This window comes from Hyperolius riggenbachi, chromosome 1 (genome assembly GCF_040937935.1).
Source record: "Hyperolius riggenbachi isolate aHypRig1 chromosome 1, aHypRig1.pri, whole genome shotgun sequence".
NCBI lineage: Eukaryota > Metazoa > Chordata > Amphibia > Anura > Hyperoliidae > Hyperolius > Hyperolius riggenbachi.
In genome coordinates, this window is record NC_090646.1 from 633,996,304 (window position 1) to 634,140,482 (window position 144,179).

Here is a 144,179-nt window from a genome sequence, read left to right on the forward strand (position 1 = left end):
GAAGGCCCTTCACTATCCAAAGCCTTCCCTCTACTAAGTTAAGTATCAAACTTCTCACTTCTGGTTTTCCTTAAAGCGAGACTTCCAAACAAAAGGGTTTATACTAACCTGGGGCTTCCTCCAGCCCTGTGTAGTCCATCTGCTTCCTCGGGGTCCTCCAGTCCTCTCTGTTGCACCACTTCCAGCCCCAGTAAAGTCCAGTCAGGAAATACTGCGTATGCCTGGTCCCTGCCGCATGCATCCCGGAATTGGGAATGACCTTCTAGGCAAGCATAGTTAGTTAAGTCTGTAAATGCGTTTGCACAGGGTTGGGGGCACATATGCATTTGCCCACAACGTGGCAGGATTGCGGACTCTACTGAGGCTCAAAGGAGGGGACCAGACTGACACAAAGGGAGATAACAGACAACAGGGGCCTGGAGGATGCCTCAGGTAATTATAAATCATGTTGTTTCAAATGTCTCAGGTTTACTGTAAATCCCTATTTCACTATTTTGGAGCTCGGTTTGAACTTCAGCAACTTGTCTTCACCAAGTGTAGATGCCTGAATGCATTGAGATGCTGCCATGTGATTTGCTGATAAGCTGTTTGCTTTAACAAGCAATTGCACAGGTGCGCCTCATAAAGTGGCAGGTGTGTATATGTCTTCTAATCCTGAAAAACCTAGCAGAAAAAAAGTAAACATAGGAAAGCAACGTATGTTTAGAAAAAGATTATGGAGCCTATTTACAAGGGAGGCAATCAACTGATAGCAAGAAAAAAATTATGTTAAGGTTGGTTCACACTTGGCGCTTTTTCAGTGCTTTGCTGATCACTGTCAATTAGCAAAGCACTGCTACTAATGTATTCCTATGGAACATTTACACTGCGGCATTTGCGATTTCGATCACTCGCAAACGCGCTGCATTCAGAGTCTTTTAGGGCAATTGCATTGTGATTCTTGTTCTATTGACAGGAATCACAAGCGCAAATCGCACTGAAATTGCGAGATTTTGCCATTACGGGGTAAGCCCCGAGTGTGAACTATGGAGTGTGTGTATGTTCAGCAGAGGGTATGTGATGATGCAGTGTGTGCTTGTTCAGCAGAGTGTAGGTCATGATGCAGTGTGTGTATGTTCAGCAAAGTGTACGTCATGATGCAGTGTGTGTTTGTTCAGCAGAGTGTAGGTCATGATGCAGTGTGTGCTTGTTCAGCAGAGTGTATGTCATGATGCAGTGTGTGTATGTTCAGCAAAGTGTACGTCATGATGCAGTGTGTGTTTGTTCAGCAGAGTGTATGTCATGATGCAGTGTGTGTTTGTTCAGCAGTGTGTAGGTCATGATGCAGTGTGTGTATGTTCAGCAGAGTGTAGGTCATGATGCTGTGTGTGTATGTTTAGCAGAGTGTATGTCATGATGCAGTGTGTGTTTGTTCAGCAGAGTGTAGGTCATGATGCAGTGTGTGCATGTTCAGCAGAGTGTAGGTCATGATGCAGTGAAAGTATGTTCAGCAGAGTGTAGGTCATGATGCAGTGTGTGTTTGTTCAGCAGAGTGTAGGTCATGATGCAGTGTGTATATGTTCAGCAGAGTGTAGGTCATGATGCAGTGAAAGTATGTTCAGCAGAGTGTAGGTCATGATGCAGTGTGTTTATGTTCAGCAGAGTGTATGTCATGATGCAGTGTGTGTTTGTTCAGCAGAGTGTACGTCATGATGCAGTGTGTGTATGTTCAGCAGAGTGTAGGTCATGATGCAGTGTGTGTATGTTCAGCAGAGCGTATGTCATGATGCAGTGTGTGTTTGTTCAGCAGAGTGTAGGTCATGATGCAGTGTGTGTATATTCAGCAGAGCGTATGTCATGATGCGCTCAGAAGCCCATGCAGGTCATGATGCAGTGTGTGTCTGTTCAGCAGAGTGTATGTCATGATGCAGTGTATGTATGTTCAGCAGAGTGTAGGTATGTGATGATGCAGTGTATGTATGTTCAGCAGAGTGTATGTCATGATGCAGTGTATGTATGTTCAGCAGAGTGTATGTATGTGAAGAAGCAGTGTATGGATGCTCACCAAAATGTATGTGATGCACAGTGCTGTGCACCACATCTCATCCTCTTCCCATCTCCCATGCAGCTCTGTACTTGCTAGAGATCCAGGCTTCAGTGTCTTCTGGTCTCCCGGCAGCCATGTTCCCGCCTCCCGCAGCTTTGTACTCGCTGAGTACAGAACTGCAAGGGAAATAGGAAGTGGCTCCCCAGGACAAGAAGAAAGTTAAACCTGGACATCTAGCAAGGAGAGACACACAGGAGACTGGAAGATCGCTGCCAGGAACGAGGATCGGTGACTATCTCCACACATGACTCGCATATATGTTGACCCCCCACTTTTGGTACACTTTTTTGTCCCAAAAATTCAGCTTTTATGCGAGTATATACGGTAAGCCCTTTGAATCTGAAAAGTGGTGATCCACAGCTGCACTTCAGGCTGGGCATAAGGCAGGATAATGAGTTTGCTGCATAGTGTAAGCCACAGTACTGGTGTCAAATTGCTAAGCTCTGGTTCATAAGAAACCACCCACTACTCCTATCATTTTTTTTCTATATTAAACCAGAAAATTTACACCACTGGGGTATATTCAGCAGCCCTTATTTACAGGTGTAAGAATTCTGCATATTTTAACCAGGTAACCATGGAGACATTGGTGAAACCTTGATTGAATCATTTAGAACCTTACAAGCCAGACACCTAGTACTATGTAGACAACAGTTGTACATTTAAATCTTATTGGCTCTATTTATGTATTTCTATGTCACAGTGTTTGTTCTCTATTTATTTAGCAGTAATAAAGTACGTCATGATGCAGTGTGTGTATGTTCAGCAAAGTGTACGTCATGATGCAGTGTGTGTTTGTTCAGCAGAGTGTATGTCATGATGCAGTGTGTGTTTGTTCAGCAGTGTGTAGGTCATGATGCAGTGTGTGTATGTTCAGCAGAGTGTAGGTCATGATGCAGTGAAAGTATGTTCAGCAGAGTGTAGGTCATGATGCAGTGTGTTTATGTTCAGCAGAGTGTATGTCATGATGCAGTGTGTGTTTGTTCAGCAGAGTGTACGTCATGATGCAGTGTGTGTATGTTCAGCAGAGTGTAGGTCATGATGCAGTGTGTGTATGTTCAGCAGAGCGTATGTCATGATGCAGTGTGTGTTTGTTCAGCAGAGTGTAGGTCATGATGCAGTGTGTGTATATTCAGCAGAGCGTATGTCATGATGCAGTGTGTGTTTGTTCAGCAGAGTGTAGGTCATGATGCAGTGTGTGTATGTTCAGCAGAGTGTACGTCATGATGCAGTGTATGTATGTTCAGCAGAGTGTAGGTCATGATGCAGTGTGTGTATGTTCAGCAGAGTGTACGTCATGAAGCAGTGTGTGTATGTTCAGCAGAGTGTATGTCATGATGCAGTGTGTGTTTGTTCAGCAGAGTGTACGTCATGATGCAGTGTGTGTATGTTCAGCAGAGTGTAGGTCATGATGCAGTGTGTGTATGTTCAGCAGAGTGTATGTCATGATGCAGTGTGTGTATGTTCAGCAGAGTGTAGGTCATGATGCAGTGAAAGTATGTTCAGCAGAGTGTAGGTCATGATGCAGTGAAAGTATGTTCAGCAGAGTGTATGTCATGATGCAGTGTGTGTATGTTCAGCAGAGTGTATGTCATGATGCAGTGTGTGTCTGTTCAGCAGAGTGTAGGTCATGATGCAGTGTGTGTATGTTCAGCAGAGTGTATGTCATGATGCAGTGTATGTATGTTCAGCAGAGTGTAGGTCATGATGCAGTGAAAGTATGTTCAGCAGAGTGTAGGTCATGATGCAGTGAAAGTATGTTCAGCAGAGTGTAGGTCATGATGCAGTGAAAGTATGTTCAGCAGAGTGTAGGTCATGATGCAGTGTGTGTATGTTCAGCAGAGTGTAGGTCATGATGCAGTGTTTGTTTGTTCAGCAGAGTGTACGTCATGAAGCAGTGTGTGTATGTTCAGCAGAGTGTAGGTCATGATGCAGTGTGTGTATGTTCAGCAGAGTGTACATCATGATGCAGTGTGTGTATGTTCAGCAGAGTGTAGGTCATGATGCAGTGTGTGTATGTTCAGCAGAGTGTACGTCATGATGCAGTGTGTGTATGTTCAGCAGAGTGTACGTCATGAAGCAGTGTGTGTATGTTCAGCAGAGTGTAGGTCATGATGCAGTGTGTGTCTGTTCAGCAGAGTGTATGTCATGATGCAGTGTATGTATGTTCAGCAGAGTGTAGGTGTGTGATGATGCAGTGTATGTATGTTCAGCAGAGTGTATGTCATGATGCAGTGTATGTATGTTCAGCAGAGTGTATGTATGTGAAGAAGCAGTGTATGGATGCTCACCAAAATGTATGTGATGCACAGTGCTGTGCACCACATCTCATCCTCTTCCCATCTCCCATGCAGCTCTGTACTTGCTAGAGATCCAGGCTTCAGTGTCTTCTGGTCTCCCGGCAGCCATGTTCCTGCCTCCCGCAGCTTTGTACTCGCCGAGTACAGAACTGCAAGGGAAATAGGAAGTGGCTCCCCAGGACAAGAAGAAAGTTAAACCTGGACATCTAGCAAGGAGAGACACACAGGAGACTGGAAGATCGCTGCCAGGAACGAGGATCGGTGACTATCTCCACACATGACTCGCATATATGTTGACCCCCCACTTTTGGGACACTTTTTTGTCCCAAAAATTCAGCTTTTATGCGAGTATATACGGTAAGCCCTTTGAATCTGAAAAGTGGTGATCCACAGCTGCACTTCAGGCTGGGCATAAGGCAGGATAATGAGTTTGCTGCATAGTGTAAGCCACAGTACTGGTGTCAAATTGCTAAGCTCTGGTTCATAAGAAACAACCCACTACTCCTATCATTTTTTTTCTATATTAAACCAGAAAATTTACACCACTGGGGTATATTCAGCAGCCCTTATTTACAGGTGTAAGAATTCTGCATATTTTAACCAGGTAACCATGGAGACATTGGTGAAACCTTGATTGAATCATTTAGAACCTTACAAGCCAGACACCTAGTACTATGTAGACAACAGTTGTACATTTAAATCTTATTGGCTCTATTTATGTATTTCTATGTCACAGTGTTTGTTCTCTATTTATTTAGCAGTAATAAAGGCCCATTCACACTAGGCCGATTAGTGGGCGATGTCCCGCTAATCGGCGAAGTGCTTCTTAAAGCGCTAGTGCAATAGTAAGTATATGGCTGGATAGTGTAAAGTAGTGGCTGGATAGTGTAATGGTTAAGGGCTCTGCCTCTGACACAGGAGACCTGTGGGTTCGAATCTCGGCTCTGCCTGTTCAGTAAGCCAGCACCTATTCAGTAGGAGACCTTGGGCAAGACTCCCTAACACTGCTACCGCCTATAGAGCGCGTCCTAGTGGCTGCAGCTCTGGCGCTTTGAGTTTGCCAGGAGAAAAGCGCAGTATAAATGTTCTGTGTTTGTTTGTTTGATCTCACTGCCGCGATTGCCACCAATCGCGGGCGATTTGTGATTAGCAGCAATCGGCAAACGCGTTACCTGCAGCATTTTTTGGCCATTCGGGAGTGATCGCGATCAGCATATGTTGAAGCACTAATCGCGATCGCTCCAAGAACGTTAAATCGTGGAAAAATCACCCGCACAAAACAATAGCACTAAGTGCTCGCCTTTTGCGCTATTAAAGGGGAACTGAAGTAAGAGGTATACGGAGGCTGCCATATTTATTTCCTTTTAATCAATACCAGTTGCCTGGCAGCCCTGCTGGTCTATTTCTCTGCAGTAGTATCTGAATAACACCAGAAACAAGCATGTAGCTAGTCTTGTCAGATCTGAAACACCTGATCTGCTGCATGCTTGATCAGGGGCTATGGCTAATAGTATTAGAGGCAGAGGATCAGCAGAACTGCCAGGCAACTGGTATTGCTTAAAAGGAAATAAACATGGCAGCCTCCATATACCTCTCTCTTCAGTTCCCCTTTAAGTGTGAATTTACTGTATTTATTGCCATGCTGTGATTTACCGCTGCATTCTGGTTTCTGTGTTTCATTCCAGTTCTGTGCTTTAAAGGTCAAATATTTCCCTGTCTGTAAAGCATAAAGTGTTATCTCCGACTAAACTGACCTGCATTAATATTACCATCCTGAAGGTGGCGATACCAATGCAAGTCAATGAGGAAAAGAATCACCTGACATCTCCCTGCTGGTATCCTTTCATTATTGCAACTTCATCACAACTTGTATGCAGAGTAATGCTTATGAATGCTTTTTTTCCGCACTTTATCATTGTACTTCCAGCTGAAGCATTCTGTACAGTGGCGTAGCTAAGGAGTTGTGGGCCCCGATGCAAGTTTTACAATGCCCCTCCCCCCCCCCCCCCCCCCAAGCACTCTATACATAACAACTGATACGGCGCACCAAAACCTGCCAATGGCAACTGGATGGTCGGAATGGCAATTTCCGATTCCGCGGTAAATCCGCATTCCGTCATGTACCGATTATCGATTCCGCTTTCCGTTACCAATTTCCGCATTCCAATGTGGAATTTCTGCTGGAAATCGCGGAAATTCCGCCCAACTTTAACTTCGATTTTCTCAAAAACTATAAGGTCTTTTTGAAAACTTTTTTTTGCATCTTGTTCAGAAGATTCTGTTCAACAAACCCTGAAAATTTGGTGTTTCTAGGACTAACGGGGGCTTTGCTATTAACTGCTAAAGTCGGCGGATTTTTACTGTAATGTAAAATGCAGGAAATAGGCAGATACAGATTTTCTGCATTTTACATTACAGTAAAAATCCGCCGACTTTACCGGTTAATAGCAAAGCCTCCTTAAGTCCTAGAAACACAAATTTTCAGGGTTTATTAAACCGAATCTTGTGAACAAGATGCAAAAAAAAGTTTTCAAAAAGACCTTATAGTTTTTGAGAAAATCGATGTTAAAATCGGGTGGAATTTCCGCGATTTCCGGCGGAAATCCGCCTACGGCGCTTGCATTACCGATTTCCGCATTCAGATGCGGAAATGCAATTTCCGATCGGAATTTCGGAAATTGCATTTCCACGGAATCCGAATGAGCATCCCTAGTACAGTGTCAGAGGTGCAAAAAGGGGATGGGCAACAGTTTGTTAATGATTACTACTATCCAAATTATCTATAGAAGTGATTATTATAAGCACAGGACCAATAGAGAGCTAATACTGTAGTTGAGGGAGGGCCCTTTTGGGCCCCTCTGGCCCAAGGGCCCCGATGCAGTCGCTACCTCTGCACCCCCTATTGCTACGCCTCTGATTCTGTATTGTGCTTTTATAAATAACAGGGCAAAATGCTGGGAGAAGTGGCAGTGATAACTCAGAGAATGAAAGCTTAAAACTGGTATTACACATATATACATACCTCCCAACATTTTGAGATAAGAAAGAGGGACAATTAGGTCACACCCCTGAAACACCCCTAATCACGCCCCTGGCACACCCCTAGTCACACATACCATAAAGATTTCATAAGAAAAATATGTTGTTTTATAATTCAACCCACACTGGTCCTTTCTATCCTGGTTCATTTTCCTTCATATTAACACTTGAAAATAAGAAATGTATCAATTTAAAATATATAAATAACATTTAGAGTATTTTTTAGTAAAAAAATATACATATTTACATAGATCTGTACATGAGTCCTGAAAGAGGGACAAATTAAGTAGAAAAAGGGACAGGGGCTCCTAAAGAGGGACAGTTGGGAGCTATGTATATATATATATAGATAGATAGATAGATAGATAGATAGATAGATAGATAGATAGATAGATAGATAGATAGATAGATAGATATAGATATATATTTCCACCCAATGTCCCAAAATGGTCAATGCCTTTTTGAATAGATCCCTAATGCATGCAGCACATCGATTCTCAATAGATTCCAGCAGTCTGTCTGTTGAAAGTCAATTGAGCCTGCAGAGCTGCATTGTTTGTTGCCGGGCAACCTTGTAGGTCGCCAATCAACTGCCGCTCCTTCCCTGCCCCTGATCAATACAAAATTTTCAATACTTTCAATCGATTTTTGCAGAGAATCAAATAGGAAAACCAATGTATGCATAGGCAACTTAACCTCCAGACTAAAAATCTACTCAGCAGAACTGAAAAGGCTTGGTGTTTCTTTAACAGTTTCACAGCATCAGAACTTTGTTTTTCTTATAGAAGTCTCATTTTTAGCTGCATTTTTAGCTAAGCTCCGCCCCATCAAAGAAAACAGCCCAGGCTTTTTTCCCCTGATGCTGTGCAAAGCATGATGGGATTTCCTATGTTGTTATTCACGTTGCCTAGCAACTGGGAGGGGTGATCAGCACACAGGACATTTGGGACTGTGTCTCATGCTCCCTGTCACCTTCTTTCAACCAAAAAGATGGCTGCCCCCATGATATCACAAACCTTTGCCTGCTCTTTTAAAACAGGGTGGGTAAGAGATTATATTACCTATCTTTTTTAATTAACATAACTAATGTAACTTAATGACAGCATGTTTGTTTGGGCTGAAGTTCCTCTTTAACCTTTTCGGGACCGGCCACCTACCCCCCCTTAAGGACCAGGCATTTTGCGCGGGAAGGGGGTGCGCGCGTTTGGGGGGGTCAGGCGGCCGGATCCCGTGTGTGGCTGGCTAGGGTGGTGTCCCCCATGGTGGCCTGTGCCTCCCCCTTCTGCCCGCAGCCTTCACTTACCTTCCAGGCTCCAGCGATGAGCCGCACGGGACCCTCTTCTCCGGCCGGCATCTCCGTTCTGTCTGAAGATCAGTTCGGGGTAGCGGCTTGATGACGTCATCAAGCCGGGACCCGGCGCTGACGTCAGACGGAGCGGAGATGCCGGCAAGAGCGGAGGGGGGTGCCGATCGTCGCTGGAACGGCAGGGAGGTGAGTGGATCCTCTTCTTTTCCCCCCTGCCGCCGCAGCTGTCAAACTGATCACTACGATCCGACGGCGATCGTAGTGATCACGTGATCAGCAGCCATACGCGATGGCTGCTGATCACTCGGGGGAGATGTCGGCTGTCATATGACAGCTTAATCTCCCCCTCCGGGTGCGCACGATCGCGTCGGGAGCGGAAATTGCGGGCCGGCGTAGGTCATTGCCGGGGCCCGGGAGGGAGCTGCGGCGAACGGCTGACTGCAGAGCTGCGACGAGGGACATGCTGGGAGCTTGGGGCTGGAGAAAGCCCTGGGTAAGTAGCACTTATTTTGGTTATTTACCCTGATAACTCCTTTAAGGAGTTAGGCAGCTGGTCCAGAGGAATATGGAGGCTGCCATATTTATTTCCTTTTAAATAATGTAAATTGCTTGGATGTCCTGCTGATCCTCTGCCTCTAATACTTTTAGGACCCTCTCACACCAAGGCGGTGCGCTGCTGTATGTTTACCGCACCCCACCGCCGTGCAATGAAAGTCTATGGACACTTTCATACTGCGACGTTACGGCGCAACGGAAGTGACGTTTTCGCCCCATCCCTGATGCAGGTCAAGAACTATGTTAACGCTGCGGCACTGCGTCGAGTTGGAGTGATCTGCGTACGCCCGGAAGTCATGTTAGTCTATGACGACGCATGGATTCTTAAAAAAACACAGAGGCGACGTTGCGGCCTGTTTTTGTTGGTGCGATGTGGTGCATCGGGTGTGATGCACCGCATGGCTGACGCTGGTTTCTGGTGTGAAACAAGCCTGAGCCATAAACCCTGAACAAGCATGCACATCAGACGTTTGTGACTCGGTCTGACTAGATTAGCTTCATGCGTGTTTCAGGTGTGTGATTCAGTCACTACTGATGCATGAAAGATCAGCAGGGCTGCCAGGGAACAAATATTGTTTAACCTCCTCGGCTGTAATCCCGAGGGGCGGGACGGAAAACCACAGCTAAGAGCGGTAATCCCGACCTCTGCTCAGGGTAGCCGCCAGAGGCTGTGTGCAGAGTATAGCGTGCAGCGGGCGTTTCTACATACCTCCTGGGGGATCCTGACGTCGGCCGCTAATCTTCTTCCTCTCCTCCGTTGCTCTGCTTCCTCCTGGTGAGATCGCCGACTGTCGGCATTACGACAGCCAGCAATTTCACTTTAGAGTTGCAGCGCCACCTGGAGGATGGAGGCATAACTGCAGCGCTGGAGCCAGGGAGGTGAGTGATTTTAAAACTGCTGAAGATCTCCCTCGCAGCATGAATTTTTCCAGGTTTTAGGTCTCTTTCACAGTAGGACGTTGCGTTTTGATGCAACATTAAAGTCGCAACGCAAATTACAACGCAATGCCCCAAAGATGTCGTAATGCAACTTACTGCCCCGTTACGATCGCATACAGTAGAGCATACAGGCAATGAAAAGTATGTTTCCAAGTCATTACTGAGCATGTGCAAACATTCCAACGCAGCTAATAATGTGTATAACGCACAGCATGCAGCACTTTCACTTAAAGAGAAACTCCGACCAAAAATGGAACTTTATCTCAATCAGTAGCTGATACCCCCTTTTACATGAGAAATCTATTCCTTTTCACAAACAGACCAACAGGGGGCGCTGTATGACTGATATTGTGGTGAAACCCCTCCCACAAGTAACCCCTCCCACAAGAAAAGTTCGAACTTTTGTGGGAAATAGCTGTTTACAGCTGTTTCCAACTGCCAAAAACCATGCAGCAGCTACATCACCTGCCACAAAATGTTCACTGGAGTTCCTCTTTAATGACATGCAGCATTAGTCACCAACGCAATGTGTGCACTGTGTGGGGCCGGATTTAGGCCATGGCCTAGGGCACCACAGGAGCAAGGGCACCAAAGCAGCAGGCTAAACTGGTACAGCATTTGCAAGCTTGCAAGTGCTGCTATGCAGGGAGATCAGGCGAGTGCCTGACCGCGGTACTCTGCTGCTAGACGCCTGTGCAGCGGCCATCCTGCTCTCTGTGCACGTTTGCATTGTGGCCGGCAGCTATGGACTTGGGCAGCATTGGAGATGGAAAGGAAGAGGAAGCTTCTGCAGTGAAGACGAGCAAACAAATGAGTGACACTGATGGCTGCTGCGGTATGAAGGCGAGCTGGCTACCTATACTGGAAGGTGGGGGGTAGGAAAAGGAGAGATTAAGGGAGCCATCTGGCTACCTATACTGGAGAGAAAGGAAGAGGAATCATCTGGCTACTTAAACTAGAATAAAGGGGGGAGGGGCCATCTGGCTACCTATACTGGAGGGAAAGGGAGAAGGAGTCATCTGGCGGTACTTTTCCGTTAGCCGGGCGCATCCGGCAGGTGGCTCTAATTATATTAAGAGTTCACATAACCACAAAAGTGTTGTAACCGCTTGTCGGCAGGTGGTGCTAATTACATGAATACTTGACGTCACTTAAAATGATAATGTTGCCGAATGTATAGTGTTTGAAGTGGCCGGCTCGCTGCGGCAAAATGTATATTAAAAAAGTGAGTTAATTAAATGACAAATAAGCCGGCGGCAATGTAACAGATCAAGCCGCCGGCTTCGTGTCTCGCTCTCCTCCCCCCTTGCCCTCTCTCCTATACAATACTGGCAGCCCGGGGGGGGGGGGGGGACATGCGTGTGTCCACAGAGTCGTTCGTCGCGGCAGGGAATCCTGCTTGTTTTATTGCGACGAATGACTCTGGGGGGACACGAGTGTCGTCCCCCCAGGGCTGCCAGTGTTCTATAGGAGAGAGGGCAAGGGGGGAGGAAAGCTCACTTCCTGACTTGGTCAGGAAGTGAATTACAAAACCAGTTGCCTGGTTCAATTACAATAGGAGGGCAAGAGAAAGGCGTACAAAGAGAAATTGCAGCCGGGAGACTTGGGCGCAGGATACAGCCGATATATGGCTTATCCTGCTACTGCACAAGTTCCCGGCGGCGTTACATACTATTCCCCCTCCAGGTCCACGTGGGTAGTGGGGAATGAAATAAAGTGGCTTCCAGCTATTGCTGGAGCCTGAATTAGTTTTTAAAAAGTAACTTCAGCTCCGTCTACTGACGGCGCCGAAGTTACTCACTGTGCGCCGCTATAGCCGTAATTCCTATGAAGATTAATTACTCCATGTGTGCCCGCGATATGGGTGGGGTTAACTTAATCAGAAGTCCGTCGATCCTATGGCCTCAATTCACTAAGCTTTATCAAACACTTAAAGGACATCCGAGGCGGAAAAAAAACTGAGATAAGCAATTGTATCTGTCCTCCTCCTTCTAAAAATGACTTTTAAAGTTATCCCGCAGTTTTATATTATATTTAAATCAACTTTTTAAGCTTTTACTGTTTCATGGCCTTTTCTCAATGACGCATTAATTGCATTATGCCAGGGCTAAAATATATGAACTATTGACCTTTTTTATCTTTCCTGCACTTAGAAGCCATTTACTGCCACAAAAGTGTTTTATGGCTGCAATTCCTCATCAGTGAGGGTTACGCTAGAGTCCGACCCGGACAGGAACTGCCACTTACATACCTGATTTTTAACTTTTTCAGGAAGAGAAAGAAAAAAGGAACACAACCTAGTTATTTGTGTGCTAGGCACTGTACATACACATGTCTATCTCTTAATGTCACTTGTCACCTCGTGAGTCCTTTAATCAAACGTTTGATAATTTACCTCATGAGTAAACTCTAATTTTGAATTCACTAAGGCATTATATATTTATCGAATGTTTTATTGATAAAACGTTCAATACATCTATAACATCTTAGTGAATTTAAAATTAGATTTTACCCATGAGGTAAATTATCAAATGTTCGATGAAGTGTTTGATAAAGCTTAGTGAATTGAGGCCCATGTGTCCCGCTGATGTCCAGGGACGGTTTAAGCAACAATGGGGCCCCAGGGCAAAATAAACCTGGGGGGCCCCCCCAACATATACCCCGGAACAAAAATCGGCATTAAGAGACCTTTTTTGCAGCTGGTATAGTCAGGGTGTGAAGCCCCAATCGGTCGGAGCTCCACATTCTGGCTATTCCAGCCTGCATGGGGGACAAGGGGTTAAAAAGTTTTAGGAGGGGGGACCCCACAATTTTTTTTTTAATTCCCACACTCTAAACATAAAAAATAAATAAATTGGGAAAATAGGAAAACATGCCAGGGATCTTCATACAGCCATATTGCGGCTGTATAGCGATCCCTGGCCAAAGCGCTGCGGCTGCGTATAGACCCCCTGGAAACCCTGCCAGGAAATTTATTGCGCTTTCGTTTTATGCATGTAAAATTACACTACCGTTAGGTTTGCTACTAAAAGTGACATTTACCGCATTTAAAAGTATACTTTTTTTCCTTCGAAACTTTAAAATCGATTTTCTCAAAAACTATAAGGTCTTTTTGAAAAATTGTTTTTTTCCTCTTATTCCTAATGATCTCCTTAAAGGGACACTTAAGTCAAACAAAAAAAATGAGTTTTACTCACCTAGGGCTTCCAATAGCCCCCTGCAGCTGTCCGGTGCCCTCGCCGTCTCCCTCCAATCCTCCTGGCCCCGCCGGCAGCCACTTCCTGTTTCGGTGACAGGAGCTGACAGGCTGGGGACGCGAGTGATTCTTCGCATTCCCAGACACATTAGCACCCTCTATGCTGTTATATGGTATATGAGATATGCCATAGCAGCATAGATGGCGCTATTGTGGCCAGGAACGCGAAGAATCACTCGCGTCCCCAGCCTGTCAGCTCCTGTCACCGAAACAGGAAGTGGCTGCCGGCGGGGCCAGGAGGATCGGAGGGAGACGGTGAGGGCACCGGACAGCTGCAGGGGGCTATTGGAAGCCCCAGGTGAGTAAAACTCATTTTTTTTGTTTGACTTAAGTGTCCCTTTAACATACCCTGCAAATTTAGGGTTTCTAGCATTTAAGGTGGATTTGCTATTAACCATTAAAGTCGGCAGGTTTTTAAATGTGTTTTTTTTTCCTTTGAAACTTTAAAATCGATTTTCTCAAAAACTATAAGGCCGATTTTGAAAAAAATTTTTTCCTCTTGTAGCCACTGGGGGCCCCTACAAGCTCAGGGGCCCTGGGGCAGCTGCCTCCTTTGCCTTAATGGTAGCACCGGCCCTGCTGATGTCATACGCGACCTATGATGTCCACCGATCACTACCGCACGTCCTCCTTCCAATTGAAGGAGGAAGTGTGAAGTGCGATAGTGAGTGGTGGAACGCGTCCAATATGGCATTAAAGCGAACCTTAAGTCAAGTAAAAAAAATGAGATTTACTCACCTGGGGCTTCCCTCAGCCCCCAGCAGCCGATCGGTGCCCTCGCAGCTCTGCTCCGATGTCCCAGGACCCGCCGGCGAGCACTTCCGGTTTGGCCGTCACCGGCCGACAGGCATGGGAACGCGAGTGATTGTTCGCGTTTCCAGCCTGTATATCGCCCCCTATGCTGTTATTGCGACCTCCTGGCCGCAATAGCAGCATAGGGGGCGATATACAGGCTGGCAACGCGAACAATCACTCGCGTTCCCATGCCTGTCGGCCGGTGACGGCCAAACCGGAAGTGCTCGCCGGCGGGTCCTGGGACATCGGAGCGGAGCTGCGAGGGCACCGATCGGCTGCTGGGGGATGAGGGAAGCCCCAGGTGAGTAAATCTCATTTTTTTTACTTGACTTAAGGTTTGCTTTAATGAGACGCATAGGATCCACAGACTTCAAGGTAAGTTAAAACCCCATCCCGTGGTCACACGGGGAGTAATTCATCTTCATTAGAATTCAGAATTGGAGTACATCAGTACTCAGAAGCCCATGCCTGCATGCCTCGCTCCTATCGCTGAGAGCATTCCGCACCTGCGCAGAACAGCTCGAGCCACAGGAGCATGACAGGCGAGCGCGCACAGCCAGGCCACGCATGTGCGGTGCACCTCAACTGCGCTATATACTGGAGCAAACAGTGGAGGAATGGAAGGGCCCAGGAGAACAGCGATGGAGACCACCTGGCATAGGGCTGAAGGCAGGGGCGTAGCAATAGGGGGTGCAGCGGTAGCGACCGCATCGGGGCCCTCGGGCCAGAGGGGCCCCGAAGGGCCCTCCCTCAACTACAGTATTAGCTCTCTATTGGTCCTGTGCTCATAGTAATCACTTCTATAGATACTTTGAACAGTGGTAATCATTAACAAGCTATTTCCCATCCCCTTCTTGCACCTCTGACACTGTAGTTACCATTGGCAGGTTTTGGTGCGCCGTATCAATTGTTATGTATAGAGTGCTTGAGGGGCCCCATTGTAAGACTTGCATCGGGGCCCACAGCTCCTTAGCTACGCCACTGGCTGAAGGAAGCCCCAGGTAAGTATAAAAGCTGCTTATTACATCATCTCTGGTACCCTTTAACCGTGATGAATAGGAGTTGCATGGTTTACACTGTCGTTCCCCCATCACATCACACAGATGCTTCGCAGCACCGGGAATTCTCCGGAGCCTCTAGATAGAAGACTTCCAGAACGTGCATCCCCCCATCTTCCTCGATATGTATGAGAGAAGGCAGCGGCTTGTCCTCCTACACTACGCATGCGCAGTATTATCCGAGGGGCAATCACTGCGCATGCGCATGCCGCCGGGCTCCCACTATCGGCCACTGAGTCACGCAGTCTCCACCCCCTCCAGTGTGGTGAGTGTGAGGAGCGGAGGTCGTGTGCTCACCGCGGCGGAGAAGAAGGAAAAAAGCAGCGGCAGCAGCAGCGGTGAGTGGCCGGCCGGGCGGGTGGCAGGAGCGGGCCGCTGCAGAGGAAGGTGTGCTGCAGCTGCTGGCGGCGGGAGGAAGGGGAGGCGGGCAGGCTGCGGCCTAGCTCTAGCGCCTCCCCGGCCTGGCAGTATGGCGGCCTCGTCCTCTACAGCGGCTGCAGGGGGCGGTGTGATGGCGGCGGGTAGGGAAGGCCGCAGTACGTGAGGGGTCACGGCTCTGCAGTCCACCATCATTACCGAGCCTACGTCCGGGCACCGCGTCACGCAGAGGGATGCTGAGGCCTAGTGGGCGCTAAGAGGCTGACATATCACGTGGGGGGAGAATACCGGCTATCAGCAGAGCAGCCGGTGTCCAGGGCAACCAATCCGCTCAGCTCACGCCTGCCCTGATATAGGGGCTGCATCCTTATGGGCCTATTTCCACTACACGCAGATTGGATACAGAAAAACTGACTCCAATGAATGTCTATGGGCCTGTTTCCACTAAACACAATTTTTCTGATGCAGATTTTCCCATAGGCATTAATTGGAGTCAGTTTTTCTGCATCCAATCTGCCTGTAGTGGAAACAGGGTTAATTAGTCTTTCTTTACACCCCACTCAATCTGTTCCTTTACTAGCTCTGTGTTCTATTCACAATAGGTAACGCGCTCAACAAATCCTGCACTTATGCTGGGAATACACCATACAATTTTCTGTTATGCTGGGCATACACGGGCAGATGCGCCCTTATCAATCGAGCCGCTGATGGCTCGATTGATAATTTCCGACAGGTCCGATGACACGCCGGATCGATACCCCGCTCGATCCCCGCAGGCTGACAATATCTGGGAACTCAGCAGGAGACAGCCAGAAGACTGTGCACCAGAGATAATGACCAGTCTCTACAGAAAGGCAACGTGAAGTAAAATGAGTGGTACTTACCGGGGGCTTCCTCCAGCTCCAAGCTCCCAGGATGTCCCTCGCCGCAGGTTCGTCCCGGTCCCCGGCGATGTCAGAACGACCGGAGCTGCGGCGAACGGCTGAGGAGAGAGCTGCGGCGAGGGACATCCTGGGAGCTGGAGGAAGCCCCCGGTAAGTACCACTAATTTTACTTACGTTGCCTGATGACTCCTTTAAGACGAAAGATGCACGTCCCTCTGTTCTCGCTAAAAAATTACATATACCTGGGGCTTCCTCCAGCCCCCTTCAGGCTGATCGGTCCCTCAGTGTCTTCCCAGGCCACCTGGATTCTCCATTATGCAGCCTGGTAATGGCGCCAGTCTCCGTAGGCGCTGTCTGGCCGTGCGCGCTACTGTGGCTGGGAGCATTATGTCCCCCGTCGCTCTCCCGGAGAGGTAGACTCTGGTGTCCTATAAACATTATTTACTATATAAATAGCCAACATCATCCGCAGCGTTGCACAGAGTATATTGATTTGTTACTTGAATGTCCCTCAGAGGGACTCACAATCTATTCCCTACCATGGTCAGATGTATGTATTGTAGTCTAGGGCCAATTTTTAGAGGGAAGCCAATTAACTTATCTTTGTTTTTGAGGTGTGAGAGGAAACCAGAGTGCCTGTAAGAAACCCACTCAGACACTGGGAGAACATACAAACTCCTTGCAGATAGTGCCCTGGGATTTGAACCAGGGACCCATCCCTACAAGGCCAGGGTATGCCCATAATCTGGGTCCCGCAGCATTTCTAGTTTCATGAAAGCCAATTATTAATTTTTTATTTATATAGCTTCCATATCATCTTTAGTGCTGTACATGGCTCAAAACTAAGTGTGGAGCATGTATCTGTTTACAATTAGGTCACCCAGCAATACAAATACTTACATTGTTCATGGGTATTTGAGACATCACCGATACTGGTGCATGAACAAAAAAAGTATCACTGTGATGTTGATCCTTATACTCCTTTAATGCCGGCTGCTGACTATATATGAGGACAAGTCTCAGATAATTTTCAATCAGGTTAGCTGCGCCAGATGTCCATACACAGGCAATCCAAATTGAATGACCTCAAAAATAAACACAGTGAGTGGTATGCTCTCATAGTGAGTACTGCCTCTACAGTTCACACTTGTGCAGAACACACACTGCAAGGGAATAACTACCACCATGAGTGAGGGGATTGACACAGCCTCCCCTTTCATCCCCTGCTCACCGGATAATGTCTTTCAATTTTGCATAACACTCTCAACGTCGTTCTCCAGCATCTATAAAAACCATATAACTCTCATAGTGTAAAACAGTTTTAATATGCACCCAAATGGCCAAAAATAAAAACTGTGTACATAGGTATACTTGAACAATTTCATATAACAATACCGCTCCGGCCCTGGTCACCTCTCACATGTCCCACTTTGGCAGTACTAGGAAGTTGATTAGCGTGTGTCCTCCTGGCTCCGCCCCTGTGTGATACTGGTGCATGTTTCTATGAATGCTTACATAAGAATCCAAAACACTAGGAGGGGGTCAGTAAGAGGTGAAATCCGCTCGACCTGTTGTTGAGGCGGTGCAGGAACCAGGCAACTCGGACCCAAATGATACAGGAGAAGGTTCTGCACAATGCCGTACCAAAAATGAATCGGCTTTCAATATCAAGTTAAAAAACACACAGCCAGGCTATGAACATGTTTCAGACTCTCAATGCTTATTAATCCTACCATAGTACTATGATTAAAGACCATTATAAGTTCAAAACATGTCAGTAGCCTGGCCGGGTGTTTTTTTAATTTGATTTAATAAAGGTAGATTCATTTTTGGTACGGCATTGTGCAGAACTTTCTCCACTAAGAGGAGGTCCCGGCCCTTGCGAGCTTACGATCTAGAGCAGGCCTGGGCAAAGTCTACATGGCCTGGGCTGCATGCTGCGGACCACTTGGCACATTCCTAAAATATTTTCCCTCTTTCCATACCCCCCACACCCTTTATGCAGTCATGAATGGGGGGCAATAAGCTTGGGTTAACACTCACCTGATCACCGCTTCTAGCGTTGCTCCTCCATGGCAACAGGGCGTTACGTGACATGCTGTCAGGACGTGAATGTCATGTGATGCCCATTTGCCATGGAGACACGACACTGGAAGCGGCATTCAGGTGAGTGTTAACCCACACTTCTCGCCCACTTGCGACTCTGCAGTGGGGGAGGAGAGGAATCCGTCCGCCTAGCGGCACTACGGATTTACAGCCCATGCGGGTCAGATATGGTTGCCCAGCACTGATCTAGAATAGTGGGGTAGAGACATTGGGGAAGGAGGTTGGCGGATGAGACAGTAAACCTTCAATGCTACCTATAGTAAGTTATAGGCTTGTCTGAGAAAGCGGTTTAAGGTTTCCAGGCTCAGAGTATGATGGACAGGCTGTGGAAGAGAGTTCCAAAGGAGTCGTGATGCTTGCAAGAAGTCCTGGAAGCAGGAATGAGGGTCAGTGACTAAGCTAGAGGACAAGAGGGTCTCCTGGGAGGAGCGAAGGTTCTGGTGGGATGGTTTCTGGAGATTAGTGAGGAAATGTATGGAGGGGCAGCGTATGTAGAGCTTTGTATAATAGCATGAGACGTTTGAGGGCCCGTTTCCACTTGTGCGGTGCGAATGAGTTGCTGAAAACACAAAACGAATTTGCACGCGCATGCAAATTTTACTGCAAATTCGTGGGCGTTTTTGCATATGTTAGTGAGTATGCGAATTCAACCATGTCAGTGCCTGTTTGCTTTTACATTGATTTTATGCGAAAACGACCGCAAATTTCCTATGAGGCCTCTTGCACACTGCACGCGATTCCGATTCAGATTCCGCTTTTTAATCAGTTTTTACATCCGATTCAGATTCAGATTTGCAGTTTGCTCCCTGCACACTGCAAATCGGAATCTGAATCGGATGTAAAAACAGATAAAAAAGCGGAATCTGAATCGGAATTGCTTGCAGTGTGCAAGAGGCCTTAAATACATTGTATGCGAATCGCATAACGGTATGCGAATTCTGCGGGGTCTACCGTCTGCACAGAAAAACGCTCAGAAATCCTGACAAATGGAAACAGGCCCATCCACTTGTATTGTCTATGCGAATCTGCATGCAGGAAACGCATGCAGATTCACTCTAGTGGAAACGGGCCCTAACCGCTTCAGGGTAGGAACACGCTAGGCAGAATTTTATATGCGTTTTCCACTATGTGCTATGGAGAAAGCAAATGCGATTCTACCTAATGTGTTCCTACCCTCAGGACCGACCCGACACCACACATGTATCGCAGGATTAAATGCCTGTTTCATCAGCAGCAGTGCTACACGTCTTGTTCCAGCTCTCCGGTACATAATCTTTGCAGCTGCAAATGAGGAAGTATTGCAGAGCTGAAACGCGACGTAGAGCACCTCGGCCAGAGAAATGTGAGTTGACACTCCCAGCAGCGGGCCGCGGATGTAAAGATTTAGGTTCTGATCTGAATCATTGGAAGGACCTAATGTGAACACTTCAACACTAGTAATGGGAAGGGATACCTGAATCCCCTTAGAAGAGGTGACTGGATACATCATGAATAAGAGGTGCCCAGACATAAAATATTTAAAAGGTTAAAAAGAAAGGGTTAGCTTACCTTGCTGGTAGAACGGAAGCAATCATTGATGAGACGTGGGCAAACATTCGCGGCATGTTTCACCTGTCACAACCAGCTTCTTCAGGTTAGGAGTTTGAATCGCTAATGGCCTGAACAACCTTGGTGTGCATCTGGTTTAATGTGCTGCTGAAATCAGCACAGAAGTTTGGTCTTGAAGTATATGCAGGCCCTTTATATACATGTGTAAAACCTCGTAAACTCGCTTGATGGCTCTCTCAGCTGAGAATCTGTAAGCACAGGTATACCCGAGCAGGGCTGTGGAGTCAGTGATTTTTGGGGAACCTGGAGTCAAAGTCGCAGGGCTGTGGATTCGGAGCAATTTTGGGTACCTGGAGTCAGTGGTATCAATAAACTGAGGCGTTGGTTGATTTTTGAACCAAATCCATAGCCTTTGTATAAATTAAACTAAGGATTCGGAGCAATTTTGGGTAGCTGGAGTCGGTGGTTTCATAAACTGAGTTGGATAATTTTTGTACCACAAAATTATGATTTTGGACTCCACAAAGTCAGGGTTAAAATGCACCCCTATTAAATTTGAACTGTAATTACCATATATTCCGGAGTATAAGGCGACCCGGCGTATAAGACGACCCCCCAACTTTTCCTGTGAAAATATAGAATTTGGCATATGCTCGCCGTATAAGACTACCCCTTTTCACAACATGCCTCCTCCATCCTCCTGGTCCACCCCAGTATACACCTTTGGATATTACTGCGTGCCGCAGTCATCCAGGGTAGGGAAAAAAAGATCAGGGTGTGATTATTTATTTATTTTTTTATATATATTCTTTTAAGAACGGGGTGTCAGTATTGTTCCAGGCAGAGCTTGCCGGGTGCAGCAGCCTTGAAAGGTCCGCTCGTGTCCTCGGTCCTTCTATGTCCTCCATTGTCCCCCGCATCATTTATGTCCACGTCCCCTGTGTTTGAAAATTCAAAGCTGCAATATAATAGCATCTTGCGAGCAGCTGCTCGCATGGATAATACGGCAGCTTCCTGATTCCGGGTCACCTGACTGGTGACGTGCGCTCCACAATTCAGTGTCTTCCTCTTCCTATGCACGTCACCAGTCAGGTGACCCGGAATCAGGAAGCTGCCGTATTATCCATGCGAGTGGCTGCTCGCAAGATGCTATTATAATAATAATAATAATAATCCAAACATTTGTATAGCGCTTTTCTCCTGTCGGACTCAAAGCGCTCAAGAGCTGCAGCCACTGGGACGCTCTCAAGAGGCCACCCTGCAGTGTTAGGGAGTCTTGCCTTGAACTCCTTACTGAATAGGTACTTGACCTAGCCAGGATTCGAACCTTGGTCTCCCATGTCAAAGGCAGAGCCCTTAACCAGTATACTATCCAGCCACTTTTTAGTCCACAAAAATGAAATAAACCAAAAAACAAGTTATTTGTGCTGCTGCATTAAAGTGTACCTGAGATGGGCGAACTAAAAGATTTTATATTTACCCGGGGCTTCCTCCAGCCCCATGAGCACCGATGCACCCCTTGCCGTCCTCCCAAGTGCTTCTGTTCTCCTGGTCCTGGTAATCTGACTCGGTTGCGCCAGTCGGCTCTCCTGCTCATGTACCCCTGCGCGCATGTGCTGAAGAGCCCGGCTGACACTGCTGATTAAACCTCTCTAAAGCTTTGGAGGTAGGTAATGTCTGCATTATGGTGGCCATACATGGTACAATTTTACCATTTCTATGTAATATAAGGGAACTGCCTAAATTATCCTTTCAGTATATTCACTTAATTTACCCTTCTACTACATAGAAATGGTAAGATAGTATGAAAAATTTGTACCATGTATGGCCACCATTAGGCTACTTTTTGGATTGTTTGACACACTAAAATAAATCTAAAAGTTGCTCGTCTAGTTGGGCTTTAACCTCCCTGGCGGTAAGCCCGAGCTGAGCTCGGGCTATGCCACGCAGGGGGAGATCTCAGCGATTTTCATGCTGTAAAGTGCTGTGCGCGCAGCCAGCACTTTGCTAGCCGCGCGCACAGCTTGATCGGCGCCGCTCTGCGGCGATCGGCCGCACGCAGCGGCGAAAGAGGGCCCCCCCGCCAGAGCCCTGCGCTGCCCGGACCAATGAGTTCCGGGCAGCGCTATGGGCTGGATCGGGTGTGCCTGACGTCCATGACGTCATCCCGATCGTCGCCATGGCGACAGAAGCTAAACAGGAACACGTTATATACGCGCTCCCCAGTTTGCTATAGATGCCGGCGACGATCGCACTAGAGGGACACATGCGCCCTCTAGTGGTGTTTCATGTAGCTACCACTCTGGTAGCTTTACATGAAACAAAAAAAAAAATAAAAAAAAAAAAGGATTTTTGCCAATTTGGCAAAAAAAATTAACCGCCAGGGAGGTTAATTCCAATCTTGTGGGAATTTTACATAGTCATACATTTACAAACCTTGTACTAATATAAGTCAATATGACTCAGAAGATCTGATTACAAGTTGGGATTTATGACTGTACAAGTCTTGCAAAACTAAACTGAAAATAATCCGTCTCACTTGCAGCCAAGTCATAGTTGTGTCTAAAACCCAGTTTATAGAAAAACGCTCTTTATCATTCCTTTTCCTGTCTTTAATACTTACTCCTGGTTTTGAAGTGGTGATATACAGGACAAGGCATACAGAAAGGGCGGAGAAATTGTATGAAATTTATTGAGGCAATGGGTAATGTTTAACAGCATCACATCCAATCCATCACACTGCAAGAGTTTTTTTTTTTTAAGTGGTAGTGATTTGAAAAGCTCTTGCTAATGCGATGCTATGGGTGATTTTTTTTTTTTTTTTTTAAATAAGATTGTTCAGTTGAAAATAAACGAATAGCATTTTATTAGCAAGAGCTTTTAAAGTATACCTGATAGAGAGGAGCGTCTTAGCTACCATACTTTGGGCTTCATTAACCACTTGCCGACCGCCCACAGCCCATGGGCAGCGGCAAAGTGGATGCCTTAAGGACCGCAATACGCCTTAGGGCGTTGCGTCCTTTTCCTATGCCGGGGGAGCGATCGCGTCATTGATGACGCGCGCTTCCCCCGGCAACTGGCTCCGCCCACCCGCCGTAACATCCCGCCGGCCATACGGAAGCGCCGGCGGGATGTTAACCCCACGATCGCCGCTACAAAGTGTATAATACACTTTGTAATGTATACAAAGTGTATTATACAGGCTGCCTCCTGCCCTGGTGGTCCCAGTGTCCGAGGGACCACCAGGGCAGGCTGCAGCCACCCTAGTCTGCACCCAAACACACTGATCTGGTCCCCCCCCCCCCCGCCCACTGATCGCCCACAGCACCCCTCAGACCCCCCCCCCTGCCCACCCCCCAGACCCCTGTTTGCACCCAATCACCCCCCTAATAACCCATCATTCACTCCCTGTCACTATCTGTCAACGCTATTTTTTTTTTATCCCCCCCCCCTGCCCCCTCCTGATCACCCCCCCCCCCACCCCTCAGATTCTCCCCAGGACCCCCCAGACCCCCCCCCCTGTGTACTGTATGCATCTATCCCCCCTGATAACCTGTCAATCACCCCCTGTCACTGCCACCCAACAATCAGCCCCTAACCTGCCCCTTGCGGGCAATCTGATCACCCACCCACACCAATAGATCGCCCGCAGATCCGATATCAGATCACCTCCCAAATCCATTGTTTACATCTATTCTCTCCTCTAAACACCCACTAATTACCCATCAATCACCCCCTACCACCACCTGTCACTTTTACCTATCAGATCAGACCCTAATCTGCCCCTTGCGGGCACCCAATCACCCGCCAACACGCTCAGATTGCCCTCTGACCCCCCCTTATCAATTCGCCAGTGCATTAATTACATCTGTTCTTCCCTGTAATAACCCACTGATCACCTGCCAATCACCTGCCAATCACCTATCACCCATCAATCAGCCCCTGTCACTGCCACCCATCAATCAGCCCCTGTCATTGCCACCCATCAATCACCCCCTGTCACTGCCACCCATCAATCAGTCCCTAACCTGCCCCTTGCGGGCAATCTGATCACCCACCCACACCATCCGATCGCCTGCAGACCCGCAGTCAGATCACCTCCCAAGTGCATTGCATCTGTTCTCTCCTCTAAACACCCACTAATTACCCAGCAATCACCCCCGGTCACTGCTACCCATCAGATTAGACCCCCATCTGCCCCTAGGGCACCCAATCACCCGCCCACACCCTCAGACCCCAGCCCTGATCACCTCGCCATTGCATTACTTGCATCTATTCCCCCCACTAATCACACCTTGAGACACCCATCAATCACCTCCTGTCACTACCTGTCACCCCCTAGCACACCTACCCATCAGATCAGGCCCTAATGTGCCCCGTGTGGGCTCCTGATCACTCGGCCAACCCCTCAGATCCCCCTCAGACCCCCTTCCGATCACCTCCCCAGTGCATTGAGTGCATCTATTTTCCCCTCTAATCACCCCCTGAGACACCCATCAATCACCTCCTGTCACCCCCCTAGCACTCCTATCCATCAGATCAGGCCCAATACAACCTGTCATCTAAAAGGCCACCCTGCTTATGACCGGTTCCACAAAATTCGGCCCCTCATAGACCACCTGTCATCAAAATTTGCAGATGCTTATACCCCTGAACAGTCATTTTGAGACATTTGGTTTCCAGACTCCTCACGGTTTTGGGCCCGTAAAATGCCAGGGCGGTATAGGAACCCCACAAGTGACCCCATTTTAGAAAAAAGACACCCCAAGGTATTCTGTTAGGTGTATGACGAGTTCATAGAAGATTTTATTTTTTGTCAAAAGTTAGCGGAAATATATTTTTATTGGGTTTTTTCACAAAGTGTCATTTTTCACTAACTTGTGACTAAAAGTAAAATCTTCTATGACCTCGCCATACACCTAATGGAATACCTTGGGGTGTCTTCTTTCTAAAATGGGGTCACTTGTGGGGTTCCTATACTGCCCTGGCATTTTAGGGGCCCTAAACCGTGAGGAGTAGTCTAGAAAACAAATGCCTCAAAATGACCTGTGAATAGGACGTATAATGTGTTTTCGGGTGTATTTTTACACATACCCATGCTGGGTGGGAGAAATCTCCTGAGTACGGCGGTACCACATGTGTGGCACTTTTTTACACCCTAAGTGCGCTAAGGGGCCCAAAGTCCAATGAGTACCTTTAGGATTTCACAGGTCATTTTGCGACATTTGGTTTCAAGACTACTCCTCACGGTTTAGGGCCCCTAAAATGCCAGGGCAGTATAGGAACCCCACAAATGACCCCATTCTAGAAAGGAGACACCCAAAGGTATTCCATTAGGTGTATGGCGAGGTCATAGAAGATTTTATTTTTTGTCACAAGTTAGCGGAATATGACACTTTGTGAAGAAAAACAATTCAAATCAATTTCCGCTAACTTGTGGCAAAAAATAAAATCTTCTATGAACTCACCATACTCCTAATGGAATACCTTGGGGTGTCTTCTTTGTAAAATGGGGTCATTAGTGGGGTTCCTATACTGCCCTGGCATTTTAGGGGCCCTAAACCGTGAGGAGTAGTCTTGAAACAAAAATGACCTGTGAAATCCTAAAGGTACTCATTGGACTTTGGGCCCTTTAGCGCAGTTAGGGTGCAAAAAAGTGCCACACGTGGTATCGCCGTACTCAGGAGAAGTAGTATAATGTGTTTTGTGGTGTATTTTTACACATACCCATGCTGGGTGGGAGAAAGATCTCTGTAAATGGACAATTGTGTGTAAAACAAATGAAAACATTGTCATTCACAGAGATATTTCTCCCACCCAGCATGGGTATGTGTAAAAATACACCCCAAAACACATTATAGTACTTCTACTGAGTATGGCAATACCACGTGTGGCACTTTTTTGCAGCCTAACTGCGCTAAGGGGTCCAAAGTCCAATGAGCACCTTTAGGCTTTACAGGGGTGCTTACAATTTAGCACCCCCCAAAATGCCAGGACAGTAAACACACCCCACAAATGACCCCATTTTGGAAAGTAGACACTTCAAGGTATTCAGAGAGGGGCATGGTGAGTCCGTGGCAGATTTCATTTTTTTTTTTTTGTCGCAAGTTAGCAGAAATGGAAACTTTTTTTTTTTGTCACAAAGTGTCATTTTCTGCTTACTTGTGACAAAAAATATCTTCTATGAACTCACTATGCCTCTCAGTGAATACTTTGGGATGTCTTCTTTCCAAAATGGGGTCATTTGGGGGGTATTTATACTATCCTGGAATTCTAGCCCCTCATGAAACATGACAGGGGGTCAGAAAAGTCATAGATGCTTGAAAATGGGAAAATTCACTTTTTGCACCATAGTTTGTAAACGCTATAACTTTTACCCAAACCAATAAATATACACTGAATGGGTTTTTTTTTAATCAAAAACATGTTTGTCCACATTTTTCGCGCTGCATGTATACAGAAATTTTACTTTATTTGAAAAATGTCAGCACAGAAAGTTAAAAAATCTTTTTTTTGCCAAAATTCATGTCTTTTTTGATGAATATAATAAAAAGTAAAAATCGCAGGAGCAATCAAATAGCACCAAAAGAAAGCTTTATTAGTGACAAGAAAAGGAGCCAAAATTAATTTAGGTGGTAGGTTGTATGAGCGAGCAATAAACCGTGAAAGCTGCAGTGGTCTGAATGGAAAAAAAGTGCCTGGTCCTTAAGGGGTAGAAAGACTGTGGTCCTCAAGTGGTTAAAGGGGAACTTCAGCATAAACAAACATACGGTCATTAAGTTACATTAGCTATGTTAATTAAAATAGATAGGTAATCTCTTACCAACCCGGTTTTAAAAGAACAGGCAAATGTTTGTGATTTCATGGGGGCAGCCATCTTTTTGTTTGAAAGGCGGTGACAGGGAGCATGAGACACAGTTCCAACTGCCATGTGTCCTGATCACACTTCCCAGCTGCATACGCTAGGCTTCAAATCTCAAATAAAAAAAAATAAATAAAAAAATTGCACCAAAACAGCAGAACGAGAACAGCAATATCAGCAATCCCATCATGCTTTGCACAGCATCAGGGGAAAAATGCCCGGGCAGTTTTCTTCTGTGCAGCTAAAAAGGAGTTTTGGATAAGAAAAACAAAGTTCTGATGCTGTGAAACTGTTAAAGAAACACCAGGCCTTTTCAGTTCTGCTGAGTAGACTTTTTTAGTTTGGAGGTTCACTTTAAGCTCCCTTAAAGGAAAGGTTTAGGGACGTTTAAAAAAAAATAAAAATCCGCATTCACTTACCTGGGGCTTCCTCCAGCCCGTGGCAGGCAGGAGGTGCCCTCGGCGCCGCTCCGCAGGCCACCGGTGGTCTCCGGTGGCACGCCAGGTCGGGCTTCTTCTGCGCTCCAAAATGCGCCTCACGGCGGCGCGCTGACGTCATCGGACGTCCTGAGCCTGCGCAGAACAGCCCGGAGGTTGTCCGATGACGTCAGCGCACCGGCGTGAGGTGCATTTTGAGACCACCGGGAGCCTGCGGAGCGGCGCCGAGGTCACCTCCCGTCTGCCACGGGCTGGAGGAAGCCCCAGGTAAGTGAATGCGGATAATTTTTTTTTTTTTTTTTTTGAAACGTCCCTGAACCTTCCCTTTAAAGCACTTTAGAGGTGAACAAGTATAATCTATTTCTACTCCCTGGGGCTTCTTTCAGCCCCTATCCGCCATTTCAGTCCCTCACTGCAGCCCCGGTCCTCCATTGTGTCCCTGTCATGATCGCGGCTCGCCTGCTCAGTGACACGTGCCTGCATGTCCACGCCATTTGGTGCGCACTGCGCCTGCACACAATTACCGTCCCTGGGAGCAGCAAGCGCGCCAAGCCGTGCATGCGCTACTCACTCGGCTTTTAGGCTTATTTGCTGGGAACCGGGGCCACCCAGGGAGACTGCGAGGAATGAGCGGCCTTATTGGGGCTTAAGAAAGCCCCAGGTAAGTATGGATCTCGGTTTCCTTTACAACTGCAAGCATTTAGAAAAAGCTAATGCAGTGTGAATTAGCCCTTAGGGCTTTATTTCATTTGCGCGATTTTAGCCACACTTTTGGAGATGCGACCGCCGGGACATCAGTGCATAGACTGTACTGTCTATTTCCATACATGCGCTGTGGTTCACCACTGAATCGCAGTGCATGGTTGCACGCATTTTGTTGCGTTTGTGCCGCTTTCCCATTAATAATGAATGGAATCACAAGCCCCGCCTCTAAGGGAATCGCGTGCAACGCGGAGCTGCGCTGATGCACGGCCACCTGCGTTGCAAATGGAAACATTGGAACCTACTTGGGAATCTATTTATTTATTTTTTTGTTTCAATAAACTTTTATACCTACCAGGTGTCCGGCTTCCGTCCGTAGCCCCGCCCCTTAAAGGAAGCGGTCACAGGTGCTTCTCTAGGATTAATCAGAAAAGCACCTGTGACCTCCTCTGCTAGGGGCGGGGCTAGAGACGGAAGCAAAGTATGCCTTTGCATTATGCTGCATCCCAGATAACTTCAGATCAGTTTCTTCCCTACCTAATGTCATCACTCAGAGTATGCACTTCAATCAGCAACACTCGTCTGTGTTGGGTTTATCTTGCACCAAAGCAACAAACTTGATTTCTAGCAGAGAGGTGGTGGTTGTTCTGTTACTGGAAGCCTGAGATAGACATTGGCCACTCGATACATGTTTTATGTGTACAGCTCCCTGCTCCACTCTCTATTATTCATGACTTGGTCTCACATTGATCCTATGCTGAAATCTTGGGCTTTCCAACCGGTTATGCTGACACTGTAGATCTATCTTTGTGCCATTATCGTGTGTCTGTTCTTGCTCATCTTTCTAATGGCAGATATTGTAAAATGTTATAATTACAGGTATTTATGTTATTAGCCAAAAGCTTACTTTCTATCTCTAAAGTAGCCAATAAATGGTGGTATACTGATTCAAAACTTCTTGCTTTTACTGATGGCTAACACAGAACACTGCTTCAACTAGGCTTTACTACTAAATGCCTTATGCATGGTCTAGTGCAGCTGTATTTGCCTGCTCTTATAAGGCAGGTGAAAGATATGTAAAGCAGCTTATTTTTGTCTGGCTGCTTGGGAGGGGCCTGACCCTGGGCCGCTGTGGGTCTGAGTAGGGCAAGTTGGGTAAGCAGCAGTGAGTGGACGTCACTGCTACGCCATCTGTGGGGTCTGTTAACAACAAAAGCATTGCAAATTTAATTTTTTTTCCAAACCATAAGGTTTCGTTCAGCCTATGCGTTGCAGTCAGTTGGGATGCATTGCACATAGTGTGCAATAAACATGGTAACATGAAAGTCCATAGACTTTTATTTCAACATTCACAGTACAGCAGTGCGTAGTTCAGCAGTGCACTTCAACGTAAGGGGCGTGACTTTAATCGCACTATGCATGCTGAGCACACTTAATAGTCCATGGGCAGCGCATAGTAATGCATGGATCAGCTGGATTCCTTTATTATTATTATTATTATTATTATTATTATTCCTTTCTCTCTATGTCCCTTCCCTTGCAACAAGAAACCACAGTGGTGTGACAATGCAGTAAAAGCATGGAAATGTGCGGTGAAATGCCCAAAAACACACTTGCAAATGCTTGCTTTTTCAAATGCGTTTACTAATGTGAAGAAGTCTTAAGGCATACATGTCAAACTCCGGCCCGTGGGCCAAATCTGGCCCTCAGAGCCATTAAATTTGGCCCCCAAGTAGTTTCCCTACTTTGCATTATGTTTGGTCCACTCTAGACCACCAGGGAAGGTATATTGGAGGTGAAGCCCTAGATAACCAGGGAAGCCATGCGGGAAAGGGAGAGGGCAAACAATAGACACTAGGGAACTGTATTGGGGAGGGTGGGGCCCACTAGATACCAGGGAACTGTATAGGGGTTGGAGGGAGGGCGCATTAGGCACCAGAGAGATTTATAAGGGAGGAAGGTGGCCAGTAGTGTTGGGCCGAACAGTTCGCCTGGGGAACCTCTCTGGGCCTCTTGCTACTTCCGGGTCGCAATGACCCGGAGTAGTACGCCTGCGCTGCCCGGCGGAGCGCGTCCTAGATCGCGCTCCTGTTGCCGGGCACTCTCTGCGCATGAGCGTGACGTCACGCACATGCGCAGAGAGTGCCCGGCAACGGGAGCGCGATCTAGGACGCGCTCCGCCGGGCAGCGCAGGCGTACTACTCCGGGTCATTGCGACCCGGAAGTAGTAAGAGGCCCATGGATTTAGAGATGTTCGCCGGCGAACGGTTCGGGAACCGTTCGCCACATCTCTAGTGGCCAGTAGACATTGAGGTTGGCCCGTGACTTGGTCCCAGTGTACAATTTCGGCCCACTTTGTATTTGAGTTTGACACCCCTGTCCTAAGGTAATAAGATTTAAGCAATGCTACACCATGAGCTCTTCCTATTCAGTAAGAAGTCTTTGGGCTAGACTCCCCAACACTGCTACTGCCCACTGAGTGCGCTCTAGTGGCTGCCTTGCAAGCGCTTCAAGTCTGACAAGTGAAAAGCGCTGTACAAATACTGGAATTATGAGTGTTGCATTTCTCACATTTTTAAAACCTAGGTCCAGGTAGACTGCTAAATGCACAGCTGATCAGTATGTGTGACATGCTGCCCTTGCCAAAGACTTATAGCTAGTTCACACTGAAAGGGATTCTTGGCACTTGGTAGCACTGTACACCGCTCTAGCGAAATAGTAGAATAATGGAAACTTTGAGGTCTCCCTTAGCTTCCTAAAGAAGTGGACGTCACATAGTCTTGACTGCAAATAGTTTGGGGGATGATGACTGGGAAGCATAGCAGACTGCTGCACCTGCAAACATGAAGTGCTGCATACAAGTTTCCAAATCCTGCAGGACAGGATGGGAAAATCTAGGTCGATCAGGGGTGGTTCATGAGTGGTAGTCAATCAACGACAATACATTTTCTGCAGAGGTTTTACAGTATATATCAAGTCACTGACTGTCACTCAGGAAGGAGCTCAGTCTAGTTCTTATCATATTCGTGTCATTATCATAGGCTAAGGCCATGTTGGGCAATCTAACTTATCGGTATATTTTTCGGATGATTGAGGAAAATGGAGTGCTCCAACAAACCCACAACATGGAGAACATGTGAACTCTTTGTAGATAGTGTCTTGGTGCAGATTTGAACTGGGGACCAAATACTGCAGGACCAGAGTAATCTTGTAAGTCAACTAGGTACCAGGCAAAAAAAGTATCTGGCTTATAGAATGCATAAGAGGTCGTAACTGACCTAAATTTAAAAATGAACTGATCACCTTGACTCTAATCTGTTACCTGGCAACATCCCATAAACCTAATGCTGGGTACACAATTTCCCTTCTGATTGACGGGTAATCTGACAGGAAGTTACATCATGCGTACATGGCCAATTTTCCCATGATAACTTTGGAAAATTGATCCCGTAATCAAACGGCAGCAGATCAGACATGAATTGTCCAATTCCTGTCAATTGGATGGGAATTTGCGTCGCGTGTACCCAGCATAGAATTAAGACTGCCTTTGTCACACCACACTGTGGATGCCCAATACACTGTTGTGAGAAGTTTCCAGTGCTGCTCTTTGGGATGCTGTTAGGCAGGGAACACACTAGACACGTTTCTGCATGTTTTGCCACGGATTGCAAAGCGCGCACGATTCTACAGGCTATTGAAGTCCATAGCCTCGCATAGCAAAGACTTGCCCTGACCGTTCGTGTTATTCAACGTTTTCAAACTGCACAGCTTTCCGCTTTTTTTTCCCACGCGCACGTTCACATCCAGTATATGCCGCCGCACACGTGTAAACTATTGCAGAAACCGTTCACATCAAACGCGAATGCAAAACCCGACGGAAATTTGGGAATCGCAGGGGAAAACTGCCCTATGCGTGTTTCCTGCCTCATAGCGCAGAGGGTAACATCAGCATCTTGCTACATGCGTTCTTTCTGACAGCTTGCATGTTGCGGGAAAAATACATTTCAGTGGGAGCGAATAGGTTGTGTGTCAGTTCTAATGCATGCAGCTCAACAAAGTACAAAAACCGCCCAAAAGATGAATAGCAGGTATGACATTTTAGAATTTCTTTCCATTAATGCACAATAAAAATGCCTAGCGACACATTGACAAACCCATGAGTAACATCAGTTGTTGCATTACATGCGGTGACCTTTCAAAGATTACAAAAACATTCTTGTAAGAATTTGGATTACTGGTATTATCTGTCTCAGTACTTTGTTTAGTGTGCTAAATTTATAGGACACCTGAAGTGAAAGGGATAAGAAGGCTGCCATATTTATTTCCTTTTACACCATACCAGTTGTCTGGCAGGCCCACTGATCATCTTCCACTGAAACCTCTTCCACTAAAAATAAAGTTGTTTGAAACGTCTGACAAGCAACAGATTTTGCTGTATTTCTAGGACAATCAAGTGCAGACATGTAGCCCAGTGACGAGTGACTAATATCTGTTGGGCATAGTGTCGTTTGGACGACAATGTTTTACTGAAGGTGCACGTTGTGCATAATGTTGTTTCCGCTTGCACGCACAGTAAATGAGTTGGTCGTTGCAGTGGCGATGTGCGTAAAAAAAGTCTTTCTAGTGACGTTGTCAGTAAAGTCGTTTCTACAATGTTGGTTGTCAGTTTTCCAGGGCTGTGGAGTTGGAGTTGAGAAGTTGGAGCAATTTTGAGTACCTGGAGTTGGTGGTTTCATAAACGGAGGAGTCGGAGTCGTATGATTTTTGTACTGACTCCACAGCCCTGCTGTTTTCGCTGACTTTTGTTGGGCATGTGTTAGGCCTGAAAGATAAATCGAATTTAAACCGAAATCGCGATCACCAAGATCACAATTTTGGAATCGTCAAAACGGCGATTATCGTGAACACGTCATGTACACATGGGGAAGTTTGAAGTGGCTTCAAACTTCCCCCAAAGTCCCGGCACGTGCAGCCCTCATCGTTGGACATACCTTCCGCATGAGTCCATCGCCGTCTGCCGGCTCTTGTGCTTGGCAAAACTCAGGGTTCCTGTATGTCACATGACATACAGGAAGTATTCCGTGCATTAGAGCCTGCAGGAGGCAAAGTGGATAGACGGGCATTGCTGGACTCGTGGTGGAAGGTATGTCCAGAACTGATGCAGCTTGGGGGACAGAGAAGGCACAGAGACACAGAGTGGGCACAGAGAGAGACACAGGAGACACAAAGGGGGCAAGAGAGAAACCCAGAGGAGGCAAATGGGGCACAAATAGAGACAGGGAGAACAAAGCTTGATTTGAAGGAAATCGTGAATCGAAATTGCAATTTGACAGAAATCACTCAATTCAATTTTTTCCTAAAATCGTTCAGGCATAGCATGTGTACAGACCTTAATACTTTAAGGCCCAGTTCACACTGCTCGCGTTTCCAGCCGCGTTTTGGAAACGCGTGCAGGAGGCAGACACGCACGACATCAGACAGTGCATAAAGTGCACTGCCTGATGTTCACACTGCATGCGTTCCGGAACCTGTGCGGTCCGGGAACAAATGCTGCACGCATTTTTTGTAAAAACGTGTGGCTGTCCCATTCAGTTTTCAGTGATGGGATCAGCCACGCAATGCACACAAACGCGGATGGCGTGCGTTCGCATGCGTTGCGTTCCGCACACATGGCCATCTGCGTTTGTGATGTGAACGGGGCCTTAGTCATAGACCCTGAACAAGCATGGAGATCAGGTGCTCTGACCAGGGCTGTGGAGTTGGTACAAAAATTATCCCACTCCTCAGTTTATGAAATCTCAGACTCCAGGTACCCAAAATTGCTCTGACTCCTCAGTCTAAATTTTACAATGGCTATAGATTTGGTTCAAAAATCATCCAACTTCGACTCCTCAGTTTATTGAAACCACCGACTCCAGGTACTCATAATTGCTCTGACTCCTACTCCACAGCTCTGTCTGAAGTCTGACTGAATTGGCCAATTGCTTGTTTTAGGTGTGTATGATCCAGAAACTTCAGCAGGACAGTCAGGCAACTGGTATTGTCTCAGACATGCAAAAAAAGCATTTTTTTGAGGGGGGGGGGGGGGGGGGGGTTGGAGACGAGTGGCACCTTGCTGTTGATTTTGGATACTTTTCAGAGATATCCTGATGCGTGCATGGTGATAGCAAGTGTGAAACCCGAACCAGTTATACCAGTAACTCAGAACTTGGACCCATAAAAACTTTGTTAGGTATGAGTTCCAAGTAAACATGTCATAAAAAAGTGTTTTTAAATGCATGCATAGTGAAGTAGAAGTTAAAAAATCTATTTTATGCAGATAGGGACATCTTATTAGGGTTCCACACAATTTGATTGAATTTTAACCAAATCTGTGTATGCCTCTGTTGGTGCACAGGGAGTAACTTCGGCGCCGTTAGAAGACTGAGCTGAAGTTACTTTTAAAACACAATAATTTGGCCTCCAGCAATTGCTGGAAGCCGAATTATTTCATTCCCCACCATCCATGGCGGCCTGGAGGGGGAATAGTATTTAACACGGCCGGGACTTGTGCAGCAGCAGGATCAGCCATATACCGGCTGTATCCTGCGCCCAAAACTCCCATGCCGATTCCTCTCGTACACCTGTTGATGAGGTTCTTTCACTCACCCCCTCTCAGCCCCATATTCCTTTGTATTAGAGAGTTTAGCCTGTCTAATTCCTCCCTCATCTGTGACTAAGCACAAGTGGAATTTGATCCCTTATTTGATCCCCCTTGTGTCAGCTGACTGCCATGGCAGAAAGTGAACGAATGACAACTGTTATTTGATCTCTGACATGTACGCTCGGGAATCTCGGCAGTCCTTAGCAGAGTAGCAAATTTATAAACACAGAATGTTAACAATGTGTCTGGTTCAATGAAAGCAGGAAGTAGACACACTGCAGATTTACTGCAGGATTTTTATCAGCTGTAACAAAGAGAGGTTTTTCTTTAGAGGTGTCAGCCATACTATCTCTCAGAAAAAACACATAGATATAGATATAAATACATGCTCTACTTACATACAGTGGAGGAAATAATTTGACCCCTCACTGATTTTGTAAGTTTGTCCAATGACAAAGAAATGAAAAGTCTCAGAACAGTATCATTTCAATGGTAGGTTTATTTTAACAGTGGCAGATAGCACATCAAAAGGAAAATCGGAAAAATAACCTTAAATAAAAGATAGCAACTGATTTGCATTTCATTGAGTGAAATACGTTTTTGAACCCTCTAACAATAAAAGACTTAATACTTAGTGGAAAAACCCTTGTTTGCAAGCACAGAGGTCAAACGTTTCTTGTAATTGATGACCAAGTTTGCACACATTTTAGGAGGAATGTTGGTCCACTCCTCTTTGCAGATCATCTCTAAATCCCTAAGGTTTCGAGGCTGTCTCTGTGCAACTCTGAGCTTGAGCTCCCTCCATAGGTTTTCTATTGGATTAAGGTCCGGAGACTGACTAGGCCACTCCATGACCTTAATGTGCTTCTCCTTGAGCCACTCCTTTGTTGCCTTTGCTGTATGTTTTGGGTCATTGTCGTGCTGGAACACCCATCCACGACCTATTTTCAGTTTCCTGGCAGAGGGAAGGAGGTTGTCGTTCAGGATTTCACGATACATGGCTCCGTCCATTTTCCCGTTAATGCGATTAAGTTGTCCTGTGCCCTTAGCAGAAAAACACCCCCAAAGCAGAAGGTTTCCACCCCCATGCTTGACGGTGGGGACGGTGTTTTTAGGGGTCATAGGCAGCATTTTTCTTCCTCCAAACACAGCGAGTTGAGTTAATGCCAAAGAGCTCTATTTTGGTCTCATCAGACCACAGCACCTTCTCCCAGTCACTCACAAAATCATTCAGGTGTTCATTGGCAAACTTCAGACGGGCCTGCACATGTGCCTTCTTGAGCAGGGGGACCTTGCAAGCCCTGCAGGATTTTAATCCATTGCGGTGTAATGTGTTTCCAATGGTTTTCTTGGTGACTGTGGTCCCTGCTGATTTGAGGTCATTCACTAACTCCTCCCGTGTAGTTCTAGGATGCTTTTTCACCTTTCTCAGAACCATTGACACCCCACGAGGTGAGATCTTGCGTGGAGCCCCAGAGCGAGGTCGATTGATGGTCATTTTGTGCTCCTTCCATTTTTGAACAATCGCACCAACAGTTGTCACCTTCTCTCCCAGCTTCTTGCTAATGGTTTTGTAGCCCATTCCAGCCTTGTGCAGGTCTACAATTTTGTCTCTGACATCCTTGGACAGCTCTTTGGTCTTTCCTATGTTGGAGTGTTTGGAGTCTGCTTGATTGATTGATTCTGTGGACAGGTGTCTTTTATACAGGTGACTAGTTAAGACAGGTGTCCTTAATGAGGGTGACTAATTGAGTAGAAGTGTCTAACTACTCTGTGGGAGCCAGAACTCTGAATGGTTGGTAGGGGTTCGAAAACTTATTTCACTCAATGAAATGCAAATCAGTTGCTATCTTTTATTTAACCACTTCCCAACTGAGGGGTTTTACCCCTTCAGCATCCGAGCAATTTTCTCCTTTCGGCGCTCCTTACATTCATTCGCCTATAACTTTATCATTACTTATCACAATGAAATGAACTATATCTTGTTTTTTTCGCCACCAATTAGGCTTTCTGTAGGTGGGACATTATGCCAAGAATAATTTTATTCTAAATGTGTTTTAATGGGAAAATAGGAAAACATATGGGAAAAAAAACATTATTTTTCAGTTTTCGTTATAGTTTTTAAATAATGCATGCTACTGTAATTAAAACCCATGAAATGTATTTGCCCTTTTGTCCCGGTTATAAAACCATTTAAATTATGTCCCTATCACAATGTTTGGCGCCAATATTTTATTTGGAAATAAAGGTGCATTTTTTTCAGTTTTGCGTCCATCCCTAATTACAAGCCCATAGTTTATAAAGTAACAGTGTTGTACCCTCCTGATATAAATATTTAAAAAGTTCAGTCCCTAAGGTAACTATTTATGTATTTTTTTAATTGTAAATTTTTTAATTTTTTTTTAATTACAAAAAAAAAAATGGGGAGTGTGGGAGGTAATGAGTTAATTTTTTGTGTATAAGTAATGTATGTGTGTGTGAAAAATAGTTTAGGGTGTAGTTTACTATTTGGCCACAAGATGGCAACAGTTTAATGCGACCTCCAAGCGTCCTTCCGGAAGCTTGGAGGAAGTACAAAGAGGCTGGGATTTTTTTTTTCTTTTTCACAATGATCGCACTGCTTAGCGAAAGCAGCAGATCATTGCGGGGGCAGAGATCAACGAACGGGAATGTATTTTCCCGTTCATTGATCTCCGGGCGAGCGGGCAGCAGCGTGCACGATCGCGGGAGTGCGAGCGGGAGAGCGGACAGCGGCGGTAGCGACGGGGGTACGTATATCTACGCTCCGGGCGGGGAAGTGAAGTCCAAAGGAGCGTAGATATACTGTACGCGGGCGGGGAACTAGTTAAGGTTATTTTTTCGATTTTCCCTTTGATGTGCTATCTGCCACTGTTAAAATAAACCTACCATTGAAATGATACTGTTCTGAGACTTTTCATTTCTTTGTCATTGGACAAACTTACAAAATCAGTGAGGGGTCAAATAATTATTTCCTCCACTGTAACATATGTATTGCATTGTCCACATTTTGATTTTAGTAATTTTTCTACAGTAAAAAGAGAAAATCCTTAGCATTTCCCATTTTAACTGTGGCTATTTTGAAGCCAATCCTGATGTCATTTCCTCCCTTACTCTCCTCTGCCTGATTTGCCCGCCCTTCATTATAGAAAGTGCATTGCCTCAGCATGGGAAATATTGGCCAATCAGAGATGAACAGAGGTGTGGGAACGGAATTAAGGAGGGAAAAAGCCTTCAGCCAATCAGGCTGCATTAGTTAAGTCTGAGGGGAAATTAGAGAAGCAAAAAAGGACAACCCAGCATGCCCTGCAACTTCCTATTTGTGTGCACCAAATAAGTCAGGTAAACTGGGGAATAATTTGATCATTTATCAACAAAAAAGTAATAGTGATTTTAACTTTAGGATTGCCTGGTTAGCATCCTTATTACTTGTTTACCAGATAAAAATAATTGATTTTTGATTTTATGCCCGACAGTTACTCTCTAACTGCTTTTGGACCACACTGATAGAAAACGAAGCCCTTTTTGGAACCTGTTATTCCTGCCAGGGCATAGATTTCAATCATCCTTCCTCTCTGCTCTAAAAGATAAGCAACAGCATAATGACCTTTACAGAAAAACATTTTTGTTAAAGCTGTTACAAATCCTGCAATAAATCTGCAGTGTGCCTAGTTCCTGCTTTCATGGAAGCAGACATAGGGTTAACATCCTGTTTACAAATTTGCTGCTCTGCCGAGGACTGCCGAGATTCCTGAGCTGACATGTCTGAGGGATCAAATTACAGTTGTGATTAGTTACAGATAAGGTGGAGAATAAGACAGGCTAAACTCTTGAAATACATACAGGGTGAATTTCTCAGTTTTCCTGCAAAGGAACATGCAGGATGATCCTGGGGGTTATATATAGACGAAGCACCCTCATGTATTTTACCATATATATCAGTGGGAACATTAGAGAAAACACCTACCCTGCTCTCTGTTTCATCCTTCACTGCTCAACCTATTTATCAGCCCTGATAAAATCCCAGACTGAGCATTCGGTCTGGCTTTGCTCAGGAATCCTTATAGCTGAGTCTGTCTTTTCTGATGTCTTTTCAAGCCCAAGCCTGCCACCTTCTGGCTCTGCTATGATTCAGCTGTAATGATTCCTGAGCAAAGCCAGACTGAATGCTCAGTCGTGGATTTTATCAGGGCTGATAACAGGTTGAACAGTGAAGGATGAAGCAGAGAGAAGAGTAGGGGTTTTCTCTAATGTTCCCACTGATATATATGGTAAAATACATGAGGGTGCTTTGCTCAAAATGTGCTCTGCAGTTTGTCTCCGCTCTCTAGCTCCAGGCAACTACTGTGACTGTTAAAGGGAATCTAAAGTGAAAATAAACTTATGATATGAAATTATATGTGTAGTACGCCTAAGAAATAGAACATTAGTAGCACAGAATTCCAGTACAGGAAGTTAAGAAACTTCACTTATCTATGCAAAAGAGCTTTTCTGAGCTCTCAGACTAATTTAGTCAGAGAGCAGTGCTATTTTCTGAAGCACTTACACATCAAAGATACAGCGAAGGACAACTTCATATAAGTTTTTACTGCAGGGTAGTTCAAAGGATCATTAGCTTTGCTCTGTTTCATAATTTAAAATGCAGAGTTTGGTTTGCATCATTCTGTCATATTTGCAGTTTACAATGTTATAAAAAAAAAAAAAGCTATATAACTGAAAATAAAAATGACTTTTCTTTGCTACAAATCTTTTATCTGTACTACACATACAATTATATCATAAGTATTTTTCCGTTTCTGGGAACCTAAACTGAGTGGGATATGGATGTTTCCTTTTATACAATACAAGTTGCCTGGCAGTCCTGCTGACCTCTTTAGCTGCAGTAGTGGCTGAATCACACACCTAAAACAAGCATGCAGCTAATCCTGTCTGACTTCAGTCAGAGCACATGATCTTTCATGCTTGTTCAGGGGCTGTGGCTAAAAGTATTAGAGACACAGGATCAGCAGGAGAGTCAGGCAGCTGATATTATTTTAAAAGGAAAAAATCCATGTCCTTCTCAGTTTAGGTTCACTTTAAAGCTACGTACACTTTAGGGCCCATTTCCACTTGTGCTGGCGTTTAACCACTTCAGCATTCAGTCGTTTTTCACCTTCTGCATCCAAGCAATTTTCACCTCCCATTCGTTTGCCAATAACTTTATTGCTACTTATCACAATGAATTGATCTATATCTTGTTTTTTTCCCGCCACTAATTAGGCTTTCTTTGGGTTTTACATCTTTACTAAGAATTATTTTTTTAAATGCATTTTGACGGGAATAAGGAAAAAAATGAAGAAAAATTACACAGGATGTGAAGGGAGGACAGGAAACTTTTTTTTTTTTTTTTTTTTTTTTTTTTTCTTCTTTAGAAAGATCGCGGCTTCTGAAGCCATTGGTCTTTCTAACGGGGACCTAGGCCCAGTGCACACCAAAAACCTCTAGCAAATCTGCAAAACGCTAGAAGTTTTTGAAGCAGATTTCAGAGCGATTCTAGGCATTAGAGAGGTTTTCTAAACATGCCTAGCGGTTTTGGAGCGTTTTTGTGTAGCAGATTACAAATATTGTAACTGTAACTGAACAGCTTCTGTAACAAAAACACCTGTAAATCCGCTCTGATCTAGTGTTTTTCAGAGCGGTTTTCCACTTTCCTACACTTTAACATTGAGGCAGAAATGCCTCAGAAATCTAAAAAATGCTGCAGCCCCGAGTTTGCGTTTTTGGAAAAAAGGAACCGCTCTGGCGTGCACCAGCCCATTCACTTTCATTAGCCAAGTGGTTTTCCCCCTGCAAGCGTTTTGAAAAACGCTCCAGAACCGCTCCGGTGTGCACCAGCCCACAGATCAATGAATGGGAACTATGTTCCCAATTATTGATCTCCGGGATAATGGGCGGTGGCGCAAACAGCAGCACAAGAGCAGCCTTTTGGACGTAGCAGCTACGTCCAAAAGGCGAAAATGGTTAAAGGCCAACTATAGTAAAAATAATATGTATTTATTTCTGATTAAACAATACCAGTTCCCTGGCAGCCCTGCTGATATATTTGGCTGCAGTAATGTCTGAACAACACCAGATATTGTCAGATCTGACAATGTCAAGCACCTATCTGCATGCTTGTTCGGGGTCTATGGCTAAAAGTATTAGAGGCAGAGGATCAGCAGGACAGCCAGGCAACTAGTATTGCTTACAAGGAAATAAATATGGCAACCTTCATATACCTTTCCTTACAGCTGTGCTTTAAAAACAGCTGACCTCAGTGACCTCTTTCAGGTACTATTTTTTGTGTTTCATTTTTGCAGTATAATCAGCAATCTGTGGCTGAGGTTGCTGTGTAAAAAGCTGCCATCTGCTTTCTTCTTCCCTCCTAAAGATCGCCCAACCCACGCATTGAAGAGTGTGATGTAATGGGTGGGGCTAACTGCACTCTCCACTGCGGTCACACCTCCCTTATGACTGACCTGTCCTTTGCCACCAGGGAGGTGTGGCTGTGGCAGACATTGCAGTTGACCCTGTCCACCAATAACTTTAACCACATCACTGCTGTGGACATGTGAGCTGAGTGACTATAAAGGAAGGGAGAGGGGCAATAAAGCAGAAAAGCTACTGAGGTCTTGTAGCTTGCGCACAAAATTGTTTTTTATTGCAGAAAAGAAATATCTTGGCAGTAAATTTTAATTGCTGCTTTTTTATGATTGCTTTTTGTATGAAATGCAGTTATGTTGGGTGTATTAGGACTTGAGCATGTCAGCCCAACACCCACCAGCCTGCTGTGCCAAGGCATAAATCTGCACGCCAGTATGACATGTGGCCATGCCATCCACGGAAACGAGAGGGAAAAAAAATCATGTAAATCTCTCGGGAGCTCTGCTGGTTTCCCTCTTGTTTGGTGGATAGAAATGGGGCATTTTGCTGTTGCAAGGAGTCCTGCTGCACCTCATTTTCCATGCAGGTTTGTTTTCATAGCCGTGGAGTCAGTTATGCAATTGAGCCAGTAGTGGAAAGATCACATGTCATTTTCTTCAGTTTTATCATAGCGACTGCGCTCCATGCTTCTTGTATCACTTGGCTCTGGAGTTTAGGTAATTGCGCCATATCGTTAGATGGTTTTGTGTGGCCAGGCTTCTTATGACCTCTGTTTACAGAGAAAGTAACAGACACAGCGCTGCTGATTGCATCGTTCCAGGCTGTTTATGTCCTGCTTACGTTGTCATTTGCTTTCACACTGAGCATTTGGTTTCTTGATTGAAACGGAGCTATGTGACCTTTTTCTTCTTGTGAGCTCCGAGGGGGAAACAGCATCTACAGATTTAACAGCTCCTCATCAGCCCAGCGCAGACAGTAATAAGACAGCAGATTATAATAAGCAGCTTGCAACCTCCATCTTCGGGTTTTCTCCTCCAGTTAAAAAAAACCTCCTGTGATTCTCTTGACAGGTTTTACAAGGAAAAGACGACCACTCACACCTCCGTGTGAGTTATGACCAGGGACTGACCTCATCTGTGTTTGCTGTGAATAAGAAGAACCCATGATTCCTATCTGCCCAGTAGTTTCATTCACCTATGGTGAGTATCCTTCAACCTAACCTGCCTGTGAACTGTAATCTGTATGTGTGCATTCTGAGAAAGCTTCTATCCTCTTAGGCCCGGTTCACACTTGCGGTTTTGCAAAAACCGCACCGGATGTCCGGACCGCACCGGAGCCGGATCGGACCTGAACCGTACGGTTCCTGTCCGGATCCGGTCCGGTTGCATACGGTTTCCGTGCGGTATGAACACGGTTGCGGTCCGGATCCGGATTCTAAAAGAGATAACAACCTGTATAAAAACAAAAAAAAATGTTGGGGTCTGGGAGGTCAGCAGAAGGGGGACCTGTGGAATCAGGCCCTCCGCTGTTTAGCACTCACCTCCACCTCCAACATGCTGCCAACATCTCCAGCTCGTGCTGCTCCACTCCAAAATGGTTGCCCATGTGTCCCCGATACAATATCGCCGCAACAATCCTCATAGGAAGTGGGGTAGAACATCCGGATTTTTTGCCAGTGTGTTGTGCGCTCTCCGGTTCTCATTGGTTTCCATTGGCCGGATGGTGCAGTCCGGCTCCGCCCCGGATACGGCTGCCGGAGGAGCCGGACCAAAAAATAGCGCATGTTGGAACGGACACCGGAGTCCGGATCCGGTCCGGCTCCGGTCCGGACGAAACGGACACATGTGAACCCTGGCATAGACTTACATTGCTATGCCGTGCGTCCGTTTCGTCCGGCCAGCATGCGGTGCGGCTCCGGCACGGCTATTCCGGATAGCCACCGCTAATGTGAACCGGGCCTTAGCCTGCTATTCCTGGAGTTCTGTCTTTGTGTTGTAACATATGCTGGGGTGGGCTTCACCTGTACAGAATGTTGTACTTTTAAATTTGATTTCAAAGGCTTACTCTAGGCATCTGTCTTACTCCTGCATTTATTAGAATGCTATTTTGAAGGAATATAGAGGTGACCTGATGCTAGACAGCGTATATACAGTGCCAAGCACACAGATAACTAGGCTGTGTTGCTTTTTCTTTTTCTATGCCTGAAAGAGTTAAGGATCAGGACAATTTCTGTACAGTTCAGACTTTAACTTAAAGAGAGTTAACTCTCTTTGATAAGGAATTACAGCCATAAAACACTTTCCTGGCACAAAATGGCTTCTGAAAGTAGGAAAGAGATTAAAAAAAGGGCCCAATAGTTCATAGATTTTAGCTCTGGCATACTTCAATGACTGTGTCATTGAGCAGAGACGATGAAACAGTAAAAACCTAAAAAGTAGATCTATGCCTGGTACACGCGATGCAATTCCATGTCAGACGGGTCGAATTGATTTCCAGCTGATTTCCGATTTGTTTTTCTGATAGATACTTTATAGAAGTGATCAGAAATCATTTCCCTCCTATCTGATGGGAAATTGCATGGTGTGTACCAGGCAATAAATATAAAACTGTGGAAAATCTTAGTTCTTTTTGAGGAGGATAGATACAATTGTTTATCTCATGAGTTTTTCACCTCCAGTATTCCTTTGTTTCATTTTCTTGTATCTGTGTTTACTTTTTGGGAGAGGGAGAATACTTGGCACAGTGGTCCATTCATTTCCCCACTGCAGATGTTTATATATTTGCTCGCAGTGGGGTTGGTGTACAAGATTCTAATTCTGGGATTGCACTGATGTTATGCATCTTGACAATGGCCCGATCCTGTGCAGGAGATGGAGCATCTGATTGGACCGTTTCCAAGCTGCAGGACATTTGTATCCACTATGAATTACTTGCATGTCATTGCCTACCCCTAAAGCTCCATACATGTGCTCGACTGGTATCGTTACAAACGAGATCTCCGCCACTGAACTCTCCTCTTATTAAACACATTTTTAGCAACCTGGAATGGAGTATTCTGGCTGGAACTCTCACCATATAGTCATTTATTGCTATTGATTGATTTCCCTCCTCTCAAAAATCACCAGCTGCAGAAGTTTTAAAGTCCCATAGCAGCCGACAGTCTGATTAATGCTATTGGAAGAAGTCTGATAAACAAATTGCTTGTTGGGTTGTACTGTGGAAAAAGTTTAGTTGTTGCACAGCAGAAACGTAAGTGTCATTTTACACAATACTTTTTTGGTTCAACAATTGGATGAGCAGTTGCTGCTGTTGTCATCTTAGGCCACCTTCACACTGGGAATCGCAAAATCGGTAGTGTTTTGGAAAGCGATTTTTCCACTGTACAGTAAAGCGATTCAGGAGCAATTGAGCAATTGCATTTTGCGATTCTATAAGATTGAAATGCAATTGCTCCAAAATCGCTAAGAAATGCTGCATGCAGTGCTTTTGTTATTTCAGCAAATCGCTGGCGATTGGCAAGTATGAACACTGCCATACACATTACATTGCAGTAGCGCTTTTTCTAGCGATCGCTAGTGATTGAAAAGTCTGCTGAAATTGCTAGTAAAATGTTCCAGTGTGAATGAGGCCTTAATCTAGCTACTATCATCATCATTGGGCAGCTTGTTGCTGCAGGCACAGTGAGCTGTAGGTGTTGGCAGCTTCAGTGGTTACCATTGGTAGGAATGAACGAGCAGATCAGGTCATTGGGCGCTACAATTAGTAGGCGTCTAATAGACCCCCCCCCCCCCTCTTAATTAGGCTTTTTTCCATCTTCAAAAAGGCCCTCAAAACTCACCTTTTTACTCTGGCCTACCCCCCTCACTAGTGCTCTAAACCAGCAGCTGAACTCTGGCCCTTACCTTTTGTGTCCCCAACCTCACCCTCTAGTTTATAAGCCTTTAGGCAGGGTCCTCCTCCTTATGTCTCCTACCTGTTCATGCACCTCCATTACCGTACACCCATCTTATGGATCTGAGTGAACTCTTGAGTGAACGCGACTTGCCTAATCTCCTTTTCTTATATTCCTGTATTGTCTTATCGCTGTATGTCACCCCTAAATATTGTCTGTGACCTTAACTAATGTACAGCTCTGTGTAATATGTTGGCGCTTATTAAATTAAATGTGATTTATTGGAAGTTGGGGGCCCAGGCCGTGAGTTTGATGCACTTCTATCCTATCAGCTGCTGCTTGGGAAATGTTGTGGCCGATTGTAGATTGGCTACAAAAGGTGGTCATTTGGGTGTCAGACTTAGTGTTGGTTATAACGAGAGTTAGGCATCTGGGAGGAGGGATTAGAAGAGGGGGTTAGTATAAGCCTCTAGGAACCTCGAAGGGTTAGTGTGACAATGGGTGCTGGGTTAGTCTATAGTAAAATATCTTTTATATAAATTACTGATAATTTTACTGTTTGTACTACTCAGCGCCCAACTCACATGGTGGCATCGCCACACATACTCATGAATGGGCATAGTTTTGCAAGAAGCTAAACTGTACCCATGTATGTTCAAGGAGGGGAAAGTGCTGGAAGGCTTAGCACAGAGTAATACTGACAAGAGTGCAGCTAGAATTAGTGCAAAGCGGAAGTGCAAAGGACAAATGTGGATATGATGGACGTGTGAACTAACGCATTGGAAAGCAAGGGTCCAGTCTGCACGTCTGTTAATCTGCTGCTGTCCAAGCTGTGAGATGGACCTCGTGTGAACTGAGCCTACTTGTTATGGAAGATGCTGCTTCCGGTACCCAATAAGTTTTAACTGGGTGAGGAGGCACCATATTTTCTGTGACTTTAAAACTGTACAGGGTTTCCTCAGCTCCCTGTGACTGTAGTAGCCTGTCTCATGTCCCAAGTTTGGAATTCAGAGTGGGGGGGGGGAGGACTTATCAACCGTGTATAAAATTAAATTTGAGCAGATGGTGGGTGAATTATCTCCCTAATGTCCTAGTATCGGTTTTAATTGCTGGTTTAATAGCTGGGGGATTGACATCATGACTGCGTAGAAGAATATTGAACCTTAAGTATACTTCACTGATTGGGAATACATCATTAGTTCCTTTCCTAGGCCAGAAAAATGTTTGGGGCTTACCAGTATTTCTGTAAATCTTGTTAATGTGATTAATGCTTAACCACTTTGTCCTCCTTGACGTATAAAAACGTCAAGGAGGACAGGCGCGCTCCCGCGGCCGATCGCGCGCGTGCACGCGCACTCCCGGCCGCGGAGTCGGTAGCCACGGAATCAATGTGTCGGGCTATGGAGCCCGATCATTGATTCCTCTCCCCCGCTGAAAAAGCGACAGCTTCTCTCGGAAGCTTCGCTCTTTCTGAAGCTGTGTCCCTCTAAGCGTACATTGTACGCTTAGAGTGACGTCATGTAAAAAAAATCGAGATTGCCATCTTGTGGCCAAAAAGTAAAACTACAAGTAAATACCCAAAAAGATTACACTACACCAATATTTCCCCAAATAAAACACTTTTATATCCCACCCTCCCAAAAATGCCCACATAAAATGTTTAATAAAAAAAAACAAAAACATTACTATAAAAAAAAAACACATAAATATTTACCTAAGGGTCTAAACTTTTTAAATATCTATGTAAAGATGAAATATTTCTCTCTATTTTTTTTTTATAAGCTTGTAAATAGTGATAGATGCAAAACGGAAAAAATGCTCTTCTATCTCCAAATAAAATATTGTCGCGATACATTGTGATAGGGACATAATTTAAATGGTGAAATAACCGTGACAAATGGGCAATAACAATACGTGGGTTTTAATTATGGAGGCATGTATTATTTTAAAACTATAATGGCCGAAAACTGACAAATAATGAATTTTTTCATTTTTTTTCTTATTCTTCCTGTTAAAATGCATTTACAGTAAAGTGGCTCTTAGCAAAATGTACCCCCCAAAGAAAGCCTAATTGGTGGCGGAAAAAACAAGCTATAGATCAGTTCATTGTGATAAGTAGTGATAAAGTTATAGGCTAATGAATGGGAGGTGAACATTGCTCGGATGCATAAGCTGAAAACGACTGAGATGTTAAGTGGTTAAAGAGTACCTCCAGTGAAAATTATAATAAACAAAAGTACTTGATTTTTAAAATAATTATGTATAAATGATGTAGTCAGTGTTTGCCCATTATAAAATCTTTCCTCTCCCTAATTTACATTCTGACATTGATCACATGGTGACATTTTTACTGCTGGCAGGTAATGTCACTGGAAGGAGATGCTGCTTAGCTTTTTTTTTTTTTTTTTCTCCCGCCGACGAGCACAGGATGCGCACGGCCGCGCAACCGCACTTCTATTTGTCTAGTTAGACGAATAATTACACCAATGCCGGCGGCGGGTAACAGCACATCGGAAGAGGACGGCGCGGGACATTCCAGCTGCAGGGGGCTGATAGAAGCCCCAGGTAAGTGGCAGTTTTTCTTTTTTAAAACGTCAACAGAACCCCTTTAAAAATGAATTTCAGCAAATGGATAAATTTTGTAGAGAAGTCTGAACTGCATTACATCCCATGTGATATGTAATTCTGTTAAAGGACTAAACTCTTAAAGGACTTCTGAGGTGAATGGCAAAAATCCATTTTTACTCACTTTAGGGTTCTTCCAGCCCCCATCAGCAGTCTCAGTCCCTCACCACAACTTCGGTGGTACTTGGTGTCCCTGCTCTCTGCCTGTAATGATCGCGACCCACCGGCGGGGTCGGCTCTTCTGCACCTGCAGTGCCTGCGCATCCACGTCATCCGATGCGTACTGCACCTGACCTGCGCACAACTGACGAGCCAGCAGGTCGCGATCATTATGGGCGGACAGCGGGGACACAGAGGACCACCAGAGCTGTGGCGAGGGACTGAGACAGCTGCTAGGGGCTCGCAGAAGCCCCAGATGAGTAATAGTCTTGCCCTTCGCCTCCTTAAAGTCCTTTAATGCATGCATACTCCATGGATGTGTTTTGTAATAAACCTTATGCTAGGCATACACGGCTCGATTTTGCCGCTCGATTCACCTGCTCGATTGTTTCTCCACTTGATTCAGCAGTCAATTCTCTTATCTTCCGCTCAATTTTCCTATCTTTTTCCATCCACTTCAATCCGTAATTGAGCGGCGAAACAATTGGGCGGGCGATCGGACATGTCGGAAATTATCCATCGAGCCATCTTAATGGCTCAAAATTGAGCCGTGTATTCCCAGCATTAGGCCCAGTGTACACCACGCAGTTTCTTGTCAGATCGACTGGTCGATTTGATAATTTCCAACTGGTTGGATCAACTCTCGAACGGTTTTCCATTAACTATCGACTTGCCGCACTGCAGTGCACCACCTATAGCAATGTTCAGTGTGGATGGTGCATTGAGGTACAATGGCGTGCAGTATGGTAACCCACGGCATCCAGTGCATGCAAAACATGCTCCCGTGTTCTCCACAGAATTTTTTCCCAGCTGGGTGGCATGAAAAAGTAGCCGGGTGGGATGCAACAGGGGAATGCAAGGCCGTTGCAGCTCTGCTTACAGAAAAGGAGGAAGAGGAGGTGAGCCAATGACAGCCTGGTGCTCACCAAAACTAGCCGGGTGGCGCATCCTGCTAAAGCTGGCCACTAATGGTCCAATTTCTAGCGAAAAATCGTTCGAGCGATCAGAAATTTTGATCGAACGAAAAATCGTTCACTACACCGTCAACTAACCAATCTTTTCTTCCTATCTATCACGACCACCAAGAAAATCCAAATTTTCGTTCGACGAAAATTCATTCGGGCGACATTTTTTTCACTCGTTCATAATCGATTGTGTCCACCAATGGAGATTATTTACAACCAATCCGATCAGAATTTCTGATCGCTCGAACGATTTTTCACTAGGAATTGGACCGTTAGTGGCCAGCTTAAAAGAGCTTGGGGAGAACCCCTCGTTAACAGGTACAGTGAAGCATACTTTACTGTATGCAACACAATGTGCAGGTATCATGTAGGCCACTCTCCCGATCTGTTGCGGTTGCTGCTGTCACAAGGAACTGTGAACGTGGCCTTAGTCCACAGGTGGGGAACTCCAGACCTGGAGGGCCAGATCCATGCCAGTGTTTAGGATGGACTGAGAAAGAAAGGAAGGTGTTCTACCTGATGGACCATATCTTTCCTGATTCAGACCCATCAATTCATTTGAGCTGTATCAAAAATGTGTGAGGATCTCTGCCCTCGTAGGACTCATTTGACATCCCTGCGGCTTAGTCATATGTAAATTTTGTTTCTAACCATTCATTAATTCGTAGGTTTTTTTTTTTCTTAACATCATTGCAGCTCTCCAAGATGGGCTGTGGGGACATGGAAGCTTTCTAAAGAGCTGGACTCCTTAGGACTGGTTGGGAATGTCTGTACTGAGCTCAGTGGTATGAAGTGTGAAACAGTAGCACACAGTGCAGACATTCTTTCACAGTCATAAATTCACAAATCCAGAACTTGGTAGATAACGCTGTCACTGCACTGTTTGTAAACTGCCAGCACATATATGAGATGTGGGGAGAAGCAGTGTTACTACTCTAAAAAACAAAACTCCAGTGGAAAGATGTAGAACTGTCTATTTCCACTAGGATGTTACATTTCGCGTATGGTTTTTCCCATATGCAAATGATCAAATTTTTTTATTCTGCAACTTTTTGCATGCGTGTAAAGGTGGCCATAAATTATTTAAAACAAAAAAACAAGATTTTGATCTTAGATTATTTTATCAAACCTACACAATTCAATTTTCAAAGAAATCAACCTTATTTTCCCAACAGATTTTTTTGGGAAAACTGAATAATCGATTTTTTTTTTCTGCTCTATTTGATCGTTTTGATCGAATTAACTGGAAAATCAAACCATTTAATTGTATAGTGTATGGGCACCTTTACAATCATTACGTTGTGGAATAGATGAGTGGTGCAGAAATGTAGCTGCAAGATTTTTAGATCACCCTTTTACCACAGGGTAGTGCTATACGTCCATAAGTAAATAAAACTTTGAAAAGATTACTTAAGGGGCCCATACACTTAACTATTTTCCCGCCGATATACAGCAGATTCGATCACTGATCGAATCTGCTGTGAAATAGTTGCGCAAACGCTGACAGAACGATCGATTTCCGTCCGAAATCAATCGTTCCCGTCGATCCGTCCGTGCGGAAGATTTCGCTCGATAGCGGCGTTCGAATGCCTGACGACCGACGCTAGCGGCAATACATTACCTGCTCCGGCTGGCACGTGTCCCCTGGTCTCCGCTGTCCATTCTCCTTGCTCGGCTCCTCCAGCTTCACTGAACTTCCTTTCCCGGCAGGAAGTTCAAACAGTAGAGCGCCCTCTACTGTTTAAACTTCCCTGGTAGGAAGTTCAGTGAAGCTGGAGCCGAGTGCGGAGAAGGGACAGCGGAGACCAGGGGACACGTGCCAGCCGGAGCAGGTAATGTATGTGGGGGGGGGGGGGGCGGCGGCAGCAGCGGCAGCTTCACAGATGGTGATCGGTTTCATGCTGAAATCGATTCACAATCTGTTTGCAGTAAAGGCAGCCATACGATCCCTCTCTGATCAGATTCGATCAGAGAGGGATCTATCTGTTGGTCGATCTGATGGCAAATCGACCAGTGTATGACCACCTTTATGTGATGGGGGGTGTTGCCTATCTAATGAGTTGCGGTGTTTGGCTGGTCACCCTGGAGCTTAATTAGTACTAGCAGTTGCTGTTGCTAAAGGAACAAGGCTGTAGTATACATATTCCTGTTTTTCTACAAGATCATATTATAGAAGATGCTTTAAAGAGAAACCGTGACCAAGAATTGAACTTCATCCCAATCAGTAGCTGATACTCCCTTTCCGATGAGAATTCTATTCCTTTTCACAAATTGATCATCAGGGGGCTCTGTATGGCTGATGATGTGGTGAAACTCCTCCCACAGTGTGATGTCAGGACTATGGTTCCGACATACTGTGGGAGCCTTGTTGCATTGTGGGAAATAACAGCGGTTTTCAACTGCCAAAACAGCAAGCAGCATCGCCTTCCACTGACATCACCTGCCAGCAGTAAAAATGTCACCATGTGATAAATGTCAGAATGTAAATCAGGTAGAGGGAAGCTTTTACAATGGGCAAAGTAAAAATTAAGCACTTTTTTTTTTTTATTACATTACTTTCACTGGAGTTCCTCTTTAACCACTTGAGGACCCACCCTTTACCCCCCCTTAACGACCAGCGCTGTTGTAGCTGATCTGTGCTGGGTGGGCTCTGCAGCCCCCAGCACAGATCAGCGTGCAGGCAGAGCGACCAGATCGCCCCCCTTTTTTCCCCACTAGGGGGATGATGTGCTGGGGGGGTCTGATCGCTCCTGCCTGCGGGTGTTGCGGGGGGGGGGGGGGGGGCACCTCAAAGCCCCCCTCCGCGGCGAAAATCCTCCCCCTCCCTCTCCTACCTGGCCCCCCCTGGAGATCCGGGCTGCACAGGACGCTATCCGTCCTGTGCAGCCAGTGACGGGACGTCCCCTGTCACATGGCGGCGATCCCCGGCCGCTGATTGGCCGGGGATCGCCGATCTGCCTTACGGCGCTGCTGCGCAGCAGCGCCGTACAAATGTAAACAAAGCGGATTATTTCCGCTTGTGTTTACATTTAGCCTGCGAGCCGCCATCGGCGGCCCGCAGGCTATTCACGGAGCCCCCCGCCGTGAATTGACAGGAAGCAGCCGCTCGCACGAGCGGCTGCTTCCTGATTAATCAGCCTGCAGCTGGCGACGCAATACTGCGTCGCTGGTCCTGCAGCTGCCACTTTGCCGACGCGCGTTATGAGTGCGCGGTCGGCAAGTGGTTAAGTCCAAGTCAAGTATGCCTGACTAGAGGCAAAGCTGCCTAAGGCCTGGTACCCACTGGGAGCGATTTTGCCTCGCTCACAATTTGCCGGCAATCTAAGTGATACACCAGTGGATATCTATAGGGATGTCCTATGAGCAGCGTAAAACGCTTCCTGCAGCATTTTGGGAGCGATCACATCCGTGGCCGCAGTAGCCAAATCCTGATTCCGCTCTAGGAATCGCTGTTAAATCACAACACTTCTGTGATTTGCTGCAAAGCCCATAGTGGGTCCTGGGCCTAATGCTGGGAATACACAGTACATTTGTACCGCTCGATTGAGCCATTTAGACGACTCTTATTTAATAATTTCCGACATGTCCGATCACCCGCCCGATCGATTCCGTGCTCGATATTGCATGGGGACAATGGAAAAAGATAAGTAAAACGACCAGAAGATGAGCGAATAGCCCGCGGGGTCGAGTGGGGAATCGATCGGGCGGCAGAATCGAGCCGCGGAAACGCACCGTGTATTCCCAGCATAAGGTAACCACAAACGCACATTTGAGCTGGATTCGCAAACCCTTGTGTTGTCTGTCCCTATCCTCTGCTGCCTGACTCCACTGGCTGCATGCTTGTTGAAAGTGTGTGATTTGGAAACCATTTTTCGATCGATTTTTTTGTTGTTGATTTTCTGTACATTTCTATGAATAATCATTTGAAAATCGATTGGAAATCAGATCGGACATCGGACACTGTCCGAAAATTGCATTGTGTGTACCTAGCATTAGTGACCGCGACATAGGAAGTAAATAAAAGTGCATTTATTCTGGGATAAATGTATGACAATGGCACTCCATATTCATTATTCCAGGTTGCTTAAAGGACTTCAGCCGCAAAAATTTTAAAATGGAAAATACATGTAAACACATACAAATAAGTAAATTCCGTCCAGAGTAAAATTAGCCATAAATTACTCTTCTCCTATGTTGCTGTCACTTACAGTAAGTAGTAGAAATCTGACATTACTGACAGATTTTGGACTAGCCCATCGTCTCATGGGGGATTCTCATGGTTTTCTTTATTTTTAAAAGCACTTGAAGGACAGTTTCTCTGCCCAAATGTCAAAGTGTGCAGCAAGCTTGAAGGCTGGCCAGCATCTTTGTATAAATCTTTTTCAGGGAATGTCTTTATGAAGAATAAAGGCCATGCTGAGAATCCCCCATGAAGAGATGGACTAACCCAAAACCTGTCGGTAATGTCAGATTCCTACTACCTACTGTAAGTGACAGCAATATAGGAGAAAAGTAATTTATGGCTCATTTTACTCTGGAAGAAATGTACTTATTTGTATGTGTTTTAAGGTTTAAGACTTTCACAACAGTTCCTCTTTAAGGATCATTTTGTATTTCTGCCTTGATAACCCTTTTAATTTTACAGAGATGCAAAACTTTGACCATTTTAGTTGTTGACAGTACATATTATATTCCTTAATAACATATTTATTTTCCATTCAGTGCCCAGCCGGCTTGGTGAAGAAGCCAAAATGGCTACCGGCAACTACTTTGGTTTTACCCACGGTGGTGCCGCCCAGTACAGGTAATAACTACATATGTGTATCAAATATTAAAAACTCTTGTTTTACCCCTGCTTTTCTGTGGTGGGGCTGCCAGAGTGGAATGATGAATTTTGCAAACAAGATCACTAGCACAGCATGTCCGTTGCTGAAGCAAGGGGAACCATGTTTGCTAAAGTAAGCCGGGATGTAGAAGCAATCGGTCCGCAGATGTGGCTGTGATCAAAGCTTCTATGCCTGGACATAGCTGACCTGCAGGCTACAGCATACAGCCAAAGGAACAACCGGAAAAATTGTTAGTGGTTGTGGCTCTTCAAAACTATGACAAGAAAATGGACCTTTTGTGTTTCTGTTGGGCTGATTTCCTGTTGAGCCTGAAAAGCTCTCCAGTGTCCTGGCCAGAGACAAAATGTACTGCATTTCTCGGACTATAAGATGCACTTTCCCCCCCAAAAAAACTGCCTGGTGGCGATATCCCGTACACTGCGGCATACATACACACTATACAGGTCCGGGTCCTCTGATTCTTGTGAACTTCGTAATTTTTTATTAGTGATTCTTACTGTAACCTCCAGTGCCACTGGTGGTTACAGTAACTGCCACTGATGAGGAAGTACAATGGCCAACAAGAAACTTTATAGCTGCAGGTGACCGCAGTGTTCGGGATATCGCCAGCAGCTGCAGGCAGGAAAATAGGAGCACCTGTAGAAGCAGGACCAGGTAATATCTGAAGTGCTGAGGGGTTAGTGTAGTGTAGCTTAGAGATGGGGGGGGGGGGGGGGGGAGAGTTCATAAGACATCCCTGCAATATATATGCATCAAATTTAGTATTTTTCTTTTTTTACCTCAAAACCTAGGTAGCTCTTATAGTCAGTAGCATCTTATATTCCGATAAATATGAACCTGATTGAATAAGAACCTGACTCTTTGTGCATGTGAACCGCGGCAGGAGGTGTTAACTCCCCCTTGTTGCTGCCTATGGCCGATGTTCTCCGTGTCACATTCCAATTCTAAGCTACTTCCTTGGGCAGAGAGCTGGAATGTAATGTGGAGGGCAGTGCATAGGGGTTGCAAAAAGGGTGAGTCGTCAAACCCTGCCGTATTGCACAATTACGAAAAATTCAGGTTTTGATTGCAAGAATTCAGAGCATGGTTCCGAATTTGAATTTTCAAATTTTAACACATCAACACTGTACATTGGCTGACAGGTGAATCTCCTGTTCTGTTGCCATTTTAGCTGCTTGCACAGCCCCCCCCCCTTTTAAAGAGACACTGAAGTCTGTTTTTTTTTTTACCTTATTTTCTTGTAAAGTCCTCTTAAAGGACTTACGAGGTGACATGAGATAGACGTGTATGTACAGTGCCTAGCACACAAATAACTATGCTGTGTTCCTTTTTTTCTTTCTCTGCCTGAAAAAGTTAAACATCAGGTATGCAAGTATCAATTTCTGTCCGGGTCGGGACCGGGTCGGACTGGGTCAGACTATAGCATAACCCTCACTGATAAGTAATTAAAGCCATAAAACATTTTTCTGTCAGTAAATGGCTTTTAAGAGCAGAAAAGAGATAAAAAGGGTAAATAATTCATAGATTTGAGCTCTGGCATACTCAATGAAGGTGTCATTGAGCAGAGATAATGAAACAGTAAAAACTTAATAACTAGATTTAGATATAAAATAAAACTGTGGGATATCTAAAAGTCATTTTTAGGAGAAGTGGGATAGATATAATGGTTTTTCTCAGAAGTTTATTTTCACCTCGTAAGTCCTTTAAGCATTAAATTCTAAGCTAATTCTCAGCATCCGTGCGGCAGAACGAGTGATTTATGGGCTAGAAATAGCCCTGCAAGGTTCTAGAGCTCGTATATTTTGCTTCCTTGGTAGAGGCTAGGGCTGCACAATACATATGGTTTTAAAATCGATATCTCGATTTGCGGCAAGACTATTTTCTAGTCGTCAAAGTGGCGATTTTTTTTAAAAAATGCGTACAATTTTATGCATGCTGGCTTTTTACGCGTAATATTTTATGCGTTCCATGCGTAAAATTGTTTTTGTTGGCCACGCGGCATGCTTCCTCCTTTCGGCTGGAAGGAGTCAGAGCGGTAGTAAGTAATGTAATGCGGCCAGCACGTTGCTTGTGGAGGAGAAGGATCCGCACATCAGGCACTCCTGTCTCCCGTGGTCACACTGTGTACTGTACACTCACTTCCCAGGATCTGTTATCTCTCCACTATCCTGTCTCCCGTTGTTACAGTGTACAGGCCCATACACACGTTGGATTTTCCCGAACGACAGGTCGTTTGAACGTCCCGTCCAGTTGTCCGCATGCCAAATCGGGCGTTTGTACAGTCCGTTCGGGTGTGTACTGTCTGTCGTTCAAGACCAGTCTTACCACCCGAACGATGGACTGTACACACACCCGATTTGGCGCGCGGACGACTGGACGTTCAAACGACCCGCCCGCGAAAATCCGATGTGTGTGTGTATGGGCCTTACTGCTCATTGCCCAGGATCTGATATCTTTCCACTATCCTGTCGAGCAAACAACTTGGATCACCACCCACTGCCCAGGATCTGCTGTGGTACTCAGCTTTGCATTAATTAATAGCTGCTATTTGGATTGATAAATTCTCAATGCAGTATAATTTATAAACCTGACAGAAAATTACATCATACTATCAATTTGATAGTATGTCATTTTCTGTCAATGCATGTTTGTAAATGTTACTGTACATTGTGAATTTACTGCTAAAGCTTGATTTGAAGAAAATCGTGAAAAAATCGAAATCGCAATTGAAAGGAAAAAATTGCAATTCAATTTTTTTCCTAAAATCCTGCAGGCCTAGTAGAGGCAGAGCTTTGCGCAGTAGCTGTGCCTCCTCTCCAGTCAATCTCCACCTCTCCATGCCCCTCTGTTTTCTTTCACTGAGATTGCTGGGGAGAGTAGTAGATCGGCAGAGATTGACTGGAGAGGAGGCAGAGCTACTGCGCAAAGCTCTGCCTCCCCCGGGCAGCGAAATCTGCGACCTGCAAAGTCATGGTACTTTGCAGGACTTTTTCTGGGCAATAAATGACTAGCTCTGCCGCAGGGATGCGGCGAATCGGCTTAGAATTTAATGCTGAAGAGGACTTAATAAGATAAGGTAAAAGAAACTTGTGTCTCTTTAATCAATTGCAATAGGTGTATTCTGATGACAATCTTTCTCTTCAGGCAATCTTCTGTGCTGCAGCTCTTTCCTCCTAGTACATGCCCACTTCTTGTTATACCTATCCCCTCTCCATAGGACAGAGGATCCACCACATATGTCTGTACAGTGATACCTGAAACTGTCAGCTCTGTGTACGCTTCACAGGAATTCCTTCAACAAGCCACATTGCAGTGTCTACTAACTCGTCACATTTTCCCTAAGGGGTGCAAATTAGAGAAAATGGTGTCTCGATACGATGAGAGATGGAAGGACACCTGAGAATTTGCTGTCTGCAGGTTTTCAAGAACTATTGGGACGAGGAGACCTGATCTGTTCTTGGCTTGTCTTCCTAGATTACCACCTCGCTGATCCAATTACTTGTCTGCCGTGTTACTTCCTGCATAGGGGAGCAGTGTACATCTCTGTGCTATTGCCCTGCCTCGGGAATTCTGTATATGTATTCCATTTACTTGTGCGGTTTCTTCTATAATGGCTTCTTGTATAAATGAGATAAAAAGAATTGGCACTCTTTCTCAATATAGTCCAACTGCTGTCGGAATCTACAAATCCTTTTTGTAAGTGTTGAAATCTTTTAAAACCAGCGCAGTAGTCGTAATAAAACCACGTGCTTGACCATTATGTTGCTCCCAATACTATAAATGTTAAAAGTTTGCCAGCTGTTGACAACTGTCGAAAAAGCTGGTAAGTCTTTAATCATTCTGGTATTGGGAGCACCGTAATGGTTAAGCATGTGGTATATTGACTTCTTGTTTGTTGATATGATTCCCCTCCCCCTGCCCGATTATTACTCTTGGAGTGTATTTCTCATTGTGATTATTGCAGTACTTAAAGGGAATCTGAAGTGAAAATAAACTTATATGATTTTGTATGTGTAGTGCAGCTAAAAGCTCATACACATGTCCACAACCAACCACACAACATGACCAACCGTACAACAAGTTCTTTACCTGACAAGTACGTACACACATGTCAACCAACTAAACAACCAACTCTCATAAATACTGCACACGCAAGCTAATTGACAAACTGCACAACATGTCTGCTTTCAAAAACAACAAAGTTGTTGAAAAGACTTGTACACACATTCCAACCTGCATGATGTTCAGAGTGATCCACCAGTTGCATCTGGCAAACAGCCTGTTATCAGTTGGTCCTCTGGTTGTTTGCCAGCTGTACACACACCCAACTTATCTTCCAACAGATAAGTTTGGAAGATAGTTGGATAGATATGTTTGGTAGGTGTGTGAGTCTTATGCTGAGTACACACGATGCGTTTTTTTCGGTCGATTTTCCATCTGATCGATTTGCCAATCGATTTCCAATTTGATTCGGTTATCTTTTCTTATCTATTTCTATTCACTTCTTATTTTCGATCGATTTTCTGATCGATTTTCATAGATCGGGCATGTCAGAAATGATCTATCAAACAATCAATCTAACGCAATTGTATGCTGTGTACCTAGCATTAAAGTGGACCCGAGATGAACTTTTACTCATTGCATAATTGTGTTCCTTTCATATAGTTTATTGTAGTGTGCGTTTTAAATTGACTAACATTGTAACGCATAAAGCTAGCGTCGGCCGAAAAACTGCGCCTGGGTGCAGTGTAACGCAACGCACAAAAAGGCTGTGTTATATGTGAGAGCTAAAATGAGTCTATGGACTTTCATTTTACCTTGGGTAACGTTGCATTGAAACGCAGAAAATCTGCCCTAATGTGAAAGAGCCCTAACTTTAGATGTGCTTCAAGAGTCCTTTTCCACTAGCTACGATCCGTAGGGAAAAGCGATTCCCTACTAGTGCGTGCCAATTTTTCCACGAAAAATCACCGGATTGCACGATTCTGGTCTTGATCACATTCCTGTTCAACGGCTACGCGGCAAATGGCAATTGCTGCTTGTGTGATTTCAAGCATCAGTAGAAAAGGGTCCCAAGCCTCTGAACCAGTTAGTCTCTGGTGTGTTGTAACCCTATGAGGGCTTTTGACAGGACTCAGCCTCAACTTGTGCGCCACATACTAGTCACAGGGGTATTTTGCTGCTTCATTTCCAGTATAATCATAAGTTAGAATTGCTGCTTGTTGCAAAGATTAATCAGAGGTGTTTGTAGGGTGGTTGTTGTGTGTTATTTATTTTTTTATATTTTTGTCTTGACTGTATTTTTTTTTTCTTCTCCTATGTCTCTTCAGCCAGCAGCCAGCCTCAGGAGTAGCTTATTCTCATCCCACTACTGTGGGGAGTTACACTGTCCACCAAGCCCCAGTGGCGGCTCACACTGTAACGGCAGCCTATGCCCCTGCAGCAGCTACAGTTGCCGTAGCCCGACCCGCTCCTGTCGCTGTGGCAGCTGCTGCGACGGCAGCAGCTTACGGTGGCTACCCAACAGCTCATACAGCAACCGATTACGGATACACGCAGCGGCAGCAGGAGGCTCCTCCCCCACCACCACCTGTTACAACACAGAATTACCAGGTAATGTTACTGGGGATCATCTTGCTTTCCTTGCTCATGCAGCCATTTATTGGTGACATAATAGAAGACAAACGTTAAACTACTTATAAGAATGGGCTGTATAGTCCAACCTGTAAAATACCTGCTACTTTCAGTCAATCATGATTACAGTATAAACTGCAGTGTGACGGAGTGTCTTCACTAGTCAGTACAGATGATTTCTTAAGTGTGCAAGTCAGCTTATACTCCATAGATTCTGATTAAGTGGATTTATCAAGTCCATGTCACACACGGTGAAAATGGAGTCCTGCTGGCGTTCGAATGCTTGAAAGGATGTCCGAATTAGAGTTTGACACCCTTTGGGGTTTTATTAATTGAAACCAGAGACATTTAATATAGCAGCTTTTATACTTACCTGGGGCCTCCTCCAGCCCCCTGCTGGCCCTAGGCTCCATTGCTGCCCCTCTGTTACTCCGCTGTGTCCCCCGGTATATTTCCCAGCTGTGCTTCACCGCGCTTGCATGGCCTGGCCACGCCCCCATGGCCTGGGCTGAGCCATGCATGCACAGAGAAGCGCAACTGGGGAATATACTAGAGGACACCGCAGAGGAAAGGAGGGTTTTTTTCCACTCTGATATCCTTTAAAGCTCATTGTCATTCTTTGGGGTTCTCTTCCTAAAAGTCACATAAGCTTACAGTTGTGAAATGATAGCTGACAACCGTGACAAGATACCGCAGGGAGGAGAGTCCAGCTTGCTATGTAGAAGGATGGGGAGGATAGCAGGCGGCAGTGACCAGATACAGCAGGGAGGAGAGTCCAGCTTGCTATGTAGATGGATGGGGAGGATAACAGACAGCAGTGACCACATACAGCAGGGAGGAGAGCCCAGCTTGCTATGTGGAGGGGGGAGCAGACAGCAGGGAGTAGAATCCAGCTTGCTATGTAGAAGGATAGGGGAGGGAAGCAGACGGCAGTGACCAGATACAGCAGGGAGGAGAGTCCAGCTTGCTATGTAGAAGGATGGGGAGGGAAGCAGACGGCAGTGACCAAATACAGCAGGGAGTAGAGTCCAGCTTGCTATGTAGAAGGATAGGGGAGGGAAGCAGACAGCAGTGACCAGATGCAGCAGGGAAGAGAGTCCAGCTTGCTATGTAGAAGGATAGGAGAGGGAAGCAGACGGCAATGACCAGATACAGCAGGGAGGAGAGCCCAGCTTGCTATGTAGGATAGGGGAGGGAAGCAGATGGCAGTGACCACATACAGCAGGGAGGAGAGTCCAGCTTGCTATGTAGGATAGGGGAGGGAAGCAGATGGCAGTGACCAGATACAGCAGGGAGAAGAGCCCAGCTTGCCATGTAGAGGGATGGGGGAGTAAGGCAGAGGGAAGGCGGTGAGTAAGTGGAGTATCGTGTGGCTGTGAGTTCCTGTGTCAGGAAGCAGAGCTTGGCCTGTGACTGCAGGAAATGTGCTGGGACAGATTGTTGCTATCTGTTCCATATTAATTACACGTTATGCCGTTACATTATTTGAAGATGACATTAATATATTTGCATTCTGTATCTTGTGGCCCTGTCATTGTGCCTGGCACACTCATTACTGCTTCTTATAAAGGTCTCTGCCACACTTGTGCATGATCTGGTCTCTGCTGTTCACAGGATTAAAAGTGTATTTGAAGTGAGGTCAAAACATATTAAACTGAAGAGGTCACCATGTACGGTGGTTATTGTACTTGCCTACAACTTTCACACACTCCTCCTCCTTCATAATGTAATGCCATCTCATGGATGTAAGTCTGTTTAAACTTGGCTGGCAATACCAACAAGCAGACCCCCAGTTGCTGTACATTCTGCATGGATATGGCCACTTTGTGCCACCCATCCACACTGAGGGTACAGGCAGAAGGTTGAAGTCTGGCAGGGGAACATGGGTAGAGCGTGTAATGCATTAAAACCCAACTTCTTGAAAACTATAAGGCTTACAATTGTACGGGAAAGGCTATGGATTTTTCCTTTTAAAATACCAGTTGCCTGACCCTCCTGATAACTTGTCTCTTAATACGTTTAGCAACAGCCCCTCAACAAGCATGCAGATCATGTGCTCTGACTGAAGTCAGACTGGATTAGCTGCATGCTTATTTCAGGTGTGTGATTTAGCCACTACTGCAGCCAAAGAGATCAGCAGGTCTGCAAGCAACTGGTATTGTTTAAAAGGAAACATCCATATCCCTCTCAGTTAAGGTTCCCTACTAGAAGAGGTTTGCAGTCAGTACTGGAGACCAGGAGGACACGGGAAGTTACCGATAAACTTTAACTACTTGAGGACCGCCTCATGCCAATTGGTGTGCAGTCCTGGGGGCGGAGATTGTGCATGCGCATCTCCACATGAATTACAGAGCTGAGTCGAGCCATGAGTCTCCCAGCGACGATCTGTTAGGCGGCGCTGTCTTTTATCACTGTCAGCGCTGCGATCTAAGGCAGCGCTGTACTGGGGACAGGTGTGTGACACGGCTGTCCCCCTGGTAGGCTCGGGGGTGATCCGATATTATAGGCTGAAGCCTATGACAGCCGATCACAGTGATTGGCTGGCAAGCTTATAAAAATAAACAAAAAGGACATTATTATTTATATATAATCCTATAATTTATATAAAAAAAAAAATATTGGGGGAGCGATCAGACCCCACCAACAGAAATCTCTGGTGGGGAGAAAGGGGGGGGGGATCTTGTGCTGAGTTGTGCAGCCCTGCAGAGAGGCCTTAAAGCTGCAGTGGCCAATTTATTGAAAAATTACCTGCTCTTTAGGGGGTTTAACACTGCGGTCCTCAAGTGGTTAATATTTACTTTTTTTGCCCCCCTGGCAGTCAATTTGCTTTGAAAAATGGTTAGTGTTTTTGCATTGTCATGAGCTTGTCACTTGTCATGAAGTTGGCAGTTGTAGAGATAAGACAGACCACATATTCAATATGAAACGTGTGCATCTGATAAGACATTTGTATACAAGTTTAAAGAGTACCTGTTGTGAGGGGGGGAAAAAGTGCACCTAGGGGGTCTTACCTCAGGAGCGGGAAGCCTCTGGATACTAATGAGGCTTCCCTTGTCGTCCTTTAGCATCCCCGATCCAGCTCTAGCCCCTGTGGATCTAATTTGGGTGGAAAATCTTATTTCATCTCTCTCTCATTTGACCTCAAGTTCTCTGAGGATTTTGGCCTATCCTGCATCCAACTGGACACTGTTGTCATGGTTACAAAGAAGCGTAATAAACAACTACAGATAGAAATTACATTTAGTGAAGCAGTCCTTTTGGAAAGCTCCTACTTTGAGGCTCATGTTCATAATTAAGAGCACTCTGCTGCCAAGCCCACTCCTGTACCAGAAAACACTTGTAGAAAGAACCAGCATAGCTCATTTCTGACTCTTTATTTATTTTCAATGTTATTTTTTTTTTAATTTATGAGCACTAGAAAGAGGATAGTAAGGCCTCACCCTGACTAGCCACTGTCACAGGTTCAACATTGTTCCCCCATTGCAGGGTTAATAATGCATATGTTGTCATTTGTTATTTGATCTGTTTCATATTCATTATTGAACAGCCTGTTGTACTTGTTTAGGTAACTTGCATGTAGGGGCTGCTCTCCCACCAGCTTTCTTGGGTTTCTATAATTGCTCTGGTTTCTGTCTCTGCAGGACTCCTACTCCTATGTCAGGTCCACAGCTCCTGCTGTAGCGTATGACAGCAAGACTTACTACCAGCAGCCAACAGCAACCGCTGCTGCTGTAGCTGCAGCAGCTCAACCTCAACAATCTGTGGCTGAATCCTACTACCAGACAGGTAGGTTGTCTAACATATACGGAGTCTAAGGTTTCATCACTAAGGCCTGGGACCCATAGGAGGAGCGCTTACAGACACACTTTGGAATTGTTGGCTGTTCCAAAAGTGCAAGGCTAATGGAAGTCAATTGGAGTGATTCCACAGGAGCAGGTCTTAGAGCATTTTTACAGGGTTTTTGTTTCCCATGAGCAAGTCATTTAAAGTGGTATAAAACGCAGCATTTCTTCTTTGCTATCAAAGGTTCACAGCATAAAATCTACCACCGCAGAACAGCATTCAAACCGTTAAACACAGTTTACATTCGTTTGTCTGCTCCACTCATAGCTGTGCTGAAAATGAGCTCTCTTACCATGGCCAACATTAGTTACTCTAAAGGTGTGGGACACCATGCTAACCCATCACAGAATATCCTCGTACTTTAGTTCCTACACCTCCTTATGGGATAATCCGGCTTTTCCGCCTGGTATGAATAAACATTACTCTATTAGAAACATCCTGGGAGAAAATTGTTCAGTAGGTACTTTGATAACACAGGGAACTATACCAACCAAAGAGTATCTGGAATCAAGGGGTGCTGAATTGAGGATCCCACTGTTTGACTACCTCCGGCTGGCCCACTTTCTCAAAACAGTTCTTAAGTATGGGGAAACAAGCAGAGACAAAACTCCTATAGAAACAGCCTGTTTTTCATCTCCGCCATCCAGTAAGGCCATAACCGTATACTATGCTATTCTATTGTCAACAATACATGATCAAACCCCATCCTTTGTTGAAAAATGGCACAGAGAGCTAGATAGGCAGCTTTCACAGGAACAGTGGAAGAAGGCATTCATTTTTTCTAATATCTCTTCCCTCTCAGGTAGAGGCAAGGAAAATGCTTACAAGATTATATCCAGGTGGTACAGAACACCAAGGCAACTGCATATATTATATCCAGATAGCTCCGACATGTGCTGGAGGTGCCAGCAGTCATTGGGGGACATGACTCATATATGGATCTCTTGCCCAGTGCTAAACCACTTTTGGACAGCAATAAAATTAATTATTGAAAAATGCCTAAATATAAAGATAGATATTACTCCTGAATCGATTCTCTTACTAATACTTCCTGGCCCAGTTAGGAAATTCAAAAAATCTCTTAAGGCACATGCTTGTAGCAGCTAGACTGTTAATCCCTAAATTATGGAAAACTACAGATTCCCCTACATTGGCGGGCTGGCTGGCGGAGATGGAAAATATCAGGGTGATGGAAGGAATAATACAAGAAACCCACAATAGGCTTCTCAATCACCAGAACTCTTGGTTATTATGGAACATTTTCACTGAATCAGAAGAGGGGAAGGCTATCCTCTATGGGTGATACACAAGGGCATACTGAGCAATAAATGGGGGGAGACGGGGGTGGTGGGGGGGGGAGAGAGGGGAGATAGTTCTGTCTATTCTCTGTATCTTTTCTTTTTCTTTCTTTCCTTTTCTTCTCTTTTTCCTTTTCCCACTTTTCTCTTTCTAATCTGTCTCTTATCTAAAAAAGTGGGCTATTGTAGCTATTCCATTTGATTGGGCAGTAGCAGAATCTGAAAGCAGGATACCCGTAGGTCGTGTTTATATGGTTAGTTCCTGGAGTAGGGACCTTTATGACGCCTTTCCGGCACTGGTCCCACGTTATAGCTCTATTTTCAAAGTTAGTTAACTATGTATATGTATGTTTCTTGTGATACAAGTTTTATAAAAGTGCCTACTTATCCTGTACTCTGCATATTGTCATTCGATTTGAGGTAATCTCCATCTTGGATGATTCACACTCATAATGTAATAATGCCTGCTTTTCTCCAATAAAAATTTATTGAACTCTGAAAATGAGCTCTCTACTGTAGAAGCAGAGAGCTGAGAAGTGATCACTAGATAGATTTTAATATATAAATACAGCAGCTATGCAAGAAAATGCAATGGCAGCTTTCAGAGAGGATAAACTGTACTTTGGGAACTTGTAATTTGTGAACAGACCATATTACTTATGCACAAAAGCAAACATGATTACTATGGGTTTTTTTTTTTTTTTTGAATGTTGTCAGTTTTCTCCCACTTTATGGCAATTTTGGGCAAAACTGGGAATCCTGTTGGAAATTGCAGAGATGCCACTCCTATGGGTTCCAGGTCTTAGGCACCAAAGCTGTATATTGACTTGTTTTCTTAAAGCTGAATTATAGTTTGCATAAAATACAATTAAAAAGACTTTCCTCCCAAATCCCTGTTGACTGTATATACTATTATGGAAGCTGCCCTAGTCCTTTCCCTCCAGTCTGCTAGCACTAGAAGCAGCCACTTTGCATAATGTAATATCCAGTTCAGTAGTTCTGAGACTGAACAGTTTTGTCAGTGTATTTTCTTCGAAGAAGGAAATGTGGAAGTCTGCACTGGTAGAAAGCTTGTTTGTTCATGTGCAGCCGTCAAACATGGAAATATGTCTGTGTACAAAAAGGCCTCCGTAGATGTGCCTCTGCGTGAAACGGCCGTCAGGCTTCCAGTCCCCAGCACCCTCCCACCAGCCTTCATTGCCTGGACCGGAATGTGCTTTGTCTTTTTGTACACAGCCAGATTTCCATGTTCACCAATTACACGTGAATAAACAAGCTTGCTAGCAGTGTCAACTTCCACTTTTGACGACTTATGAATATAAACTGTTGCTTTGTCAGAGCACTCTAACAGCGCCAATGCCCTTCATAAAAGGACTACTGAAGCGAGCGGGATATGGAGGCAGCCATATGTATTTTCTTATATGCAATACCAGTTGCCTGGCAGTCCTGCTGATCCTTTGCCTATAATACTTTTAACCATAGACCCTGAACAAGCATGCAGCACATCAGGTGTTTCTGACATTGTCAGATCTGACAAGATTTAGCTGCATGCTTGTTTCTGGTGTGATTCAGACACTACTGCAAATAGACCAGAAGGGCTGCCAGGCAACCGGTATTGTTTAAAGGGGTTCTTCCGCGAAATAGGAAAAAAATAAAAAGTGGTTTATTTATAAACTATTAAAAATCCTCTTCAAATAGTGCGAAAAGTGTTTTTAAAAAATGAATAGTTTCATCAAAGTAACACCTAATGTAATCAGTGACGGATGACGGCCAGGGAGGCTAATCCATTTGTTAGGGGTTTTTTTTTTTTGTACTATAATATCACAAACATAACTGCTGCGTACCTAGTTGACAGTTCTGTAGTCCGTTGCTGTCAAAAATGGCTCTTACAATTAGTATAACGGCTGTTATCTCCCGGAGCTCTGCGCAGTTATTTATTTTAGTTTCACGGAGGGAGAGAGAGGACCCCGGAGCAATGAATCAGGCAGAGAGAGAGCAGCTGATCAGTGAGAACGTAGGGTGTCTATGCAGAATCCTCTAGCGAGTGATCTCTTTGTCGCTGCAAGATTTATTGGTTTGTGTTGAGTTCTCCAGGCAGCTAAAAGTTAATAAGAAAACACAAACCCATAAATCTTGCAGCGACAAAGAGATCACTCGCTTTCAGGAGATAAAGAGGATTCTGCATACACGCCGTAGTCTGGTTGCCGGGCAACGACGTCAACAAATTACGTTCTCACTGATCAGCTGCTCTCCCTCTGCCTGATTCATTGCTTCCGGGGTCCTCGCTCTCCCTCCGTGAAACTAAAATAAATAACTGCGCAGAGCTCCGGGAGATAACAGCCGTTATTCTAATTGTAAGAGCCATTCCTGACAGCAACGGACTACAGAACTGTCAACTAGGTACGCAGCAGTTATGTTTGTGATATTATAGTACAAAAAAAAAAACCCCTAACAAATGGATTAGCCTCCCTGGCCGACATCTGTCACTGATTACATTACGTGTTACTTTGATGAAACTATTCATTTTTTAAAAACACTTTTCGCACTATTTGAAGAGGATTTTTAATAGTTTATAAATAAACCACTTTTTATTTTTTTTCTATTTCGCGGAAGAACCCCTTTAAAAGGAAATAAATGTGGCAGCCTCCATGTCCCTCTCACTACAGTTGTCCTGTTCCTCAGCCACAGTGCCAATGCACAACTGTTATTTCAGTTTTCTCAGTGTAGCTTGCCTTTGATTTGACAAGCCTATCGTAGTAGTTTTTTTCTTTAACTTGCCACAGCTGGCAGGTTTAAGGGTCTTGTCTCTTGGGCAATTAGCTGCTGAATGTTATGACAAATTTAGTTTGTAGTGATAAACTTGTATGAGATGCTGGACACTGCAGCCTTAAGGGGCCCATACACCTAACTATTTTCCCGCCGATATACAGCAGATTCGATCACTGTGATCGAATCTGCTATGAAATAGTTACGCAAACTATTGATTTCCGTCCGAAATCAATCGTTCCCGTCGAGCCGTCCGTGCGGAAGATTTTGCTCGATCGACGGCGGGTCGGGAGTGCGTCGATAGCAGCGTTTGAATGCCCGATGACCGACGCAATACATTATCTGTTCCACCGGCGCGAGTCCCCGCTGTCACCGCTGCTTCTTCTCCGCTGGGTTTCGGATTCCGGACCGGCTGGCTACTTCCTGTCCTGGTAGAAAGTTTAAACAGTAGAGCACCCTCTACTGGTTAAACTTCCCCGGACAGAAAGAAGTGAAGTCAGCCGGAAGCTGGAGCCCAGCGGAGAAGAAGCAGCGGGGACTCGTGCTGGCGGAACAGATAATGTATGGGGGGGGGGGGGGGGGGGCGGGCTCAGCAGCGGCAGCTCCACCACAGATTGAGATCGGTTTCATGCTGAAATAGATTCACAATCTGCAGTAAAGGCAGCCATATAATCCCTCTGATCAGATTCGATCAGAGTGGGATCTATCTGTTAGTCGATCTGATGGAAAATCGACCAGTGGATGGCCACCTTTACAGTGTTGCCACTTCAAAACTAAGAACCTTCACCCTTGAGTACATGACACCTGAACTGAAAGGGATATGGAGGCTGCCATATTGATTTCCTTTTAGAAAGCGCCAGTTGTCTGGCTGTCCTGCTGATCATATGTCCTTTCACACTTGATGCTTTCTGTTGCGGTGCAATTGTCACATGATCACACTGCATGTTACCGCTACTGTGCGACCGTATGGTGAGGCATACTTTCCAGTAAACCTTAATGCCTTCTGGGTTAACCACGTACAGCGCACTGCAGCTCTTGCGCACCACAATGGGATCCCTGCTGCTGTGAGGGAATGCAGCCTTTTTTTTTTTTTTTTTTTTTTTTTTTACGTGACGGAACGTACCGCACTAAGTGTGAAAGAGCCCTAATACTTTTAGTCATAAACCTTGAACTAGCATGCCGATCAGATGTTTCTGACTAAAGTTTGACTGGATTAGCTCTATGCTTGTTTCAGGTGTGTGTGATTCAGACACTACTGCAGCCACATAGATCAGCAACACTGCCAGGCAACTGGCATTGTTTAAAAGGAAAGCAATATGGCAGCCTCCATGTGTCTCTCACTTCAGGTATACTGTAGCCTCCCTGGTGTTCAATCCCTACTGGATTTCTGTGCAAAATGTGGTTCAATTAATTTTTAAGACCTTTTTTTTGCCTCTAAATTACCAAAATGTGTTAAGCAAGGGTCTAGTAACCATTTTAAGTATAATACAATTTTCAAATGCAAAATCATGTCAGAAAATTAAATTTCTGCCAGACCGCAATTCCCGTACTCCAACTTTTTGGCAGAAAACTTTTCGCATCAAATTGCAAGTTCATGTGTGAATTTACCCATCCAGAGTATGTGAAAATTTGCATAAGGCCACAAATTTTAATACAAAAATCCATACCACCAGGGAGGTTAAACAGACTCAGAGATGAGTCATGTGGTCATTTTTTTCTTTTTTCTTACCCGGGGCTTCCTCCAGCCCCATAAGCACGGATGTGTCCCTCACTGTCCTCCTTAGTGCCTCCGTTAAGCCGCAATCTCCTCCAGTATACAGCTCACTGATGTCAGTGAAGAACCTTCTGCGCATGCGCACAAGACCCCGCCTGCCGTCACTCAGACTGAGCCGCGTAGCGGGCATTGATTGCGGCTGAACGCAGGATTGTGGGAGGACGGCGAAGGACGCATCCATGCTTATGAGGCTGGAGGAAGCCCCAGGTAAGTCACATGACTCATCTCTGGGTCTCTTTAAGCTACATATAAACCTTCATCTCCTAAGCGGCGCTGAAGGTTGCCAAATGTTTTTCTGCTCACTAGCAGAATAGGTACGCCTCTCGTCTGAATCAGCCCTAATGTGGCATAAATAGGAAGAGGCTATAAATCCTAATTGGCTGTTCACTTCTAGACGAAGCATTGACTCACCTTAATTTGGACTTTGTATTCAGTCTTATTTGAATTTTTTTTTTTTCCTAGAGCAAAGTATACTTTAAGTTTCCTTTTAACTTGAGGGCTCGTTCCCATTATAAGCTTCAGGTTTGCGTATGTTAGCACTACGGCACATTTTGTGCTGGCCTCGTTCAATTACACTGAATTGGGCAGCACGTGAATTTGGACAGAAATGCTCATGTAGTTTTTGTTTTTTTGGGGCCGCATTGCATTACAGAGCCTAGTGAGACACCGGTCGTTGCTTTCTATGCAGCGTGTTCTGAAACTACATTTGTTGCTAAAACTGCATGACCTCACCTCTAGTGGGAACGAGCCTGGGGCCTCTTTTTCATGTATATCTAATGAGAAGTGTTAAGAAGGTAGCCACACATTAATTGCCGCCCAGTGTGGCAAGAAGATCGATACATCTCTAATCTGAATCTGATCAGAGAGGGATCTATCCCTTCCACACACAGCACAATCAGGCTAAGTTCACAGTGGGACGTTAAAGTCGCACTTTGAATCAAAATTTTACGCAGAATAGTGCACTGCAGTGAAAAATCAATGCGCAGTTCACAGAGCACACGTTGCGTTGCTGTCTAACGCTGCATGTTAAGTGAAAGTGCTGCTTGCTGTGCGTTATACACGTTATTAGCTGCGTTAGGCTGTTTGCACATGCTCAGTAATGACTTGCATGCATACTTTTTCATGCCTGCATGCTCTGCTGTATTCAATGGTAACACTGCGTTGCGATTTTGACGCTTTGCATAGTAAGTTTGCAGTGCAACTTTAACATCTCATCAAAACGCAACGTCCCACTGTGAATCTAGCTTCAGACTGAAGCTTTGTACTGCTTGATGCAGAGCAATGCTAAGGGCTGTTGCTTTACCGCCACTTCCACCCCCGATCAAGCAAGATTTCCATCTGATCCAATTGATAACTTTGATCAACAGTTGGACATGTTGGAGCAAAGATTTCTGGCAGATTCGATCAGTGATCACACCTGCCGGCAATCATACGGTAAAATCGACAAGTGTGGCTACCTTACTATAGGCTGTAGTCTCCCTTTGGTGGGGGTATTATTTATTTAGCATACAATAGAAGTATAGAACATTATCCAGAACCATGCAACTAAACCACATTGTTTTCTGCAATACATCTTTTCTTCCTCCTGTGTACCAGCTCCTTTCGCCTTGTCTCTTCCAGTTGCCCCCAAGGCTGCCTACAGCCAGGGTGCCGCTCAGTACACTCAAGCGCAACAGACTCGGCAAGTGACTGCAATCAAACCTGCCAACCCCAGTCCAGCAACAACTACCTTCTCCATATACCCGGTGTCCTCCACTGTGCAACCCGTCGCTGCCGCCGCCACTGTGGTTCCCTCCTACACACAGAGCGCCACCTACAGCACGACTGCCGTTACATATTCTGGTAATGGATTATTTTTGTCTTGCTTGCTTTTTACTACTTAAAGGTGAACTTCATCCTAAACAAACATACTGTTAAGTTACATTAGTTATGTTAATTAGAATAGATAGGTAATATAATCTCTTACTCACCCTGTTTTAAAAGAACAGGCAAATGTTTGTGATTCATGGGGGCAGCCATCGTTTTGGTTGAAAGGAGGTGACAGGGAGAATGAGACACAGTTCCAACTGTCCTGTGTCCTGATAACCCCTCCCAGTTGCACACTCTAGGCTTCAAATGTCAAATTCAAAATGTAAGGAAAAAAACAATTTTGCACCAAAACAGCAGAACGAGAGCAACATCAGAAATCCCATCATGCTTTGCACAGCATAAGGGGAAAACTGCCCGGGCAGTTTTCTTCTGTGCATCTAAAAATGAGGCTTGTATAAGAGAAACAAAGTTCTGATGCTATGGAACTGTTAAAGAAACACCAGGTCTTTTCAGTGCTGCTGAGTCTATTTTTAGTCTGGAGGTGCACTTTAAAGTGGACCAAAACTAAAAACTGATAGTCAAGCACAATAACATTTCATATTAAATCCTAATATTTAAAAAAAAAAAGTTAACTATTTGTGGACCGCATTGATTGAAATTTACGCCCTGTTTTTATTGCTATCTGGCTTCCATGGCGCAGATTTCAACTCACCGCTTCTGCGCGCATCCGCAGTTTTCGTCGCTCTCGCCACAGCTCACTCACTCTGTCTCTATGATGGCAGAGCCCGATTTCTTTGGCTCCTGGCCTTGTCTTTCAATGTAAGCAACTCCCGTTGGCTTACATTGAAAGACAAGGCCAGAAGCAAATGAAAGTGGCTCCTGGCCGGCTCACAGGAACTCTGCCGTCATAGAGACGGCAGAGTGGGTGGCCCAGGTTACCGATGTGCAGCGATTTGTCAGGATTCCGCCGTTTCTGTACCAGCGGTCTCTGGTCCTTAAAGAGGAGCTGTTAGGTATAAGGTCTTAGAGAAAAAAAACACATATATCAGTAGCTAAAGATTGGCTGTACTTACATTACATATGCATTTCACTGTCCACGTTTGGATTTCACAGAATTTTTATATAGTATTTGCAGAGAATGATGCTCCTGACAGCCCATGGCAGGTTCCATGTTTGTCTCCTATGAATAGGGTTGCAACGGTATGAAATTCCACGGTATGATAACCGTCAAAAAAAATACCACGGTATGACGGTATTGCGGTATACGGTATTATACAATTATAATAGAATTATTTGGACCCTGAGCACCCTTACACCCCACCCCCACCCCAGTGTGGGGTGCGCTACTCCTTCAGTATATATATATGATTAAGCCCCTGGGAGATTTGGGGCCCCAGGTAAAACTGAAAAAAGGCTTACCCTGCTCCTGCAGAAGTCCAGGTGGTGTTAGAGATAGGTGTAGCCAGTAATAGGTGGCCGCAGCATAGGTAGCCAGGGATAGGTGCCTGCAGCATAGGTAGCCAGGGATAGGTGTAGCCAGCAGTAGGTGGCTGCAGCATAGGTAGCCAGGGATAGGTGGCTGCAGCATAGGTAGCCAGGGATAGGTGGCTGCAGCATAGGTAGCCAGGGATAGGTGCCTGCAGCATAGGTAGCCAGGGATAGGTGTAGCCAGCAGTAGGTGGCTGCAGCATAGGTAGCCAGGGGTAGGTGGCTGCAGCATAGGTAGCCAGGGGTAGGTGGCTGCAGCATAGGTAGCCAGGGATAGGTGCCTGCAGCATAGGTGTAGCCAGAATAGGTACCTGCAGCATAGGTAGCAAGGGATAGGTGTAGCCAGCAGTAGGTGGCTGCAGCATAGGTAGCCAGGGATAGGTGCCTGCAGCTTAGGTAGCTAGGAATAGGTGTAGCCAGGGATAGATGTAGCCAGGATAGGTGCCTGCAGCATAGGTAGCCAGGATAGGTTCCTGCAGCACAGGTAGCCAGGGATAGGTGTAGCCAGGATAGGTGCCTGCAGCATATGTAGTAGGTGCTCCTCTACATGGGTGGCCTAGTCTGTCACTTGAGCAGCGGCATCTGCAGGTGGTGTGGAGGCCTCTTGCTGGGGGTGTCTTCCGTGCCTGGTGGTGGTGGATGCGAGGAAGGCAGGCAATGTGAGGCGGCTTGGAAGAAGAGGGCACCCCTGCATGGGTGGCCGTGCGGTCCGGAAGCAGAGGCGGCTGGAGTGACGATCAGTGGCGGCTGCTCAGTGAGACCCAGAAGTGGGGGCCGCAGAGCTGTGGTGGTCCTGGGGCTTAGCGGGCGGGCGATCGGCACGGTCAGCCATGGGGAGCTCCGATCAGTAGGAAGCTAATCAGCAGGAAGTGACGGCGGCAGCGGCGTGTATGGAGCTGGGGCGGCCACGTGGTTAAGATTTCCGGAGTCCGACTGCAGCGAGCCCTGGGTCCCTGGACACTCCGCAAAGCGTCCCTGGATTCCTGGAGGCAGGGGGAATCTTTCCCACAGATGCGGTGAGGCCGTCGGGGGAGAATGGTTGGAGCTCTGTGTGCCGGGCAAATGTCTTACAGCGCCATCTTGGGTAATCCGGTATTTTCAAAAAGTGCATGGTATGGTTATCATGCATTTTGAAACCGTGGTATACCGTCATACCGGTATACCGCGGCAACCCTACCTATGAAGCCAAATGTGTCGTCATGTCCTGCCTGCTTCCTGATGATTCCACTCAGTAAAAATACAACACTACTGTGCAGTGAATATTAATTAGCCATGTGGCTAGGAACAATAGCGGACTCATGCAGTATACTCTGCCGGGAGATTTTTCAGTGCTGGCTGTTGTAACATGAGACTGTAACTTCTCACTAGCAGCCGAGGGGAGGACCCAAGCAGCCCCAGAATGCTTTGCAGTATGGTATGCAGCCTGTCGTCCTTTTAAGAGCTTGGGTCTAACATCCTTGCTGTTCAGCACACATCAAAAGTAAGAGAGATTTTTAACTTCAGTGTTGCCTTTTTGGCTTCCTTCTAAACTGTTTAACACAGGAGAATAGAGGTTTAAATTGGCTTTTGCAGCCTGACAGTTACTCTTTAAGGGGGCAGAGACCGCTGATACTTAACCCTCCTGGCGGTATGAAAAAAATCCGCCAGGAGGGAGCACAGCAGTTTTCTTTTTTCTTATTATATCATGTAGCGAGCCCAGGGCTCGCTACATGATAGCCACTGCTCAGCGGCATCCCCCCGCCCGCTTCGATCAGGAAATCCCGTTCAAAGAACGGGATTTCCTGGAGGGCTTCGGGATGACGTCATTGGGAGTCCCGGGCCAACCCTCGGCGCTGCCTGGCACTGATTGGCCAGGCAGCGCACGGGGTCTGGGGGGGGCGCACAGCGGCGATCGAGCGCGGGGCGGCGGCGATCGGTGTGTTGACGCAGCTAGCAAAGTGCTAGCTGCGTTCAACAACAAAAAAAATTAGACCAATCGGCCGGGCCGGAGAAAACCTCCTGCGCGGCTTACCCCAAACTACGTTGTGGTTAAAGAATAAGTAGTTTTACTAATTGCTGGCTGAAGCCTCTTCCCTTTCCACCAGCGTACCGCTGAGGCAGGATCGTGTTGCATGCTGGGACAACTACTACATCGTCTCCCAGAATTGCAAAGGCAAACAAAATTGCACGCTGTTGCTTTTTCCATGCATTGTGTTTTTCATGCATTTTTGTTTTTAACCTTTTAGCTGCCAATTTATTTAGAGGCTTGAAATTGTGCCAGACCAATTTATTTTAGCACATTTTTTTTATTTCTTACATGTTAAATTTCCTTATTTCTAATTAGTACTGCTGTAATGTGTACTTATAACCAATTGTCCCTAGGGGGCAGTGTGATAATAATAATAGACTTCTGCTTTGTTTATATTTTCTGCTAGTGCAGAGGGAGATCAAAGCATTCCAAGTATTTATAGCCAACTGAGGTCAATAGCCGTGCACTTATCTCAAATGGGACTGCTAATGGGTTAAAGATGGCAGTAGCCTGTATTTGATGCAGCAGTCCCCTTATCAAAAATTTTGTATGGTTGTATTTTCTATTTGTAATGCTTTGAAGTATGGTCAAAACCTTTTTCTCCCTTTTTTTTTTTTTTTTTTTTTCTTTTTTTTTTTTTCCCCTTTTGTAGGAGCTATATTAATAAAAAAAATGCAGACTTTTGTCTAGTCATGTTAACATTTTCTTTCCCCCCTAAATAGGTACAACGTACTCTGGTTACGAAGCGGCAGTGTACTCTGCAGCCTCATCCTACTATCAACAGCAGCAGCAACAGCAGAAACAGGCAGCGGCTGCTGCAGCGGTGGCTGCTACTGCTGCCTGGTCCGGGACCAACTTTACTAAGAAAACTCCGTTTCAGAATAAACAGCTGAAGCCGAAACAGCCTCCCAAACCACCTCAGATCCACTACTGTGATGTCTGCAAGATTAGCTGTGCTGGACCTCAGGTACACATCTTCTTGTCTCCAACTGTTAATGGTATTGGTGAGAACCTGTGGTTGGTCACGTAAAGCAATAGCTGTGTCAAATATGATTGTGTCCACCAATAACTAGGGTTCATTTTCTGCAGCCTTACGAAACTCCACTGCAGTGTTCTCAATAGAAAAAAAGTGGCTTCAGTTAGCTATGGAAGGCTCAGACTGTAATTCTTGGTACTGGTGTGCAACAGTGACCACCCTCAACTGACCATGCACAGTGCTATGCACTGCAGTACAAGTCGAATGTTGGTGTTTGGGAGGGGGGGGGGGAGGGGATTGGCAATGCCTCTGCCTGCTTTTGATAGCCTGTAGGCGGCTTCCATGTGAAAGCTATAGTGTGGGCAGTTACATGGTGGATGGCTGTGGTCGCTGTAGGCGTGTTCCAGTCACAGGAAGTACTCTGACAGAAGTACCTGTCGCAGCTTTCCACAGCCTCATTTTTTAAAGTGATGTGAGGCCACATATACAGTAACTCAATTTTCTTTAAAAATATAGTCTGTTCTGAGGGGCAAGCCTCTGACCTGATGTTTTAGTATTAGGCAGCCACAGAAAACTGGGGCGTAAAAATTTTGGATATAATTAAAGCCATTTCTTATCCCAGTATGGGGTTTGATTTCACCTTGGCCTCATGGAAAGTAATGCTTTAAACTATAGTCAGACTCCCATCCTGTTAGGTTAGTTCAGGTGTTTGTCGCAGATGCAGATTTATAATTAGAGGACATAGGATTCCCGTGGGGTCTATTCTGAATATATGCAGAGGAGCTTTGTAGCCTCTGGGCTATGTACATTTCTGCTTCACACTTATTGGTGAGTTGACGACTTCCAGTTTACTTTTTTGTAATCCAGCAACAGAATGACTTATTTTTACACAATAAATATAAAGCTGTTACACTACGGTTGCTTTTTTTTTTTTTTTTTTTGTGTGCGTAATGCAAATACAGTGTGGGCGAGTTGCGAATCTCTATTTATATCTTGTCATAATACACTTATTGTACCAAGAACTCTGATTTGCAAACTAGATCACTGGCTCTGCATGCAGTTGCAGAAGCAAGGGGGAACAAGTTTGCTATAGCATCTGATGTGGAAATTGATGAGCCCTAGAGGACTGTCTCTACGGATTACATTTTTTTTCTACACAACAGCCATTGGTCAGTCCACAAATCGGTAAAACACTGTTTAAACATGTCGGTCTTTGCAGAAAAGGCAGGGTAGGACCTGCCTGTGAGGCTCCTTTTACACTGCAAATCGCAATTCTCATTTTTCACTGGATGCTAGCAACAGAAAAAGAAAAGCCCAGAAAAAAACAGCATGCATGAACTTTTTTTTTTTTTTTTTTCCTTTTTAATCGCATAAAAAAATGGTATTGCATGTAGTGTATAAGATCCCTGAGTGTTTGGTGTCAATAAGCAGGGATGGTCCATGAGTCAGATACAGGATACAGTTATCAAATTCTGCCCTTTGGCCCATTTTCAAGCTGCATAAATTGACATAGGTTTGATTTACTGTATATACTTGCATATAAGCCTAATTTTTAAGCACAAAAAAAATGTGCTGAAAAGTTGCCCCCCTCGGCTTATATGCGAGTCAGTGGAGCAGAATGGATGGTGGAGCAGGGTTTGTTACTGGCAGAGGAGTGTAAGGATTGTGCACTAATGATCCTGATCTTGCCATCTGGCTCACTGCTGTGTTTGTGCCCCCCATCCCCTGCAACATGGTGTGCAGAGTGCACAGCTCAAACTACCTGTGTCCCCTGGCAAGTGGGGCAAAGTGTGCCAGCAGCATGTCAGCGGTGCAATGATCAGGGATTCTTCCTGTGTGGAGTCTTGAGACACATCTGTATCATCCTTGTGGCACATCTGGCTATGGGGAGGGGGCTGACTTGTACTGGGGGCACATCTGGCTTGTGTGGATGGGGCTATACTGGGGAGGGGGCTTATACGTGAGTCAATCACTTTTTTTCCCCTGGTTTCTGAGGGAAAAGTGGGTACCTCGGCTTATACTTGGGTTGGCTTATATACGAGTTTATACGGGTATTCACACTTTGGGTGTAGGTTAAAATAGCTGTGTTTTCTGCAAGTGGAGATTAAAGTGCTCTGAATAATAATTAAAAAAAAAAAACCAAAGCACATTTATTTAAAATCCAAGTGAAGACACAGAGTTCAGTTAGTGCTGCTCACTGCCTCATAGAGAGCGGCAGAATTAGGTGAGAGTTTTATGGATTTTAATAGGTTGGTTTTATGTGTGTGTTGCCTTCAAGGAATTGGTTCACAGATGGTCTTGAAGTGAGTTTTGCATGGATAACGCCCAATTTCTAGTCTGGGATCCGGTCCCCAAACAGATAAATGCCTGCATTACAATTCTTCTGTGTGATTCATGTTAAAATGACTGCTAGCTGGCACCTTTGCTCTGCTTTTTGCTTTGTTGCTGATACTTTAAAGGTTTAGTCTATTGTCTGACCTCAGTCTTTGTCACAACAGACGTACAAGGAACACTTAGAAGGCCAAAAGCACAAGAAAAAAGAAGCAGCCTTAAAAGCCTCCCAGAACACAACCAGCAGCAGCACAGCAGTGCGCGGGACTCAGAATCAGCTCCGCTGTGAGCTCTGTGATGTCTCTTGCACAGGAGCAGACGCCTACGCTGCCCACATCAGAGGTGCTAAACACCAAAAGGTAGGATTTCCTTACTCGGTTTATGTAAGTGCACTTCTGTTTATTTAGTGGCGTCTGTCTTGTGATGAGTGAGGGGCTTGCTGCACTCAATGAGGGCACAGTGTCACCATATCTGCAAATCAGGCAAAAATGGTGGTGGAAAGTTGGGCACTGCCACGGGTCATAATGTAAATTATGAGTATAGCGCTTAGTCAGTAATTTGGGCGCCGTCTTAAGACTGAGCCCAAATTATGATAAAACTGCGTAATTCGACAGCTAACAATAGCTGGAAGCCGTCCTGTGTATGAAGGATAAATTACTGGCACCAGAATGCGGCTTTGGAGGTGACAATGGCATCCGCCAAGGTCACTAGCAGGGCGCTCCCTTCCAACGTCAATCAGTGCAGAAGAAAAAAGCCGGGGCAAGGAACATTTAAAGAGGAGCTGTCAGCCATACTATCTCAGAAAAAAGACACACGCTCTACTAACATAACATATATACATTGCACTGTCCATGTTGTGATTTTTCTACAGTAAAAAAAGAGAAAATCCTTCTTAGCATTTCCCATTTTAACTGTGGCTATTTTGAAGCCAATCCTGATGTCCTTTCCTCCCTTACTCTCCACTGCCTGATTGTGCATGCATTGCCCACCCTTCACTATAGAAAGTGCATCTTCTCGGCATGAGAAATATTGGCCAATCAGAACGGGACAGAGGTGTGGGAGGGGAAAACCGGAGGGAAAGAGGCTTCAGCCAATCAGACTACGTTAGTTAAGTCTGGAGGGGAAAGTAGAGAAGCAAAAAAAAGGACAACCCAGCATGCCCTGCAACTTCCTTTGTGTACCAAATAAGTCAGGTAAACTGGGGAATGATCATTGACTAACAAGAAAAGTGATTTAAACTTTTGGACTGCCTGGTTAGCGGGGAAAGGGGAGGATGGGGTAAAAGATAGCCTGACATCTGTCTTGCGACTTTTTTCTTCTTCTGCACCAATAGCTAAAGCCAAATTAAGTCTTTACCTGGTCTCAATGGTGGCCTGGAGGTGCAATAGTGATTAAAGGGAACCTAAACTGACAAGGATTTGGATTTTTCCTTTTAAAATAATACCAGTTGCCTGACTCTCCTGTTGATCCTGTGTCTCTAATACTTTTAGCCACAGCCACTGAACAAGCATGCAGATCAGGTGCTCTGACTGAAGTCAGACTGGATTAGCTGCATGCTTGTTTCAGGTGTGTGATTCAGCCACTACTGCAGGCAACCAGATCAGCAGGACTGCCAGGCAACTGGTATTGTTTAAAAGGAAACAACCATATCCCTCTCAGTTTAGGTTCCCTTTAACCTTCCAGACGGTAACGCTACACACAGCTAGCATTTTGCTAGCTGCGTGTGCACACCGATCGCCTCCGTGCCGATTCGCCGCTACCTGCCGCGCCCCCCCCCCCCCAGACCCCATGCACAGCGCTGAGGGGTAGATCGGGACTCCCATTGACGTCATCCCGCCCATCGCCATGACGTCATCCCGCCAAGCCCTAATGGAAATCCCGTTCAGAACGGGATTTACGGACGGGCTTTATCGCCAGAGGCGATCGGAGCAGGTGGGGGGGATGCCGCGGCACAGCGGCTATGATTTAAAACAATAAAAAAAAAAACCTGCTGCGCTGCCCCCTGGCGGTTTTTAATAGACCGCCAGGAGGGTTAATGCTGCCTGGACTTTTTCAGGAGCAGGGTGAGCCGGTTTTCGGTTTTACCGTTCCCAAATCTCCCGCCTCCTTAATTACAGGTTTGTGTATATTTGATTATTGAAAGCCTTGTGCACATGACATTTGCCTTTTATAGGGATGCCCATACAAGGACTGACATTTTGTGGGTGACAGGTACACTTGATACCCAGGTGTAAGGTTTTACCACTTATCAGGTTTACTGAAAGGCTTAATTTATTTTTTCCATCAGGTGGTGAAGCTGCACACCAAGCTTGGCAAACCCATTCCATCAACAGAACCAAATGTTGTGAACCAATCCGTCACTTCTGCAGCTGCCTCCAAACCAGCTGTCTCATCAAACAGCGTGTCCAGCGCGAACGGCAGCTCCTCTGCCACCACGACCGCTGCAAAACTGCTCACGTCTACAGCTAGCTCATCTCTTGGCACCGCGAGTGCAAACAAAACGTCCACCATCTCCTCTAACATCGTCAAGAAAATAACCACACCAAAAATAACTTTCGTAGGTAAGTAGATTTAAAAGTGTGTAATGTGCAGACAGAGTAATACTACTGAGGGTAGCTTAAAGCCTCTCATCAGTGACAGATGTTATAGCTTGGCAAGAAGAGAGCCCAAACTATTTGTGTGTCAAATGAAGTATCTGCAAAAAAAAATCTTTTTTTTTTTTTAATTTCGTTTTGGCACCTGAGCTAATGCAGCTGTATCAAAACTCTTGTATGTATTGCTAGGTATGAATCATTAGTGTAACACAGGTCCCCAAAATAAAAAAAATACATTTATGCATTACCTGTATCCTCGGCAGCACTGTGGAGTCGGTACAAAAATCATCAGACGACTTAGTTTATGAAACCTCCGACTCCAGGTACCCCAAATTGCTCCGCCTGACTCCTCGCCTCTGACTCCACAGCCCTCAGTGCCTTTATACCAGAAGCAGGTGCTGAGTGAAGGTAAGGGTCATTTTCCACTAGGGAACATGATCGCACTGCGATGACATCGCTTTTCCCTCCATTTTCACTACCCTGATTTGCCTGCAGTCTGTCGGGTGAACGGTGCAATTGTGAGTTCCGACAGGAAAAAAAAAACCTTGGTGGGAAAAGTTTGAATTGTGGGGCAAATTGCATCATGATTGCAATACAGTTTTCCCACTCTCCTACACAAAGTATAGGCTCACAAATGCGCCTAAAATTGTGCGGGCCGGAGATTGCGTTTTAGGTATAAACCAACCGTACTAGTGGAAAAACGGCACCTCGATTTACATGTTAATCGCATTGCTATTGCAGAGCTGTAGGATACACATGGATCTCTGTGACCATTTGAGAGCTTTATATTACTGAGAGCTATACTTACACCTGATTCCACCATTGGTTGACAGCTATGTATTCACTATCTTTGTGAATAAAACTACGAATTGAAAATCTTCACTGCTAGTCGAAGTTGCTTCACTGCAATTCAAGTCTGGACCATGTAGGGAAGGATCTGTAGCCTGTGAGGTGTGCTGCTAAGAAGATATACTTGCCATAGTATTTGGAACGTGATCCAAACTTTCCACTGGCCCGATAGCTCTGTCGGTCACAGCTGAGTAATGTAGTTACACATTTATGCTTCCTACCCCTTGTTGAAACAAGGAAAATTCATATAGATGACTGGACTGCAGTAAGAACCCGAAATATGTCCTTATTGAACTAAAAAAGGTTAGGATTTAATAGTTTGGTCAGTATTTGGCAAGGCGTTGGACACATTTACAGATCCGCCGAATAGTTGATTTGCAAAAAAGCATCCTTTTCCAAATGTCATCTCTGCATTTGCAGTGCCACCTGTGCCACTGGCTTACCACATGGTCCCCCCTCCTACACTGTCATTACGCTGTTGTAACTACCATGCCTGTTCTGCATAATCTGATGAGGGAACTAATGCACAAATACCCACTCCTGCCAGCTGGTGACTGGCCTGCATTCAACAAGCCAGAGCTGCTCAGAAAGTTTCTGTTCTTAAAGAAAATCTGTAATGAAAAAAACTCCCCTGGGGGGTACTCACTTCGGGTGGGGGAAGCCTCCGGATCCTATTGAGGCTTCCCCTGTCGACCTCGATCCCACGGCGGCGGAGAAAATCCTCCTAGAGTGGCGGTGATGTAAATATTTACCTTTTTAGCTCCAGCGCAGGCGCAGTATCCGCTCTTCCCACGGAGATAGCCGAAAATAGCCGATCTCCTTCGGGCCGGTCTACTGCGCAAGTCGCCTGCGCAGTAGAGCGGACTCGACGGAGATCGGCTATGTTCACCTATCTCCGTCAGAGCTGCAACAGCGCCCCCGCTGGAGCCCGAAAAGGTAAATATTGCACAGGCTGTTTGATTTGTCGCCTGCGCGCTCGCGGGGCTGCAGCGAGACCGCCGGACACAGGAGGGCAGGGGAAGCCTTGATGGGGTCCAGAGGCTTCCCCCTACTGAGGTGAGTAACCCCCCAGGGGAACTTTTTTCAGTACAGGTTTTTTTTAAAGAGTACCCAAGGTGCGTTATTAAATCTAAAAAAAAAAAAGGGACACAGAGCCGTGTTCCCATCTGCAGGACATGCCTCTGTGTGCCCTGCTTCGCGCTCTTTGTGCCCCCTGCACATCGCTAGCACCCGGAACCTATCGACATTCAGATGTCGGCAAACTATCCGGGTAGGGGCGTCCCACTGCAGGATAGGAACACCTGCGTAACGCTTCTTCCCTGACTATCAGAGCTTTCTAATAAGCTCTCCGCTGCCTCTCCCCGCCGCCTACACGTAAATCAGCGCTGTGAGACCACAGGCTTCTCCAGCGTTGTGACCCCAAAGGTGACAAAACTGAAAGTGAAGGATTGCAGAAGCTAGGAGCGAAGGGGAGATGACGTAATGAGCGCTACCTGATCCAGCAACCAGACCCCTACATTATTTTCACTGGAGTTCCTCTTTAAGTAAAAGTTGTTTTTAGTAAGATTTGGTGGGGGCTAGCATCAGTTAGGCCCCTAGACTCTTTCCAGGCCCTACGCAACTGCCTAGGTTTGCCTTGTAGATGACTTGGCTCTGACCACTAGTGTGCTTTTAGGCCCCTTTCCCACAATTACGGTTTTTCGCAGTGCGATCCACAGAGACCTCAGAAGTGCATCGACTGCATCGTCTGTTTCCATCCAAGCCTTGCGGTTCACTGTGGAATCGCAACCCATGGTTGCTGATCAATTCACACAGGGGAGCTTGTGATATTCATTCATTATAATGAACGGAAATCATAATGCATGGGGAAGAATTGTATAGAAACGCATGTGCCAGACCTCCAGTGTAAATGAAACATTCAATGAATGTTGTTCTAATAACGTTATAATTACCTGCTGTGGCTTTCCACCCCAATCCCTCCCCAGGCCCCACATCTAGACTCCTGGTTTGTAGCCCCACCCCCTGCTGAAAAACACCATGGGTTTCTCTGTCTCCAGTAAAGAAAACACAAAGGTGGTGTTCAGGGGGGAGGGGCTACGCTCTGAAAGCTGGTGAGCGCCGGGCTAAAAGAGGGATTCGGGAGGAAAAAGACACAGCCGGTAATTACACGTTTATTAGAAGAGCACCCATTGAATCTATAAGGTCAGTTTTCAATGTTTTACCTGTAGACCCCTTCTCGGTCCAGTCATGGTTTGCACTTATCTTCTCCTGTACAAAGCCAGCAGTACTGGTGCCAGCCAAGCTGTCAGAGGACGTTTTTCAGCCATCAGTTGTAAATTTCCATTAATAAAACCAGGGCTGTGGAGTCGGAGTCAGAGCAATTTTGGGTACCCGGAGTCTGTAATTTCCTAAACTGAGTCAGATGATTTTGGACAAAATCATCAGCCCTGGTTAGTATTAGACTAAGGAGTCGGAGCCATTTTGACTACCTGGAGTCGGAAGATTTTTGTACAGACTCCACACCCCTGTATAAAACAATATGCCGACCTAAGGAAGCCAAATGAGACACGCGATGTTAGTACTCCAATATATACTCCAATATATATTGAATACACTTTCAACTTGTTCCTGGGGAAACTCATAATTTTGACATTCTTTTATCTAGGTGGAAATAAGTTGCAGTCTACTGGGAATAAGATTGAAGATAGTAAAATGAGCGAGACTGTCAAGGTTGCCCCAAGCGTCAGCATCCAGTCACCAGAAACAAAGATGGACACGGTGTCTGAGGCTGCCCAGACTTTAGCTGCTCTTCAGAGTGACGTCCAGCCCGTCGGTCACGACTATGTCGAGGAGGTAAGCTGCAGATTCTAGTCTGCTACATAAGTGGGTGATAAGTGCTGCTCGGAGAATAAAAGGAACATTCATATTAAAGGAATTCTGAGCCGTTCAAAACACCATATTGCGCTGCTTAATTTGTTCAGAAGTGTGCCTCCCACGTATCTGCTGTGATAAATGGAAGCTGTGTCTCATAGCGTGGATATATGGTTAAGCAATTTAGTGATGCATGATCATTGAAAAGGAAGGGGGACATTTCTTAAATGCACTACTAAACTCCAAATTAAATGTATTTAATACAGGAGCTGTGCTGACTGCATTATCCTTGCACTCTCAAATTGCTCTCTGCCAACATTTTCTGTACAGCAATGGTGAATGCAATTCCATCCGACCTCTGCTGTATTTGTTACATTCAAATAGGAATAACTCTAGCACAGAGTAGACCACCACGCAAGCTATATTGGGGGAGAGCCTTGGATCACCAGGGAAGCCATATGGGGAAGGTGGAAAGCACCAGATACCAGGAACATGTACAGGGAGAGAAGAGGTTCACTAGACGCTACATAACTGATTATGGGTGCGAGGAAGGACCAATTGACACCAGGAAACTATTTGGGTGTGGGAGGGGAACCAATAGACATCAGAGAACTGTACAAAGGGAGCACTAGACACCAGGGAACAGTATAGGGGAGCGAGGGGGCCACTAGACACCAGGGAACTGTATAGGGGAGTGAGGGGGCCACTAGACAACAGGGAACTGTATAAGGGAAGGAGGTGGCCACTAGATGTTGATGTTGGCATGCGACTTGGTCTCAGGGTGCACTATTGGCCCACTTTGTATTTGAATTTGATGGCCCCTGGGGTAGAGGAAAACTGCATGTAAACAGTAGATCACTCACTTCCGTCTCTGTAGCCACATGGGGGTGAAAGGACACGCTCATGTGCTGGTTTAGAAGCAGGATGTCCAATGTAGTTGTACAAAAGAAGTTGGGCACTGTCCCAAGGCTGTGATTTATTTCATCAGGATTGTACAGTTAGGCCCTGTCCACACTCGAAACAGCAAAACGCCTAGCGATGATTTTGCCGCAGTTATGTTTTGTGATTCTCATTCCAGTGAGTGATAATCACAGTGCAATAGCCGGGAATATGCTGCATGCAGTGCGATTGCTATCTGCGGAAATCGCTTTCGCTGCAGTGTGGGTAACCCCATAGCATTACTTGTGCTTGCAGCGCTTTGCTGATCGCCAGCTGAAAGCGCCCGAGTGAGATTGGGGCCTTTAAGTGCGCGCAGATACATCGATGCCTGACACGAGTGCGGTGCCATCGGGGTGGGACACTGGACAACACGTGAGCAAGCATCTTGATGGACTGCTTTTCACCTGGTGTGCCCCCCCAGTTGCATCGCACTTGTGTCATGCGATGACCTTGTGTCTGCACACACTTTAAAAAGGAGCGGTCAGCCATACTATCTCAGGAAAAAACACAAGTAGATACATCAGTGTTCTCCCCAGGCTCTTTTAGCCGGGTGCTTTACCCGGCTAGATTTAACGACCACCCGGCTGTCATCGGCTCACCTCCTCCTATGCTGTAAGCAGAGTTACCCTGCATTTTCATCTCGCCGCACCCGGCTGCTTTTTCATGCCACCCGGCTGGAAAGAAATTCTGGGGAGAACACTGTACATACTTGCTCTACTTACATAACAGATGTATTGCACTGTCCACATTTTGATTTTAGTGATTTTTCTACAGTAAAAAAAGAGAAAATCCATAGCATTTCCCATTTTAACTGTGCCTATTTTGAAGCCAATTCTGATGTAATTTCCTCCCTTAGTCTCCTCAGCCTGATTTGCCCGCCCCTCACTATAGAAAGTGCATTGTCTCAGCATGAGAAATATTGGCCAATCAGAGAGGAACAGAAGTGTGGGAGGGGAAAACAGGAGGGAAAGAGGCTTCAGACAATCGGGCTGCATTAGTTAAGTCTGAGGGGAAAGTAAAGAAACAAAAGGACAACCCAGCATGCCCTGCAACTTCCTTTTTGTGTATCAAATTTTGTGTGTACCAAATAAGTCAGGTAAACTGGAGAATGATAATTTATCAACAAAAGTAATAGTGATTTTAACTTTTGGATTGCCTGGTTAGCATCCTTATTACAGTACATGTTTACCAGATAAAAATAATTGATTTTATGCCCTACAGTTACACTTTAACTTGTGCATTCCTTCTCAAATAAATCACAGCTTTTGGACAGCGCCCCGCTTCTTTTGTACCATCTTATTCCTATTTGAATAGGTGATTTGAGCTTCCCTGTATTCATGAATGCAATGCCAGAAGTCTGTGTGTCTGTAATTTTTACAACCATGCTTGTGTGTTTTTACATCAGCACTAACTGGTGAAATACTGAATATTTTTTATTTCCTCAACTATTTCTTGTAGGTCCGCAACGATGAAGGAAAAGTTATCCGTTTCCACTGCAAGCTGTGCGAGTGCAGCTTCAACGATCCCAATGCAAAAGAAATGCACCTGAAGGGAAGGAGGCATCGTCTGCAGTACAAGGTGAGCTGCTGTTCATTAGAAATCCTCCCTGTCTGTTGCGGCACAGTCATAGTTACAGGATGTCACACTGCACAAAGCCCTAATTCATTTCTAATTTTTGCAATATAAGCTGTTGTCAGTTTTCATGACCTCCCCAGATTGTAGTAGGCTTGAAACCTTGTACATGCTGGTAGTTAAAAGCCTGATCTTGATGATATTTTTGCAGAATGAAACACTTTTTTGCATAATCTATGAAATGTAGTTTAAAAAAAAAAAATGCCCGAACTATGCAGTGTTCTCAAGCCCAATTATCTGGGTGTTCCGCTAACAGAGCTTGAGGAGAACAGTGCTGCTGCCACCTAGAGTTTGCTGTATCAATTACAATCATGTAATTCAGACAGCAAACTCTAGGGGGCAGCAGCTATGTTCACTGGGCATCCCGCCTATGAATTATTACTCACTGCCTTCCTGCCTGCATCATTGGGGGTTGAAATTTTAGCGTGTCAAGAATTTTCAGCCTTGTACTGATGGGCATTTCATACTGCCTCACGCAAATGTCACGCTTTTTCAGGCATTTTGGTAGGATTTGTTTTTACACTGTTCCAGTTTATGCCTGATCTGAAATGGTTTAAACTGTCGTCAGGCCCTGTGTTTTTTTTTTACCTTCTCTGTAACTAAGCACAAAAATAGGCTTGCTTTGTTAGTGTTAGGAAGAATCTACAGTTAAAACATACATGTCAAACTCAGGTCCCCAGAGCCATCAAGTTTGGCCCTCAGGTGGTTTTTCCCACGCTGCATTATGTTTGGCCCACTCTAGACCACCAGCAAAGCTATATTGGAGGTGAAGCCCTAAATCACCAGAGAAGCCCTATGGGGGAGGGAGGAGGAAAGCACTAGACACCAGGGAACTGTAAAGGGCAGGGAGGGGGCCACTACACACCAGGGAACTGTATAGTGGAGGGGGCACTAGACACCAGGACACTTTGAGGATGGCCCGCAACTTGCTCCCAGTGTTCAATTTCGTCCCACTTTGTATTTGAGTTTGACACACCCCTGAGTTAGAGGAATCAAGAGGGTGAATGTTTGGGTTAGGCTAGTTAAATAGGAGTCAGATAAAAAGAGCGCCTCGCGGCAGAGGACATTTGGGTGCCACTATAGCCGTAATGTGAATTATGGCTATAGATATTACGGCTATAGCAGCACTTGGTAATTTAGGTGCCGGCAAAAGACTTATCCCAAATTACTATAAAAAACTGCAGTTCGCCCGCCAGCAATAGCTGGAAGCCGAATTGCGCACACACACCACACACAACACACACACACACACACACACACACACCACACACCACACACCACACACCACACACACACACACACACACACACACACACACACACACACACACACACACACACACACACACACACACACACACTATGGCGCCTTTGGCGGGGGAATAGTAATTAGCGCTGCCGGGAAATTTGCCACAGCAGGGTGAGCAGTTTTTCGGCTTCAACCTGCACCCAAATATCCTGGCGACATTATTGCATCTATGCAGTAAAGTAGCCTGTGGACACCTGGGAAGTTCAGGGATATCAGACTGTAAATGTACCCTTGTATAAAGCAGCCACATGTAGGAAAGCAGATATGTCCTTGCGTTTCCTCTTCATATGCTAATTGTACTATTCGCATCAAGCAGGAATACTTTATTATTATTATTATTATTTAGTATTTATATAGCGCCGACATATTACGCAGCACTGTACAGTATATATGTATATATATATATATATATATATATATATATATATATATATATATATATATATATATATATATATATATATATATATATACACCTTGTCACTAACTGTCCCTCAAAGGAGCTCACAATCTAGTCCCTACCATTGCCATATGTCTATATTATGTAGTGTAAGTACTGTAGTCTAGGGCCAATTTTTAGGGTGAGCCAATTAACTTATCCGTATGTTTTTGGAATGTGGGAGGAAACTGGAGTGCCTGGAGAAAACCCACGCAGACACGAAGAGAACATAAAAACTCTTTGCAGATAGTGCCCTGGCTGGGATTCGAACCAGGGACCCAGCGCTGCAAGGCGAGAGAGCTAACCACTACGCCACCGTGCTGCCCCACTTTATGGCCAATGCTGATCTTTATTTTATTTTTTTCTTTTGTAAACAGAAAAAAGTCAATCCAGATTTGCAAGTAGAAGTGAAACCCAGTATTCGAGCCAGGAAGATCCAGGAGGAGAAGATGCGTAAGCAGATGCAGAAGGAGGAATACTGGCGAAGGCGGGAAGAGGAGGAACGGTGGAGGATGGAGATGAGGTGAGCCTGAAACTCTTATGTTTTGGTGATTGTCAAGCAGATGCAATGCAATGTGACGATGCCATTGAAAAACTTAGTCATAATTTCTTGCATTGTTGCTGCCAACATTTGTAAGGTGATATTCCACCTTCAATGGGAAAAGTCTCTAGGTACAAGGTATCCATAAAACGGTGGAAATGTTGAACGTTTTGCCGCATGTCAACAAAATTTGGTGCTTGGCCTACCCTGTTGCTGGGCTATGCTCCACCCACCTCCAGGTGGTTATTAGAGCAAGTGTTGGAATGAAAATAAATCTTGGAATAACCTTGGGTGGAGAGTGGCAGTTAGTTTTGGGAGACACAGGGCTGGACAAATCCCAGGAGCTGTGTAGCAGTGTCTCCTTAAAGAGGAACTGTCACAAAAATCTTAAAATTTAAAACGCATAAAAATAAGTATTTCTTCCAAACTAAAATGAGCCATACACTACCTTTCTCCCATGTTGCTGTGACTTACAGTAGGTAGTAGAAATCTGATATTACTGACAGGTTTTGGGTTAGTCCATCTCTTCATGGGGGATTCTCAGCATGGCCTTGATTTATAAAGACATTCCCTGAAAAAGATTTATACAAAGATGCTGGCCAGCATCTCTGCTCACTGCACACTTTTTTGACAGTTGGATGGAGCAACTGCCATTCAGTAAGTGCTTTTAAAAATACAGAAAACCCTGTGAACTCCCCATGAGAAGATGAGTTAGTCCAGCATCTGTCAGTAATGTTAGATTTCTGTACTTATTTGTATATGTTTACATGTACTTTAAATGTTAAGATTTTCGCAACAGAGGTCCTTTAAAGTGAACCCGAAAGTGAGTTATATTGAGGCTGACATTTTTTCCTTTTAAAGGGAACCAGAGACAAAAGAACACTCATGTATTTTACCATATATATCAGTGGGAACATCAGAGAAAACACCTACCCTGCTTTGTTTCATCCTTCACGGCTCAGCCTGCCTGTTAGCAGCCCTGATAAAATCCCCAACTGAGCATTCAGTCTGGCTTTGCTCAGGAATCATTATAGCTGAGTCTGTCTTCTCTGATGTCTTTTGAAGCCCAAGCCTGACCCTTCTGGCTCTGTTATGTCTCAACTATAATGATTTCTGAGCAAAGCCAGACTTAATGCTCAGTCGGGGATTTTATCAGGGCAGATGGCAGGCTGAGCAGTGAAGGATGAAACAGAGAGCAGGGTAGGTGTTTTCTCTAATGTTCCCACTGATCTATATGGTAAAATACATGAGTGTGCTTCGTCTCTGGTACACTTTAAACAATACCAGCCAGGCAACTGGAAATAAATATGGCAGCCTCTGTAAAACTCTCACCTCGAGTTCACTTTAAAAGTTACTGCAAACAAGTAACTTTTACATTTTCCCCTCTGATTTTTCATAGAGCTGATTTTAAACCTGATGTGGCATGTGTGTCTACTGAGCCTACTATGCCTTTCTAACTCCTTTGCTATTTGCTTTGCTCCCATTCTGTACTGTATGGAAGCATAGTCTAGCTGAAAGAGCAATTGTGCACTACTTTCCCATGTGACCGAGGGGGTGGGTAGTAGGGGGTTTGAGGCTTACTGGATGTGAGGAAGCAACTGCCTGTCACTGAGATTTTAGTAAGAGGGCTTTTTGGTCCTTTGTAGCCCCTTACACACTCCTAGGAGGTCTGGTTCACCATGAGCTTTCTGGGCAATCTGTAACTCTGAGATTCTGTGAATAACTGTAGCAAGTATTTAATGCACATTCAGCCTGAACTGTGGCTTTAGTGTGTGTGTGTGTGTGTGTGTGTGTGTGTGTGTGTGTGTGTATATGTGTGTGTGTATATATATATATATGTATGTATGTATGTATGTATGTATGTATGTATGTATGTATATATATATATATATATATATATATATATATATATATATATATATATATATATATATATATATATATATATATATATATATATATATTTATGAGAAAGGTGAAAAAGCATCCTAGAACTACACGGGAGGAGTTAGTGAATGACCTCAAATTAGCAGGGACCACAGTCACCAAGAAAACCATTGGAGACACATTACACCGCAATGGATTAAAATCCTGCAGGGCTTGCAAGGTCCCCCTGCTCAAGAAGGCACATGTGCAGGCCCGTCTGAAGTTTGCCAATGAACACCTGAATGATTCTGTGAGTGACTGGGAGAAGGTGCTGTGGTGTGATGAGACCAAAATAGAGCTCTTTGGCATTAACTCAACTCGCTGTGTTTGGAGGAAGAAAAATGCTGCCTATGACCCCCAAAACACCGTCCCCACCGTCAAGCATGGGGGTGGAAACATTTTGCTTTGGGGGTTTTTTTCTGCTAAGGGCACAGGACAACTTAATCGCATTAACGGGAAAATGGACGGAGCCATGTATCGTGAAATCCTGAATGACAACCTCCTTCCCTCTGCCAGGAAACTGAAAATGGGTCGTGGATGGGTGTTCCAGCACGACAATGACCCAAAACATACAGCAAAGGCAACAAAGGAGTGGCTCAAGAAAAAGCACACTAAGGTCATGGAGTGGCCTAGTCAGTCTCCGGACCTTAATCCAATAGAAAACCTATGGAGGGAGCTCAAGCTCAGAGTTGCACAGAGACAGCCTCGAAACCTTAGGGATTTAGAGATGATCTGCAAAGAGGAGTGGACCAACATTCCCCCTAAAATGTGTGCAAACTTGGTCATCAATTACAAGAAACGTTTGACCTCTGTGCTTGCAAACAAGGGTTTTTCCACTAAGTATTAAGTCTTTTATTGTTAGAGGGTTCAAAAACTTATTTCACTCAATGAAATGCAAATCAGTTGCTATCTTTTATTTAAGGTTATTTTTTCGATTTTCCTTTTGATGTGCTATCTGCCACTGTTAAAATAAACCTACCATTGAAATGATACTGTTCTGAGACTTCATTTCTTTGTCATTGGACAAACTTACAAAATCAGTGAGGGGTCAAATAATTATTTCCTCCACTGTATATATTATAACAAGATTGGTAGTTATCATTTTTGATGATGTGTTGTTTGCAGGCGCTATGAGGAAGACATGTACTGGAGGAGAATGGAGGAAGACCAGCATCACTGGGATGACAGGCGGAGAGGTCCAGATGGAGGCTACCACCACGGCCCTCCAGGACCACCAGGATTATTAGGAGTGAGGCCCGGCATGCCTCCACAGCCTCAGGGGCCAGCTGTAAGTCACATGATATAGCTGCAGCATTGCTGTGTGCCAGCCATGTTACAGAATAAAAATAGAGGAGGAAGAGTTCTCCGCAGTGTAACAACGTTTTTTATTCAGTTAAAAAAAAGCGCAATAGATTACACTTACTAGAAAAGAGAATCTAGTATTCTCGATTCATTGCGTTTTTTTAACTGAATAAAACTTTTTTTTTTTTTTTTTTTTTTTTTTTTTACACTATGGTGCACTCCTCCTCTTTCATTTCTCTTCCACAAGTCAGCCTTACATCCCAGGTATTGAGGAGCAGTGTTGACAGTCCTCCTTTCCATGCTGACATCCCTGGGCCCATAGCACAAGATTTCACATCCACCTGTTGCTATGTTTCAGGATAATTTTGTAAAAGGGTTTTATGCTGTATAATAATAATAATAATAATAATATGCTAAGAGGTGAAATTAGAAACTCGACGCTTACTGTCTATACTCGAGTATAAGCCGATTTGTGAATTTTATATAGAAAAGAGAAAACTGTTCCAGGCATTTTCCATCTTTACTGCCACTGACTAAAGCCAATCATAGTGTAATTTCCCCCCTTACTCTTTTTTTTACTTTTTTCTTACTTTGTTTTTTTTTTCTCTTTCTCCTGCCTGAAATAGTGTATACATTGCCAGCCCTCCTCCCCACTGAGCTCCATAAGAAAGCGCTGCCATATCTAGCTTGCTTTGTAAACACACGTGAGCACAGCATAGATTGTATTTCAGCAGGAATGTGGGAGGGGAGACGACAAGCTTCCCTCTCCCCGGCAATGTACCAGAATAGAGCCAGGCTGACTGCGATAAGATTCATTGCAGCAGACACATTTATGATTACATTGCTATGCAGACTGCATGTAGACTACATAATAAACACAGATCAGTGGGTACATGGAATTTTATTTTATCGCTGACAATCCCGTTTAAAGGATGCCGCAGCTGTATTCTAGGCCTCTTTCCTTCAGTGGGGTTATCTTCTGCAAACTAGATCACTGGCTCTGCATGAGGTTGCAGAAGCAAGGGGAACACGTTTGCTAAAGAAAAAAATAGAAGGAATGTTTTAGCCTTAAAGCTTTGTTCTTCTGGCTATGTAATTTCTTCTTACATTTATTTCATTCTTTTAGCAATAAACAAAACCAGTTTATTTTTTCACTTTCTCCTGTACCTATCTGTGAAGTGTAAAAAAAAAATCCACTTACCTGGGCCTTCCTCTAGCCCCTACCAGCCATCCTGTGTCCTCGCCGCAGCTCCCCTCCCCACTGGTGGCCCGGGGTCCCCTCCGGCGCAAGATGCCTACTGCGCCAGCACGAGTGGCTCTGAGTTGTGTTGACATCACCCGGAATGTACTGCGCAGTAGCTCTGCGTCTGTACAGTACGGTCCGGGTGACGTTCGTGCGACTCGGTGAGCCGCACAGTGAAGTGCAAGCAGATGCATCTGTACCGGAGGGGACCAGGAGTCGCCGGAGCTACAGCGAGGGTACAAGATGGCTGCCAGGGGCTGGAGGAAGCTTGAGGTTTTTTATTGTGCTCGGACAGTCCCTTTAAGTCCCTTTAACATCCTGTTTAAGAGGGGTGGGTTTCATGGCTGGGTTACAATTTGTTCTTCATTAATGTTTGTTTTTATTGGGATACGTATCTTAATCTTGTGCACATTGTATATTTCAGCCTCTCCGCCGACCAGATTCCTCTGATGATAGATATGTTATGACCAAACATGCCACCATCTACCCAACAGAGGAAGAGCTGCAGGCTGTTCAGAAGATTGTATCTCTGACAGAAAGAGCTCTGAAGCTTGTCTCTGACTTCATGGCTGAGCAAGACAAGAGTAAAGCAAAGGAGACGGATGAGAAGAAGGATCTCAGCAAGGAGAGGTATGGCCAGCTTATCTTTGTCCCGCTAGACTTTGTCGGGCACAATTTTTACTTTGTCTTGAAGTATTTTAAAGTCAGACGCCATTGTATTTAGCTGTATTGTTGCATGCTGGATTTAGGGCCTATTTTCACTTCGCCCGAATCCAGGCCGTATCTCCAGTGTTTTCCAGCATACGAGAGGTGCGGGGAAGCTGTCGATCTAGTGACTTTCCGTCCAGATTTTACTGCGGTGCGAATCTGGATGGCATGCTGCAGATTTATGCAGCACGCAGTCAAATACTTAGCTTAGCGACTCGGGCTGTGGCTTCGCAGCAGAATGGGAACGGCGGCCACTCCTAGTAGAAATGAGCCCTACAAGAGGACACTGTGGAGTCGGTACAAAAATATTCCAACTCCGACTCCTCCGTTTATGAAACCACCGACTCCGGATACCCAAAATGGCCCTGGTGCCAGAGTTGACCAAATGAAAGATTTATACATACCTGGGGCTTCCTCCAGCCCCATCCACTCCAATCGCTCCCACGCCACCGTCTTCTGCTGCCCGCAGCTTCGGGAACTGGGTCCCGTCACTGACTTCGGTCGGCTCCAGTCTACGCAGAAGTGCGCTCTTTGTGTATCTCTCCAGCAGCGATTTCTGTGTTGTTTTTTTAAATTGCTGCAACCTGTAAAAAAAAAACACTAATTGGAAAGGTCCAATCAGAATTAAAATCGCTAATTACAAATGGCTATCAGTCGTTGGCAAATAAGTTTACACTTTTTAAAATCGCTACCAAAATCGCCAGAGAACGCTCATGAAACCACTTGCAAAACGCTTTTTCAAAACACTAGCGACTGCGATTTGTGACTTTGAGTGGGATCCAGGCCTTAACCAATCACAGTGACCAGGAAGCAGTGAATTGATAAAAATGGCTGTGGCCCTCAAAGGGGCCAGAACCTGCAGTCCCAAATGAGTCAGAGGATAACCGTTGTACTAGAAAAAGAAAGTTGGTATGTAGTACACATATACACAAGTAGTAATGTAGGCTTGCTATATCATGACTAGTGCAGATTACAAGTGGAGCAGTTACCCAGAGCTACCAAATTGGTAGAATTGTTTTGATTTGATAAATCCTGATTGTTACTGATGTTGATTCTGTTGTATTGTGCCTTACTTGAATAGTTTGGATTATACAGTGACAGATCAGTAACTTGCTAGTGTTCTACGTTAGGTGATATGCTTGCCTGCGATTATCTGTAGTGGTCACCTCCATATTAAAGTGGAATATAACCCAGCATTTCATCTTTTCTCTAAAACATTACAGCATATTATATGCAACCAGCATTTTTTTTTTTTTTTTACTAGACCAGCATTCGAAAGAGCTTGAAAGTTCCATGCAGTAAAATGTGGACATCCGAAGTTGTAGGTTATCTTGTGTTTACTTAAATGTATCAAGTGAGGAATGTGTCACATTCTCTGACTGTGCAGGAGCAGCTGGAGACAGAGTCAAAGCATGTCTGCCTTCAATACATAATGAATAATACCAGTTATAAATAAAATGCAAAGTCGGCCCACAAAGTAAAAAACTGTACTTTTGGGAACCTATAACTCTAAATGAATAATACTTATGCGCAAATGCAAATATGATAACCGTATGGCATATAAAAAGTAGGAAAACATGTTTTTATTGAATATTATGTCAGGGTTTTATACCGCTTAAAGAGACACTGAAGCGAAAAAAAAATATGATATAATGAATTGGTTGTGTACTATGAATAATTACTAGAAGATTAGCAGCAAAGAAAATATTCTCATATTTTTATTTTCAGGTATATAGTGTTTTTTCTAACATTGCATCATTCTCTAATATGTGCAGATTACACAACACTCAGCATTCAAAATGATTCTTTCAGAGCAGTCTGTGAACTAATGACCTCTCCTCTGGCAGAGAAAAAGTAAATAGTTCAATAACAGTTGAGATAATAAAAGTCAGAAAATAGCCCTCTCCACGACTTTGAAAGTCGTAGAGATTGTCTTTTTTGTATAGAGATAACAACTGGAGTTTCTTAACTCTTCCTGTACTGGAAACAATTAGACTGATGTATCTGATCTTAATGTTTTATTTCTTAGCTGTACTACACATACAAATCATAATTTTTTTTTCGCTTCAGTGTCTCTGTTTAAATGGTCGTGGAATCCAAGCCTGATTGGATTGGAGAATTGTTTTCCGTTGATTATTAGCAGTGTATAACTGTTGTTCCTATTTTCAGAGCGCTGAAGGGAGTGCTGCGTGTCGGAGTCCTGGCTAAAGGATTGCTGTTACGAGGTGACAGAAACGTCAGCCTGGTTCTGCTCTGCGCCGAGAAACCAACTAGAACATTACTGACTCGTATTGCTGAGAATCTTCCCAAGCAGCTTGCTGTAAGTGATGTGCTGAGACTGTAAACACTGCAGTATGAATGGTATAGCACCCAGACAGTACAAAGCCACTGCAGGAGTCAGAAGAGCCACTTCCAAAGCCTTTTTCACAAGTAACCCTATTGGTGCAGCTTCCGACCCAGGCAATTATTGGAGTTGCGCTCCAATAATGCGTTACTCTTTTTAAATATTATAATTTATTTAATTTTTGCTTCATTTGTTAGCTTTAGCGCCTCCCATTCAGCGCCATTGCCAGCAGTGAAGACAGTATATAAAAAATATATATCCCTTTTGATGGCATAAGCATTGTAAAAGTGATTGCTGTATTAAACGATACCAGTTGCCTGGCGTCCTGCTGGTCTAGTTGGCTGCAGTACTGTCTGAATAACACCAGAAACAAGCATGCAGCTAATCTTGTCAGATCTGACAATGTCAGGAAAACCTGATTTGCTGCATGCTTGTTCAGGGTCTATGGATAAAATTATTAAAGGCAGAGGACCAGCAGGGCTACCAGTCAACTGGTATTGCTTAACCACTTGCCGAACAGTGGATTTCTGAATGATCTGTGCTGCGTAGGCTCTACAGCCCGCAGCACAGATCAGGTTTTAGCCAGGGCGATCAGACTTACCCCCTTTTTTCCCCACTAGGGGGATGTCCTGCTGGGGGGGTCTGATCGCTGCCGGCTCTCTGCGCTTTGCGCGGTGGCTCTTCAAAGCCCCCCTCTGCAGCGTTTTCGGCGCTCCGTCCCCCTCCCTCCCTCTCTCTCTCTGAGCTGCGCAGGACGGATTTACGTCCTGCGCATTGTAGGATAGGCTTCAGCCTATCAAATGATGGCGATCCCTGGCCAATCAGGCCGGGGATCGCCGAACTGCCTTACGGCGCTGCTGCGCAGCAGCGCCGTATGATGTAAACAGCAGGGATTTCTTCCCCGCGTGTTTACATTTTGCCGGCGATCGGCGGCTCTCCGGCTGTTCACGGAGACCGCCTCCGTGAACGGACATGGAGCGGCCTTTTCCATGGAAACCCGCAGACGACCAGTTTACGCCAATCGGCGTTAGCTGGTCGTCAAGAGGTTAAAAGGAAATATGGCAGCCTCCATATCCCTCTTCAGTTGTCCTTTAAAGGGGTTCTTTCGCGAAAAAAGTAGGCAGTTAAAAAATGTGACAGATGACAGGTTTTGAGCCAGTCCATCTTTTTAAGGGGGATTCTCAGGGATTTCTTTGTTTTCAACAGCATTTCCTGAACAACAGTTTAATCACCAAAATAGCAAGATACCAGCCGGCCTCCCTAATCACTTGCACACTATTATGTCAGTTAGATTTTGCAACTGTTGTTCAGGAAATGCTGTTGAAAACTAAGAAAGCCCTGAGAATCCCCATTAAAAAGATGGACTGGCCCAAAACCTGTCATTTGTAACATTTTTTAACTGCCTACTTTTTTCGCAAAAGAACCCCTTTAAGCAGTAAAAACCCCAGAACCTGAAGTGGTTAGTGTTAAAAAAAAAAACAAAAAAAAAACTTTATAACCTTTCTGTACTTATTACTCTTTAGATTGTAACCCTCAGTTTCCAGCTTGATTATGCAATCTTACTGTCTGACACCCTTCTTACGGACCAGAACAGACTATTTTGACCAATGACCCTGAACTACTGATGTCAAAGATATTTGTACGATCTTGTCTTGTTGTGCGTTCCTTGCATGTCCTACCTTGTATTATAACCCATGTATCTATTGTGCAGCGCTGCGTAATAGGTAGGCCCTTTATAAATACAGTAAATAATACTTTTGCAATGCTATGGTGAGGTTCTACACTCTGATGTGGTTTTTTTTTTTTTCCTGCTTGCAGGTGATCTGCCCTGAGAAATATGAAGCGGCTTGTTCCATCCCCGAAGCAGCAATTATTTTGAATTCTTGTTTGGAGCCTAAAATGCAGGTCACCATAACGCTGACCTCCCCAGTAATGAGAGAAGAGAACATGAGGGATGGAGGTTGGAATAACCTTAGCAACATTATTCCCATAACAATTTACGTGTATTTTTACTATACATTTCTCTCGGTGGGATGACCGATTCTTGCACACAACACGGTGTCACATGTCCTGCAAGATGCAAACGCCTGGTGCTTTCATTTGACCAGAAGTGTAGATTACCCCTTTAAAGGTTTATGTTACAGCATAGAATGAATTCTAAACAGACCTGTTTGTTATGAGTCATTTTTGGGCGGAGTCACGGCTCTGCTTTATGCATGGCTGCATATATAGGACAGGTGACTCTGGAAATCAATTCCTATCCTATATATGGTGCCATCTGGCTGGTGCTGGCTATTCCTCACTCTCAGCCTGCTTGCATCCAAAGAGCAACCGTGGATGGCCGAGATGATGTTTGCATCACCAAAGGAACTAGTGTGACATTTGTGTTGCTGTTTATGTAATGTAACCCTCTCCAGTCCTCCACTAGCTGTGAAACCAGAGACCGCATGATCGGTGGCTGCAGTATGTTGGTATTGTCATCTTGTAGGTCAGAGAATGACTTTGTTTCCTGGTGGTTAGACAGCTGCTCAACTGTGGATGCACACAAACTACCAAGCAGAACGCAATCTGCAGTAACATTCTTCCATACACAGGGCCTTAGTTAAGAATTTGGTGTCCTTATACTTAAATGTGGCTAAAACTTATTTAAAAAACAAGGCTGTAATCAATAATGCGTAAACTTGCATCACTGATTTGTAGCTCTGATTATACTACTGGGATGTCACTGCAGTGGATTACATTAAGGCTTCTTTTCCAAATGGATGAACTGTGCGCTTTTTGAGCAGTTCAGCTGCCGGCAACAAGCCCCATTCGGGTGCAATGACATGCAGCTGAATGGAAGCATTTGGTAACACTGCACATGTTAGTTTGACAACTGCCGTGCTTAGATGCAACTTTATTTGGGGGGGGGGGGGCGCACGCCCGTCCACAGTGTGTGCCGGGTGTTTGGAATCGCCTGGCCCATGGGCGGGAGCAGCTGCTGAATTCACTGCCTTCAGCTGCTCATGGTAAAAGACAACTGAAGTGAGAATATGGAGGCTGCCATATTTTCTTTTAAACAATACCAGTTGCCTGGCAGCCCTGCTGGTCTATTTGGCTGCAGCAGTGTATGAATCACAGCAGAAACAAGCATGCAGCTAATCTTGTTAGATCTGACAATGTCAGAAGCACCTGATCTGCTGCTTGCTTGTTCAGGGTCTATGGCTGAAACTATTACAGGCAGGGGATCCGCAGAATAGCCAGGCAACTGGTATTGTTTATAAGGAAATGCATATGGTAGCCTCCATATACCTCTCGCTTCAGTTGTCCTTTAAGGGTGTGTACACGTCACCCATTGGGGATCAGGATCCGATCCCCCTAGGGCGACACTGCTGGCTGGCCTGTACAGACTCGTGCCAGCTATTTAGCTGATTAGGTCTTTTTGCTAGACAGGGAGGGGGGGGGGGGGGGGGGTTTGACGACAACAGAGTGGCCTGTGCCTGACAATGAAATCGGGTGGTTCGCTCGGGGGGGTCAGCACCCTCTGTACGCCTATCCGCTGAGGCGTGCGTTGTCCGCCTTAACCATTTGTACGGGCTTTTGGAAATGACTTCTGATTTGCTCCTACTTCTCCTTGTACAGTGTGTGCTGAAGTAGTGATAAGGCCTGGATTGCATAAGAGGTGCAGTGGTAGTGTTTACAAGAGGGGAGGAAGTTGTGGTGGTCCCACTTGAGCTAAGAATGGACATTTTTTTGTGCATTCTCTTCTCATGGCAAAACGACAGTGAACGACTTCTGTTTTATATATTGGAGCCATTCTGACTCGTCAGCCTTCAATGGATCAGTAAGATGTGTTGCGGTAAGCGGGCCTCACTTCTGTTCAGTCTGCGATAATCCTGGGCAGGCGGATGCGTTCCCCATTTGGTTGCAACTCATCTGCCCCGGGCTCCAGCCGGACCACAGCAGACCATCGAAATGGACACTACACTGCCCGCTTCCGCTGGCCGCACGTGATCCGGCTACAAGTGGGAACACAGCCTAATGCTAAAGCTGTGAGAAGCTTTGCTACAGTCTGGCCAGTCCATACTCTTTAGCTGCTTTACTGTCAGTACAGTGACACCGCTTTAGAAGGTGATGTGCCAGTATTGTAAAATGAGGCTTAAAGAAAATCTGTAATGTAAAAAACCTCTGGGGGATACTTACCTCGGGAGGAGGAAGCCTCTGGATCCTAAAGAGCCTTCCCCGTCCTCTGGTGTCCCGGCAATCCAGCGCTGCAGCCCCCTGAAAAGCGGCGAGGTAAATATTTACCTATCGCAATCCTGCGCAGGTGCACTAGCCACCCTTCCTTCGGGTTAAGGCAGAAATAGCCAAAGTCCTTTGTGCCTGCGCAGTAGAGCGGATACGATCAGGTTTGGCCTTTTCCGCCTTACCAGAACGAAGAGCCACTAGTGCGCCTGCGCAGGATCGCGGAGAGGTAAATATATCATCTTGTTGGTGGAGGTTTCAGGGGAGCCAGCGTTGGATTCCCTGCAGCTACAGGGGACGGGGAAGCCTCATTGGACACCCTTGAGGCTTCCCCTGCCCCGAGGTAAGTATCCCCCACAGGGCTTTTTTTTGTACAGGTTCTCTTGAAAATTAGTACATGTTTATGGCATTATAGATCATGGCCCAATTTTAGGCATAGTTAAAACAGATCTATGGTCACCACATATTGTGTAATATTAATGCCCTGCACTCCTTGTAGCATAAAATATCATTTAGGCATTCTGCCCGCAGGAAGCTGCTGACACGGTTGTATGCTGCCAGACTTTATAGATTATAGATGATGAAATTCTCTCCCAGCATGCATCTGAGTGTGGCTTACTATAGGCATAATCATGGGACCACATCCCAGGAAAAAGCACACCTGAACTGAAAAATATATACACAATGTGGCCATATCTGGTGCTTCTTCAGTGCCTCCGTAAACTCTGGGGATTTGCTGGCTTTCCTTTTTTTTTCCATTTTGGAGCTTTGTCCCCCTATGTTTCTGAAGGACACATACCCTGTCCACTCCACAAAACTTGTTTCTATTGTACACACTTCACAGCTGTGTGCAGGAGGCTTGGCTGGAAGAATCCTGGGCATGCGTGGTCACAAATGATTTTGAAGCATGCAGGTCCAAATCCCTTCCCCCAGCCAGCCATTCAGGAGCACTATCGAAGAGGGTGCGCGGAGAGGACAGTTCATGTGCCCTTTCACCAACTTGGTTCAGTGGGAGCTTTGGAATGGTTCCCAGACCGTGGGGAAGCCAGCAAACAGAATGGCCACAAAGTTTATGGGGCCCTAAAGAAGCCAACAGCTATGCCCGCCTTGTGCAGTGCTATATATTTTATGATACAAGTGCATTGTGTTCGTTTTTGACATGGTGTATGGGGTGACTGTAGCGCCACTTTAAGTATAAGTACATCAAAACCTTTAGCATGTTACGGTCTGCCGTCTGAAAGTTAAGCATCTAGTGGTTTGTCTGTTACTTCAGCTTGTTTTTAGAATTGTGTAGAAAATGTGTCCTAGCTGTTATTTACATGTCCTCCCTGTAAAAAGGAAACAAAGTAGTCGTTGGTCTGACCTAGTGTGGATCCAGTGCTGGCATCTCACTAAACACTCGAGGTTCTGCTCATACTGGTTTCCTTCTGAGACATATTGCAGATTTTTATTTGTTCCTCTGCCTCCTTAAAGGGGTTTTCCACTTTGATACGTGGCTCACATCTTAAGACCCCCGCTGTATAGAAATGCGGCGTGGCCCACACAGCTCTTGTAAGCAACAGAGACCTTTCGCTTGTTGAAGATCATCTTTAGCACTAGTTTGCACCAGCAATGTCCCTGCAGGAAAAGAAACCTGCTTCCCAGATAAAGCAGTGCACTAAAATCTTATTATGCTATTTTATTTGGTGTATGGTGTTCAAGTGGTATATTCACTTACTCCTTAATTCATTTTACATTTTTGCCACCTGTACAACATAAGTTGGCTGCAGATTGCAATCTAACAATATACTAGACGGTGATAGCCACAGTTGGGATAACGTTGATACCTCTGTGTTGCTACATGAATGGGTCTAAGGTACATGTCCATCTATTTAGTCAAAGCAGACAATCCCTTTAATGACTGTTGTCCTTCTTGCTTTCTTATCTTCTGCATAAATAACAGTTCTACACTGCACAGTCTGTCACCTAATCTCAGGATGGCTTTGTTTGAACAGTCACTGATCAGTTAGGGGCTCCTCTCGTTTGCATGCTTTGCTCCCCATATTTAGATGTTTTACAGTTCTGTCACACGGAAACCAAAGTCTCCTAGATTGACCTAAAAAATTATACAATATTGCCATTGAAAATGTTAACCTTGCTGTTGGCTTTGTCCACCAGCAAGTATACTTTTTGTGTGTTTTCTCCATCCTTTCAGCCTTTCCTCTTAAAGCCTTGTAGCAGAGAATTGGTTCCGGCCAGGAATTTTGGACCTCGGAAGGATTTTTGACCAAGGTTACTCTAGCTCAGTGTCACACCAGCCTTGTTAACATGTTAGCAGAGGGGGTTTGGTTGCATAGTGCAGGCATCTGCTTTTTTTTCCCCTCCTTCCCTTCTCCCTGTTTCTTCTGAAATGTAAGCAGTGTTCACACTATTTTCTGAAGTTCTCCATTAAGCACAAGGAATCATGGGCTGTCTGTTTGTATTGTGCGCTGTGAAAACATTAGTAAATCTGTTTCTCGTGGGCGGAGACAAATGTATCATTACCGCCCTCCCCAGATATAACCAGTCATTTTCCTTTTTATTCTTCCCTCCCCCGAGCTACAAAAGAAATAGTGTGGGCACAGCAATCTTTTCACCGATTAACCTCTTATTTCAAGAACACTTCATAGGTACGGTTGGGGGGCTCCAACCCAGAGGTAGCGACTATGACCCCAGCTATATGATTTGCAAATGTTTTTCTACTTTTTTGTTTTCTTCCCTTCATAGCTAAAAACAGTACTATATATGTCTATAAAAGGTCATTTTTAGGAATCTTCTTTCTGTTGTAAAGCTCTGACTGTATGACCAGTGTTAGTGTACAGGAGGGAAGCGTAAATGATCAAAGCACTCTTTAAATGTGATCTCCAGGTGATAAAATAAGGCAGAAATGTTGTTGTTTTTTTACCAAAATATTTGCAAATTCATACCAGCTGGATGGGATTTTACGGAGTCCTTTTTAATATATAGTTCCATTCGTAAAAGCGTTCTTGAACTGGATTTGTAAGGGGTTAATCCAAAACAATGTAAATTGGATGCAAAAATCCACCTCCACTGTTTAGTATGTGCTTCCTAATGTGTTAATAAAATGTCTGAAAGTGGTTAAAGTGATTAGAGGTTATACAAAGTAATTATGAAAGATTAATCGATCAGTCCACCCAAATACTGCTTTTATAAGAATGTTGGAAATTTGACATCCATGTCCAGTTTATACCTTCTGGTAATTGCGAAAGCTGCTCTGCAGAATTCCAAGGTTTGCCCATCTACGTCTCGTACCCCCTTGGTGGAATTCTTTTTGTTTAAAGTAAGCAGTGAAACAAATGGGGACAACCATAACTGGGAAAAACTGGAATTCCAGAGAGACGTGAGAAGCCAGACGGTACAAGCCTATGTGGAGTGGAGAAAAAAAACATCTTTGGGTGAAATGACAAGTTAATCTGTTGTAGACCTATAGCGCAAATAGTTACTCCATGTATAATAATGAAATTAAAAAGTGCTGGTTGCTATCTCATGGACCAAACTCTGATACCTTAGGTTTTCATTGTTCTGCAAAGTCTGTCTATCTAGCAAAGACCTGCTATAGATGTGACCTTTCAGACTTGGTCATTAGAGGGCTTTACCAGGTCTGAAAAATGTCCTACCTTTTCAGGTTTTTTGTCGGACTGCCAGACCCATCTGGTCCATCTGCAGTCCAACTCCAGATGTGTTTTTGTGCATTTGAGAGAGCACGCAATGTTTTCAGTGGATTTCTGCATCCTTTTCTGTCTTGTGATCTGGTTTGCTAGTGCATTGTGGCCAACCATCCTTCCTTGATCATACAATATTCAACGATATAGCTGGGAACTTGATGGACCAAAAAGTGCACCTGCAATTTTGAAGAGAACAAAATGCTGTGGGGAGAGGAAGCTGGGGAACAGTTTTGCGTTTTTCAGGGGGATGAAAGTTCATCAGTGTAGGATTACGGTAGGTTGGAGAAGGATGCCGTGCGGTCACCATCATTGAACTTATCCACTCTTCCTTAGTTTGACTTGCCAGCCCAGGCATGAGCAATATGACCTGGTATTTGATTTTCCCAGGATAAACCTGTAACCTCACAATCCAAGGCCAGACAGATAGGATTGTCAGAGTGCATGCACCATGTAGATCCTGCAGGCGATGATCCTCAAATTGGTTTATGTGCATCGGAAGTAACGTCTGGCTTACACCATGGAGGTAACCCTCATTTTTCTGCCGTTGAGCCAAGTCTTTTTCCTTCCTGTGTTTAAAAGCTATCTGCAAATACTAAACAATCTTATCGTGCTTAGGCACATGATTGTTCAACCGCTTTGGATAGACTTTAACAGAGAAAGGTTAAGACTTTGAAATCCTTTGAGAGTTGTTAGGGGGGTGTACACATCCACTTTTGATTGGCCAATGATTAGCCAAATTTACCACTTCCATGCAATATAAAGGCCAGCAGATTTTGAATACTGTGAACGGATTGGCTATCATTCATAGCATGCGGAAATGCTTAAAACAGCTGTCTTTACCGCCCACGTAGCAAACTCAGCATTCATAAAGGCTCCTTCCGCATGAAAAGCTGACCTTACCGAGCATAGCGATAAATCACCGCCTTGTGCGGTGATTATCATACAAAATGTAACAAAATGTTAATTCATAAAAATTAGAGCAAGCGGTGTGAGGTCGGGATGTACCGCTCCCTCTGATGTGGCGATAACAATGTTAAGTGAATGGAGACACAGACCTCCCAGGCAGCTGCAGTAGAGCGGAACACAGAGAAATGTATCAACTCGGCAGCTTCCTGTGCTTACGCAAGCCTACCGCCAGCCTAGTTTGGGAAATCTCCGCACTGCTTCCGCAACTGGATACATTTTTATGAATGAGCAGCCAGAAGTCTAAAACACCGACAGCTGTGTTTTCCCGCACAGATTCTCTTTACCGACAACAGGTTTATGAATGATAGCCATTGTGTAGACACGCTCTTACGGCGGCATGCAGGTGGTAAAATTGCTGAGTGATTGGTCAAACTGGGTACAGCCTCCCCCAAACCTCCTCCTTCACAGCATTGGGTTTACTGCTGAATTACAGTTGTGCTAAGTGACCTAAAACACTTGGGCGAGAAAGCAAAATCTCAAGTCCTCTATTGAAGCTTTTTATTTGATTTTGATAAAACTGTGTACTTGGGCGCATCCCATTGTCAGACAAACATTGGTTCTGGTCATCGAAATGGCTTGTGTGACACTGTAGCTATCTATCAGGATGTGTCTTGCTCACCTGGTCAAACACCCGTCCCTCACTGCACTTTTGCCAATTCAATCCATTTTAGATGTAACCTCGGGTATGGTGAAAGACCCACCGGACGTCTTGGACAGGCAAAAATGCCTTGACGCTCTGGCAGCTCTACGCCACGCTAAGTGGTTCCAGGTTCGCAACATCATTTACTTTCTTCTTGTAGCCTTATGAGAGATTAGCACTATCACTGTTCTTTTTATTTTTTTTTTAATTTAGTTGTATAGTTACACGCTTGTTTCCATAACAATGCTCCTGTTTTAAAATGACCAGAAAATAACATTTTTATTTTTTTTAATTGCGTATGACTTGCACCTTGCCGTTCTTATTGCCACTTTTTATTTTTTTTAACTTTATTTTTTATTTTCCTTTTTACTCCATTTAATTATACGTATATATTTTTTTCACTTTCTGGTCGAGCAGTCATTAATTAAAGACTGACTCATATTTTTTTATATATATATATTTGTTCCCATCATAAACTGTGTTGTGAATCTGTGATATTCCATAAGGCTGCAGAGTAACTTTGCTTAACAAATGGAATATGTGTTAACTGCTTCCTGTTTAGCTTTCAAATGAATTTTATTTTTTTTATTTTTTGTTTTTAATATCCCGGCGTAGGAAGTGAAAGGTACAAAGAACCGGTTTGGCATTGTGACTTTGCTCTACCGCAAAGCCACAGCACAACACCAAACTGGTTCCGGTCACCTTCCAGTTCTTACCTGTGTTCTTCATGTTTTGTTTTTGTTTTTTATTTTATTTTTCTAGTTAGTACTTTGTTGATTTCTAATATAAATGTACTGTAATTCCTTTTTTTTATATATATTTATATGTCTACGAGGCTTACAAGTCAGTTTTACAGGAGATCACAAAGTGTAGTTTGCAGTTTTATTAAATGCCTAAAACATCTGAGATTGGTTGGCACTGAATTGTGCCATCAATACAGTGATGTTTTAGCCTCCCGCTGTTGTTTGGATGGTGTTGGTAACTTGCTGTTGTTTTTGTACACAAGGCTAGAGCCAATGGTTTGCAATCCTGTGTCATTATCATCCGTATTCTTCGTGACCTATGCCAGCGTGTGCCCACGTGGTCTGACTTTCCAAGCTGGGTAAGAAAACTAAAGTGTGCTGAAATTAACCCTAAATTGAACAACGCAATATTTGGAGCAGTTATGTTGATGAACCTATACAATTACATTTGGAACGTAACTTTTCAAGTTCAGAATTGTTTTGGTTTAGGTATTTTTTTGTGTGTAGCTATATTATCTATCCTGTGAGCAGATTGTGGTTTTGCAGTTGCTTACCTTTAGGGATGAAATTCGCCACGGCATGTTTTGCCAGCAGCAAACATCCATCCCATAATGCTCAGCATGTCCTCTGACCTGAAGTCAGCTGGCCAATAGAAATGGAGTGGGCTGCAGCTACCATGTTCACAAAAGTATACTCAAGTCCCAGGTCAGAGGTCATCTAGGGAGTTAATTAACCATGCCATGACAAATTCCATCCTTACAGTACATATTTTGGCCCATAAAATAGATATTTGTTTTACCACTCTTCACCTATTATTATTATTATTGATTTATAAAGCGCCAACATATTCCGTGGCGCTGTACAAAGTAGGAAGCAAACATGGGGTACATAATAATACAGACAATGCTATACACCAAAATACAAGATACATAATTAGTGACAAAATACAAAGAATGATACAAAAGCAAATTATAGAATTGGTAATGACAGTGATAAAATTAACATGATGAATAAAATGTATAATGGTTACCAAAACACAAAAGGGGGAGAGAACCCTGACCTTGCGGGCTTACAATCTAAAGGGAATGGGGGAAACAAGAGGAGGGGTAGTATGCAGCAAATATATAGAGGCTGTGTGTTTTAGGACACCTAGTAGGAGTGCAATTTGGTCTTAGGACAAAGGGAAGTAGCCTAAGGTAGCGCATATGCGGATATAAACCTATACACTGTTTATATCCGTGTATCCTGCAGTTTCTCAATAGTTCTAGAAACTGTAACAAGGAAATGTTTTTGTTTTTTTTTTCTAAGGTTGGTTTTACACCTGGCCAGAGTGTTGCGGTGAGATGCTGCTCCCCCATTGCACTGCAACACCCCAAAATATTCACATGACCCTTCGGCAGAGTGCGCCGTCAGGTATATAACCATCAGAGCATCTGATGAAGCAGGGCCCCCCCACTGCTGTAAGTTTTCGGGTCAACCCAGCCACAATAAAGGTTTAGCAGTTTGCCCATCTCCTCCTTCTCTTTTGATTGAAAACATAGTAAAATCTTTGCCGCACTTGTGGCTGCTCAAGCACGGTGCAGCGTAGACTTTACTACACCGGTTAGCTAAGACAGATAATCTCTGTACCAATTGGGCTCTTGACTGACTGACTGTGAGCAAATCAGTGATCACAAAGGAAAAATTGTCTGGTCCTAAACGAGTTAAGTGTTGATCCTTCCATTGCTGCTGGGGCCATCTCTAGCTATTCTCTATACATACATCTGACATGGCTTTTTCCTTTGCAGGCCTTGGAGCTCTTGGTGGAGAAGGCAATCAGCAGTGCTTCAGGACCTCAGAGTCCAGGAGATGCTTTGAGAAGAGTATTTGAGTGCATTTCTTCGGGCATCATATTGAGAGGTAGGTCTCTCCCGGTGATTGCAGCTGTGAAGGTCGGCTGATCGACGTTCGGCTCTTGCTAAAGATACCCGTTAATGTGCTGCAGCATAACCTGTTCAATCTTCTTTCTCAAAGGCGGCCCAGGCTTGCTTGACCCCTGTGAAAAGGATCCGTATGACACTTTAGCTACCATGACTGAACAGCAGAGAGAGGATATAACATCCAGTGCGCAGGTAATGTATTGTATACGTAAATTAGCCGTAAATGAAAGCAGAACTTTGCAAAAAACTTTCACTTGCAGTTTCTAACTTGATTACAGCTGTTGTTTACAACACTGCAAAGTCCCTGTTATCCAGAATTTGGGCAACTGGAAGTCTTAACCAACTGCCATGTCTCAGGGGGATAACAGGGACAGTGCTTTTTAAATGGTTTTTGGTGTAGAAAATACTTACTGAGCCTCCAGACGCCGGCTTTTTACCCATCATGCAAATCCCTTCGGCTTTCTGGCATCCATGCTCGGCTCCCAGCTTGTCACTTGACTGGATGTGGGTCAGAAGACAAGCCATGTGCCATACACACAGGATTCCCGAAAGACACTAGGAATTACAGGAAGGGTAGAAGGCGGAGCTTGGAGGCTCTGTAATTTTCTGCTACACGGGGTAGGTTTGTGCTTTTTCGGCAATCCATGCCTGCATCGGATACAGGGAACTTTGCTGTAACAAGGGTTAGCTCTGCAAGCTTACTGGTGTCTGACCAATAGGAAGCGACAATAGTAGTAAGATGATAGGTGCTTGAAAATCCTCAGTAAAAGTCGCCACTACTGTAACGTTTATAACTTTTATCTCAGGTATTGCAAATGCGAGACCTCTAATTGTATTTCTCAAGGCATATTATTGAAACCTCTATTGAAATAAACGCACTTGCAGCTGTTTAATGGGAACCTAAACTGAGAGAGATATGAATGTTTCCTTTTAAACAATACCAATTGCTGGTCATTCCTGCTGATCTGTTTGGCTGCAGTAATGGCTGAATCACACACGTGAAACATGCAGGCAGCTAATCCAGTCTGATTTTAGTCAGAGCACCTGATCTGCATGCTTGTTCAGGGGCTGTGGCTAAAAGTATTAGATCAGCAGAATAGTCGGAACTGGTATTTTAATAGGAAAAATCCATTTGCTTCTCAGTTTAGGTTCCCTTTAAAGCGGATTCGAGATGAAAAACTAACTATAACAAGTAACTTGTCTATATATCTTATATAAAGTTTAGATCGTTTACACAGCAAATCAACAGTATGATTATTTCTTCCTGTGATACAATGAGAGCAGCCATGTTCTGTTTGTGATCATCACACAGAGGCTGGCTTATCTGCATCTCCAGCCCTCAGCCTGTGAAAACTTCACTCTCCTCCCTCCACCCCTCTGCCTCTGAAATCTCTGGCTAGTAACACCTCCTCCTGCCCAGACTGAGCTCCCATAAGCCCTTGCTACATGAGCCTGAGAGTGCCAAGGCACTGGTAAAGCTGCGGGCTAGGCTTGTTTAGTTTATAGGGAATTGGAGTATTAAAACAAAAATTTGGCTTGAGGAATGCCCTATAAAATATATGAAAGGAACACAATTATGAAATGCGTAAAAGTTTATCTTGGATATGGACAGATATATCCGTCCATAAAAACATGCTGTGAACAGTATAAACGTGCGTACACATCAATACTCTCCTGCAAAGTTTTAAAAACAAATTATCACTTTTTGCACAGAAATCCTGGGAAAATTGAACGCCAGGGAGGTTAAGAGCACACGCATTGTGGCTGCAAATAACATGAAAAAGACACTGAGATGTTTGTAGTTTCCAATATCTGATATAAACGGTAATAACGCTACAGTTTCAGTAGTCATTTGATTTAAACCTTTCCCTACCACAGGTGTTTTTCCCCCATTAAAAGCTATAGCAATTTTCACATCGCGCTACTCCCATTCATTTGCCAATAACTTTACCACTATTTATCACATTGAAATTACCTATATATTGGATTTTTTTCCCTGTAATACTTGAGAACTATGACTTGCCCTGCCTATCATTCACACTGTGCCCATGTCTTCTCTCTCTCCCTTGCCAGTTTGCATTGAGGCTTCTTGCATTTAGACAAATCCACAAGATCCTCGGTATGGATCCGATGTCCCAGATGAACCAACGCTTCAACATCCACAACAACCGCAAGAGGAGGAGAGACAGCGATGGCGTGGACAGCTTTGAAGCTGAAGGAAAGAAAGACAAAAAAGACTATGATAACTTCTAATACAGGCGGCAGGAAGCTTAACTCCACCACAGCCCTGTGCGTTTTATCCCAGAAAAGTACATTTCCACTAACGGAGGTCTTCCATCGCACCTGCTGCAAGGTTACGTGTCTCGACACCAGATGAGTGTCTTGTGGTTACCTTGCTCCAGCCTGTGATGTGAAACCTCCGTGGTTGTTAATAGGTTAAATATTTGTATAGATATGAAAAGTTAGAAACTTCTTTCCCCTGCCTGACCGTCAATAAAAGTACCAACATGGCGATTGACCAGTGAGGGCCACGCCCATTTTACAAGGTGCCATCCTTGGTCACCTGGATGTGCTACACAAGTTAAGTTTAGGGCAACTGGGGTGATGACGGATTGCCCCGTGAAGTGTCACTTTTATCTCGTAGCTGTAGTATTTAATTTTCAGTTGTGCTTCAGTTTTGTGTTTTTAAGTTGTGTTGCGGGTAGTAATGATTATAAAACGCGGCAGGGGAAAAGGGAACGCTTTTCTTTTTTTTGTTGTAAGTTACATTATTAGATATGGCATGAGCCTTCACTAACTCCTTTTAATTTCTGTAAATCAACACACCTGTATGTATTGTGTGAAAGCTAAAACACAACTTTTTATTTTATTTCATTTTTTTTTACCAGTTTTCAAACTTCGGCATTTCGAAAGTTAAACGTCTCTGGAAATCTCGTGACGTTCGTCTCAGTGGTTAATATCGTTGTTCCTAAGGCAGCTTCCTGTCACCTTGTTTGCTCTTAGTTGTGTTAAGGACAGAGTAAAGCTAATATATTCCTATGTTATGGTCTTTCAAACACTGACGCTGCCAGTACTGCATGAATTCATTTTATTTTAGGATTTTTTTTTTCCCTAAATTTTTATTTAATTGGATGGCTTTCATGGTATCGGATTAAGGTTGAAGAGTTACTTCCAAGTTTTGATGTACAGCAGGGCTGATGTGATCTGAGGATGAATTTGTTGCCTGAGTTTGAACACCCTTCACATTCTAAGGCCTGCCATGCATAGTCAGTCACCTGTAACTGCAGCTTATGGAAATGTCAGAGAACTCCACCAAAATGTGTACGATTTATCCATCTAGTGCTTCTACCATAGCAGTGCACCAGTTTAGGCAACTGATGCTTAAAGTGAATCTTAACTCAGAACTTTCTGTCTGCTCTAATAGATTAGGATGACCTCTATGGGGAAAAAGGAAAAAGAAGAGACAATCGAGAGCCCCCGATAGTGTATTACTGTGGTACAGTTGGCATACAAAATGATTGAAAATATACTCACAAGTCTGGGTTGCCGAGTCCAGGCAACCACTTAAATCGCGGACGAGGAGATTAGACCTTTCCTCGCTCAGGCTAAAAAAGTCGCTCTCCGTAGATAGAAAAAAAGGGTTAAAAACCCATCCACCAGGTGGATCAAAATGTGATGTGGTATACAGAGGCGCCAATAGAGTAAAAAATTGCCAATTAAAATCAATAAAAGTGTGGGTGGTAGGGGTAGACCTACCCACCCAACAACAAACACAAGCACAGCTTCGTGTATAATATAAGGTAAATTTAATGAATACTCCCAATAAAATATACAGTTTGCCAAACTGTATATTTTATTGGGAGTATTCATTAAATGTGCCTTATATTATACATGAAGCTGTGCTTGTGTTTGTTGTTGGGTGGGTAGGTCTACCCCTACCACCCACACTTTTATTGATTTTAATTGGCAATTTTTTACTCTATTGGCGCCTCTGTATACCACATCACATCTATGGGGGGAAAAAGTCTTCATTACAATTCACGGAAATCCTAAAGAAAAGTTAACTGGATTATCTTTTAGGGAGTGTAGAAAGGGTTAAAGCCTCAGCCTTTTCATGTACAGGCAGAGCTGCTGCCCTGTATGCCATAGCTACTGATGAGACTAATTACATTCTGATGTAGTTAAACAAACACAGCTCAGAACAGTGGAGGTCTTATATGTGGCATGAAAACTTTTCTCTGTTTGCAGGAGTTAGTGTTTAATCAGAAAATTCACCTAAAATTTTTGTTCTGCTGGAAGTAAAATTAAGGAGCTACTAATTTGAAAGATGGCCTTTACTGTATTGTTTATGACTTAATGAATATTATTGCTTAGTTTTACAATAGTCCTTTATACATGATTTAGTCAATATTTTCCCATTGTAGAATTTTAAGTTACCTCTATTTACGGCATATTTTAAGAATTATCAGATGTCCGCACCTTTAAAGCTGGCAAGGTCAAATGCAGAGGATTTTTTTTCCACTGAAGTGCGTAGAAATATCATGATCTCCCATAGTGCTCTGGGAGTAGGGTGCAGGACATTATAGCCTAAGCTGAACATCACTAGGAGGGCGGAGTTGCATACCAATTTTCAGCCAAATATAGTTACATTACCACTGGCTTCAGCATCAGAATTGCTTCTTGTAACATGGAGTATCCTAAGTAAATACATTCAGGTGTGTCACTAAAGTTCCTCTTTTAATAAACCACCTTCTTATTAATCAATCTGCAGCTCGGATAATTCGCGACCCACAAATTTTGTAAGCCTCTGAAATAGCAGATCCTGTTGAGCCAATGTTGGCTGTTTCACTGAGATTTTATGATCCTCAGTAGTGACTGGTTGTGCTTCCAACACTATCCCATACAGCTACCTCTGATGATGGCCCTTTATCAGATCTTAAGGCTCTGCAATGCACATATTTTATTTAAGCTTTTGTCAAAGCCGAACTCCACCAGAAACCAGGGACGCTCTCACGAGTGATTACTCGCGATTCAAATGAGGCTTAATTGGCGCAGGTGTGCGGTAAGGATTCGAAGGGTTATTTACCCATAATTCCGCGTTCTGCCCTGTGTTCCAAAGAGCTTGTACGCTTCCTATTGGTCACGTTGCAAGCCTCACGATGGCACACTTCCTCCTTCTAGCCAGAAATAGGCCAGAAGGAGGAAGTGCGCCGGTATGAGGCTTGCAATGCGACCAATAGGACGCGTGCAAGCTCTTTGGAACACAGGGCGGATGGCGGAATTATGGGTAAATAACCCTTTATATCCCCACCACACACTTGCGCCAATTAAGCTTCATTTGAATCGCGAGTAATCACTCGTGAGAGCAACCCTGCCGAAAACCTATATTTGAGGTTTAGGTAGGCCATGGAAAGCTAAGAATTGCTGTCAAGTTTTGTTGCAGTCTAGGTCCTCATTGGGAATATTTTCACTCTCTTCCTGTCACCAGTGATAAAGGTCACTTTGTAAAATAAATTCTGAGTCAGACAATCGGTAAAGAGACGTTTTATTTATTATTATTCTGTGTTGAAAGTTGGAAAAGCCTTCAGATTTGTATTGCTCTTAATGATGTTGTCTGAGAAATAATGCAGAAAAGGATGCAGCGTTACTACTTCATTTTTGCAATCACTAATAAAAGTTTTGCCTCAGTCCTCCCACGGTATTGTACGCTCTCCCGGGTGTATCTTCCCTTGTTAGCGATGATGCTCCTGGTAGTGCATGGAGCGCAGTACAGGCTTTCTTCACTTGTAGTGTAGATCAGAGTGGGCCTACTCGCTGAAAAACTGAGGAGAGTGCTAAGTTCAGCCAGCAGAGGTTTTGGAGCCACTCACATTACAGATGCAAGTGGCTTATCATGATTGGCTGCATTTTGAAGAGAGGCTTCATGACTGGCTCAAGTGTGAGCAGAAAGTTTTGCAGGACACGTGCTCCATGGGCGGGGACACCCATGGAGGTATTGGAGCCACTCACAGGAAGGGAGTGGCTGCCTCCATTCATTGATGGCTGCAATTTTTAAGGAACCCTTGATACTGTACAAGCAATCTGTCCAGCTTGGCTATGCAGCCCTAAGGTATACTTAACTTTGTTCACCAAATGTTCAAGTGCTTGTACTGTACCTACAATGGGAGGACAGAGTTGGTCCTTTGTAGTAGAGAATGTACTGGGGCATGCTGGGCCATTTCTAGGACAATTTCTGATATAGTAAACCACTTTTCCTGGTCCCTTGGAGTCTACTATAACGCAATTACACTGTACAAACGGAAACAGAATTGGTACAAATAAGAATATTGAAGAGAAATTTCAGCCAGAACTTTTTTGTTTAGGTAAAAAAGTGGGGTAGGTTTAGGACCTTTGTCAGTTGGTGGGGGAATACCGCCTAATTCTCTTCCTCTCTGACAAGTCGCTACCTGCATAGAAAGGTCCTAAATGGAAAGAAACTTCCTAAATATTTTTTTGTTTTCTCCAAAACAAGATTTGGGGATAGATCTGCCAATGGGACGCCTGTGAATGCAACAGTGTGATTTACTCTTACCATGGGGATATTTCCTATTGACCTCTAGTTGGGTCTTTGTAAGGGAAGCAAGAAGAAACTGCTCCTGAGTGGATGTGGATGGCAACAAAAACCTGACGTGTTACGTTTCACCACTGAAAAAAAAAGTTGTGGTTGCAGTTTGGTTGTAAGAGAATGCCTTTGTTTAAACTTATGTGTGAATAAAGTCTCTTAACAAATAAACTTGTTTGCGTAGTCCTCGTCTGCTATGCAGCCTGTGCATGCACAGTATAGTACTAATCGCTGCTTTAACATGCTGGTACGGTCACAGAAACGGGATGGCCATGGTGCTTAAACCACATCTCTGTTAAGGACTGCCATTTACTATAATTAAGCCAGTTAGTCGGTGGCCATGAAGAACTGTACTTTAAAAGTCCAGTTCTCCTTTAATAAGAGTAGGAGAAGTGACTATGGTTCCTGTGTATAGGCTCCTCTAAGAAGCCCCTTATGTAGGAGGTGTAGTCTATGTACCCTGGAGTTTTGTTTTTGAAAACAAGTGTAATGGAGAGGGTGATATCCTTACCTTTTTAATTGGCAGTAAATCAAATATGACAAAACTTCACTTTAAAGTGAACCTCCAGACTAAAAATCTACTCAGCAGCACTGAAAAGGCTTTGTGTTTGACAGCATTAGAACTTTTTTCTTACCCAAGCCTCATTTGTAGCTGCACAGAAGCTAAGCTCCGCCCCATCAAAGGAATCTGCCCAGGCATTTTTCCCCTGATGCTGTGCAAAGCATGATGGTATTTCTGATGATGCTGTTCTTGTTGCCTAGCGCGCACAGCTGGGAGGGGTGATCGGGACAAAGGACAGTTGGAACTCTCATATGCTCCCTGTCACCTCCCTTTTAAAAGAAATCAAACGTTTGCCTGTTCTTTTAAAACAGGGAGGGTTAGAGATTATATTACATAATTAATGTAACTTAATGACAGTATGTTTAGGCTGAAGTTCCTCTATAATGTTGCAGGCCTCACAACAACTCTGGCATTTCCATAGCGTGCATGTTCTGAGTCTAGAATATCTTCTTCAAATTGGAAGAAAAATTGAGGAAGGCTGTGAAGATGTAACACAACTTTCAGGTCAGAGCTGAAACAGTTGCTTAATAGGGATGGCTCTGCCTAGGAAAACTCAAGGCAAAGCATGTGATCACTTTGATCAGCTGATAAATTTGCAAGGCTCCAATTTGCTGGTCATAATCACGTGTTGAACCAGGAAGTCATCAAAGCAAATAAGAATGTTACAAATCCTACCAGCTGATCAATGTTCTGGTTTGCTGTGATGACTTCCTGGTTCAACACATGATCATGACCAGCAAATCAGAGCCTTACAAATCTTATCAGGTGGGGCCAATCTCTATTGCTGAATTACCATGTATAGGTGGGATTGTTTAAGGCTTGGTGTGATTAGACAGCTGAGGTGCATCCTGTAGAGCGACCAGGTTCTCTAACCCATTCTACAGCATAACCGTTCTCCAAGTCGGAACCACGATATATTCGATTGTCACTGACACCTTTGCAGAAACCCGTGTAAAAGCTACACATGTATGAATTGCTTTTAATGTTAGTGTGATATTTGTATTGCCACGGTCATAGGCAATGAGAAATTTGCACTTAATGACAGGAATATGAAGTGGAGTCACCGTGTGTCCCTGGTGTGGTTGGTGTTACAGCCTGCTGCAATGATGATGGACTTCTGTACATTTGTATTAATTGCTTTTTAGTATGTAATCTGAGTTTTGATGGCAACATAATAAACATGTAAACCAGAAGCTTTCCTTTCCTGTTACCGCCAAATGAGAAGCAGTGATGACAACATAAGCCGAGCGGGAGTACCGTACAGATTGCAAGATGTGTATGACCAGCCCCCCAGATGCTGTAGGGCAGGGCTTTTCAACCTTTTCATGAATTGTACCACTTTTATCGCATTTAAAAATTGAAAGTACCACCAGTGTGCCTGGACCCGATCACGCTCGGCTGTTTCCACCAGAGCCTGGGTGGAGAGCCGCTACTGCGCATTCGTTCATGCCGACAAGGAGCTTCTTTAGGATCCAGAGGCTTCTGCCTCCCATGGTAAATACCCCCGGGGCACTTTTTTCTTACAGGTTCACTTTAAGAAAAGGTGGGACATATGGGAGGGGAATAGCAGAAGGCATTGGTGGAGTGATGACACTTTCTGTATTTGAAGTTTACCCTCAGTCATTGTGAATCTTTCGCCTGGCTGTCTCCTCACCGCTGATCTGAGGTCTGATGTATGCCGCAGGGCAACACATCGAGAAGTGAGTGAGGTGGAGCTGAGGCAAACCCGGAGTGTACCACCTGCCCAACAGCAAAGTACCACTGGTTGAAAAGCCCTGCTGTAGGGGACTGGGCAGGTTCAGTTTTTTTTATTTACCTCTGCCCACTTTGCTGGTGAGTTCTATGCCTAGACCCAGCTTTGAAAGATGCAAACATATAGCGTACAGAGCTAAAAGTAAAAAAAAAAAAAACAACCTAACCATACACGTCTATGGATAAAATTTCCTACGAAGGGAGAAAGGGATCTTCTGTTTCCAATGTTCCTTTTCCTATAGCCAACATATGTATGGAGAGAGAGAAAAGGGTGCAATAGTGTAACTCCATATCTTTAAAGAGAACCCAAGGTGGATTTTTGGGGGGCTTATGGGACAGACTTCTCTGCCTCCTGACATGCCTCTGTGTCCCCCGCCCCCAAAACACAGCCGTGCTATAGCCCTGCAAGATTAGCGACAATATTTGTTGCTTACTCAGAGGTAAACACGGGGAGATTCCATGTTCAAAATGCCCGCCAGGGGCGTTCCTGCAGGGTTTCCAGAGCTGCCATTGGGCAGCTCTCTTCCCCTAGCTGGGCCCCCTGCTGCTCCGCCGCCTTCTTGCATGCTGTGAAAGACAGTCTCTCCGTGCCACGTTGAGTGAAAGTGGGCCATAGTGGCCCACAGGAGCGGCGGTTTTTGCGCTCAGCCCTGTGGATCAGGTAGCCTATATATTTTTTTTTTAAGCCCACCTCAGGCTCTCCTTAAAGGAGTCATCAGGGAAATTGTAATAAAATAAGTGCTACTGATCAGGGGCTTCCTCCAGCCCCAAGCTCCCAGCATGTCCCTTCCCGCAGCCGTTCGCTGCAGCTCTATCCCGGTCCCCGGCGATGACGTCAAGGCGACCTCCAGGTCGGCCTGTACTGAGCGTGCGCCGCTGTCAATCACCGCCACGTGGACCGGAGTGTACTGCGCAGGTGCAGTAGTTCATGGTGAGGGACATGCTGGAAGCTTGGGGCTGGAGGAAGCACCCGGTCAGTAGCACTTATTTTATTACAATTTCCCTGAGGACTCCTTTAAGCAACTTTCACCTCTCTTGTTGACCACTCCACCACCATACAATATAAACACTAAATCTCAAAACAGTTTAGCGCAAGGCACTCCTCCATTGTGCCTGTACTCACCCTGGAGTTGTCCTAGATATCCAGTGGCAAGAATGATTGGGAGATGGGGGATCCATAATTCCAAGCGTCCACTCTGATGGAAACGCTGATGGAATACAATATAGCAAAGTTACAAACAAGGGGTTCTCGAGCCACTGCTTCAACTGCAGCTTCTAATCCAAGCTTCCTATTCTAGAACAGACTCCCAGGCAATCCTGTCAGCCGTGGCTCTGCAGACTTTGTGATCCTCTTGAGTGGAACTTTGGAGTGGTGGAACCCTTATCCCACATAAACTATCATTCTTGCCTCTGTATATCCAGGAGGATGCCGTGGTGAGTACGTGTGCAGTGGTGGTGTAGTGCCCATGCACTTTCACTTCACACAACTTGTTTTTGTTGTATGAAAGTGTAGTTGTCACTGGGTGAGGTGACGGTTGCCTAAAGATACGGAGTTACACGATTGAACTCTTTTCTCCTAGGAGAGAATTTTTTTTTTATCTGTTTTAAAATAACTTTTCAGCATTAGTTACAAAGAGTAGGTGAAAAAGTCTGGTTGGTGTGCTGGTGGCTTTAAAAGAAACCTGTAATGAGTTTAAAAAAAAAAAAGTTTCACATACCTGGGGCTTTTGGCAGCCCCCTGAAGCCCCACCCTGTGTCTGCGCTGTCCTGGACCGATCCTCCGGTTCCCAGCTGCGGCTCACTTTCTCTTTCACCGATTTGCAAGTCGACGTCCAGTGCTCCAGGCCCAGGTAAGTGAAACTTTTTTTTTAATATTACAGGTTTCCTTTAAAAGGCATTTTTGATATGATGAAAATATCACCTAAGAGAAAAAATGAATTGGATCGGGCCCATATATCTGGGGGGGGGGGGTCCAAATGCCCTTTACTCACCTGGGGCTTTCTCCAGCCCCTTGCAGCTGACTCCCACGCTGTCACCTCTGCTCCCTGCCGCCTTCCCGTTCTCGCCGCTCGATATTCAGGCGCAGCTGCGCTGCTGTCAATCATGGCCACGTGGGCCAAGGCGCACTGTGCAGGTGCAGAACTGCGCTGCGGGGAGCGGAGGTGACAGCGTGGGACAGTCTGCTGCAAGGGGCTGGAGAAAGCCCCAGGTGCGTAAAGCGCATTTGGATTTTTTTTTCCCTGATAACGCCTTTAAATTTTGAGACTGGCATATATTCACCTAGTTCTTGGAAAAACTGGCTGATGTTGACGTGGTCCTTAGGTCAAAAAAGGTTGGGGACAGGGCCACCATCAGAAATTTTGGGGCCCCTCACATATCAGGCCTGGGCCTCCTCCCTTGCCCCACCCACTGGTTGCTGTGCCCGCCCACTAGCCACCCCACCCCTGTGTCCATGCGCGAAGTGCGCTGTGGCAAAAATGTACATGGCTCGAACACTGAAGAAAGTGGCATGCACAGCGTGATGTGTCAAAAAGTGGGCGTGATCATGGCATGTTGTGGGTGGAGCAAAATAGAGCAAGTCCTCGGTTAACAAATGAGACAGGGACTTATAGGACAGTTTGTATCCTTTATCTGTTCTCTTTTGTCCCCCTCTTTTCTTTCTGTGCCTCTTTTGTCCCCCTTTGTCTCACCTCAGTTTGTGCCTCTTTTGTGTCCCTCTGTGTGACCTCATGTTCCCGTCTCATCTCTTTTCTCCCTGTGCCTCTTTTGTCCACCTCTGTTCCCCCTGAGCCTCTTTTATCCCCCTGTGTTACCTCTGGTTCCTTTCTGTCTCAGCTCGTCCCCCTGCCCTGCCCAGGTATAGGTGCCCTCAGTATAGGTAGCCAGCTATAGGTGGTACCCCAGTATAAGTAGTCTGGTATAGCTGGTGCCCCAGTATAGGCCAGCAAGATACAGGTGCCCTAGTATAGGTATTTAACTATAGGTGGTGCCCCGGTATAGGTTGCCTGGTATAGTTGCCCTGGTATAGGTAGTCTGTATGGGTGGTGCACCAGTATAGGTTAGCCAGGTACAGGTGCCCCAGTATAGGTAGCAAGCTATAGGCGCCCCAGTACAAGTAGCCAAGTATAGGTGGTGCCCTCAGTAAAGGTAGCCAAGTATAGGGGTGCCCCAGTATAGGTAGCCAGGTATAGGTAGTGCCCCAGTATAGGTAGCTAGGTATAGATGGTAGCCAAGTATAGGTGATGGCCCAGTATAGATAGTCTGTAGCCAGATTTAGGTGGTGCCCCAGTATAGAAAGTCCGCTGTAGTGTGCTCACTCATCTGCTACCCACGGTCAAGCGCTGATGTCACTCTTCTCTCAGTGCTGGAACGCGGTGTGCTGGGTAGTGAGCATCCAGCACATGTGGCCGTTCCAGTGCTTTGTAGGGGCCCAGGGCCCCCAGAAGCCCCCCCCCAATGGCTGCCTTGTTGGGGACCACTGCTATAAAGAGACTGTAACTAAAAAAAAAAAAAAACCTCTGGGGGATACTTACCTCTGGAGGGGGAAGCCTCAGGGTCCCAATGAAGCTTCGCCGACCTGAAGACATAACATATCACACTTTTCTCCTGGTGGACTCAAAGCGCCAGAACTGCAGCCACTAGGATGTGCTCAGTAGGCAGTAGCAGTGTTAGGGAGACTTGCTTAAGGTCTCCTACTGAATTAGTGCTGGCTTACTGAACAGGCAGAGCTGAGATTCGAACCCTGGTCTCCTGTGTCAGAGGCAGAGCCCTACTATCCAGCCACTCTGAAGACAGCAGGAATCCAGCACTGGCTCCCCTAAATCATCCCCCCCAACAAGCTAAGATTTAATGACCTTTCTGGTAGTAGCGGCTCTTCATTCGGGTAAGGCAAAAATAACCAAACCCGATCATATCCGCTCCAATGCGCAGGTGCAGAGGACTCGCACCTGCGCAGTAGACCAGTTTCAATCAGGTTTGGCTATTTCCGTCTTGACCGAACAGGAAGCTGCTAATGTGCCTGCACAGGATCGTGGTAGGTAAATATTTACCTCGCCGCACTTCGGGGGACCCGTGCAATTCAACGGAGGGATGGAGAAGTACAGGGAAGCCTCATTAGGATCCAGAGGCTTTCCAGTCTCGTAAGGTAATTATCCCCAGGAGAGGTTTTTTTTTTTTTTCCATTACGGAACCTGAGATGGGAGATTCTACATAAAATATACATACCTGGTGTTTCCTCCAGCCCCCTCCAGGATGATCACTCCCACGGTGTCCCCTTCTCTCCCTCTGCGCCCGTTATTGGCCCCGGAAAGACCTCCAGTCTGAGGCAAACTGCACATGCGCGAGCCCATCAGTGTAGTCCAACCACGTTAATGTTGCTGGGTGCGCTTTGCGTCTGCGCAGAACGCTCCCAGAGCGGAGAGCCACCTGGCTGGAGGATTTTTTGGGGCCTGTTGCGCAGTGTAGCAGGGGGCACACAACTCACTCATCTATCTTTTCCCCTTTTGTGTTTGAAGCAGGGAGAAATAAAAGGGGATACATGGCATTGACTGCAAGCCAGATAAGTAGAGATTGAGGTGTTGGGGGTCCTGGGGCACATCTTAGCCTAATAGCAATCAGTGTGTGGTGGCTGGATTGGCGGGTGTACTTAAGTGTCTCAGCCTTGGGTGCTGGTGGACCTTGTCCCGCCTCTGGTCTGAATTACACACCTGGAACAAGCATGCAGCTAATTCAGTCAGACCCCTGTTAACAACTTCTGATCTGCATGCTTAGTTAGGGTCTATGGCCATAAGTATAGGAGGCAGAGGACAGCAAAGTGATCTGTATTGTTTAAAAGGAAATAAGATGGCAGACTTCATATCCCTTTCCCTTCAGGTGTGCTTTACAAGTATTAGGTCAGCTATCATTACACTCTGTACAAAAGCTTAAGTCCTTCTATATACACAACAGAGATATACAAGTTTATCAAAACCAGCGCAAACAAAATTGGAGCTGAACTGGTTCAAGACACTTGCAAAATTAGCGGCTGTTGCTCAGAGCTTCAGGTTAGAAGCCTTGATCTGGACCAGGGGCGCTGCCAGCATACAGGGGAGACACAACCCCGCTTGGGGCATCACACTGGGGGGGGGGGGGGGGAGGCGGTGTGGCCGCAAGGAGGCTGGACATAGTGGCGGGCAAAGTTTCAACACGCCTGCCTCAATCCTGCACGCAGCTTCTATCTTCATCCTGTCCCGGCATCTGTCGCTATGGTAACAGCGCTCCCTGTGATGACGTAACCGCATGTTATCACAGGTTCTTTTACCAATGCAACGCGAGCCAGGACAGGATGAAGATGGAAGCTTTGTGCAGGATCGAGGCAGGTGAGTTAAAACTTCGATCTACCCACTCCCCTCTCTGCTATGCCCACCCTCCTGCCTATCTAACTTATACTGGGGGCATCTACCTATCTACCCTATACTGAGGGGTTCCTACCTATCTAGCCTATACTCAGGGCAACTATGCTGGCTACCTGTATTTGAGGCACCTACCTATCTAACCTATACTGGAGGTAACTATGGGCTACCTATACTGTGGGCCCCTATACTTGTCTCCACGTTGGGGGCGCATTTTATGCCCTCGCCCTGGGTGCAATTTAGCCTAGAAAATGCTAGAATTTGGCTCCACCCACATCATGTTTTGGCCATGCCCATTTCTTGCCATTTTTCATGGATGGGGGCCTCAAGTTATGGGCTGCTTGGGGCCAGCAGTACTCTCACGAATGATTACTTGTGATTCAAATGGGCTGTAATTGCCGCAGCTGAGCGACTGCATGCGGCGGGGGTTAATTACCCATAATGCCGCCGTCCGCCCTGCATTTCAAAGAGCTTGCATGCGTCCTATTGGTCGCGTTGCAAGCGTTGCTATGGTGCACTTCCGGCTTGAAGGAGGAAGTGCGCCATAGCGAGGCTTGCAACGCGACCGATAGGACACATGCAAGCTCTTTGAAACGGCGGCATTATGGGTAATTAACCCCGCCGCATCCAGTTGCTCAGCTGAGGCAATTACAGCTCATTTGAATCACTCGTGATTACTTGTGAGAGCACCGCTGCTTGGGGCCACCAAAACCTTAGCTGCACTCCTGCCTGGTCTGGACAGCTGCTCCAGTTTTGTGCTGCTTTTGCTTTAATATTCCTTAGGGCCCTTTTCCACCTGCAATCGCTAGCGTTCACGCTGAACGCTAGCGATTGCTGAATCGCAAAACCGGCGATTCCCCCGACGTTTGCGGCCGCGATTTTGCTATGCTATGCACTGCATAGCAAAATCGCGGCAATTATCGCTCCGCCGCGCGTTCGCGTTCCCGACAAAAGCGAATCGCGGTAGTGGAAATGACCTACCGCGATTCCTATGTTAAAAAGCAAACCGTAGCGATTGTAAAATCGCTAGCGGTTTGCGGTTTTGCGATTCAGCCAGCGCAAACGCGCTGGTGGAAAAGGGCCCTTACCCAGGTTCTAAATTTAAAAAAAAAAATCGTTCTATAGCACTAATGCTTGTTGACCACAGTGTGGCAGCATTGTATAGCAAGACTTCTGTGTTGCAACGTGAAGTGGAACCTATTAGTAGTGGTAACTATGCACTACGAGTGCATATTGATTTATTTCAGTATTTATATAGCGCCGAAATATTATGCAGCGCTGTACAGAATATATTGTCTTGCCACTAACTGTCCCTCAGAGGGGCTCACAATCTAGTCCCTACAATAGTCATATATGTCTATATATGTATCGTACAGTGCATGTATCATAGTCTAGGGCCAATTTTAGGAGGAAGCCAATTAACTTATCTGTATGTTTTTGGGGTGTGGGAGGAAACTTGAATGCCCGGAGGAAACCCACGCAGACATGGGGAGAACATACAAACTCCTTGCAAATGTTAACCTGGCTGTGATTTGAACCGGGGACCCAGCGCTGCAAGGCGAGAGCACTAACTACTACGCCACCGTGCTGCCCACATTATGAGTAGCTGCAGCATAGCTACTCATAATCAAAATGTAACTTAGACAATGATGCCCTGAGGAGGGGAGGGGGGGGGGCTTAAAGAGAAACTGTATCCAAGAATTGAAATTCATCCCAATCAGTAGCTGATACCCCTGTAACCCCCCCCCCCCCCACACACACACACACACACACACACACACACACACACACACACACAAAGAGGGTTACAAGATTTTGCTCATGTATGGGGATTTCAGTAGCTAAGGCTAAAATTTGCCTTGGATGCCAGGTGTATGGAACTAAAGCGGCGCATGAGAAAGGAGAGTAAGCGCTGGGATGATCGCATGGGCTGTTGCTGGGCGGCCAGAGTGCTCAGAGCAGTGGAAGTTGTTGGAACTTTCCAGAAGCCCTGCGCGGCCTGTCAGGAAGCTACTGCGTAGGCGCAGGGGGTGCGTCTAGAAGGGTGTAGCCGGAGGGAACTGGCTAGAGCCAGCGAGAGAGCGCGCCAGAGAGTGAGTGAGTAAGAGAGAGGAGAGGACTTGGAACCAGGAGCTAGTGGTGAGGAGCGGGAAGGAGACAGAGCACGTGAGAGGGCCGTAGCAGTGTGCCCTGGAGAATAAGAGGGGACCTGGCGGTCACACGCAGAGACCACAGCAGAGTCAGTGAAGACAGCGGCAGCAGGCCTGGCAGCAACCAAAGGCGGCAGACCAAGACCAAATCCGAGCAAGGCCAGAGAAGCAGACAGATGAGTATAGGCCTGAGGACCAACTACAAGCCACAGTGTATGTTCAGTTAGTAGCCAGTGTCAGGAATATAGCAGCTAGTTATGAGGTTAAGGGTAATACAGGGACATATTTTGTCATTTTTCTGTCTGCACTGCCTCAGATATGGATGTCTGCTAAAAGCTAGTCTGGCTCTTGAAGGTGTCACCTGGCCTAGGAACCTGAATGCTATTGTGTTAGTCTGTATGTAGATCAACTCTACCATTGTCTGCTAGAAGGGAGCTGTTGTCTGGAATTACTAGCTTGGGGCAAGGAAATGCCCATGGCTCATTAGGCCATCTGCTGTCTCAGGTGTGATGGTCTGTTTGTCAATGACCACTACAGGTGCCTCTGAAGGTGACTAATGGTGAATAGGAACAGGAATGTTTGAAATTCACATGACAGCCAGGAAGCTTCACCCAAACTACAATCTTTTGATGTATAGACTTTTACCTGCTGGAATGTGAAAGCCTTAATCAATTGTCACCTGTTACTTCGACTAGGGAAGTCTTTTGTTGTGTGTGTGCTATAGTCAGGGGCGTAACTAGACATCACTGGGCCCCCCTGCAAAACTTTTGATGGGCCCCCCGTGCGAAACTTTGGATGGGCCCACCCCCACCCCCACCCCCCACCCCGCTTTCTGCACAGGAAAACTGAGGACCAATGTGTTTTCCCCATGCAGATAAAAACACTTAGACTTAAAGGAAACGTCAGGCAATCTATGCTACCCCCAGATCTACTTACCCAGGGCTTCCTCCAGCCCCTTGCAGCCGACAAGTCCCTTGTTGCAGCTCTGCTCCCAGTACATACATACACACACAGCCACATTATTTTACTACATGAGAGCACATGCTATATGGAGGAACAACAATGACATGCTGAACATAAGATATATTATTCACTGTAACTTTGGCAAAACTTTCAGAATGTCACTGATTGATACTCTTATTACAGGATCTTGGACTCAGTATGAGACACAAGCTCTCAATGAAGCAGCAACAGTAAGACATCAATCTCCACTCCATTGTGTTGTAAAAGTAATTAGAGGCCATAAGGTCATTAGCCTGTGTGATAAGAATCTAGGAATCCTTTCAGACTGAAAAAGGGAAAGTCTACAACTTTTTTTTCAAAATGTGACTCCGCTATTTGTTAGGTTGTACATGCAGTCTTCAGATCTTTGCAGCAGTGAGAGACAGATGTTTTTTTACGAACCCTAGGGAGCAGGGACAGTGTACAAATTCCAGAGTGTGTATGATTTCTTATCTGTGTGGTGGACAGATGCAGTCAATATAACAATGGTGGGAGAGCAGAATACGTTTTTTTCTCTCACTGTCCTTAGCTGTCAGTCTCTCAAACTTTTCCCCCCACGGGCCCCCTGTGGCTTCTGGGCCCCCCTGCGGAGGCATCCCTTGCAGGGTCTATTGTTACCCCCCTGGCTATAGTACACTTTTCACCTGTGGATGTTAGATCTCTGGAAATGGAATTGCTGTGAAATCTGCAAGTGTAAACAGGATACTTGTTGTTCTCAGGATACAATCTTACCTGTGAAATCTGCAACCTTCAAAAAGCTGAAACAGGAACCCTTTGAAGTTCGCATATCACAGGAAGATTATGACAAGCGTTCGGTGATGTCACAAACGGGGAACTTGCATTAGTTCCTGGGGGCTGGACATTAAATGCACCAAGGGACACTTCAGACTATTTAAGGTGGTCCAGAACAGTCACAGCTATCTTCTCTTGGAGGTAGCGAATAGCTAGGGATGATCGCGACTCCTGGTCAAAAACGGCGTCCTCCCGTCAAGCAACGTTCTAACCTAAGCTGGTAACGTTCTTTTTTTCCCCCGTTTATTTTTACACAAATATCCGTGTGTGTATTTTTGTAACTTTTATCTTTGTAACTTTTTACTTTGTTTATTGTAATCTTTTGTATATATTCTGTTCTGCATTGTTCCACTTTTTTTCCCTGGAATATTAAATTATTATTTAATAAGCTTGACTTCTGCTGTACTAAACTAACACTCATAGCCTAGAAGAGATTGAAGTGCAACTGTGTATAAATCCATGCCTAATTGTATGCTTGAGCAACACTACCATATGAAATTGTAATTGCATTGTGTGTGGCGGCGTTTGTCATATGTTGGCCTAAAGTGCGCAGCTGACCCAACGTACGAAAACGCCAGTGCGAGTAGCTAACAGTATCGTTCGGAACGACTGTTAGTGGTTTTGCTTCACTACAGTGACAGATTGCAACTGTGTGTGTGTGTGGGTGGGTGCGTGGCGTTCCCGTATTCGGCCTAAGCGCAAAGCTGACCTGAATATGAAAACGCGGATTGCGCGCTGAGGACTCGACAGCAGAGTGGAAGTGTCTAGCGAACCGCTAGTGGTGGCAGTGAGAGGTGTTCTGAGGGGTCCCAGCCTTGTTTTAGCTTGACTAAAGGTCCGTACACACGCCGGACTGGAGGCAACGACGGGTCCGTCGTCACCTCCCGCTGGGTGGGCATTCCAACGACAGTCCGGCGTGTGTACGCACTGTCGGCGGACTGATACGGCTGCTTCTGAGCGATCCGCCCGGCAGATCGCTCAGAAACAGCCGTATCAGTCTGCCGACAGTGCGTACACGCGCGGGACTGTCGTTGGAACGCCCACCCAGCGGGAGGTGACGACGGACCCGTCGTTGTCTCCAGTCCGGCGTGTGTACGGACCTTTAGGCTGCTTCCCCTCTCGATCTGGTCAAACCCGCAGTCGGGAACCGTATACGCAGGCGTGCCGCGGGCCGGTTCTTGACAGCCAGTGCTCAGCGGAGGCTTGCTGAAGATAGCGACCCAGAGCCTGAAGAAGCCATTGTTCTAAAGTGGTGTTACTAGAGACTGTGTAAGAAAGCTTTAAAGACACAGAGACGTGCTAAGAATACAGTTGTTTATGCAGAAGAGAACTGCTCAGATAAATTGAGTTACTGCTGATTATAAGAAGTGTATTAAGTGTGCAGGCCTTGCTGTTGCTGAAAGCCATTAGTAGCCTCCCTAAAGTACCTGCAAAGTTTGCGAATGACGTCATGTGCGGTCCTCCCCATAGTGAAGACCGGAGCTGTCCGGGGAGGCTACGCAATCGCTGGATCCAGGCTGGGTAATGTATAAACGGGGGAGCGGCGGGGATCGGAGGGTACCGAAGACTTCTTCTAGCTAGCCTAGTGCTAGCTAGATGGTTTACAGTCATTTGGCACAATTATTTAAAATCGGGCTAAAAGTAACAAAACCTCCTGAGCGTTATGCCACTCAGGAGGTTAAAGGGACTCCGAGCTCTGGCTAAAATAAAAATGTTCACTTACCAGGGGCTTTCTGCAGCCCAGTGCTGGTCGGGACGTCCCACGCAAGCCTCCTGGCTCTTCTCCCCATGGCTGTCCATATAGGGCTGTCCGGCGGCTCCCCGGGCGACACTGGCCGAGTGTCGGGGCTCCTTCTTCCGCAAACCTCATCAATGACGTCACACGCCGGCCGCCTCGCGTCATCACCGCGGCCGGCGTGACAGTACGGCGCATGCGCGATTTAATCGCGCATGCGCCGTGCTGTCACGCCGGCCGCCGTGATGACGCGAGGCGGCCGGCGTGCGACGTCATTAATGAGGTTTGCGGAAGAAGGAGCCCCGACACTCGGCCAGTGTCGCCCGGGGAGCCGCCGGACAGCCCTATATGGACAGCCGTGGGGAGAAGAGCCAGGAGGCCTGCGTGGGACGTCCCGACCAGCACTGGGCTGCAGAAAGCCCCTGGTAAGTGAACATTTTTATTTTAGCCAGAGCTCGGAGTCCCTTTAAGGGTAAAGTGAATTGAGTGATATACTACAACGAATAAAGAGTCTAAAAGATCTTTGAGGAAGGTGAACATCCTAATTCGATCAACCTACGAACTGTCAACTATTCAGTACCATCATAAGAACTGTCACAAGTTTCCCCCAAGGTTTTGCTGAGCAATATAGCTTGGACTAGGTTACAAGGGACTGAGAACTGTAGGAACTGGACTGAATTGCTCATTAGACCAGACCCTTTGAGTTGAACTTACCCGGGGCTTCTAATGGTCCCCCGCAGACATCCTGTGCCCACGCAGCCACTCACCGATGCTCCGGCCCCGCCTCCGGCTCACTTCTGGAATTTCAGACTTTAAAGTCTGAAAACCACTGCGCCTGCGTTGCCGTGTCCTCGCTCCCACTGACATCACCAGGAGCGTACTACGCAGGTGCAGACCGTACTAGGTCTGCACAGTACACTCCTGGTAACATCAGCGGGAGCGAGGACACGGCAACGCAGGCGCAGTGGTTTTCAGACTTTAAAGTCTGAAATTCCAGAAGTGAACCGGAGGCAGGGCCGGAGCATCGGTGAGTGGCTGCGTGGGCACAGGATGTCTGCGGGGGACCATTAGAAGCCCCGGGTTAGTTCAACTCATTTTCCCCCGACCCCCTACAGTATTCCTTTAATGTGATATGCAATAAAGCAAGTGGCTTTTTAGTAAGTATCATGGTGTTGTGCGATTCCAACTACAAGCGCGGTCTGCACAATTATTTTCCCTTCACATTCTAGATTGCGCTCTCCGCCAGAGTGGTGGAGGGCAGTACATTAGAAGTATTGTCTCGCACTCACTAATGGATTAAACCCATAGTCTTTAAAGAGACACTTAAGTCAGAAAAAAAAAGTTTTACTCACCTGGGGCTTCTAATAGCCCCCTGCAGCAGTCCTGTGCCCTCGCAGCCACTCACTAATCCTCTGGTCCCCCGCTGCCAGCTAGTTTCGTTTTTGCCGACAGGCCCGTCAGGACTGGCCACACGTAGCTTTTTCTGCATTCCCCACTGTAATTAGTGCTATTGCGGGCCGCAACGCGTACAAAAATACGCGTTGCCGCATTACGAACGCATAGATATGCGGCAATGCGTATTTTTGTGCGCGTTGCGGCCCGCAATAGCGCTAATTACAGTTGGGAATGTGGAAAAAGCTACGCGTGGCCAGTCGTGACGGGGCTGTCGGCAAAAACGAAACTTGCTGGCAGCGGGGGACCAGAGGATTAGTGAGTGGCTGCGAGGGCACAGGACTGCTGCAGGGGGCTGGTAGAAGCCCCAGGTGAGTAAAACTCATTTTTTTTTCTGACTTAAGGTTCACTTTAAGGGGAGTGCGACAGCTGAATAGAGGGATGACACTCTCTATGCAGTATTCAACAAGGAAGAAAGCTGGCACATCTAAAGTTAATCTTTATTGTTTCCATGTAAACATATGGCCAACGTTTTGGAGCCGCGTAGGACCCCTTTATCAGGGCAATATTTGCTCTGAGGCAAAGATCTGTCTGCTGCTGTGCAAAAGTTCCTGCATAGGAAGTTGGGAGTCTGGCTGACAGCGACGTGCATTCAATGGGATCAGCTGCTGAAATGGGATCAGCGGAAAGCGGAAGTTGTTGGAGCCAGAAAGTGGAATGCACGCCAGGGTGCGCAGCGGCTGGAGTGAGCAAGAGGCAGTGACAGGAAGCTGCGCTACAATCTGCAGTCAAAGAGCCAGTAATCACCATTTAACTTGGAGGACTCGGCCAGCCATTGGAGGTGGTAAGGCTCTGTGAGCGCTGGGATCACTACACTTTTTCAAAAATGTTTGCTTTTTTGGCAGCTGTTATTTCCCACAATGCAACAAGGCTCCCAGAGTTGGATGTCAGAACCATGGTCCTGACATCACCCTGTTGTAGGGGTTTCACCACAATATCAGCCATACCGAGCACGCTGATGATCCATTTGAGAAAAGAAATAGAATTCTCATGGGAAAGGGGGGTATTAGCTATGGGATGGAGTTCAATTCTTGGTTACGGTTTCTCTTTAAGTTTAACTTAATTTTCCACACGCATGTTTCAGGTACTATAGGTGATTCAGACACTACTGATGCATGAAAGATCATCAGAGACTGCTGGTACCGAAGAACGGGGCTTACCGACAAATCGCCACACGCTCACGGCGCTCACCAATTGCCGCATGCCTCTCGCTCTGCCGTTGCTATGACTGCATGCCCCTCGCTCTGCCGTTGCTATGACTGCAGAGCTCTGTGAGCTAGTCAGGACTCAATTCCATTGGCTTCTGACCCTGCCAAACGATTGGCTCACATTGATCACAGGGTCAGGAGCCAATGAAGTCGGCTTCTAACCGGCTCACAGAGCTCTGCCGTTATAGCAACAGCAGAGCGAGGGGCATGCAGCGAGAGTGGCAGGTCCATGCGGCGCGGTAATTGAAATCTACGCCCTGGGAGGAATAACCAGCCACAAATAGGGCTTCAATTTCAATTCTCTCCATATCCCTCTTAGGTCAGTTGTCCTTTAAACATTCTAGCAGACTAGGGGCTCGATTCACAAAGCGGTGCTAACCCAGTTATAGACTTTAGGCATGATAACCATTGCACCACGCTGGTGAAAAGCCAGTTTAGGTGTGATAAGTTTAGGTGTGATAAGTTTAGGCATGCTAAGTTTAGATAAGTGTAGATAGCATGCAAAGTCCCGCACGCATAGCAGCGCCATTAAACTCTATGCGAAGTGCACCAGACTTTGCTAGCGCAAAACTTTTGATCAGCTGTGCACTGCGGTGCTAACGCAGTTGGTGCTTAAACTTATCATGCCTAAACTTATCACACCTAAACTTATCATGCCTAAACTTATCACACCTAAACTTATCACACCTAAACTTATCATGCCTAAAGTGAGTTTAGGTGTGATAAAGGGCTTTTCACCACGGTGCTAACTGTTAGCACCGCTTTGTGAATCAGGCCCTAGAAACTACTTTAATGACACCTGCTAATCTTGCTAATAGTGACCACTAATGATCCATTCTTTTTCATCCAATCTTACCACTTCTGGGCCGGTTCACACGGACGCTTGGCGGCGTCTACCGTCAAGCGTTCGGGACCCATCGGCTAAACTCTCCCATTCAAGTGAATGGGAGCGTTTAGCATTGCGCGGTTACCGTCGATTACCATCGATTGCATAAACGCGGCGTTCTGATCCCGATTTAACGCATCGTTTCGGCCGTCCCTAGAAGCCGCATGCAACGTCCAGGGACGGCTAGCCGGCGCGGCTTCATGTCCCCCTGCGGGGACGAGAAACGCCGATGGCGACGATCTCCGTACTGCTGCCACCGAACAAGACGTCGCAGGACGACGCAACTTCCTGGCCGCCCCAACGCTGCCTGCCGCCCGTGTGAACCGGCCCTTATATAAGGATCTGCCTAAAGTATCCATTCAATATATTCCCACTCAGTTTACTCTTCTACTACGGTACATAGATTTGGTAAGATTGGACAAAAAAAATTGTATCATTAGTGGACACACCATTAGTCATTCACTGTTTTGCTCGCAGTGTCTTTTCCACAATATGACAGTTTGATTTTTGCCCCAGGAAATAAATGCTACACACATCTGATGTATCTTATTGTACTATCATGCTTTTACATGAGCTCATGTGAACGTGCTCTGATAAGTGAACGACAGACGCGATCCTTCTGTTCAGCGCTAGTCTCAGAGGATGGACTATTTATAATGGCTTTAACCTTTCACATGATCCCTTACAGGCAGATGTAGTGAAAGCGGCTCTCTGGACTATTTCCCAGCATGCTCTGCAACAGATGACCACTTAGGAGCCTATTTATAAAGATGGCTCTATCTGCAGAAATAAGAATCCTTGTCTGGAGATTTGGAGATTGTTGTATTTTTTTGATAAGTGGTGATTAGCCTACATGTCCCCCTATCCTATGGCCTTAGAACCCTGAAATACCCTTATACGCCTCACACACAGAGCCCAAACATCTTTTGTCTTAAATGTGTACCTGAAGTGACATATGCCGCGATGACATGAACATATAGTACCAATCCTACTTAGAACTTGCCTGTGTTCACTTTTTTCTTTATTTTTGTTCATAATATTGCAGGGGTTATAACCAGTTGCTTTCTCTCTGCAGTCAGACTTCAGTGGATAACTAATTAGAGGTCATAAAACTTTTGTGTGACCACATCTGGTGGCAGGATAGTGATTTAGGCTTCTTTCCCACCAGGACGTTGCGTTTAGGGGACGTTATAGGGCACATAACGTGCCCCTAACGCAACGCCTGGTGGTGTTGGAGCAGGACGCTACCAAGAGCCGCGTTACAAGCAGCTCTTGGTGCGCCTGCTCTGTCGGAGGCGCTGCGGAGACCACGTGAGCGGAGCTCTCCGCATCACGTGGTCCCGCCAGCCAATCAGTGGCCGCTCCAAGAAGTAAACACTGCAAGTGCAGTGAATGTCAGCCTCTCCCCGCCTCCCCTCCGCCCCTAAAATAAAAAAAAACATACTGAGCATGTGCAAACAGTCTAACGCGGCTTAAGCCGCTAGAACGCACAGTACGCTGCACTTTAACCACTTGCCGACCGCACGCTTATACCGTGCGTCGGCAAACTGGCAGCTGCAGGACGCAGTACTGCGTCGCCAGCTGCAGGCTGATTAATCAGGAAGCAGCCGCTCGCGCGAGCGGCTGCTTCCTGTCAAATCACGGCGGGGGGCTCCGTGAATAGCCTGCGGGCCGCCGATGGCGGCTCGCAGGCTAAATGTAAACACAAGCGGAAATAATCCGCTTTGTTTACATTTGTACGGCGCTGCTGCGCAGCAGCGCCGTAAGGCAGATCGGCGATCCCCGGCCAATCAGCGGCCGGGGATCGCCGCCATGTGACAGGGGACGTCCTGTCACTGGCTGCACAGGACGGATAGCGTCCTGTGCAGCCTCGATCACCGGGGGGGGGAGCAGGTAGGAGAGGGAGGGGGGAATTTCGCCGCGGAGGGGGGCTTTGAGGTGCCCCCCCGCCAGCCACACGCAGGCAGAAGAGATCAGACCCCCCCTGCACATCATCCCCATAGGGGGGAAAAAAGGGGTGCAATCTGATCTCTCTGCCTGCACCCTGATCTGTGCTGGGGGCTGTAGAGCCCACCCAGCACAGATCACTAAAAACCACGCTGGTCCTTAAGGGGGGGTAAAGGGTGGGTCATCAAGTGGTTAAACGAACGCAACGTGGGCACTGTGAACAGCCCATTGATTTTTAATTGCTGTGCAGTGGGGTGTGTTACAGGCTGCTCTAACCTTAGCCTTAAGGTTTAATAGGTCATCATTTCTCTGTGTGGGGCTGAATGAACAGCAGTAATGAAAAGTAGGATGGTAAACTTGGCTCAAACTTCAAAACTTGATTTTTTTTTCAACCTTGAAAACAAAAAAAGAACACGAGACACTCATAAAGTTCTATTTAGGATTAAATCTTTGGATACAATTACTCATATTTTAAGGATAACACTATTGTTCCTAGAACTGACAATGTAAATAATCCTGGTTCATTAAAATAACTCAAATAAGTGAGTCGTCCAGCAGGGTAGAGCAGGGATGGGCAAACTACTTCCCACGGGCCATACCCAGCCCACTTGGCTGTTTCATCCAGCCCACCAATGCAGGGTCGGATCCAATGTTGCAGATCTTAACCCCTTTCAGGTGATCTGGCGTTTCAGCGTCCGACAGACACATTGCCAGTAGAGATGGCCCGAACGGTTCGCCGGCGAACGGTTCCCGGCAAACTTCCGTGGTTCGCAATGGTGGCGAACCGGGAACTTTTCTGGAAGTTCGGTTCGCCCCCATAGTGCATCATAAGGGTCAACTTTGACCCTCTACATCACAGACAGCAGGCACATTGTAGCCAATTATGCTACACTGCCTCCTGGAGCCCCCCCCCCCCCACACACACACACACACACACCTTATAAAAGGCAGGCAGCGTCAGGCATTGGACTCATTTGTGTGCCTGCAGTAATTAGAAAAGGGATAGCTGCTGCAGACTCTCATAGGGAAAGCTTAGTTAGGCTCTTTTAGGCTTGTTACCTTGCTCCTGGCTGATTGTTATTGCTAAAAAAGCACCCCTCAACAGCTCTTTTGAGAGCTAATCTTGTTCTTGTGATCGATTTTTTTTTTTTGTGTAGCCCACTTGCATTATATACAGCCCGGTCGGTCAGTGTCTGTTATGATCGCTTCTGCAGCGTTTACTGCTGACTGCAGTGGTATTGCAAACCAAGCAGTTCTAATGTCATTACATGCATTTGCTTGCATAGTTTGGTTTGCACTTAAACTAGTTGCTGATTCCATCTGCAGTCGCTCTGAAGTTAATGACAGTTTAATATGCTTTTGTGTAAACAAACATTGTCTGCTGCAGTGGAGGGGCGGTCCCTTTCCTGCAGGCTGCATATCATTGTCTGCCTTTTCCTGCTATCAGCCTGTGATTAATTACCATTCACTTGTGTGGGAATCTGCAGGTCTGCTCCCATTGGATGACCTCAGTATAAAGAACTGCTTCCTGCAATGCCTCATGGGCTATCATAGTCTCAGATTGTATCTGTTACTCTGCTCGTGCCCCACCTCGTTCCTGGTCCGTGTGGACTGCGCTGACTCCTGCGAAGGGGTCAGCGAGTCCTCCTAGTTCTGCTCTTGTTCTAGAAGTTGCTACTTGCTTGTCTTGTGTCATATATTGGTTCATCGCCAATATATACGCATACTTGCGCATTTTGTTATTTTCCTTGTATTCGGGTTACGTTAATATATCAGTGTTGCTGATATATACGTACACGAACTGTTTATTTCCTGTGTTCAGTTAGTCAGTTTTCCAGCACGTTTTGGTAGTTTGCGCGTACCGTGAACACCCGTGCTGAGCTAGTTATCCTGTTCCTGGTTCTGTTTGTGGATTGCGTTCATCTCTGCGAAGAGATAGCGAATCCTTCTGAGTCCTGTTCCCTGTATTACTCCAGTCTTAGTCAGAGTTCCTGCTTATGTCATATATCGGTTCATTGCCGATATATACATATGTTAGTCAGACCTTACAAAGAGTTTCATTGATAGCTGTAATTGTAATACGCTAGGAAAACATACTTATTGTATATTTATCTGTGTTACGTTCATCTGTCTCGATCCTGCTATTTTCTGACTATCCTGTCCTGTCTTTGTGAGGCACGCCATCGCTGCAACGCATTGGCTGCCTCATTCCAGTCTGTCTGGTTTTGGACGCTTGCTGTCGCTAAGTAGCCGCTAGCTAGCAAGCGTTCATTCTGTCTACTTATTCTGATCTCCTCAGTCCTGGTTTATGCGCTCAGCGCTACTTTGCGCTGAGACGTTATTACGAAAGTGTTGTTTGTGGCTGTTCGGATCTGCACCGGCTCTGTGCGCCACAATCTCCTATTGGAGTCAGTCCTCTCCTCCACTAAACTGGGGATATTCTGATCCCTTGTGCTGGTGTGTGTACCTCCTTCACGTCAGCTTATGTGTTGTATGCTGACTGTGGAGATTACACCTCCAAGCTTAACAGTGTCACTGTGCCTGTCCGGTACCTGTCTGTGTGTGACAGGTGCACATGTAATACCCATCACTGCATATACCTACTACCTGTTGTTCACGCACGCACCTGTTGTGAGCGCACGCAGTGTGATATACCGCTCCGTGCATACCTGTTAACTGCACCTGTGTGACTGACTGCACATTGTATTAGTCAAGTCAGTGCATACCTTTAACTTCATCCCCCCCAATATGGACAAAACAAAAGGCAGAGGCAGGCCACCTGTCAGGTCTGTTCGAGGTTGCGCTGTCATGATTTTGTGCAAGTACAGTGTTCAGAAGAAGGCACGTGCCATCAACCCCCAATATTGTCAGGACGTAGTTGACACACAGAACACCTCATCTTTCTCAGCTTCCGCACAGAAGCGTGACATATCTTCCTCCTCCTGCTCTGATTCTGGCACCCCCACTTAACACTCAGTCGGCCGCCTCCACCAAAGTGCCATCACCCCAGGGCTCAGCGGTGTGGAAATTTGTTTGTGTGTCTGCCTCAGATGAGAGCAATGCCATCTGTACTCTATGCCACCGAAAATTGAGCCGTGGAAAGAACAAGACCCTCGTAGGGACAACTACCTTACGAAGGCACATAATTACAAAGCACAAACTGCAATGGGATGACCACCTGAGGGAAAGCAGCACACAAAAGCAAATCCACACACTGCAGTGGAAGATATGCAATTATTTCTAAAAAAAAAAGGCGATACCCAAACTGTACCAAACTGATACCCAAACTGTGATGTTGAAAGGCAAGTGGTGTAATCACTGGCACACAGCGTTGGGTCAAGGGTCCATCTGACCACGTGGTCTGCAAAGCACGATCAGGCCTGTCTGAAGATTAAGTCAGTCCCCACACACAGCATCTCTGCCTGCACGCCGTGTGACTGCCTGTCCCAAGACTAAGTCGCTCACCACACAGCACCTCTGCCCGCAGGGCGCTTGACTGCCTTCTCCGCTACCACCAACAGGGTCCAGGACTCCAGGTGGATTCCTGAATTTTTAAGGCCGCTGCTAGCATACTAATTTTTCTGGTGCGTGTACATGCTGCCTAATTTTTCTGGCTGCACTGCAGCTGCAACAACAAAACAAAAGGCATGTACATGTGCCAATTCCCCTTCGTGATCGTTACCTTGCCGTGGTGAAGGGGCTTGCGTATCACAATGAAGCACTCTCGCCATGGTGTGCACCAGTCCAGCACGGCCATCACAACACAAACAGCTGTTTGCGGTGCGTTACACAGTGAGTTTGGTGTGTCAGTGTGAAGCAGTACTCTAATTACACTCTCTTATTGATGTATACACATGCAAGATGTTTGAAAGCACTTTAGGCCTGCAATTTAGCATTCAATGTGATTTCTGCCCTTAAAACGCTGCTTTGCGTCAAATCCAGATTTTTCCCCGGGACTTTTGGCGTCTATCCCACTCCACCATGCCCCCCTCCAGGTGTTAGACCCCTTGAAACATCTTTTCCATCACTTTTGTGGCCAGCATTAGAGTTGGGCCGAACGGTTCGCCTGCGAATGGTTCCATGCGAACTTCCGTGGTTCGCGTTCGCGTCCCGCAGGCGAACCTTTGCGGAAGTTCGGTTCGCCCCATAATGCACATGGAGGGTCAACTTTGACCCTCTACATCACAGTCAGCAGGCCCAGTGTAGCCAATTAGGCTACACTAGCCCCTGGAGCCCCACCCCCCTTATATAAGGCAGGCAGCGGCGGCCATTACGGTCACTCGTGTGCCTGCATTAGTGAGAGTAGGGCGAGCTGCTGCAGACTGTCTCTCATAGGGAAAGATTAGTTAGGCTTAGCTTGTTCCTGGCTGCATACCTGTTCTGTGAACCCACCACTGCATACCTGTACTGTGAACCCACCACTGCATACCTGTTCAGTGAACCCAACACTGCATACCTGTTCTGTGAACCCACCACTGCATACCTGTACTGTGAACCCACCACTGCATACCTGTTCAGTGAACCCACCACTGCATACCTGTTCAGTGAACCCACCACTGCATACCTGTTCAGTGAACCTGCCACTGCATACCTGTTCTGTGAACCCACCACTGCATACCTGTTCAGTGAACCCACCACTGCATACCTGTACTGTGAACCCACCATTGCATACCTGTTCAGTGAACCCAACACTGCATACCTGTTCTGTGAACCCACCACTGCATACCTGTACTGTGAACCCACCACTGCATACCTGTTCAGTGAACCCACCACTGCATACCTGTTCAGTGAACCCACCACTGCATACCTGTTCAGTGAACCTGCCACTGCATACCTGTTCTGTGAACCCACCACTGCATACCTGTTCAGTGAACCCACCACTGCATACCTGTTCTGTGAACCCACCACTGCATACCTGTTATGTTCAGTGGACCCGCCACTGTATACCTGTTCAGTGAACCCGCCACTGTATACCTGTTCTGTTCAGTGAACCTGCCACTGCATACCTGTTCTGTGAACCCGCCACTGTATACCTGTACTGTTCAGTGAACCCACCACTGCATACCTGTTCTGTTCAGTGAACCCGCCACTGCATACCTGTTCTGTTCAGTGAACACACCACTGTATACCTGTACTGTTCAGTGAACCCGCCACTGCATACCTGTTGTGTTCAGTGAACCCGCCACTGTATACCTGTACTGTTCAGTGAACCCGCCACTGCATACCTGTACTGTTCAGTGAACCCGCCACTGCATACCTGTTGTGTTCAGTGAACTCGCCACTGCATACCTGTTCTGTTCAGTGGACCTGCCACTGCATACCTGTTCTGTGAACCCGCCACTGTATACCTGTACTGTTCAGTGAACCCGCCACTGCATACCTGTTCTGTTCAGTGAACCCGCCACTGCATACCTGTTGTGTTCAGTGAACCCGCCACTGCATACCTGTTCTGTTCAGTGAACCCGCCACTGCATACCTGTTCTGTTCAGTGAACCCACCACTGTATACCTGTACTGTTCAGTGAACCCGCCACTGCATACCTGTTCTGTTCAGTGGAGCCGCTACTGTATACCGGTTCTGTTCAGTGAACCCGCCACTGCATACCTGTTGTGTTCAGTGAACCCGCCACTGTATACCTGTACTGTTCAGTGAACCCGCCACTGCATACCTGCACTGTTCAGTGAACCCGCCACTGCATACCTGTTCTGTTCAGTGAACCCACCACTGCATACCTGTACTGTTCAGTGAACCCGCCACTGCATACCTGTTGTGTTCAGTGAACCCGCCACTGCATACCTGTTTTGTTCAGTGGACCCGCCACTGTATACCTGTTCTGTTCAGTGAACACGCCACTGTATACCTGTTCAGTGAACCCGCCACTGTATACCTGTACTGTTCAGTGAACCCGCCACTGCATACCTGTTCTGTTCAGTGGAGCCGCTACTTTATACCGGTTCTGTTCAGTGAACCCGCCACTGCATACCTGTTGTGTTCAGTGAACCCGCCACTGTATACCTGTACTGTTCAGTGAACCCGCCACTGCATACCTGTACTGTTCAGTGAACCCGCCACTGCATACCTGTTGTGTTCAGTGAACCCGCCACTGCATACCTGTCCTGTTCAGTGGACCTGCCACTGCATACCTGTTCTGTGAACCCGCCACTGTATACCTGTACTGTTCAGTGAACCCGCCACTGCATACCTGTTCTGTTCAGTGAACCTGCCACTGCATACCTGTTCTGTGAACCTGCCACTGTATACCTGTTCTGTTCAGTGAACCCACCGCATCAGTGCGCATACCTGTGCAGTTAAGTGAACCCACCTACCTACATGAGTGCACGCAGTGTGATATACCACTCCGTGCATACCCGATATGGACAAAACAGGTAGAGGAAGAGGTAGTGCCAGAGCCAGAGGAAGGCTACCCGGCAGGTCTGCGCGAGGTCGTGTAAATGAAATTTCGTGTGGACCTGGCCCACAGTACAGTGCTCGGAAGAAGGCACGTCCCATCACCTCCCAAGATTGTCAGGACGTGGTTGAGTATTTAGCGACACAGAACACCTCATCTTGCTCAGCCACCAGCGCTACTACTAGCACCACTTCCGCTGCATTTGACACTTCGCAAGAATTATTTAGTGTTGAAATCACTGATGCACAGCCATTGTTGTTACAGCCAGATGAATTTTCACCAGCTCATATGTCTGAGTTACGCGGCAACACTATGGATGTAACGTGTAAGGAGGATGAAGGACCTACTGATGGTGCATGTTTGGATTTGTCTGAGGCAAGCGAAGCTGGGCAGGATGACTACGATGATGACGATGATAGGGATCCTCTGTATGTTCCCAATAGAGGAGATGAAGAGGGGGACAGTTCAGAGGGGGAGTCAGAGAGTAGTGGGAGGAGAGAAGTTGCTGAAAGAAGCTGGGGCAGCTCTTCGTCAGAAACAGCTGGTGGCAGTGTCCGGCACCATGTATCGCCACCTATGTACAGCCAGCCAACTTGCCCTTCAGCATCAGCTGCTGAGGTCCCCATAGTGCCCACATCCCAGGGTGGCTCAGCGGTGTGGAAATTTTTTAATGTGTGTGCCTCAGATCGGAGCAAAGCCATCTGTTCGCTCTGCCAACAAAAATTGAGCCGTGAAAAGGCCAACACTCACGTAGGGACAAGTGCCTTAGGAAGGCACCTGGAGAAAAGGCACAAACAGCAATGGGATGGCCACCTGAGCAAAAGCAGCAGCAGCACACAAAAGAAAAGTCACCCTCCTTCTCCTCTTCCTCCTTCAGGTGCATCATCTGCTTCTGCTGCTTTCTCCCTTCCACCTTCACAGGCACCCTCCTCCACTCCGCCTCTGCCCTTGAGCGGTTCCTGCTCCTCTGCCCACAGCAGCAGTCAGGTGTCTGTGAAGGAAATGTTTGAGCGGAAGAAGCCAATTTCGGCCAGTCACCCCCTTGCCCGGCGTCTGACAGCTGGCGTGGCGGAACTGTTAGCTCGCCAGCTGTTACCATACCGGCTGGTGGACTCTGAGGCCTTCCGTAAATTTGTGGCCATCGGAACACCGCAGTGGAAGATGCCAGGCCGCACTTATTTTTCGAGAAAGGCCATACCCCAACTGCACCGTGAAGTTGAGAGGCAAGTGGTGTCATCTCTTGCGAAGAGCGTTGGGTCAAGGGTACACCTGACCACGGATGCGTGGTCTGCCAAGCACGGGCAGGGCCGCTACATTACGTACACAGCCCATTGGGTCAACCTGGTGGTGAACGATGGCAAGCAGGGCGCAGCGGACCAAATTGTGACACCTCCACGGCTTGCAGGCAGGCCTCCTACCACCTCCTCTCCTCCTGCTACATGCTCTTCGCTGTCCTCCTCCTCCTTGGCTGAGTGGCAGTTCTCTCCAGCTACACAGCCCCAGCTCCGCAGGGCCTATGCTGCATGCCAGGTACGACGGTGTCACACCATCTTAGACATGTCTTGTCTCAAAGCGGAGAGTCACACTGGAGCAGCTCTCCTGGCTGCTCTTAAGAAACAGGTGGATGAGTGGCTGACCCCGCACCACCTGGAGATAGGCAACGTGGTGTGCGACAACGGCAGCAATCTGCTTGCCGCTTTGCATATGGGGAAGCTGACACACATACCCTGCATGGCACATGTCATGAATCTAGTTGTTCAAAGATTTGTGGCAAAGTACCCTGGCTTAGCGGATGTCCTGAAGCAGGCCAGGAAGGTCTGTGGGCATTTAAGACGTCTTACACAGCCATGGCACGCTTTGCGGAAATTCAGCGGAAAAACAACATGCCAGTGAGACGCCTCATTTGCGATAGCCCGACTCGCTGGAATTCGACCCTGCTCATGTTCTCCCGCCTGCTAGAACAGAAGAAAGCCGTCACCCACTACCTCTACGACTACAGTAGAATGAAACAGTCTGGGAAGATGGGGATGTTCTGGCCCGACAACTGGACACTGATGGAAAATGCATGCAGGCTCATGCGGCCGTTTGAGGAGGTGACCAACCTGGTGAGCCGCAGTGAGGGCACCATCAGCGACTTAATTCCCTACGCTTACTTCTTGGAGCGTGCTGTGCATAGAGTGGCGGATGAAGCTGCGAATGAGCGTGACTAGGAACCGTTACGGCAGGAACAGGCATGGGACCAATTTTCATCAGACCCAGCTGTTTCCTCAACACCTGCGGCAGCACAGAGGGGGGAGGAGGAGGAAGAAGAGAAGTCGTGTGCAGAAGATGAGTCAGACTCAGAGGATGATGAGCAAGGTGTTTCTTTGGGGGAGGAGGAGGAGGAGGGGACGGCGGCAGGAGAACACCCGCAGCAGGCGTCGCCGGGGGCTTGTGCTGCTCAACCTTCCCGTGGTATTGTTCGCGGCTGGGGGGAGGAGGTTGACTTACGTGACGTCACTGAGGAAGAGCAAGAGGAGATGGAGGGTACTGGATCCGACTTTGTGCAGATGTCGTCTTTTATACTGTCCTGCCTGTTGAGGGACCCCCGTATAAAAAACCTCAAGGGGAATGAGCTGTACTGGGTGGCAACACTACTAGACCCTCGGTACAGGCACAAAGTGGCGGACCTGTTACCAACTCACCTGAAGGTGGAAAGGATGCAGCACATGCAGAACCAGCTGTCAACTATGCTTTACAATGCCTTTAAGGGTGATGTGACAGCACAACGCCAGCAAGGTACCACTGCCACTATTCCTCCTCCCGTGTCCACGCAGTCAAAGACAGGACACTCCAGCGATCTCATGGTGATGTCGGACATGCGGACGTTCTTTAGTCCAACGCCTCGCCGTAGCCCTTCCGGATCCACCCTCCACCAACGCCTGGAACGGCAGGTAGCCGACTACCTGGCCTTAAGTGTGGATGTAGACACTGCTGTGAACAGCGATGAGGAACCCTTGAACTACTGGGTGCGCAGGCTTGACCTGTGGCCAGAGCTGTCCCAATTTGCCATCCAACTTCTCTCCTGCCCTGCCGCAAGCGTCCTGTCAGAAAGGACCTTCAGCGCAGCTGGAGGCATTGTCACTGAGAAGAGAAGTCGCCTAAGTCACAAAAGTGTTAAGTACCTCACCTTTATCAAAATGAATGAGGCATGGATCCCGGAGGGCTGCTGCTCGCCCCAAGACTAAGTCAGTCCCCGCACACACAGCATCTCTGCCTGCACGCCGTGTGACTGGCTGCCTGGCCTGCCCCAAGAAGACTAAGTCGCTCCCAGTCCCTCCACACAGCATGTCTGCCTGCAGGCCGCTTGACTACCTTCTCCGCCACCACCAACAGGGTCCGGGACTCCAGGCGGATTGCTGAATTTTTTAGGCCGCTGCTAGCAGCGGCCGCTGTAATAATTTTTCTGGTGCGTGTACATGACTGCCTAATTTTTCTGGCTGCACTGCGGGCAGCTGCAACAACAAAAGAAAAGGCATGTACATGCGTCCATTCCCCTTCGTGATCATTACCTTTCCGTGGTGAAGGGGCTTGCGTATCACAATGAAGCAATGACCGGCGCCTAGATGAGTGTCTCGGGGGGCACACAAAAGATAATAAGGTCGTTGCTTCATTGTAGTCAGACCAAATTTG

At 45.8% G+C, this 144,179-nt stretch overlaps 1 protein-coding gene and 3 non-coding genes across 6 annotated transcripts; all 4 read left to right on the forward strand.

Moving 5' to 3' along the window:
• Window positions 1-15,539: 15,539 nt before the first annotated feature.
• ZFR (zinc finger RNA binding protein) lies at window positions 15,540-110,895 on the forward strand. Of its 3 annotated transcripts, none has more exons than XM_068251252.1 (21): window positions 15,542-15,672; window positions 42,385-42,513; window positions 53,678-53,759; window positions 59,133-59,415; window positions 63,078-63,222; window positions 70,714-70,959; window positions 75,145-75,389; window positions 77,897-78,088; window positions 80,017-80,290; window positions 83,838-84,025; window positions 86,441-86,560; window positions 88,739-88,884; window positions 91,954-92,116; window positions 93,798-94,003; window positions 96,251-96,401; window positions 98,244-98,385; window positions 105,991-106,088; window positions 106,966-107,061; window positions 108,490-108,601; window positions 108,716-108,813; window positions 110,695-110,895. In XM_068251252.1, the coding sequence occupies exons 2-21, from the start codon at window positions 42,477-42,479 to the stop codon at window positions 110,872-110,874; spliced, it is 3,204 nt and encodes a 1,067-aa protein (XP_068107353.1). In that variant the 5' UTR covers window positions 15,542-15,672; window positions 42,385-42,476; the 3' UTR covers window positions 110,875-110,895. The 3 variants fall into 3 exon arrangements, with proteins under 3 accessions (XP_068107356.1, XP_068107353.1, XP_068107355.1); XM_068251254.1 differs by having other exon boundaries at window positions 70,738-70,959; XM_068251255.1 differs by lacking the exons at window positions 105,991-106,088; window positions 108,490-108,601; window positions 108,716-108,813; window positions 110,695-110,895 and having other exon boundaries at window positions 15,540-15,672; window positions 106,966-107,047.
• LOC137532841 (small nucleolar RNA SNORA66) lies at window positions 53,850-53,983 on the forward strand. The gene has a single exon (XR_011024026.1). It is a non-coding gene; the product is annotated as a small nucleolar RNA SNORA66 (small nucleolar RNA).
• On the forward strand, window positions 76,428-76,558 carry LOC137532849 (small nucleolar RNA SNORA66). Its single transcript, XR_011024032.1, has one exon. It is a non-coding gene; the product is annotated as a small nucleolar RNA SNORA66 (small nucleolar RNA).
• On the forward strand, window positions 93,110-93,245 carry LOC137532848 (small nucleolar RNA SNORA66). Its single transcript, XR_011024027.1, has one exon. It is a non-coding gene; the product is annotated as a small nucleolar RNA SNORA66 (small nucleolar RNA).
• Window positions 110,896-144,179: the final 33,284 nt, after the last annotated feature.

What these genes read in the sequence shown, in the direction of transcription:
- ZFR (XM_068251252.1), top strand. Translation starts at nt 42,477, where the DNA reads ATGATTCCTATCTGCCCAGTAGTTTCATTCACCTATG. An exon ending in GACTGCCGTTACATATTCTG is followed by an intron (nt 70,960 to 75,144) that starts GTAATGGATTAT and finishes CCCCCTAAATAG; the next exon opens with GTACAACGTACTCTGGTTAC. An exon ending in AAGGATCTCAGCAAGGAGAG is followed by an intron (nt 94,004 to 96,250) that starts GTATGGCCAGCT and finishes TCCTATTTTCAG; the next exon opens with AGCGCTGAAGGGAGTGCTGC.